Here is a 119,317-nt window from a genome sequence, read left to right on the forward strand (position 1 = left end):
CATGCCTACTCCAATGTTGTGTTGGTATATTTGCTAATTATTCATAGGCATCTTCTGATAGACATCTTATGGACTCCATGGCTACCTCAAAATCAAACTACCATGACAAAAAGGAAAAATAAAACACAAACTTAGAACATGTGCATATAAACCAAACCAGCAGACAACAAACCACCAACACAGAGCACCAATTACAGAACCAAAACACAACACTTACCAGAGTAGTGGCCCTAGCTGCATTCCAGAAGAGCTCCTTGAAGGTTGAACCAGTAAATTGGAGCTTGAAATTAGCCCATATGTGTCTCACACAATATCTCTTCTCAGCCATTGGTACAATCTGTTCAAAAACTTCCAGCAGACCCTAAAAAAAAGACCAACATTCAAGGTTAAATTCAAAAGTGAAAGCATGACAAAAAAAAAAAAAAAAGAAAAAAAGAAAAAAAAATAAGAAAATTACCTTTTGTCTATCTGACATGAAAGTCAGACCCAAACCCTCAGCCACATCACCAACATCATTCTTGAAACACTCCAAAAACTATCCCCAGGTTTCTTTGTTTTCCACCTCAACTATGACCCATAAAAATGGAAATATTTGATTATTTCCATCCTTCCCTACAGCTACCAGTATTTGACCTGGATATGAGCCCTTTAGATGACATCCATCAAGACCAATCAGAGGCCTACAACCTATGCTAAAACCAGATCTCAAAGCTGACAAGCAACAGTACATCCTCAAAAAGAGTGGTGGTTCTAGTTTATCAACTCCCTGTAGAACTATATACACCTTACTCTCATGATTGTACTTAATCACTGCTTTGCCATAATCCCATACCCTAGCATACTGCTCTGAAGCAGACCCATATATCATCAACTTAGGCCTAGCTCTTGCTAACCATGCTTTGCCATACCCAACTTCTATTCCCAAATCAGTCAACACCTTAGCACTAAAACTCTTCATTTTCCAAGTTGGATTAACTCTCCACTCCTCAACATACTTTTCAGCCAAGAATTCAGCTGTCACACATGTATTCATCTTTGTCCTCATACACCTATGCTTAAGTCTCAACTCTTTGATTTTCCAAGCACAACAACCATAGATCTTCCTTGCAGCCACCTTAAACTCACACCTTCTCACTTCATCACTGCATGTGCATAATGGCAAGTTACTCCTCTTAGAGTTCCACTCACAATTACACCTCCTTCTACAGAAAGTAGTAATCATTTTCCCTCCATTGAGCATGTAGTAGAACTCATACCTGTTTTCTATAGCATGTGTCCTCAAGGCCTTCCTTAACAGACCAACATTGCTGAACTTGAGCTTCTCAACTAAGACCACTGGCTTCTTGAAGTCTGTGTCTTCCCTGAACCAAGGACTAGTATCTTCTTCTTCATCTGAACCATTCAGACTCCTCAACTCATCCAAGTCACTCCCCTCTACTTGCAGCTCAAGATCCTTGCATCCAATGTCTTGCCCTAATTGTTTAAGCTTCTTCTCTGAGTGGTCAACAACCTGCAAAGTCCTTTCAACCTCTCCCACTAAACCTTGTCTTGTTTGTATATGCCAATCTTCTTGATCCTCTTCATTGCCAGCTAGATCCTCTTCACCAGCCTTCCACTCTATATCCAGATCATTAACATCTGATGAAGATGAGGATCTTGTCTCTAATCCAGTTTCATCACCCTTAAAAGTTTCCTCTTACAGACTTTCAATGCTTTCCTTTTTTCTTTGCCCTTCCCCTTCTCACTCACACCACTCACACCCTGCCCCTTTGTACAGTCTTTGGTAAATCTAGGGCTTCTCCTCATCACAGCCTAAATTGGCTTCCTAGGTTTCAGTTTAGGTTTAGGCAAAGAAGCTATTTTTGGCTCACTCTCAGAAAGCTTGCTAAACCTTGGGCTCCTCCTGCAAACAGGTACAATGCTCAAATCTGGGCTCTTTTTGGTTTTTGATGGGCCTTTTATATTTGAGCAGTGTTGTGTGTGAGATGGATTGTTATGGGATGGGTTTGAACTAGAAGGTTGAGATCCATTACCATTTTATTTTGGGTCATTTGGATTAGAATTGGGTGGCTGTGATCCAGATGCATATAGGTTGGATGTGGTTGGGTTATCCAAAATTACATCAAGAGGGTGATACTTGTCCCACTTTTCCAACCCCACAGTTTGAAACAGCTCCACATGACCCTCACTGTGTTTGGACTCTAAGAAGCCCCTAACATCATCATCATTGTCAATCCTTCTCTTCCCAGTAACCCAAGTCTTCCCTTTCTCCTTATACCACAAGCTATAAATCTCAGGAACTTCCCACCCCAAAGCTATATATCCTTCACTACAAAGATACCTTAAGTAACTCACATTCCTCACTGTAGGGAATATTTCAAGCCATCCTACACTTGAGCCCCACTGTGATCATACACTTAAGCATGGTGGCGTCCAAAGGGAAGGAAGCTAGAGCAAAAGAGTCGCCAACAAGTTTTAGGAACTTGTAAACCGTTCACAGGGTGAAGGTTACACCCCTTAACGATCCAGGAGATCGTTAACTCCAATAGGTCTGGAACCATGACTGGTGTTCGGGGATAAAGGTACAAATCCAACTTAATAGAGATTGAACCTGCCCTAATAATAGGCCTCTACTTTATTCTTCTCGTATTCATGTGTGCTTTCTAACTAACATGCAATCAATAAGTTAACCCTAAACCTGTTTATCTATGTTGGTTGAATTTAATGCACAAACAAAACTATTATTGGCGATCACTTGAATTATAATCATATTAACCTAAAAAAGATTATTAATTATCTTATTAAGCGTGATTACAAGTACAAATTCCCTTTAAACATGTATAAAAGGCGTGATCAAGCAACAACAATAATAAAATATATCAAGCAACATAATAATAATAAAAATAATAATCATCATAATAATAATCATTATAACAATCATAATAATCACAATTATCATAATCATGTTAAAGCATAATAATAGCAAGATCCTAGGCATGATACTAACAAGATTAATAACAAACCCTAGCATGTCACTAAACAATAAAAATCAAAGCTTTAACCCTAACATGATACTAACATGATATTAGGAAAGAAAATAGGAAGCATCATAGAAATTATAATTGATATAAGCATATCACCCTAAACATGATACTAGGAAGCAATAAAACATCCTAACATGATACTAGGAATCAAAATAACAATCTTAACATGATTTCTATATCAAAATATCAATTAAACAATTAAAGTACTTACTTGGATGCCTCGTACCTCTTTCTAATAACAAAATACACACGTTAGTAACTTCAAGGAAAAGTAATAAATCAAACAATTAAATTAAATAATGAAAATAGAGATTTGGGACCAAACCCTCAGAAATATCAAACCTTTCACGTCTAGGGCGAAGGCAACTTCGAATTGGGCTAGGTGTGTCTAGATCTTGTGAATGCGGAATTTTGTTTGTGAAAAGTTGGTTTAGAAAGAGAGAGAGAGTATCAAGAAATTCTTGATGAGAGTTGGTAATTAAAAACGGAGGTTTAAGGAGGCTATTTATAACGAAAATCAGCCGGAATATGATAAAAAAGAATCAGAGTTTCAAGAAGAATAAAACACGACGCTGTCGCCACACAAGCCTCTGTCGCCGCACACACAAACCCTAGATCTGAGGATAAGTTAGAGAGAGAGATTGAGGAACTTGTGTAAGAGAGAGAAAGAGATTCGTGGTCAAAAGGAGGTAAAAAAAATTCAATGAAGTCAATAATGGAGGTTGAGAGTATTGAATGGGAAGAGATAGAGAGAGACAGAGATAATTAGAGGGAGAGAGAAGGATGGTAGTTAATAAGGTGGGCCCCACTAACGGCATATTGACAGAATCCATCAACTGGTAGTTATTTCTACAGTTAGGGAATTATGGTGGTAGTAATCTATAACTTTATACTAAAGGCGAAACCAGGAATGACATATGTCATCTCCTAGTTAAAAATTTTCCCTCCAAAAGTTTTTTTTTTTTTAATTTTTTTTAATTTTATTTTTTTGGTCAAAGCTTCTTAGAGAAGTTTTTAATACAAAATACAATAATATTACATTTTCGATTTGATAAGTATATTCCATTTGTACACATTCAAACAAAGATATTATTTTTTTTATACAATATTATGCAATAATAGTTTGCTATCTATAACTTTGTAATGAAATTCATAGTTATTTTTATTAGTCGTGCATATATTATTCTCTCTATTTTCTTTAGTCTGATAAATTTTTAAAATTTTTTTTTGTAACTAAAGAACTTTCATCCTATTTCGCAATTAGGTATAATTTTTTATAATTTAATAATAGTGTTAAACTGATGATAAGTATTAAGTATTAAAAATTACCGTGCATGGCACGGGATTTAACCTAGTATAAAATATTTTTTTAAATGGGTAGTAAATGTTATACATGGTGCTATTGCTGGTAGTAAATGTCAATTTTTTTTTAAAAAAAAGTGGTAATTTTTTTATATGAGAGGGGTATTTTGGGAAAGTAAAATTTATCACCCAAAACTCCCTTTCACATTATATATTACTATAGATAATGCCACGACATAAATGAAAATTGTTTATCTTGTACTCCCTCCGTCCCTTTATTACATGCCTATTTCCTACTTTTACACGGGAATTCAGGTATGTGAAGATTCCTTAAACAAAATCATTTGGAAGACAGAAGTACAATGATAGCATTAAATGAGTTAAAGATAAACCCTTTAAATAAATAGTTGTACATGTCAGCAATCCATACCAAACAAAATAATCCAATCACATTCAATGCATAAGACAAAAATGGACCAATCACTTTAAAGTTTTGCATGCACATGGATTCACCCCACAAATTTATCTTGGTGAAATTTTCAGAATCCCGCCACTTTAAGCACAATAGGGAAAGTATATAAATAATCTCCACTTTTGAATACAATTTCCATTTCTCTTAATCACTTCCAAAAAATTCAAAAAAAAAAAATAATTATTTGGCATCATTGACTTGTTCTTCCATGGCTTCAGGTTTGGATTTGAATCAGCCTCCAGATGATGTTGTTGAGCTTAGTGGTGATGACAACAGTAACAGTAGTGGTGATAATGAAATGGAAACCAATGGGGGACTTGGCATTGATTTGAACATGCATCCTGATGAGAATGAAGATTTAGATCGAGACTGTTAATCAACAACATCACAGCAACACTCATCACCATCAAAATGGTCAGCAAGGTCAGCATCAACCAAACAATGACAGGCCACCAACTCATCATAAGCGGAAGAACAGGCTCAACACTAAATAGAGGTTCAATCTCCTCATATTCCTCTTGAAGAATTCTGATGGGGACAATTTAAACAGAGGAGCAATTAAACAAGCAATGCAATAATTCAATTCTTGTAGAAGGACAGTAAGTAAGTTGTGGCATGATGCAAAGCAGCAAAAAAAGGAAACCAACAATTACAATCCATGCACAAAGTATCATCTTGCAGGAAGGAAGAGAGTGCAAATTCCAGAAGATGCAATCAGTAAATTGAGCATTGGGGAGAGGACTTGCATTAGAGATCTTGCAGAAATGCTACAAATATCAAGAAGTACAATTCTAAGGATGATTCAGAGAGGTGATATTAAACCACACACTAATCCACTAAAGACAAAGATGACTGAAGCAAACAAGATCACAAGACTGAAGTGGATCCTTGGATTGTTGATGGGATCAACACCATGGACAAAAACCAGCTATTATACAATGTATGACTTCGTCCACATTGATGAAAAATGGTTTAATTTAACCAAAAAAAGCCAGAGATATTATTTAGCACGATCAAAGAAAGGTAAACACAGAACAGGTCAATCAAGCACAAAAATACCAAAGGCTATGTTTGTATCAGCAACAGCTAGACCAAGGTTCAGAGATGATGGCAGTTGTTACTTTGATGGGAGATTTGGCATATTCCCATTTACTTTTCAAGAGCCATCCATAAGGAGTTCATAGAACAGAGAAAAAGGAACAATGGTGACCAAAGTTGTAGAATCAGTCACAAAGGAAACAATAAGAAGGATGCTCATTGACAAAATTGTTCCAGCAATCAAAGCCAAGTGGCCAAATGATGGAACTTCAAAGACAATCTACATACAACAAGATAATTGCAGAACACATATCAAACAAGATGATCCTGAGTGGCAACAAGTTTATCAACAAGGGGAATTCACTTTCATATTAGTGCAGCAGCCACCTAATAGTCCAGATTTAAACATCTTGGACTTAGGCTTTTTCAATTCCATACAGACACTTCAACATAAAAAGATGCCAAAGAATGTTGATGAGTTACTAGCAGCAGTTAATCAAGCATATTATGAGTTAGAGCCTGAAACATTGTGTTTTGTGTGGGTTACACTACAAGCAATAATGAATGAGGTGTTGAAGGTGAAAGGAGGCAATGACTTCACTAACCCACATATGAACAAGGAGAAATTACTCAGGGAAGGGAAATTAGAAGAAAGGTTGCATGCACCAACTTGGGTTGTGTTACAAGCATGGGAAGCATGTTATGGGGACATAGGTGAACCACCAATCGATCTGACAGAGGATGAAGGGACCAATTCAACACAAAGGCAGCAACATGTTACACCAAATGATATTGAAAATATGCAGGCACATGTCAATGAAGGGATCACAATTGAAGAAGAAGACAACATGGAATACACTGAAGCATCCGGATGTTATGAATGAAGAGCTAGCCTACTGGACATCACAAATAAATGATGAAACATTATGGGATGAATCACAGTGCATATCAAAGTATGGGACAAAAGCATGTGCTAATGACCATGAAGCTTCATCATCCAAACAGAAGAAGTGAAGTACATATCCAAACTAATGTAGTGTAAACAACTTTTTGGGCACAACACTACAATTTCCAAAAGTATATGTTTGTCTTATTTTGTCTTATCCTTCTTGGGGGGTAACAAAGTTAAAAACTTTTGTATGGATTTGAAATTGTATGATCTATTTCAAATTTATAATGAAAAAACTTAGTTGAATGTACTTGTGTATTTCATTTTCTTTATTGCTCACACACTTATGATAACATAAACATGAAAAACAATCATCTCAGAAGTCCCCATCTATCACTGATCATCACCCTTTAACTTATTCAACACATAAACCTAAAAGTCTCAACAACCAAGTGTATATGGTTGGAAGCTAATGGCAAAGCACATTGAATAAAAAATGGGATAATAAGCTCAAATACTGGAGTCTCATCATTGATTAAAAGATAATGAAAATAATGGAAAAGGTCTCATTTAAGTGACTATCATCATAAACCATTCATAGAAATAAAGGGAAAAAAATGGGACAAATTCATCAAAACAAGTACATATATCATGATTGTTCCAAAAAAAAAAAAAAATGGTTTCAGTCTCAGTTGTCCCCAAAATACAATCATTGACCACAATCCCAAGTAAGGAATAGTTCTGCCCAAAGAGTCGAAACTCAAACACGTATGATGATTGGGTGGACTTAAATAATGGCAAACACTATACCTCAAATAATGAAAAGTGTGGTCTCATAAACCCAAGGCTTTCATCATAGACTTTATCAAACTTTGACAGTAAATGGATAGAGAGCAAAGATAATAATCATACTCAGCTCATGCATCTGAGATAATAATCATACTCCAAAACCAAGTAAATGAATGTGCTAATGACCACTACGTGAAGCATAAACATCAAGTAAATAATGCATCACATCACCACATTTTTAGCATCATGAACAAGACAATCATGCATCAAGTAAATGAACAAGGCAATCATGCATCAAGTAAGTTATCATTCCAGATTAATAATAGTCATACTCATATTAAACACCAAAAGCGTACTGAGATTAACAATAATAGCTAGCCATACTCATGCTAAAACTCCCACTACTAACACCAACAACACTAATACTCCAATCAACACCACCAAACATAACATATTGCAAACTCCTGGCTAGCAACAGATCACAGTTGCTAGCATCCAACCAAGTTTTACAATCCAAATAGCCTAAACAATATTAAGATGACTTAATTAAATACATAAGTAAATAGAGATCAGGAAACTTAGCTATGTGATTCACAAGAATCACTTGAATATCCAGAGGCAACACCATCAGCTTGAGGGGACCTTGATTCACAAGAATCACTTACGTATCCAAAGGCAGTACCAGGTCCATAACGATCAATGGGACAATTTTCAGAATCACATGAATCAGGAGCAAAACCAATAGGGTCAACAGGGGGCTCAGTTGGTTGCTCGGCCATAGATTGAACCTCCTCACCATCTCCGGTTCCATCACCACAACCACCACCTCCATAACGACTACTATTCTCCCTAGGATCAAGATACCTACCAAAACGATCCCTCCAAACATTCAAACTATAGGAATGTTCACCACGACAAGAAGTAGTAAGATGACAATCACGATCGCTACACTCATATGGTTCATCATCACCACTCATATCATCCTCCGTGCAGTCCCCAAAAACTTCATCAGGATCAAGGTAATACACAGAGGAAGGTGGGGACTTGTGGCTATTTTTAAGGTTCACCTTCTCCTCATCATTACCACGGTAACCTGAACCACCATTACCACCACCACAGGAACCACCACCGTCGTTACCACAACCACCAGAACCACAATCACCGTGACCATACCCACCCTTACCACCACAACCACCCTGACTACACCCACCCTTACCACCACAACCACCCTGACCACACCCACCCTTACCACCACCACCGTAACCACAACCACCGTTATCACAATCACCCGTACCAGAACAAGGAGATTTTTGGGACATTTTTAAACAAGGAGTGCGAAAATTAGTGGAATTACCTTTAAAATTTGAAGAATCGCACAAATCGAACTAAGAACTCACACAAATGCAACCAGATCGGATTTATTAAGATGACAGAGAAAATGGACATTAGTAGCGAAAATTCCAGATCTACGCCATACAAGTCTTGATTGGGTCTAAATATAAAGGGGATGGTGTTGTTGGGACTATATGCTGCGAACAAGGAATTTTTTTTTCCTTAAAATTAATAAATTTGTGCAATTAATTGAAGAATTAAAGAGGTTGAACATGAGTATAGAGAGAGAAACAGAGGAAGGAAGAACCCAGAAGCTTGTGGAAAATTAAGGAGAGAGAGAGAATATGTCGGTGTGAGTAAATGCCAAAAGGAGTCAACACAAAAAATAAGAAAGAGAGTTGACAGGTGAGATAAAAACGAGGACAATATGGGAATTAAATTAGAACAGTGAGGGTATTTGAGTAAAAAAATACATGCCAAATAAGGAAAGATTTTAGCAATAAGCACTTAATTTTAATCACCCTAAAAAGAAATATAGACATGTAATAAAGGGACGGAGGGAGTACATGAATGGGGGCCGGCTGAAACGTACTTGTATGAAAAAAAAAAACCTATCTTTCCCTTCATTCACAGAGATCGGTTCTTTTTTTTTTTTTTTTTTTTGACAAGTGAGATCGGTTGTTGTTCTGTAAATCATTCATCTATTTTATAATTATTCAAAGGAGAAAGCTCAATAATCAATCTGCTTCAAGCTGCAATTTAGTTGGTAAGTCTTTTTTAGTTATTTATTTATTTATTTATTTCTTGTCTGATGTTTTTCATTCATGCTTTATGCTCCTGAATTTTTCAATTTTATCTGAAGATTTTTTGATCTCAAATTCAGTTTTTATTTTTTCGGAAAATCAGGCTTTTTATCCTCAAAAGTTTTGTTCTTTACTTAATTTCCACTGTCCCATGAATAAAATTTGGAGTTTTAATTTGCAATTGTATTTGGTTGATGAAACTATCAGATTTTTCATATATTTCTGAGAGTTAGTAGAAGATTTTCAGTTTATCAGAAATCGAGCTCTTAACAAAGTTATGATCTTTGAAATTTGATTTTCATATATACTTTGGATTAATTGAATATTTTATAGTGAAGCCCAAAAAATTAGGGGTTTTGCTGTTTATCAGGATTCAAACTTTGAATAAAGTTTTGATTTTGACATTTGATTTTGATATGTAGTGGATTCATTAAATTAACTTCAAATGAAGACTAAGATTAGGGTTTTTCAGTTTATCAAGATTTGATCTTTAGATATAGTTTTAAAGTTTTAATCTTTGACATTTGATTTTCATATGTAGGGGATTTATTAAATTAATTTCCACTGAAGGCCAAATTAGGGGTTTTCAGTTTATCTGGAATTTAAACTTTTAATAAAGTTTTGATCTTTGACACTTGATTTTCATATGTAGTGGATTAATTGAATTAATTTCGAGTGAAGCCCATAGTTGGGGCTTTTCCGTTTGTCAGGATTCCAACTCTTCAATAAAGTTTTGACATTTGATTTTCCAAGTGGTGGATTGATTGAACTAAGTAATCTCAACTGATGCCCAAAGTTAGTGGTTTTTAAACTGTCTCTGTTTTATTGAATTATTGCAGTGAAGTTAAGCTTAAAAGTTGTGGTTAAAACTGCAGCTGAAGTTAAGCAATAGAAATCTGTATCCTCTATTCTATCTTAAAACTTCAATTCTTCAGATATATGCTGTTTATTATTGATGATTGAACATTTTTTATCCGCAGAATATTGTCTATTCTACCAGGAATGTCTCCACATTTGATAATAACTGCAGCTGTTTTGTGTGGACATTGGGCGAGGCAATTCAGATGTATTATAAACAATTACACAGACCCTAGCAAGGTATTGCATGCTTTTTTCCGCTTTCTTTATGCCGGTTTTAAAATTAAAATTACTGAATATTGAAATTACTGAATTCTTGCACAAGAATTCAGTATATCTTTGAATATTGAAATTACTGAATTCTTGCACTAATATTCTGTTGAATAGGTTGACAATACATCTGATGATAGCTTCGAGAAACTAGATGGTGAGATTCCGATTTCTCTTAATCATGAGGATCGCCTCAGTGACCTCCCAGATGAGATCTTGTCTTACATTCTCACACATTTGACATCACGTGATGTTGTGAGAATGACTGCATTATCAAAAAGGTGGAAAAATATATGTTTATCGTTACCAAAACTTGACCTGGAATGGTCGGTAATGTCAAGATACAAAAGCTTACTAGATTATGTGAAGAGGGTGAATAAGGTTTTACGAGATTATCACAATCAAGACATCTCATCTTTTCGCATTTCGTTTAACTTTAGTAAGGAATATGCTGGTCATGTAGACCACTGGATTAGTTTTGCTTCTGAAAAATGTCTACAAAGCCTTACCCTCCAGTTCATTTCTTATGAACATTATGGTTCATTACTACAATTCAGCATTCAAAATCACTTCAGGCCCGAGAATATGTATACTATCACAAGCTCCAATCTTTCCTGTTTTCCTCGTTTGAAGGATCTACGTCTCGATGCTTGCAACTTGAAGCTTCATAGTGACTTTAGGTTCAATAATTTGGTTCGCCTGGATTTATTGTTTGTTGCTTTAGAGGAAAATCAGTTACAATGGATGCTTTCCACTTCTTCAACAATTGAATGGTTACGAATTAGGTGGTGTAATCTTCCTGAAAAATTTTGCATTGGTGAAAATTTGCAGCGACTGAGCTCTTTGGCAATTCATGATCGTTCAGACTTGCGTGAAATTGAACTTAATGCTAAGAGTCTAAACTTCTTTGATTTTGTTGGTAGAGCAATTGTAAAATTCTCTTTCTTGAGTGCCACAAAGCTGAAGAGCAGCAATGTGGCTCTCATAGATAAAAACTACAAAGGAGCAGAATGTATTATCAGAGATATGGATACTTCTAATCCTTCTCTAGAAACACTTTTTCTCGAAGCACCTTATTCTCTGGTGCGTGAAAAACTTTTAACTGTTTGCCTTTTGTTATTGGCTAGTGTGCTTTCTCTAGATTCACTATTGTAGACACCAAATTGTGTCTCCCCAAAACCAAACCCAGTGATGAATACCTGTCACGTCGAACCATAATCGAATGAGGTGAAAGTGTGAAAAGTCAAATGATGCGGTTAGTTTTTATTAAAATCCTTCTTTCTGTTTTCGAAAACCCACTCTATTTTATGAAAACGTCCAATCCAGTTTAGTTTGGTCCATGATAAGGGTCCAATAATGGTGTAGTTGGTTGGGGCTTTAAAAGACCTTTTCAACGATATATTATAAGCCCAATTCCGATGAATAATGAGGAAGTTATGGCCAAAATACTAAACTGGGCCCAAACCGGATTTTACCTACGACCCAATGATCATGAGGAGGGTCCAAAGGTTTAATCCTATTCCTAAACTAATTAGGATTGATTAGAATCTTCTATAAGTTTCTAAAATATCTTAATTATCCTTTTTTGAAAAGATAAGATTATGGAATTTGATTTGAATATAAACTTTCCTTTTTTAAAACTTTCCTAATTCTATTCGAATTTAAAGATGTTCAAAGATAGTCAGATATTATTTTCGTGCCTTATATTTTTTATTCAAATTTTATATGGTTGGATAGATCTTAAAATTATCTTTCCAATGATATATTATAATATTAATTCCGAGCTATAACGAAAAAGATATTAAAGATATACGAAACTCTATCCAAAACTGACACCCTTTCACTATTTCGGCCATATCTTTTTATCTACAAAATATTTTAATCTGATTCTAATTGCATTAGAAAGTAGACTTCAAGAGCTTTCCAACGACATATTATATGACTTATTTGGACTTCTAGATCAAAAGATATGATAAAAACAAAATCCGCAAAAACTGTCTCTGTCGCCAAACGACAGTTTTGTCGCCTCGCGACAGACTCTGTCGCCTGGCGACAGGATAAATTTCTGGCGACAAGGTCGGTTTGTTAGCGATAGAGTGAAGTTTTATTCCTTATCAAATTCTATGATTTTCCAGACTTTTTCCTTATAAATAGGGTCCCGAATCTCTGTTTTTCATTCATGATCATCTTTTATCAATTCTCTCAATTAACTTTTATTAATTCTCTCTATTCTCTCATCAAGAATTACTTAATTCTTATTTTTCTCTCTCTTTCTAAACCACCCTTTTTATCAAAATACAATATTCCACATTCACAAAATCTTAGAATCACTTAGCCAAGTTCGAAGTTGCCTTCGCCCTAGACGTGAAAGGTTGATAATTTCTGAGGGTTTGGTCCAAAACTAGTCAAAACTTTATTTAACTTGATTTCAATTTAATTCTTTAATTCTTTAATTATTCTTTATTATTTTCATTGAAGTTTACTAACTTGTGTATTTTGTTATTAGAAAAAGGTACGAGGCTTCAAAGTATGTAATCTTATTACTCTCTTTCAATGTAGAAAGCATGTTTAGATTTGCTTATTATTGTTTTATATTCCTAGTATCATGTTAGGATATTATTGCTTTCTAGTATCATGTTTAGGGTGCCTTTACTCTTTCTAATATCATGTTAGTACCATGTTAGGTTTAAAGCTTTGATCTTTATTGTTTAGTGACATGCTAGGATTTGTTATTAATCTTGTTAGTATCATGCCTAGGATCTTGCTATTATATTTAAGCTTTATTATGCCTTATCATGCTATTATCATTATTATTATTGATTTATTTATTATGTTGCTTGTTTTATTATATTGTTATTGCTTGATCACACCTTTTATGATTGTTAAAGGGAATTGGTACTTGAAATCACGCTTAATAAGATAATTAATAATTTGGTTTAGGCTAATGTGATTTTAATTCAAGTGATCGCCAATAATAGTTTTGTTTGTGCATTAATCTCAACCAACATAGATTAAACAGGGTAGGTTCAATATAATATTTGTATGTTATTCGAAAAGCGCACATGAATACGAGCAGAACAAAGTAGAGGCCTATTTTATAGGGCGGGTCCTTTCTTTTGTAGATTGGATTCGTACCCTCATCCCCGGACCTTATTTGGTTCAAGACCTTATGGAGTAGTTGATGGTCCTTTTGGATTGTCTTTTGGGTTTACAAGTTCCTAAAACTTGTTGACGACTATTTTTGCTCTTTTTCTTTCCCTTTGGAACGCCACTGTACTTTAGTGTATGATCACAGTGGGGTTCAAGTTTGGGGTTATCGTAATGCTTGAAATATTCCCTACAACTATAATTCTCTTTTGTTTCAGATGCATGTTATACCTACTCACCCATCCACATTATTTCGGCACGTTGTGTGGTTAAGTTTATATTTTAAGAAGGAAGATCCTGAAGTTGACATGGTCAAGAGTTTTCCTCGCCTTCTCAATTCCTTTCAGCAGCTACAGAAGCTTTACCTGATGGTTAGTATGGTTAATTTTTCCAGAGTAATATTTAATGTATTTCTTTGTTAGAGAGCATTTAATGTTCATACTTGGTAATGATTCATACTTCTAAGGTAAGGTGATGTCGCCTGCCTATGAATTTTCCACCTCTTTTAGGAAGCCGTAGGACACCAAAAATAGAAATTTTAAACACAAGGCCGGACCAATTTTGCTTGGACTGAAACCAAACTGGACCAACAAAACTGTTCCAAACCCTGAATCAGATCAATTTGGATCTTTTTCGTCCTTTCAACCTTTGCCTTTTTTTTATAAGCTTGGTGACAATATGATAAAGTAGGTAAAATAAATAATGGAACCTAATTATTAAAGGTCCTTTTTTTAAAACATAATGCTAAATAGTTAGTAATACCTTAACTTTTCAAACATAATAATGGTGAAAATTAGATATTTTAATTGTTTATATGCATATTTTAAAACAAAAAAATGGTTAGGTCAAACACAAGTTTTTAAAATGTTTTGGATCGGATCGAACCAAAATCCAGAAGATAGTTTTCTCCTAGGACCACCAGTTCACTCCGACTAAGTCTTCGGTTCGATCCGATCCTGTTTTTGGTCTAGACCGGTTTTTGAACAACCTTGAGACGTGATGCAATTAAAAGCGACTCATCATAGAGTAGCTGCTTAATGTCAAATGAAATATGGAATCGACTTTCCATAATGGTTGCATTGTGTTGATAAATAAAGGGTCTATCTCTTACCTTAGAGCAAATTGATAATCATTAAGGGCTTGTTCGGTTAAAAATCTGTTTTTTAGTTTTGTGTTTCTAAAAAATCTATAAACTGATTTTAGTTTTGTTTTTCAGCTTTTAAGAAACTAACAAAAACACTTTTGAGAAAGGGGATAATAATACAATTTCTTTTAAAAAGATTATTAAAAGGCCGATAACAAATTTAATACTATTGATTCTATACCAAAGCAATTGAAACCATGAACAAAATTAAAGATTCCTTGTCAAATTGATAAGTCTCATACAATACATATATATTATAAATATGCTCGTGATACATCATACAATACATATACATTAATGATACATTGGAGATACATCTTAAATTTTCTTTTAAAGATACATTTATAATACGTCTTTAATATATTCAAACCCATAATGTAATCCTAATTCATCGCTATATTCGTGCCTAACATCAGAGGGTGATAATTGTACTAAAAGTGGATTAATCAGACTCTCAAATTTTTTGGAAACACATTATGAATACATTGGTAACATGTTACAAATACATTGGGATGACATTATAAATACATTAGTATTATGGGTAAATTATACAACACATTATAAATAGGTTATTTTGGTTTTTACCACCTCTAAAAAAGCACTTATTGGTTTTTACCACCTACGTAAGAAAAAGTGTTATTTTACCACCAACAAAATTTCCAAAAATTGGATTTTACCACCAACTAATAGATTCCGTCCATGAGTCCGTTAGTAGGGCCCATCTTTTTGACGTTTCCCCTTCATCTCCCCCGATCTTCCATGTCAACCAGCCGACAACGAAATCAACTCACCTCGGTTGATCGGAATTTCAGGTGGGGCTAGGGAGGGGTTGGAGTTTGTTGGTGGCTAAGGAGGGGGTTGGAATCAAGTGGTGGCTAGGGCTTTAGGAGTGCGAAATTTGATGGTGGCTGAGTTTTAGGAGTGGTCGGAATTCGGTAGGAGGCGCTTTATGGGTGGTCGGAATTTGGTGGCTAGGGTGTCGAGGTCGGAAATTTGTGGAAAGGGGGTCTGGTGGCGGCGGCTGGTGCGTTGTGCGGTGGCTACTGTGTGGCGAAGTGATGGTGGGGCCGGTAGCGGTATGGCGGTGAGTGGAAGCCGGTCCGACAACGGGGCTGTTAGCCGGCCTTGGCGGTGGATGGGACCCGGTTGGTGGGTGGTTTTTTTATTTATTTTTTATTTATTTTATTTTTATAAATAAATTTTACCCAATAATATGGTGACACGTGTACATGGTAGGCCCACTAACGGATTTATGAACGGAATTCGTTAGTTGTAGGTGATTTGTGGTAAAGGCCAACTTCCATTTTTTCGTGTAGTAGTAAAATAATTTTTTTTTTTTTTTATGTAAGTGGTAAAAGCAAATAAGTGGTTTTTTGGAGGTAGTAAAAGTCAAATTTTCCTTATAAATATCCAGCATTGTTCATGCAGCAATTGGTGACAAATTTGATAGTATTGCCACCCAATTATATCATTCTTGTTCATCGTAGAGGTAATAATAAGTTTCACACACAAAAAGGGTTAATATATGAAACTGGGTAGAAAATTAGGTTTTAGGATGAAATGATTCGTGGAAAATTGAACAATGACCAATTATGGGAAAAAATTTAAGTGAGACTGTATTACTTTTACGTCGTTCCTTTCTTTTTCTTTGAGCTTGCATTGCTTTTATTTGTTTGGGCATGATGATATTAAGCACGAGAATGTCAAGATCAAAGGTGGGGGAAGATGGATTAAGATGGTGAGGAGTAAATGGCAAGGAGAGAGAAAATTAAAGGGGAGGTTAGTGAGGTTTTGGCTGCCATTGATGAATGAGGGAAACCTTTCATCTCTAACATTAGAAGAAGAAAACCACCCCCCCCCCCAAAAAAAAAAAAAAAAAAAAAAAATCAGATTTAATCTTGACCATACATTGTTTAATCCAAGGGGTCACAATTGTTTCTCACCATTAGAGCTATATATATATACATATATATATATATATATATATATATATATATATATATATATATATATATATATATATATATATATATATATATGTAATTTCGTTATTCTTGATGATGGGGTTTCAATGATTATGTTTGTTTAATTGAGATTAAAGCTTTATTGGTTGCAAATCCATGGAGGATTTTTGTTTTGTAGTATTGGTGGGAGTTGCAAATTATATTTTCATTCAACCAAAAAAAGTCATCTAGCTCATAGAGGGATGAAGATGGAGGATTGAAGGTATAGAGAAAGGAGGGAGAGAGAGATAGTGAGAAAAGTGTCTTGGCAGTTGCTTTTCCCAAAACCAAAACAATCAAACCACATAAATTGGGTTTATCATTTCCGCTTTGGTTTTATTGAAAATAAACAAAAAGTTGATTTTTATAACGTGGAAATCAAATAAGTTTGTTTTATTTTCTTTAAAAAAACGGAAACCATCGTGGTGCTGAACATACTCCTTTTTGTTGGAGAAGTTTGAAATTTTCATTTAATATAAAGGTCTATATGGGAAATGAATGCCTCTTACTATGCTATTGGATAGGGATGGCAAATAAATTGGGTCGGGTTCATGTTTGGATTAATTTGGGTTCGTGTCGAAAATCCCCAACTTATATCTGACTTGTTTGACTTTTTGGATCATAATGCTCGAGTCAATATAACCAATGAACTTCAACTAACCAATGAACTTCAACTTTTCCGCCTAAATCCTAATATCCAAATTATTCCGAACAAAATTTATAAATCAACGGAAATTCACAATATCATACTATTACAAAATACAAGTCAATTACAATTAACTTTAAGTAAAAGATATTTAATAATTGCAAACAGTAGCGGATTCAAGATTTCAAATTAAGGGTAACACTAAACACTACAAACTTTAAAAAAAAAAAAAAACCAATGTACCTAGTAACTTAAACTAAATTTAAAATAATAATAATACATCTAGTTAATTAATAAACCAAGTTTATTTTTTTTACATAATGTATTGTGTTATCGTATAAAAAGTAACTATCAATTTTAAACAATGATTGATTTTGCAATGAGTTTTTTTCATGGATAAATTATTCACTTCAAACTAGTTGCTTCTTATTAAAATACTCAGTATTACAATAAAATCAATAAAATAGTTAAACACATAGTAAGACATTATTAATTATCATAAAATTCCATGTCTATACTCATGTTAATCTATTTTTTTTATGGAATATTGGAATTAATTTTAATCTAATTTTTTTTTGGACATAAATGTCAAGAAGGGAAGAGAAAAAAAAGGGCTTTGATAGATTTAAAAGAAAATTAAGGGCTTAGAAAGGAACCAAAAAAAAAAGAAATCAATGATGGATGGGAAGAGAGTCGACCTTCACAAATCAAAATTCTATCCTTCTCCTTGATAACCGCTGAAGCAACTTTGTTTATCTTAATATATACTCCCTCTGTCCCATTATATAGTTGCTATTTGTGTTTTTTCACGATATTTAAGAAATAAGAGAGGAAAGAGGATGAAGTACATTAATAAAAGTGAAAAGTAGAATCATAGACAAAATTTAGAGAGAGAAAGTTGAAAAAAACACAAGGCATGTGCAAAATTCAAGGGTAAATTATGAAGTACAATGAATAAAGTTAAAAAAAATGAGGGTATAATGGTCTTTATATATTATCCAAAAAATAGAAACAGGAATAATATTTTGGATTTCCAAAGTAGGAAAATAGGACTATATTATGGGACGGAGGGAGTAGTTGTTAGGAGGGTTTATGCGAGTAAAACAATTTTTTTTTTTTTTTTTTTTTTTTTTGGGGTAGCATGTATCATCCGTGTCATAACGTATCCACCAGTGATTGCAAATGATTTTGGAGCATGGAATGACAACTAATCAATTTAAAATCAACTGAAACTCACAAAATTTACAATATCCAAATAATTCTCAAACACCACTCACTTGAATTCCCCTAAATTTATCAAATTCTCTCTCCTCTGTCATCAGTCTCATCACTCCTTGAAAAATAACTCCTACTAACTAAATTAAAACTTACCTTTGTTGCAAAATCATTTCTTTCTCGTCAAAGTTCATGATTCTTCCATAAATTCTCTTTAAGAGGGGAATTCGATCCAATTGTTTTATTTGGATGGTTTGACTTTAAAGGACTGCGGAGTGTGGAGGAATGAGATTTAAGAGAAAGAGAGGGATTGAAATGAAACCTCAACGAAGCTCTTCTAAGTGAGATTTGAGAGAGTGAGATTGAAAAAAGGTTTATATTATAGCTAGGCTATAAATTGTGCAGAAGTTTAACTTTGGGCTAATTTAGTTGGGCTTGTTAGCTTGTACCCTAGTTTGTCTAAAAAATGTTACAAATTACCTTTAATTAGTTCGGGTTATCCGTTATTTTCGTGGTTGTCTTGACTTGATTTTGACTCATTAATTTTATTCGGGTTACACAAAGTGATTTTCAGGTTGAAATTTTCAACCCAAACCTAACTTGTTAAATTTCAGGTTAGGTCAGGATAGTGTTGACCAAAAAAAACTCAACCCTAAGAGCAAATTTAGCCCCAAGTCTTAAGACTTGGATGTGACATCATTTTTGGTGGTCCCCATTGAAAATGATGTCATCAAATTCTTGTTAATACTCACTAAGATTTGCACAAATATATCACTTTAGCCCTAAGACTTAAATATTTGACATATTATATGCAGAAAAGTGTAAAAAAAAAAAAGGATAATAAAAATATAAGTGAGGTAGGTGAAGTGGGTCCCAATCTCAAGTCTTAAGTTGAGTCTTGGAATTTCAAAACTCAACTTGAGACTTGCTTGAGATTTTAGAAGAAAAATGGGAAAATTTTTAAGCATAAGTCTTAAAAGTCAAAATGATGATGTCACTTCAAGTCTCAAGACTTGGGGCTAAACTTGCTATAACCCACTATTTTAAGGTCAGGTTCAAGTCAGGTCAACGTTTGCCGGTGAATTAAATGTTTCACATGTGGCTTTGTTCTTTTTATCTAAATTCACCAAAATTAAAGCTTTAATGGAACCTTTTTTATTTCCAATGTGAAAAGAACAAATGTATATATTTTTTTATCCACCTAATGATTGTTCAAGTATTATTCGAGTTTTGGGAAAAAAAAAACAGATACTTCGTATATCTTTGTTATGATTAATATTAGGGGGCATTCTATCTTATAAGGAAAATGGGTAAGAGTCTAAGAAAGGGATAGGAGAGAATAGAAACAAAAACCCAAAAATATCCTTTCTTGTGTGTGTTTGAAATAACAAGGGGAATCACCCATCTCTACAACAATATAACCCCATCTCCACTGCACTTTTCCAACCACCACCACCACCATTGCACTTCCTGAGTTCCTTCCCCTACCACCACCGTACTATGCCATAGCTATAACAGCTGTTGACACCTCTATATCTCTTTATATCAGATTTTAATCTCATAGGTCTAAGTTTTGGTGGGTCATGGATGGGGTTTATTTGTGGTTAGGTAGGTTTTCTTGGCAGGGTTCATTTCTAGGGGTAGAGGTGGATATTTTGGCAGGTGGGGTGGTGGTGGTGGGGTTTTGTGGATGGAGGTGAGTTTTTGGTGGGGTATTTGAGGGTGGTGAATTAGCTATGTGGTGGTTGGGTGGCTCATGGATGTTTTGGGTGATTGGGGCATTGGAGGTTGGGTTAGGGTTGTTTTGGGTGGTTTGGGTTGGGTTATGGGTTGTTTTGAGTGGTTGGGGCTGGGTTAAAGGTGCTTTTAAGTGTGTAGAGTTTGGGTTTCGGTCTTTCAGGATGGTTTCAAGTAGGTAAGGGGTTGGTTTTGTGTAAGAGATGGACAAGATATTTATAATCTTCACCATTTGGTGTGATATCAAATGTAACTTATATGTCAAATTAAATGGTTTGTTCTTATATTTCGATATCTGATCTATATTCAACTCCATAGTCCCTCTTATTAGAATGGAATGAGTTAGACTTGTTTCTTACTGTAGGTGCCATATGCTGATAAACCCAGAAAATATGAGCTTCCAGATGTATGCCTCAATACCAGTATAAAGGAGATTGAATTAGGTAATTTTAAAATGGATTGGATTCCATGTGCAAGTTATTTTTTAAAAAGTACTCCTGCGCTTGATCGCATGTTGATCAGTCGCCATATTACCAAATATACACGGGAGGGAGAATGGGAGAGGTCTCGTGATCATTCTTTTTCTCAACAAGAATGTGATTATATCCGTTGGGCGTTGCAAGGGAATGCTGTATCTCAAGATACAGATCTAGTAATTCAATGAGTTTGCTGACAAAGTTAATGTATGTTTATATAAGGATGTTAGTGAGGATTTTCCGCTTTAAGCATCAGTGAGTTCAGTCCCCAACAAATTGGGTGGTGGTGATTTAGGGGGTATAAGGTAACATTTTATATATATAGAATGGTAATGAAAAAGACTTTAAGACGTGCAATATGGTAGTCTGTTTGTCGTTATTTATTGATATTGTGACATTAGTAACATATTGTGTGATGGTTTGGTCATGTAGTAAGACTAAATTTTTAATATGGCACTTAAACGATATTGTGACATTAGTATTATTTTTGGTTTATTTAACGATTGTGACATTAGTAACATATTGTATATCGTTACCTTTGGTATGAAGTTGTGATGATTCAACACTGTTTTCTTTGAATATGATGTATCTTTCAATTATTGCTAGATACGACTCATACGAGGAATCTGTTGGTTGGGCAAGATTTGCCTCAATTTAAAAAAAAAAATAGTAGAAGTAATAATTAATATCAGCTGCGTGCATTATGAGAATTGAACCCTTGCTGAAAGATGGGAAGGACGCCAGGATAGAAGAAGAATATATATATATATATATATTGACATGGAGTAGAGTCACGCTGCATTCTCTAAGGATTTTCAACCACATCATTTATCAAAAAAGCAAGTTTGTGCCAATGTAGTAATGAGGATTTTCAATTATATAGCAAATGGTTTCAGCATCAGTTTCGAGTTTTATGTACCTCACACCTCTTTCCCAGGCAGTAGAAAAGCCTTCAATTCACGGATAGCTATTACTTCGGTGGAGGCTGCCTTAAGAGATTTCCTTTTATGGCATTGAATAAGACCACCTGCTCCAGCATCCCTTGTGTTCACCCACGAACCATCAGTGTTAAGTTTGAAATAACCCCTTTGGGGAGGAGACCAAACCCCTGACTTAGGGCCCTTACTTGAGAACATTGGTGTTGAAAGTTTCAAAGAAAAACCATAATCGGAACTAAATTCATCAAAACAAGGAAAAATAGAATCCATGACTTGCTCAAAGGTGCCACATAGCTACTGAGAAAAGAACTATCCACTAATGACTAACCAAAAAAAGTCAGCCAATTCTTCAAGGTGTTAACCAAAAAAAACGGAAAAATGGAAACTAATCATCCCACCTCTGTCATTTCTGCGCAAAATAATTTCACCTTTACGAAATCTGCAAACAGTCCCATCTTTGACCCCTTATCTACTAAAAAAGAAAAGGTGATTGATGAGTAGGATTTTTTTTTTTTGGAAAAATGAGTAGTAATTTTTTGAGTTGCTAAGCAGGCCGATTTTATGGTGAAAGAACCTTTACATTGAATTGAGATTTTTAATCTTTTCACTACAACTCACCTATCTACCTTTTTTTTTTTTTTTTTAAGCAACAAGAAAACGAAATAAGTGAAACGAGCAAAGGTAGGCCATTGGTTGAATCTCGGAAGCCTCATTATGTTCTTAGCTTTTATATTAGATTGATGATAGGTCGTTTTCTAAATTTAGCATACTAGACATACAACATGCCTATTATTTCCTTCCTAACAAATTGCTTCATAGGAAGGAAGATCTCCACTCATTTCATTCAGTGCCTGCGGAAGTGAACAGCCCCGAGCAAATATTCTAGAGAGCGTCCTTTTTTTTTTTATATACTTGTAAGTTGTAATAGTTTGACTTTTACACTATTTATATACTTCACTTTGACTAACTTTGATGATTTATAGTTAAGAAAAAAATATATTCATGTGGGATCTTATTATACTATTTATCTATTTTAAAAGTTGTTAAAAAAATACTCTGTATATTGATTTTTTTTAACATAAAAAAGTAAAAATATTATGGACGGCCCGGTGCTCGGCACGCTAGGCATGTGGTTCGTGCCGTGGGCTGGAGTATGCCAACTGATAGCCCGGCACGGCACGACATGCCAAGATGTAGGCACGGCATGGCACGAGCCACCCGCAGGCACGGCGAGACACGGCTCGTGGCGGCCCGATACGGCACGCTACCCACCTCTAGTATAATATATTTAAGAATAAAATACATTCTCTGTTTCTTTATAGTAACACTTCCTTAAAATGAAAATATCAAAATAGAATGCGTAAAATTAAATACTCGTAAAAGTCGTAATACTAAGTGACTAGAAATTTTCCGAAAAGGATTATAAAGATTTAAGAATGACGTTGAACAATGCAATAGTGCAAATCTTGAGGAACCATAAAAGTGTGAGTTGTTCGGCTGTAATAAAGAGCTATTTGCCTCTTATGAAGCATGTCTAAAGTCCTAAAGAGTTACGTGAAAAAAGGAAAAATTGAAATTAATAATCCCACCTTTCACTGATTTGTTCAAAATAATCCTACCTTTGAATTAGGAATTTTTAGAGATAACCACATACTATTGTTGTCGTTTTAGTAATCCTCCGTCCACAATCCATATTTTTTTTTTTGTATTTTACCACCTACTATTTTTAAAAACATGAAAATTTTCCACCAGATTTCCCAAGCCCTCATACATGACGTCATCATGCCTTCTTCTTCCTCGATTCTCATGTTCAATGGTTTTTTTTCAATATAAATTAAAATCGGGAAAAGCATTTAGTAGTCAATTTAACATAATTCAAGCTCACACGAACATAATTTAGTCACTAATATGTGTCAACTATAATTTGTTGTTCTTCATTTAGGGTTTATCCCAAATTTGGGGAATATTTCAAATTGAGATAATTTTTCAAATTAAGCATTATTACATTGAGTAACTCTATATAGAACTAACATATATGCTCAATTTAGGATTATATTTTAAATCATAATTCAGAAAAACGTTTGATTTTAAAATATACATATCAATAATTAGTAATAATTTCTTAACAATAATATCAATTTCGGTACTAATTGAAGATATAATACGTTACATCGATGCAAAATAGTCCTAATTTCACAAATTAATCACTAAATAACAAACTCCTAATTTCATTTCAAAACCCTAAATGATGAACACTATCTTATTATAGTTAGCCCCAATTTTGTAAATTAGGTACCTAATTTAGTGGTTGTTTGCATAATTTAGATTTGCAATTCAAAAAATCGAAGAACAAGGCTAAAAAAATCCGTCGGTGGGGCCCACAATGACATCAGGTAGGCAATCACGTGGGAATTTTTTACGTTTTTAAAAATAGTAGGTGATAAAATACTAAAACGACAATAATAGTAGGTAGTAATTGTCAAAAAAATCCTTTGAATTAAGTAGAAATAATCCCACCTTTGACATCAATATTCTTAAAACAAGTCTTTTGATCTACAACCTATTTAGTAGGTTTTTTTTTTTTTTTTTTTTTTTTTTCCCTCAAATCTCTCACCTCCCCTCACAATTCTCTCTCCACAACTGTTATTAACTGTATCTCCACCTTTCCAAGCGACTATGCATTAACAAAACAACAATAGCAATTAGCAACAACAACAACAATTAACACCCAAATTGCAGCACTCCCAACAACAATCCAAGCTGCAAGCAACAACCAAAGCAGAGTAATTCAAGGCATGAATTAGGTTTGCATGAACCTTCCACTAAGAGCAACTCCAATGGTTGTAGCTAGGGACTTGCTTGCAATTTCAATAATTCCCTAGCTACTAGCTTGACCATTGGAGCTAGAAAATTCAATTAGCTTGGCTAAGCAAATTAGCTTTGCCAAGCTAATTTGCTTGAGAATTAAACTTTCCAAAATAAAATGTTCATTACACCAATTAAGCTATTTCCATGTATAAACTATCCAACACCTACTACTAAGCTAATAGCTAGTCATTGGAGCAAAATGTAGCTAAAATGATAATTAGCTTAAAAGCTTATGTGGCATGGCAAGCTAATTGTCAAATTAGTTTGTCATTGGAGTTGCTCTAATGCGCTTGAATTCTAACAAAAAAATAAACTTAATTATAAACTGAATGTAAGATTAAAGATTAAAATGTTGTAAGTAGAAGCCTGCAATTCATAAGCTTTGACTCAATCATTAAAAAAAAAAAAAAAAAGGTCCCCAATCAAATGAAATTATTCTCGCATAAGAATATGCCAATATGGACATCATTGTAGCACAGACAAATGGAACTTAATTAACAGCATCATCACCCACCACCCAAGTACCCAACACTATGCCTCACCATTATATTCCACATCCCAACAATGGCAGCCACCATCAATCAAAACACCCACAATTAAACAATTGACCAAATTATTATTAAAGAGGTGATGAAATCGTGTGGCTACAATTAAAAAATCGACCAAAAATCAAGGTGTGACAATTGTATGGGATGATATCCGGGCATGACCGATATCTTGCGAAAGCACGTGACCAGATCACGAGAAGACGCCGATATGTTACAGAAAGAGGACATGTCGGCCTGCCGCAATTTAACACGTGGCAACAGAAACTCGACACTTGGCGCGAAAGGTTGTGCATGGGTGAAAGCCACCTGTCAAGGTAGATTACTATAAATAAGTAGGTAAGACCTCATTAATAGGGACAATTTAATGACTCTCTCTCTCTAATCTTTCTCTACTTTCTTTCTCTTACTTGTCTTCTCTTCTCAAATACTTTCTGACTTTATCATCGGAGTGGTTATCCCCGGATCACCCCGGGGTTAGCTAACTTCTTCTCATTGTGTAGGTTCTCAGCTTGCCGATAGGGGTATCAGAATCTCAGTTCCGAGTTCCTGGAGGAGTTGGGATCAGACAGAAACAATTTGGCGCTAGAAGGAGGGGATGTTGATCACTTCTATCGCCTAAGAACCTCACACAAAATATATACACAACAACAATAATCATGGCCGGAAACAATTTAAACAATGGAATACCATAAGGACAACCCCAGGTGGAGATAGTGGATGAAACCCATACCCTAGAGGGTAATCAGTTCCATATGCCGATAACCCCCCCTGCAGGAGGAAGGGAGGCAGAGGATCCTATGGCGGCATTTACTCCAGATGAATTGGAAACAGCCGCAAGGGTGATGAGTGCAATGAGCAAGAAGAGAAAGGAGGCTGAGGCAGCACGGGCTGAAAGAGAAGCTGCCCAGGCCGATAGAGGAACATCGCACCATCATCAGGAGGAACAACACAATCAGCTGGAGAACTCGTCAAGGAGACCCCGACATGAGTCGCCAGTAAGGACGCATACAACATCACGGCAAGATGAGCAATCCTCGAGCCGTGTTGCGAGTACCAGAACTCGGCAGCAAAGAAGCTCACAAGTGGCAGGTCAAGCAGTACGCACGGTAGTGCAGCTAAGGGCATCCCCATTTGCCCAGCACATCTTAGAACAACCAATGGAGAAAGTGAAAATGCCGACTTGTAGATATGATGGAAGAGGGGATCCGGCAAGATTTATAACGTCTTATGAGGGACACATGATGCTGTACACAAACTCAGATGTAGTTTGGTGTAAGGTCTTTCCGACAACTTTGATTGGGGCTTCAGCCGATTGGTTTAACAACCTTGAAGTTGGATCAGTAGATAGCTTTGAAAGACTGACTGAGATGTTTGTAGGGCAATATGTCAGTAACAACGTGAGGCAGAAAACTTCTGGAGAGTTGATGGCTGTGGAGCAGAAATCAGATGAATCTTTGAGGGATTACATCAGGAGATTTAATAATGAAGCAAACACTATTCCGAAGTTACAACAGGAGATAGCTGTGATGGCTTTGATGAATGGATTAGTTGATTCAGATTTCAAAAGGTATCTTACAAGGAAGAGTCTGCCGACATTGGCGGCAGCGTTCAGCAAAGCTCACGATTACATAAAGAGTGAGGAGCTGTTGAAGATGAGTAGCAGGCATATGGTGGTAGGAAAGGGGCAAATTCAAAATGAGGGGACCTCGTCTGGAGGGAGCAGGCCGAGAACTCCTGCCCCGGGAAGGGGAGGAGGAAGCCGGCAAGATACCAGACCGATAAGGCTGCCAATGAGATACAACACCTACACCCCCCTGAATACACCAAGGGCTGCAATCTACTCAGTGAATCAGAACAGAGAAGATTGGTCAAGGCCGATTCCCATGAAAGCAAGGTCGAGGGACATGAAGAAGTACTGTATGTTCCATAGGGATGTGGGGCATTATACAGAAGAGTGTACCCAATTGAAGGACAACATCGAGGAGTTGATCAGGAGAGGGCACCTAACACAATACCGGTTGAATACCGGTAGAAATCAACAACCGGCACAGGCCGTTGAGAGGCAACAAATAGAAGCAAGGCCTGAAAGAGCTCAAGGAAGAATAGTCCGACAAGGGGACGCAGGAATACCACCGTTATCTACTGGAAGGGTAGATGTGATAACGGGAGGACCGATTCATGGAGGAACGATTAGTGGGGCAAAGAAGCATTTAGCGGAGCACCGGCATCTGGTTTGTGCTTTGGATGTAGATAATCGCCCTCGGCCGGCATCAATACCACAAGTTGTGTTTACGGAAGAAGATGCACGAGGTGTAGTGTTCCCACATGACGATCCGTTAGTCTTGATAATCAAGATAAATGGTGCCGACATCAAAAGGGTGCTGGTAGATGGGGGCAGTTCAGCAAATGTTTTGTTTGTTCAAGCTTTTAATGAGATGAATATCGGGAGGCAATACCTGAAACCGGTGTCGTATCCAGTAATCGGGTTTAATGGATCAACTGTGAGGCCGGAGGGGAGCATTGTGTTGCCTGTAAGGATGGGTGATGGACCACAAGCAAGAGATGTGATGGCAGAGTTTCTGGTGGTGGATGTCAAGTCGGCGTATAACGCAATTATCGGCAGACCGATAATTCATGACATGCAGGCTGTTGTATCAACCTACCACTTGGCAATAGCCTATGTGTCAAACTTGGGAGCTGTGGAGAAGGTGTATGGAGGCCAGGTTATGTCAAAGGCCTGTTATGTCACAGCTTTAAAGAACCCCGTTGGTAGTGCCACAGTTCCATGCAACCCAACAAGGGAAGGTGAACCGACAGTGCAAGATTTGACAATGAAAAACTTTGATGCAAGACCTGAAGAAACACCAAGGCCGTTGCCGGGCGGAGAAACCGTCCAAGTTGAATTGCAGCCAGGCGACCCCAGTAGAACAGTGAAAGTTGGGGCAGATATGGATGTGGAGACCAGATGCAACCTGATAAGTTTATTGCGCGAGAACGCCGACGTCTTTGCGTTCTCGGCCAGTGAGATGCCAGGCATACATCCTGAGGTAATGGAACATAAGCTGAATGTTGATAGAAAGTTTAGGCCGATAAGGCAGAAGAAGCGTAATTTCTCGACTGAGAAGATAGAAGCAATCCAGGCCGAGGTGAATAAGCTCTTAGCAGCAGGGTTTATAGAACCCTGTACATATCCCGAATGGTTGGCAAATGTAGTAATGGTGAGGAAGCCGACAGGGAAATGGCGAATGTGCGTGGATTTTACAGATTTGAACAAGGCTTGCCCTAAGGATTGCTATCCATTACCCCGGATAGATAGGCTGGTAGATTCGACCTCTGGTCATGCCATGCTTAGTTTTCTGGATGCATTCTCAGGATATCACCAGGTCAGCATGCATAAGGCCGACAGAAATAAAACGGCCTTTATAACGGATGTAGGTGTGTACTGTTATAAGGCAATGCTCTTCGGGCTGAAAAATGCAGGGGCAACCTATCAGAAGTTGGTGGATAAGATTTTTGAGAAACAGAAAGGGCGGAATGTTGAGGTGTATGTGGATGATACGATAGTAAAGAGTAAGAACAAAGAAGACCATATAGCCGATCTGAGGGAGACATTCGAAACCTTGAGAAAATATCAAATGAAGTTGAATCCAGAGAAGTGTGTCTTTGGGGTGAGATCAGGGAAGTTTTTAGGTTTCATGGTTAGTGAACGGGGGATAGATGCAAATCCCGATAAGGTGAATGCGGTGCTTCAAATGAAACAACCAAGAACCATTCGTGATATACAGAGGTTAACGGGCAGGATGACAGGGCTAACAAGATTTATCAGCAAATCAGCTGATAAAGCACTCCCGTTTTTTATGGTGCTGAGAAAGAATAAGGCATTCGAGTGGGGAAAAGAACAAAGTGATGCCTTAGAAGTAGTGAGGAATCATCTTAAATCTCTTCCCACAATTGCCAGGCCTGAGAAGGGAGAAGTGTTACAATTATACATCTCAGCATCACCAAAAACAATAGCGGCCGTTTTGTTGGTAGAAAGGAAGAGGCAACAACAACCGATTTACTTTGTCAGCCATGTCTTGAATGCAGCAGAACGCAGATACCCAGTAATAGAGAAAATGGCTTTAGCTGTACTGGTAGCAGCCAGGAAGTTAAGACCTTACTTTGATGCACATCCGATAGAAGTACTCACCAATCATCCCCTAGAGAATTCACTGCGAAAAATGGATACGTCTGGTAGACTACTGACATGGGCAGTAGAGTTATCGGAGTATGAAATAAGTTACAAGCCTAGGACGTCAATTAAGGCTCAAGCGTTATCAGATTTTATTGTTGAAACCACATACACGGATGAAGAAGAGGAGTTGGGAACATGGCAGGTATCAGTTGATGGATCAGCCGCAGCAACGGGGGCAGGGGCCGGAGTTGTGATAACGACTCCAGATGGAAAAATATTTGAATACGCCATGAAATTTAAATTCAAGGCAACAAACAATGAGGCCGAGTATGAAGCTGCGGTAGCTGGAATGCAGGTGTCGATAGCGGCAGAGGCAAAACGGTTAGTTTTGACAACTGATTCCCAGCTGGTATCCAGCCAGTTTAGTGGGGAGTACGAAACTCGAGAGCCAGCAATGGTAAAGTATTTAGAGAAGATGAAGCAATTGGCAGCTCAGTTGCAATACTTTGAGATCAAACTGGTTCCGAGATTAAAAAATGCTCAAGCGGATGCACTGGCAAGATTGGCAAGTTCAAGCTTCAATGACTTGGAAAGAACGGTTATGGTTGAGATTTTAAAGCAGAGAAGCATAGATGAGATGCCGGCAGATGTCAATTGTGTTGAAGTGGAGGATCAGTGGTATGATAAAATACTGGCATACATCGTTCATGGTGTAGGGCCAACCGATAAAGGGGAGCTGAGAAGGTTACAGAAGGATAGTGTGTGGTTCGTTATGTACCAAGGCCAGTTATACAAAAGGGGATTTTCATTGCCGTTGCAAAGGTGCATAACGGGTTTTGAATCCGCAAGATTAGTAGAAGAATTGCACGAGGGAAGTTGTGGTAATCACCTCGGAGCAAGAGCTTTGTCCAGAGAGGCAATGAGAAGGGGATACTACTGGCCGACAATGATTGCAGATGCAACGGCTTATGTTAAAAAATGCGAAAAGTGTCAAAAGTTTGCTCCAATTATCAACTTGCCCCCAAATGATCTGACTCCGATGTTGAATCCAGTCCCCTTTGCCCAATGGGGAATGGATATAGTAGGCCCGTTCCCATCAGCCACAGGTGGAAGAAAATATCTGATAGTGGGGATTGATTACTTCACCAAGTGGATAGAAGCAGAACCAGTAGCGAAGATAACGGCATCGGAAGTGAAAAAGTTTATATGGAAAAGCATTTTCACGAGGTTCGGACTGCCGATGGCGATGGTTTTTGATCATGGAACTCAATTTGACTGTAAGCCAGTCAAAGATCTCTTAATGATGTATAAGGTAAAATTTGCTTATGCAGCAGTATGCCACCCACAGTCTAACGGCCAAGCAGAAGCAGCAAATAAGCAGATAATAACGGCAATTAAGAAAAAGATCGAAGACGCAAAAGGTTTATGGGCAGATTTGATACCAGAAATATTATGGGCCAACAGGACAACAATGAGAGAAGCCACAGGTGAATCCCCTTACACTCTAGTTTTTGGAACGGAGGCAGTCATACCAGCAAAAGTCGGGTTGCCGACATTCCGAATTCAGCATTATTGTGCAGACCAAAATGATTTACTCCTACGGCAACAGTTAGATTTCTTGCCAGAGCTAAGAGAAAAAGCAGCAGTTAAGTCAGCTGCCTTTAAAGAAAGAATGTCACGGGCCTACAACAGAAAAGTATCATATAGGCCGTTAAGCAAAGGAGATCTAGTCTTACGAAGAACCGCAGCAACCGGTAAGGGAAATGAAGACGGGAAGCTGACTGCAAACTGGGAAGGGCCTTATCGAATAAGAGATGTCGTCATCCAAGGGTCATTTTATCTGGAAACCCCGGATGGGATACCTCTAAAAAATGTATGGAACTCCGCTATATTGAAAAAATACTATGTGTAATGAACAAATCCTTATTTTTTGAAACTGATATCGAAAAAGATATCGGTAATGAATGAAGAAGTATTCAGACAATACGCATTGAAATAGGCATCCTCCATTTAACAGAACATCGTTAAGTGGGATGGACAGCTAAAAACCGCTTCCATGAAGATAACAGTTATACAACCTGATCAGTTGTATATGTTAACTCATGAGGTTGCTGGTTCAAAATATAAATACCGGCCAAATCAATTCGAGTATACGCCGACATGAGGCGTAGCTCAGAAAATGATCGCCGAGAGGGTACCTAACTGGCTAAAACAACACAGCAGTAGGTGACCAGTGTTATAATCTGAACCAGCAATAACCGTTCGCTTTCATGTTCGCAGCTCAGTGTGCATAGCTCTAGCGTGAACTATGTACACTGGGGGGCACAAGGAATGATATGGCGTTCAAATGCGTTGTGATATCCATAGTATGCTGATAAGTTTTTAAAATATGCTGGTAATTTTTATATGCAATTTCTCGAGCCAGGTTTTAGATCTGGTATCTTCGGAAGCTGGTGTCTTTAAAAAGGTTTCTAACTGGAAGTTTTCGGATTTCAGACAAAGCATTAGGTAAGTAACTATTGTTTGCAATTTTTTATGCGTTGAAAACTAGCAAGGCGAGGCAACATGATTATCATAACCTTGTTTAAAAACAGGCAAACTAGAAAATGATAACTAAAGAGTAACACAGTTATGATAAAAATATAGAATTTTGAAGGCAAACGGAAGACGGTAAAAATAAAAATAAGTTTACACAACAGATAAAATTAACAGCCGACATGCATCACCACAAAAGAGGGGTATATGCCGATAAAACAGCACTGTCAAAACATGTTCATACATACAAAAACAATAAAAGAGTTACGGCTGGTAAGGCCCAATGATACAAGACCCACAAGAGGATGTCGGTGATGACTGGCCGCCCCTTTAAGATTGAGCATTCTCAGGCACTGGGGAATCCAAAATGCTGGGATTGCTGGGGCCGTCATCAATAGTTGGCGCCAGGTTATACAAGTCCTCATCAGAAAATTGCTGCGCCTCAAAGCCAGAAGGGATCTTGTAGGCTTCCTCGCCGAAAGCCTTTTCAATTTTCGCCCAATCATCCTTCTTCCAACCGGCGGCGTGAGCAATACATCTCTGAGCAGCGGTCCAACCTCCATCAAAACGATCTTGGAGCTTGGAGCAGAACTCATCAGAGGCTAGATAACGGACCGCTCTCCGACGAATACCAGGTTTGTCGGCTTCCATTTTTTGAACCTTTTCTTCAAGGCTCTTAATTTTAATCCTGGCATCCCGGAGATCTTTTTCAACTGAGGGAAGCCGCTCAACGACCTTGTTTTTCTCAGTGATCTGAGTCTTCAAACTTTGCACCTCTAGCTCGAGGTTGGCAACCCTCTCAGCCTTGATCTTCAGCTCCGACATCTCTCTGTCGTCTTTCTCTTTTATTTTCCTTAAGTCATCCAAAGCTTTTTCAGCATTTTTGATGACTTCTTGCATAGCACTTTCGCTGGCGGAGGCTTGATGATGCTTCTCCTGATAGTAACGATACATCTCAACCAGCTATGTGCCAGACATGACGGCCTACAGAAATGTATATAAGTAAAAATAGGGAAGCCGAGAGCACTACATAAAGATATATATATAAAGAAATAAAGTAATAACATATATACGTACCTTCATCATGTTGTGCATGTGAATAGCAGCAAGGGGGCCGATTGGACCAGCAGGTCTGTCCATTGGCAGTGTCAAATTGCTCAACAACCGATAACTGAGATTCCCACCTTGCATTGGGTCATCGGTTATCATAGATTCGTTCCGGCCGACATCCATAGCAGGTTGCCAACGGTCGCCGGAATGGCCGGGAGGGACAGCAAACCCCTTCAGAACTTCATCTGGAAACCTTCCAGAAACACGTTCAATCCATTGATTGGACCGATAAGTCAAGGCTGGGATGCTAGAATCCGACCCAACCGTTGTAGGAGCAATTACGGTGGTTGCCTGAGGTAGACGGGGAGATTCAGCAAAAGTGAGATCTTCGACCTCAATACCCTGAATAACCTTCTTCACAACGGCCTCAGGGCTTTTAGCTTTGTTAGCAGTCGGGGTCTTTTCAGACACCGACTGGTCTTTCTTCTTCTCGGGCGCCGATTGCTCCCTTTTCTTTTCGGCTCGCCCTTCAGGTTGCCTGGGGATGGAGATCACAATGCCGCCTCGCCGGTTGGCTAGAGGTGTTAGTTTTCTTTTCTTGGTATTTTCATCGGCCATGATCTCAGCTCTTCTCTTGGCACTAATGGCTGGAGCACGCCCGCAAACGGAAGCAAGAGTATCGTAGGGGTCGGAAGCTTTGGGGCAGCGCCTGATAACCCTTGTCCCGTCAGCAGATAGGCCGAGTTGTCTGTTATCCAACTTATCAATACCTGGTGAAAAGGAATGTAAATCAATCAGTTAAATGCGAATATATATAAAAAAAATAATAATAATAAAAGGGAAAAGAAGGTAGCACCAAACAAGTAAGCTACGCCGTTTTCATTATGAAAAAAGAAAATGAATAATTAGTGAATAAGAATAATAAAGCCAAGAAGGATAAGCTATACCATGCTGGTCAGTCCAACAAAGACCGACACGAGAAAGCGGCGCGTTGCCCAGAATGTAACTCACATTCGGCACCCACACCGCAGGAATAAGACGAACCTTGCCGTCACCTTCATCATGTTCAGAGATGTCAAAGTAATTGACAGCCCTCTCTTCATGTTTCCCGAGATCTCTCTCGGGGACTGAATCAAAGTGGGGATGAGGCTTGAAAAAAGTTCTCCTCAAAGGAAAATCCTCTGGGACTGACATGAAGAAAAACTTATCCTTCCAACCTTTGCAGCTAGATAATTTAGGATGGACGGTATATTTATGAGGTAGGGTATATAAAGACCACCACCCATCTGATTGACCATCTCTCTTTAGGGTAATAAGCCGCCTGAATACATTAAGGGTTAGAGGGAAGTTCCGATATAGCATAACCCAAACTGTAGCGATAACGGCACGAATGGTTTGAGGGGTTAACTGGACCAGGCAAACGTTCCAAGCCTTCAAGATTTTAGCAACAAAGGGATGTAGAGGAAAGCGGAGGCCGAAATCCAAGTGCTTCATGTAAACAGCAACGGAACCAGCTGGACAATCCAACACTGAAGCTCCAGATGGAGGGAGAGACAACTCATACCCATCAGGTAAGTTAAAGAACTTTTTCGCACGACGACAATAGTCCTTTGTAATTGCCGTTTTCCTAAAAGCTTCACTTATCTTTTCCTTTGCTACTTTTCCGTCGCTGGCAAGAACCATAGGTTGTCGGAACTCAGCCCTATCAGTCTCAGAACTATACCCCTCGTCCAGATTCTCTTCCTGGATAACCTCAGCCGTTAAATCAACAATGTTATCCCTACTCTCATTATTTACACTGTCTTCCTGAGCGTCGTCATCTCTTAAAACTGAGTTGACGGCAGAATCATGAACAGGAGATGACGGACCTTCTTCAGGTGTCAAAGGGATATCATCCTCAAGTTCTTCTTCAGAAGAACTTACAACCTGACCTTGTCCAGGTCTTTTGCTAGATTCCGCTGCCTTGGCGGCCTCAGCTGCTTTGGCGGCCTCAGCGGCTTCACGGGCGGCGGCTCGGGGTTGATAACTTGTACTCTTTACCCTTGGCATAGTGTTTATACCTATATTGCCAACGTTAGTGCCGTATTGATTAAAATATCGTCTCCCAGTAAAGCTGCGTAAGTGATAACGGACATTAACAGGCTCAACGTCAAGAATTTCGGTATCGGCAGGGATATCAGGGTTAGTAGGGTGAAGGGCACTTTCACGGTGGGCAATGGTCCTATGTATCATAAAAGCACGTTTTTCTTCTTCAGAAGATAACATCTCAAAAGGATAGTCAATATTATCAGAAAGGGAAGACGAATTACCCTGATTACTACCGATTTCTTTGCCTAAAGATTGCCTAATTAAACGACGCCTAGCAGTACTAAGGTTAGGAAAATTCTCTTCAACACTATCTTCAGACATTTAATTGAATATAAGAAAATAAAAAAAAAAAGGCATGAAAAATCAGGGGTTAGGGTACAAAAATACCTTCGATGAAAATCGCGGATTTGACGCCTCTAACTGATAAGGAAACGACGAAGAAAGAGAAGATACGCCTGAGGAGACGGAATGCACAAACCGAACGCGAAGAAGATAAGAAAGGAAAGAACTTTGGTAGGTAACTTAAACTTTTTCGAGAGAAAAAAAAAACTAGGAAAAAATGCGAAGTAATGAGGAAATGGCGGAATTTTGATCTAAAGAGAAGAAACTGAAAGGCCAATTGAAGTGAAAGGCGGTTCAGAGATCTGACGGCTGTTAATTGACAAGCTTTTTCAAAAAGCAGCGGCAGGATTTGTGACACGTGCAAAAATTTTCCCGCCCAAGCAAACAAAAAAAAAAGAGAGAAGAAAAACGGTTACACTACCATAACGTCCACTTTGCACTGAGTTGACCTTGTATGATATCAGCATACAAGGTCACTTGGGGAGGAAAACGGAGTTTTTCGCTCCCAGGTTCTTTATAATAAGTTGACCTTGTATGTTATCAGCATACAAGGTCACTTGGGGAGGAAAACGGAGTTTTTCGCTCCCGGATTCTTTATAATAAGTTGACCTTGTATGTTATCAGCATACAAGGTCACTTGGGGAGGAAAACGGAGTTTTTCGCTCCCAGGTTCTTTATAATAAGTTGACCTTGTATGTTATCAGCATACAAGGTCACTTGGGGAGGAAAACGGAGTTTGGGAAAACGGAGTTTATAAAAGTTACCCTCTTGCGAATTAATAACAAAAAGTACTGAAAGTAGCAAATTAAAATGACACTTCTCAGCAAAAGAACATAGAGCTTGAAAATATATGAATGTGTAGAAACTAATTTGCCTAGATACAGGCCAAGCGATTACAATGAATTTTGACAAACGACAACATTAATAATGAAACTTTGTTAATACACAGTACTTAACAGAGTGCAAGAAACGTTGTTACAATAAAATTTCCAATTTAGGGAAGAGTCTGAAGAATGAGATGTGGAACCCAAAGTTTGTTCTGTTAGGTTCAGCATGTCTCCCATGATTAACTGAGCACGATGATGAATGATCATACGTCCTCACTTGGGGGGCTAATTGTATGGGATGATATCCGGGCATGACCGATATCTTGCGAAAGCACGTGACCAGATCACGAGAAGACGCCGATATGTTACAGAAAGAGGACATGTCGGCCTGCCGCAATTTAACACGTGGCAACAGAAACTCGACACTTGGCGCGAAAGGTTGTGCATGGGTGAAAGCCACCTGTCAAGGTAGATTACTATAAATAAGTAGGTAAGACCTCATTAATAGGGACAATTTAATGACTCTCTCTCTCTAATCTTTCTCTACTTTCTTTCTCTTACTTGTCTTCTCTTCTCAAATACTTTCTGACTTTATCATCGGAGTGGTTATCCCCGGATCACCCCGGGGTTAGCTAACTTCTTCTCATTGTGTAGGTTCTCAGCTTGCCGATAGGGGTATCAGAATCTCAGTTCCGAGTTCCTGGAGGAGTTGGGATCAGACAGAAACAACAATGATGCTCGTGATTTGTGTTGATGAATGAAGTTCCGTAAAGTTTAGACCGAATTGGTGGCTATTTTATTGTGAAAGAGGTGATGAGCGAGAAGTGAGAGAGGGAATGTTTGGTGTCGTGTTGTGAGGACGAGCAGGGTGTAGGTGCTGCTATGGTGGTTGTGACGGGGGAGGAGAAACAAGAGAGAGGACAAAATTTTGATTTTTTTTTTCTTCTTTTTATTAAAAAGCCATAGCCAATTTTACCTGCTAAATAGGTTACCAAAAAGTCCCAACAAGTAATGGCCTCTTTTGAGAATATTGATGTCAAATGTGGTATTATTTCTAGATTATTTAAAGATAGGATTATTGAACAGATCGATAAAAGGTGAGATTATTAGTTTCAATATTTTTTTTAAAAAAAAAAAGGGTAAGGGGTTAGATACCTACAAGAATTAAAGGTAATAGAGGATTTATATTTTATTTTTATGTTTTTAAAATAACAGTCCGTCTTGTGTGTGGCTAACCAGTAACCACACCGCGTGACCACTTATAAAATAACAAAGTAACTCATGTAACACTGACTGAGTAACCCCTATAACACTAACCGAGTAACCCAATAACACTGACGAAGTAACCCCTTTAACAATTAACAAACGATCAAGTAACCCCTATTACACAACGAAGTAACCCTTGCCACATGGTGTGACCAGCCACATATAAGACTTTGTGTTAAGATAAAGATGATGCATCCTATTGATCTAGCACCTCTTATAGGTTAATTAAGTTAGTCCAGTTTTGTAGGTCAACGTTTGAGAGTAGAGGAGAAGATAAGGGAATCTCCCTACTCCCAAACAAGTGTAGTTAATAATCTTAATATGGCTCAAATTTCTAACCTCAAAGTCATAAGGTGAGAACTCATCAACTTCACCAAACATGTTTGTTTAGTAATAGAGGAATGGTGTGTAGCATTCTTAAAACTAAGGTTTTAATTAAATAAGAAAAGTAAAATTAAAAAGGGGGATTAAACACAACATTTTGAAAACCTCAAAAAAGAAATAAAAACACTATAAAACGAGATGGGAAGATAAGACGGGGCATTTTTACCCTCAACAAAGGTGGAACAAGGAAACTTTTTTTTAAAAAAAAAATAAAAAATTGACAGCATTAAGGAATTGAGCGGTTGAACCATTGACCACCTAAACATTAGATTTTGGTTTTAAAACATGATACATTTTTTTTTTTTTTTTTTTTTTTGACAAAGAGTACTTCGTAAATAAAGAACAAATCACAATCTAAGAGAGCTACAATAAGAAATTGAAAACAACCAAACACACCTAGCTAAGCACACAAACATTAAAAGAAAAACCTTGTAAACTATGACTGAGCCGATACACCCAAACAAACCCACAAATGTCATTCACCAGAACAGGAAACCCAAAGTTTAGATATAAACCAGTTAAGCCTTGCAACATACCAAATACCACGGAGCCTGGACACCAAAAGGATTCTTACCAAAACCCCGTCTTGGACCAAAAGTTGCCAACTAAACCAAACCCATCGAGACTGAAAAAGAGTGCAATATGATACTAATGAAGGGAACCGAAACTTGCATAAACACCTAAGCAAAATTGCGAAGGAAGTTGTGTAGACACAAAACACCCGAAAGCTGAAAGCACTCTGTTGCCGAAAACAAAACTCGTGACACGACTCCACTCCTAGGGCTCGAAAAGCATAACTAACTCCTAAGAGTCCGGGAGCTAAACCAAGAGAGTCGAATGATTTAACGACTCTGCCATGAGAAACCTTGCACCACCAAATGCAAGTTCGTTTCCTACAAATTTACAGATTGTGAATGCAGGATAATAGAGGACTTTGCTTACCCCAAACATTAAAGATGGGGAGCCTCCTTCAAAATAGTTTTTAACGGTGATGACTGACTTTTTCATCACTAACAAACCCTAACAATGGGATGGTTATAATTGAATGGATACCCAAATCATCCCACAACCAAGAAGCAACAGGACAAGCAAACAAACCACTCCCCTCATAACCACATACTTCCCACAAACTTTGAATGCAGGGAAAAGCTTGCACAAATGATGCAACCCTCTGGAACACAACACAGAGGAAGCCACCTAAACTACTAATAGAGGGATTCACATATCCAAAGTGAACACTCCCCCTAACACAGTCCCATCTCAAAAAGGCAACCAAAAGAACAACCAACCTGACATCCCAGGTACTAGCGAACCGTACAACCCCTAAATTCAAGGGGAAACCCGACCAACCTGACTGTAAAAACAACACTTCGAAATCCTCTAAGCCTAGAACTAATATCCCTTTAAACTCCAACTCTGAATGAACAACAACACAAGCAGAATAAGCAATAATTACATAATAAAACCTAGACAAACCCAAGAACAGTAGCTACACAACCAGAGCAAAGAAGACTTGCAAAACTCACGAACAAAACGTGAGTCCATGAAGAGCAAAGAATACCCACAAATAAACTACCTCGCCAGCAGAACTGAACACCCCAACTAGTCGTCAAGACTAACGCAAGAAGACCACCTCCCTGAATCAAACCTTAGATTAATGGAAAAACTCTAGTCTTAACTTCACCTTTACCGTCGGGAAACAATTAACGAATTTTCTTTCAACGACGGCGTTATTCATAGCCTTGGGTCCTTGTTTTGTTGGATAATTGAATATAGAAACACTTAATGACCCACCAAACTGAAGACCAAAAATGGATCTGAAGGCAAACAAACAACTCTTCTCCTTCCCTTAACTTAATTTTTTACCCCGCAAAAGCTAAAAAAAGAAAGACAAACTAACATAAATCTAGAGAATTATACTTATTATGTTTCTATTTAGTTGACGCGTTCAATTTAGTCACACATATTAAGGAAAGGAGAGAGAAAGATAGAGAATAATAAAGCAAGTGAAATACATAAAAAATAAGATATAAAACTTACCCAAAAAAGAAATATGTCAACTAAAAATAAATTTCATAAAAAGGAATATGTGTCAACTAAAAAAAACAGAGATAAGTATGTAATTACAACAAATATTGCTTATTAAATAAATCAAATCCTTTAATTTGAATGAAGGCCCCATTTTGTTGTAGCTCTTCATAGTGGGTATACAAACAACTTTATTGGAAATTGACTTCCTATCGAGTAGAATGTAGCACGAGAACGTAAATTGTATATCTGTAATCTGAATACTTTAATGTACAACACTTAATTCACTGAAAGATCTTATTTTTACTTTTCTTAACTATTTGGTTGGCTTACAATATTATAACTAGATTAGATTCCGTGCCATGCACGGTAATTTTAGTTTAACACTATATTTAATCATACAAAATTATGTAATTGCAAATTAAGATAAAATTTTTTTGTAATAACTATACCAAAGGAAATAGTGGAGTATTACATGCATGACTACTAAAAATAATTATAGATTACGTCACAAAGTTATACGTAGGAAAATATTATTGCATAGTTTAAAATAAAATAATAAAATATTCCTAGATTGTAATTTATAGAAAAAATATCATAGTAAGCAAATAATATTAATATAGTAATAAGAATTTTTTTTATTTCTAATGTAATATATAAATTAAATATATATTTCGTATAATTTTGTTGTCTTAAATAAGTTGTCAATAAAAAAAGATATAAAAAGAAAAATCAGGTGAGAATATTTTAATTTTTGAAAAGTAGTTTTTGAAGGGAAAAAACGACACTAGGAGGTGACATGACCAGGAAGTGACATGTGTCATTCTCGGTGTCTGTTTTAGTATTATGTTATTGATTGGTGATTTACCCTATGCATTAGCACGGGCACATACTAGTTTAAATAAACAATTTTAAAGGTATAATTAGTAACATTATTCATAAGAGCAACAATATATATATTTAAATACACACTTTGAAAAATATAATAGGCAACACACTATTCATAAGAGTAATCTTGTACTTTTTATAAGGTAAGGATAAGGTCATAAGGATATATACATTGCATAATTTTTTATGACGACAAAGAGGATATTTACCAATGAAATTCACGCATAAAATGCTAAAGTATGTTTAGAATTAATTTTGTATAAACTGATATGAAATAAGTATGAAGTATATCTGTATATGATTTTGAAATCACAAATTCTTGATTGATTAAGGTGAACTTTCATTAACTTATTGTAAGACAGGTTAAAGTTACCCAGTGTTTAAAGTTACCCTTATATACTACAAAAGTTGTCATTATCCTAACATAATTTTACCCCTTAAAAAGCACTTATTATGTACTACCTCCGATTTATTTAGAGAGAAAAATGTCAAATCATTGCAAATAAAATGAATCGGAGGAAGTATTAGATTAACTATATTAGTCTTCCCCTTTGAAAAAAAACCTATATTAGTCTTTATAGCATGTAATCATGTATCCATTAAAAATCTATACTAATACTCCTTCTGTTACGAATTACTCACAACAAACTAGAGAATTGAGGACTCCTAGGCAAAAATAAAGGCATACACTTAAGTGTTAATCCAACCCCCCAAAAAAAAAACAAATTAAATAAAAAATCACAATCCAGCAACTTAAATTCACGAACCACCAACACCATCACCTAGCACCACGAAACCACCCAACACCACCATCTAGCACCACGAAACCACCTAACACCACCATCTAGCACCATGAAACCACCCACCACCACCACCACCACCTAGCACCACGGAACCACCCAACAGCCAACACCCATAACCTCGAAACCCACAACCCTAAAACCCATCACCCACAACCCCGAGACCCACAAGGCCACAACCCACGAACCCAGAACCACCAGCCACAACCCCGAAACCCGCAACCCCAAAATCCACAACCCAAAACTCGAACCCAAACCCAGAACCCCAAAATCCACAACCCAGAACCCAAAACTCACGAACCCACAATCCATGTAACGACGAACCCAAAAATCCCGCCAAGCACCACAAACTAATGCCTTCTCTATCATCAATTAAAGCTTTGATTGGTCAAATTAACCATCAAAACTCTAGATCTAGAGTTTTCATGATTAAATTTGACCATAAAACCTTCAAATATGTGCTTCACCGGCAATGACAAAACAACAAGAAGAGGAAGAGAGAGAAAATGGAGGCGGCTAAAGGGACACCGACAATGACTTCCGGCGACGGTTGAATTGAGGGGAGATGAACAAAGAGAGAAATTTCTGGGTTGATGAACATAGAATGGAGATTGGTGGTGTTGGTGGTTGCCAGTGAAGATGAGAATGAATTTAGATGGAAAGGGAATGATTTTGGTGGAAATAATTAAGTTAATCAATGTTAGGGTTTAAGTTAATAAGTTAAAATCATTAGTTTAATTAGGGTGTTTAAAAAAAGTAAGGGTAATTTTGTAAAATCACACATAGAAATCGCACCATTTCGCTCCTTTCAAATTTCCCAACCTCAGATACAACGTTATCGCAGTGTCGCCTCCCCCTACAAACTCGACGATCACGAACATGAACAAGCCCAAACTCAAACATGGGGTGTTGGGGTGGTTTTAAGGGCAAGGGTTTGGGGTTTTAGCTGGTTTCGGTGGTAGAGATGGAAAGAGGGTTCATTTTCGGTTGGGTGATTGGGGAAGGGGGTGGTTTGGGGTAGTGCAACGGAGGTAGGAGGTGGCGGTTGGGGCTGGATGGCTGGATGAGTTAGTTTTCGTTTTTTATTTTTTATTTTTTTGGACCACTTACATGCCTACACGTGTCCAACAACTTACAATAAAAGGTTGTCGACTTTCGTTGACCTATTTGGGATTGCTACAAGAAATTGGATGTGAAAGTTGAGATTATTGCTATATAATCGATAGTTGGGATTATTCAACGTAAATTGGACAAAGTTGAGATTAATAAAGTGTATCTTTTTTAAAATTAATGTAAACCCGCCTTACGCAAGAGTTATTGTTTTGAAATAATAAGATGAACTAAATAGCCTTAGCAGGGCATTTAAGGAAAGATATGTCAAAAAAATTTAGTTTATAATTTTGATAATCACTGAGAATGTGGTCTCCAAAATTAGATAATTTACTAGTATAGAACCCGTGCAATTGCATGGTTTTAAAAGTTCAAATATTAAATCTTTCAAAACTTAAACTATTGTTATTAATATAATTCACAATAGTAAAAATAGCCTATATTATTCATTATTGCATAACAATAATATGTACCCATTTATCAGAATACTCAATTATAATGTGTACCTATTTATTCAAGGAAAAATTGGTAAAAATATTCTCAACTTTTGGAGTTTTAGCTGTTTGCTCAAAATAATCCCAACTTTGAATTATTGTTAATTAATTTGAACTTGGAAGTCATTCACTCAAATGCCTGAGCCGGTTTTAACCCGTTAAAGATGTTTTTTTTAAAGTGATACATATCACCACAAAATTGGTTGAAAATAAATTAAAAAAACCTTAAAAAATTAAAAACAGAAGACCCAGTCCTCAACCCAAGACAACCCCACCGCCACCCATGTCCGACATCCCTGCTCTCATCAGACCAGCCCAAGTCCCCGGCCCCCACCTTGCTGCGCCCAGACCCTATCCTTCGCTCTGACATTACGCGTTCTCCCCTTCTCGTTGAAACCACTAAACCCCCAACCTGAAATCCCTAATAACTCCCTCCCCCAGCCCATCGCATAAAACCCCCCAATCGCGCCTTCCCCCACCCTTCAAGGGTAAAGCGGCATGCAGTAAATAGCAAGCTACAACGAATGTATGTAACCCAAAACATAATAAAATAATATAAATTTTTTAGGATTCAAGTCTTGTACTGTCCATCTAGTTATGAAAAGATAATTTATTATATCCATTAGTAATAATATCTATACTATTATCATAAATACAGATATAATTAAACAAATGTGTATAATATGTTTAATAAATAATTTCATTTTGTTATCATAAACTAATGATTGTATTAAAATAAATTTGTTTATTAAGTGTATAATATATAACTGATATAAATTTTGTTTTAAGACATGAATATCGGTCTCAAAAGATCAATTTTTTAGTATATATTCTATTACCATAATCTTCTTGTATCTAGTTTGACAAAATATTTTGACAATCATTTATAGCTAACGGAAAAGTATTGAAATTTCATTAGTTATTTAACTTATCATGATTTATGAATAAAATGATATTTTTAAATTAAAGTCTTTTTTTTAAGACAATAAAGTCTTTTATTTAAGGGTGAGAAATGAAGTAACTTTTTTTTAAAGTTAAGGCGACAAAAATCAGTTTTGGTTTTAAATGCAATTGCACGTTTTAAAAGGTTTTTAAATCTGAACAAATCTTTTGTCAAAAAGAATCGTAATTTTATTGAAATAAAAAGATGTCTAGAATCTCAAGATCAATCAAATATTATATTCAAGATAATAAAAATAATTTGATGTATGATATTATAAGGAAGTATAACCCGAGATATATCTGACACACATTTCATACGCATTATCATATTAAAAAAGGAGGTATATTATGGTAATTGGCAAATATTTATATTTTTTTATTATATAATCTTTGATTTAGTTTATATATTTAGGGGTTGAAAGTACAACAGGAATATTTTAAACCATAAAAAACACGTGTCAAAATATAGTTTGTGTGCCCTTTGTTTACTACATATATAGATAGATTGCTTTATTTGTAATTTAATAATATAAATTACAATGTAAAGATTTTGCTAAAAAGATCATCGTAAGTATGGTAACACTCGTCATGTATATTATGTTATACTAATTTAACAATCCGTCGTACATGTATAGATGTATATAATAGGATACATAAATTTTGTATGATAGTGGAATTTTCCAAGTATAGTACAAAATTTGGTTAACCAAAAAAAAAAAAAAAAGTATATAACAAAATTTAATTTTCCAAGGAAGTATAGAACCCATACAAAATTTTTAATATCAAATTTTGGCAACATTAAGTATTATATACTATTATAAAGTATGGTAAAAAATTTTGTGACATTTTTTACTTTGAGGAAAATAACTACTAAACAATCCGTCAATGATGATTTGATATATGGGAATATTTTGTGAAATTTTCTACTTTAACTACTAAATAAACAATCTGTCAATAGTTTGATATATAATTCAAAAATCTTGTGAAATTTTCTACTTTAAGGATAATGAAAATATATTCTACATAGGATCTATAAAATTTATATTGTTTTTGGCAAAAAATATTATATAAGATCAATCAATATTATTTTAGCATATTTAAACTGTGATATTTTTTTTATATTATGCGTAATATTTATAGGAAATAGAAGATCTTAGAAAATTTAGTGAATAATTGTTTTATTTAGGATAGTGGAAAAGAGCTAGAATTTTTTTAATATGAAAGTGACACGTGGAGCCATTGTTTGAGCGCCCTCTGTTTTAGTATAGTTATAGATTAGTTCAAGGTTATTGATTGGTATATGGTTAGTGGACAATACTAATTCACACCTAGCCCACCACATGCCACTATCTGTAAATTTTTTAATCTATCAATCATTGACGAAACATTGAAGTTTATATTGAAGCGAAGTTTTGAGGATGAGTTTTACTTATTTATTTTATTTTAAAAAAAAATATTTTTATTAGGATATACTTTACTATTTTAGGGTAAGATATTATTCAAGGTAAGATGTGTTTATGTATGGGGAGATATCGGTATCTGGTACAGTGCTGATATCTATTCGTTTACAGTCTAAACAGGTTCGGATTTATAATGATAAAACCCATATCGGAAACGTCACATAACGACATTAATATCTGCACCTCTTAAAAATCAGCACGTGGCGTTGGTTAATCAACACTTGGCATAAAGTGGTTTGCATGGCATGCAACCACCTTGCAGTTGAAGTCATTATAAATAGGTAGGATTATCCAAATTAAAAGGTAGCATTTATTACTCTCTCTCTCTCTCTCTCTCTCTCTCTTTCTCTCTCTCTCTCTCCCTCTCTCTATTATCATATCATCTCTTCTTTCTTTCAAACACTTTCTAACTTTATCATCGGAGTGGTTATCCTCGGATTCACCCCGGGGTTAGCTGATCCTTATATCCTGTGTAGGTTCTTAGGTGGACGATAGGGTCTTCACGGATCTCGGATACGGGTTGTTGGATCTGAACCGGAACAATTTAGCGCTAGAAGGAGGGGAAAGTGATTACTTCTATCATCTAAAAGACCTTACACAGAAAAACCATGGCCGGAAACAAGGAAACACTTGGAAGAAACAATGGAGCTAGTAGAATAATTAACCTTGGAAATGGTGCGGCACAACCAGAGGTTGAGATAGAGGACGAGACCCACACTCTAGAAGGAAATTAGTTCAATATGTCGATAACCACAGAACGAAATGTCAATGTAGTAGCAGATCCAATGGTCGAATTCACCCTAGAGGATTTGGAGATGGCAGCCAGAGTGATGACAGCTCTGAGTAAGAAAAGAAAGGAGGCCGAGATTGGTACTGCCCAAGGAAGTGGAGGGGTACCATTCGTAAATCTTGATAATCAGTTTAATCATGTAACAGGTTTACAAGGGCGCCCGTCAAGGACGCGTACAGCCCAGGAAACGGGGGCACAGTCCTCTAGCTGTGCCGTCAAAACCAGAAATCAGCGGCAAAGAAGTTCGTAGAGTGCAGGGCAGGGGGTGGTGCGAACGGTTGTCTAGCTAAGGGCATCACCATTTACGCAAGACATCTTGGATCAGCCAATTGAGAAAATTAAAATGCCGACTTGCAGATATGACGGAAGGGGTGATCCGAGCAGGTACATAACATCTTATGAAGGGAACATGATCTTGTACACCAATTCGGAAGCTGTTTGGTGTAAGGTCTTCCCGACCACCTTAACTGGGGCAGCGACGGACTGGTTTAACAATCTTGGAAGCGGAATAGTAGATAGCTTCTAGAGGCTAACGGTGATGTTCGTGGGGCAGTACATCAGTAATAGTGTTAGGCAGAGAATTTCGGGGAAACTGATGGCGATATGGCAGAATCTGGATGAGTCTCTAATAGATTACCTTAGAAGGTTCAACAACGAGGCCAATACCATACCGAAGTTGCAGCAGGAGATAGCGGTTATGGTATTGATGAATGGCTTGAATGACTCAGAGTTCAAACGGTACTTGACAACGAAGAATCTGCCGACATTGGCAGCGGCCTTTAACAAGGCTCATGGCTACATTAAAAGAGAAGAGTTGATGAAGATAAGTAGTAGAGCTGCTCCAACAGAGAAAGCACAACATTTTTCTGAAGGAACAACCTCGAGCAGTGGAAAGCCGAAAGCCTAGTCCCCGATAAGGGGAGGAGGAGGTCGGCAAGAGCCTAGAGGAGCTAGAGCGCCGGCCCGATACAATAACTACACTCCGCTGAATACGCCGAGGGCTGAAATCTACTCTGTAAATCAAAATAACGGGGGTTGGACGAGGCTGGAACCGATGAAAGCCAAGGGGAGAGACGTAAAGAAGTACTGCATGTTCCACCGTGACGTTAGACATTATACCGAGAAATGTTCGCAGCTGAAGGATAATATTGAGGAGCTGATAAGAAAAGGGCACTTAACCCAATACCGTCTACACTTAGGAGAAACTCAACTGCAGCCGTCTTATCGGCAGATAGAGCGACAACAACAGGAATTAAGGCTCGAAAGGCAACAGGTTCAGATAAGCCGGCAGGGAGACGGTGGGCAACCACCATTGTCGATAAGGAAGAAAATTGATGTGATAACTGGTGGGCCAGTTCATGGAAGGACAATAAGTGGAGCACGAAAGCATTTGTCGGAGCACCGCCACATAGTGAATGCGTTAGATGCCGACAGTCGTCCTCGACCGGCAGACATACCTGATGTGGTGTTTACAAGAGAGGATGCTAGGGGAATCATATTCCCTCATGACGATCCCTTAGTGTTGATAACAACAATTAACGAAGCTGACATCAAGTGAGTCTTGGTGGATGGAGGCAATTCAACAAACGTCCTATTTATGCAGGCATTCAAAGAGATGATGATAGGCTGGCAATATTTGACACAAGTATCTTACCCGGTGATTGGGTTTAATAACTCAACGGTGAGGCTAGAAGACAGCATTTTCTTGCCAGTCAGATTTGGTGATGGTGCAGCTGCAAAGGATGTGATGGCAGAATTCCTTGTAGTAGATGTACCATCGACGTATAATACAATCCTCGGAAGACCGATAATACATGATGTGCAGGTAGTGGTGTCAACCTATCATCTCACCATTGCGTATGAGTCGAATCTGGGGAAAGTGGAGAAAGTGCATGGAGGGCAGGTAATGGCAAATTCCTGTTATGTGACCGCTTTAAAGAATCCAGTGCAAGAAAGTCCAGTTGTGAATAGCCTAAAAAGGGACCAAGAGCCGTCAGTGCGAGATTTATCAATGGCAAACTTTGATACAAGGTCGGTAACAGTACCACGGTCGGCACCGGGAGGAGAAACGGTGCAGGTTGAACTTCGGCCAGTTGATCCTAGCCGGACGGTGAAAGTTGGTGTAGACAAGGATTCGGAAATGAGTTGCAATTTGATCAGTTTGTTAGGGGAGAATGCAGATGTTTTTTGCTTTCTCAGCAGATGAAATGTCAGGGTGTAGACACCCAAATGTGTCTCCCCAAAACCAAACCCAGTGATGAATACCTTTTGCGTCGAATGATAATCGAACGAGGTGAAAGTGTGAAAGGTCACGTGTTGCGGTTAGTTTTTATTAAAAATTCTTTCTTTCTGTTTTCAAAAACAACTCTATTTTATGAAAATAGCCAATCCAATTTAGTTTAGTCCACGACAAGGGTCCAATAATAGTGTAGTTGGATGGGGCTTGCAAAGAGCTTTCCAACGATATATTATAAGCCCAATTCCGATGAATAATGAGGAAGTTATGGCCAAAATACTAAACTGGGCTCGGTTTGATCTTTACATGCGGCCCAATGATCTAGGGGAGGGCCCAATGTTAACTATTATTCCTAAAGTTATTAGAATTAATTATAGTCTTTTAGAATTCTCTAGAAGGTTCTCTTTAATCCTAATAAGATTAGAATTAATAATTTGATTTTGATAAGTTTTATTTGGAATAAAATATTATTTTATGAAAAATACGATTTCGATTTTCATATAGACTTTACAAGTCAATTTTGATTGATAAGTGGACTCCGTGTTTGAAAGCGCGTAGGAGTCCAGGCTGTCGCCACGCGATAGAGCCTGTCACCTGGCGACAAAGTCGGTTTTGCGGCGACAGAGTGGAGTTTTATTCCTTATCAAATTCTACCTATTTCCGGACTGTTTTCTTATAAATAGGGTCCTGAACCTCTGTTTTTAATCATCTACAATCATCAATCATCAACAATCCACAATCATTATCCACATCCATCAATTCTCATCATCAATCACCTATTTCTCTATGCTCTCATCTCTTTAGCTTTTCACAAACAAAATTCCGCATTCACGAGATCTAGATACACCTAGCCAAGTTCGAATTTGCTTTCGCCCTAGACGTGAAAGGTTATAATTTCTGAGGGTTTGGTCCCAAATCTCTATTTCAATTATTTGATTTGATTGTTTGATTTTATGTTTTCCTTGAAGTTACTAACGCGTGTATTTTGTTATTAGAAAGAGGTACGAGGCATCAAAGTATGTAATCTTGTTGCTCTATTCTTGTGGAAAGCATGTTTAAATTTGTTTAATTCCTAGTATCATGTTAGGATATTTCTGTTGCTTTCTAGTATCATGTTTAGGGTGCCTTTTACTCTTTTCTAATATCATGTTAGTACCATGTTAGGTTTAAAGCTTTGATCTTTAATGCTTAGTGACATGCTATGATTTGTTATTAATCTTGTTAGTATCATGCCTAGGATCTTGCTATTATTATGCTTTAACATGATTATTATTGTTATAATTATTGTTGTTATGATTATTATGATTATTATGTTGCTTGATGATTATTGTTATTGCTTGATCACGCCTTTTATGCAGGATTAAAGGAAATTTGTACTTGTAATCACGCTTAATAAGATAATTAATAATCTTGTTTAGGGATAATATGAATATAATTCAAGTGATCGCCAATAATAGATTTATCTGTGCATTAAGTTCAACCAACATAGCTAAACAGGTTTAGGGTTAACCTATTGTTTGCATGTTAGTCAGAAAGCGCACATGAATACGAGAAGAATAAAGTAGAGGCCTATTTAGGGCAGGTTCAATCTCTTTTAGGTTGGATTTGTACCTTCATCCCCGAACCCTATTTGGTTCAAGACCTTTTGGAGTTGACGATCTCTCTTGGATCGTTAATGGGTGTAATCTTCACCTTGTGAACGGTTTACAAGTTCCTAAAACTTGTTGGCGACTCTTTTGCTCTAGCTTCCTTCCCTTTGGACGCCACCATGCTTAAGTGTATGATCACAGTGGGGTTCAAGTTTGGGTTAATGGCTTGAAATATTCCCTACACGGGGATACACCCTAATGTGATGGTGCACAAGTTGAATGTTGATAGAAAACTCAGACCGATAAGACTAAAAAAGAGAAATTTCTTAACAAAGAAAATTAAAGTAATACAAGTCGAGGTTAATAAACTCCTAGCGGCTGGGTTCATAGAGCCATGTACGTACCCCGAATGGCTGGCTAATGTAGTTATGGTGAGAAAGCCGACTGGAAAATGGAGGATGTGTGTAGACTTCACGAATTTGAATAAAGCCTGCCCCAAAGACTGATATCCTCTGCCCCGGATAGATAGACTGGTAGATTCCACTTCAGGTCATGCAATTCTTAGCTTCTTGGATGCGTTTTCAGGTTATCATCAGGTCAGTCTTGATAAGTCAGATTGGGCCAAAACGACGTTTATAACAGATGCTGGGGTTTACTGTTATAGAGCAATGTCATTCGGCGTGAAAAATGCAGGAGCAACTTAGCAGAAGTTGGTTGATAAAATATTTGAAAAGCAGAAAGGCCGGAATGTAGAAGTGTATGTAGATGACACCATAGTGAAAAACAGAGCTAAAAAAGATCACATTGCAGATTTGAGAGAAACCTTTGATACTTTACGACGGTATTAGATGAAGCTGATCCTAGAGAAGTGTGTGTTTGGAGTTCGGTCGGGAAAATTTTTGGGATTCATGGTGAGTGAACTGGGTATTGATGCAAACCCTTACAAAGTAAACGCGATACTTGAAATGAAGCAGCCGAAAACCATTCGTGATATACAAAGGCTCATAGGAAGGATGGCGGCCTTAACTCGGTTCATCAGCAAGTCGGCAGAGAAGCCTTCCCTTTCTTTGTGACGTTGTAGCAAAATAAGACATTTGAATGGGGAAAGGATCAAGCAGACGCTCTAGAGGTGGGGAGAAATCATCTAATATCGTTGCTAACGGTGGCAAGGCCAGAGCGCAGAGAGCCGTTACAATTGTATATTTCGGCTTCTCCCAAAACGGTGGCAGCAGTGTTGTTGGTTGAAAGGAAGAAGCAACAAATACCGATTTACTTCGTAAGTCATGTTCTAAATGTAGCAGAACAGAGATGTCCGGTGATTGAGAAGATGGCATTCGCTGTTGTTGTTGCGGCGAAAAAGTTGCAGCCCTACTTTGACGCTCATGCAATACTTGTTGACAAATCACCCACTTGAAAAATCACTCCGCAAGATGGATACTTCAGGTAGGCTGCTAAAATGGGTTGTTGAGCTGTTCGAGTATGAGTTAGATTACAAACCGAGGGTATCCATAAAGGCACAGGCTCTATCGGACTTCATTATCGAAACCTCTTACAGTGATGAGTAAGAAGAAGTAGGGATTTGGCAGGCAGCAGTTGATGGCTCCGCTACTACAAGTGAGTCAGGTGCCGGAATAGTGATCACATCGCCAGATGGAAACATATTTGAGTACGCTCTGAAGTTCAAGTTTAAAGCAACAAATAATGAGGCTGAATATGAAGCTGTAATCGTAAGCGTTCAACTATCAATAGTGGACGAGGCTAGAAGGCTTAGGCCCTGTTCTTTAGAGCTGCTCTGCTAAAATCTACTCTGCTCTACTCTGCTTTGCTTCAATCTGCTTTGCTCTGCCATGCTTAAAAATAATATTTAATATTAAATTATTATAATAATAATAATTAATATTTAATAATAATAATAAATAATTAAAAATTAATAATAATAATAATAATAAATTAATATTTAATAATAATAATAAATAATTAACATTTAATAATAATAATATTATTAAAAATTAATATTTAATAATATAATAATAATAATAAATAATTAATATTTAATAATTATAATAATAATAAATATTTAATAATAATTATAATAAATAGTTAATATTTTTAATGTTAATAATAAAAATAATAATTATTAATTTTTAATAATAATAAAATAATAATAATAATAATATTTAATATTTAATAATAATATTTAATGGTTATAATAATAATGCGATAATATTAATAGTAGTAGTAGTAGTAGTAGTAGTAGTAGTAGTGGTAGTAGTAGTAGTGGTAGTAGTAGTAGTATTAATAATAATAATAATAATTTATTATAGTTTGAAATTTTCTCTCCCGTTTGGGCGACTAGGGCAGGGTTGGATAGGTTTCCACGTCATTTTTCTAGCATTTAGGGCAGCTTTTCCGACTCGAACAGGTACTCGGTGGTTGTGCATTCAGGTGTTTTTCAGGTGTTTTGGTGCAGTTTTCGGGCGGAATTCAGGTGGGTTCGGGGTTATTAGGTGTAGTCTTGGCGGGCGTATTTAAGGCGTTTTTCAGACCTTTTTGAGATTGTTTTTCGGTGACGGTTTATCAGGTCATATTGGCTTCGCTTTTTTGGTTGTTTTCAAGCGTTTTGGGGTTGTGTTCCGGGCTGTTTTAGGTGTGTATCGTGCTGTTTTCAGTCCGCATTTCAAGCGCTATTCTGGTGGTTTTTTGCGCAATTTTCTGGTTGGGTTTTCAAGTTGTTTCATGGTCGGTTTTCTGCCAGTGTTCCGTTTAGTATCTCGAGGTTCAGCAGCAAAATTTTGGGCTACGGTGAGGTAACATTTCTGATCACGTTTGTGTTATTTTTCAGCCACTTTTTTCTGGTGTCTTCGGCGTCGTTGTGTGTCAGCTTTAGACGTATATTAGGGGTGTTTTTCAAGCGTATACTTCTGCCGTTTATCAAGGTTTTTGGTGCAGTATTGGGTGTATTTTTGGTGCAATTGGGTGTGTTAGCCTTTGGGCAGTTTGCTGGTTGTTATGCCTTGGTTTTTTTGGGGTTTCATGCGGGTGGTTTATGTTGTAGTTTGGTGTTATGTGTAGCTATGGCGGCAGCCAATTTGAAGTTTCATTGTCCCTTTGTGGGTCTTAGTGGCTGTCAAGATGGAAGTGGTAGTGGTCTTACTAAAACTTCTCTTATTGTGGTCCCACTGTTGCTTTCTTCTTCAGGTGTTGCTCCTTACAATGAGGCCACTCTCATGGATTTACGGACTAAATACCCTACTTCTCCAGCTCCTTCCTTGCCTGCTGATATACTTGTTGATCAACTTCATCTCATTGCTTCTCCTGCTGTTGTTTTGGATCGAATTATGAGTTTTCCACGTGGCAATTCTTATGGTAGGGACGGTTTACGTGTTCAACACCTTATGGATTGCTTGAGTGGTGCTGCTGTGGCTGTCTCAGATGAGTTGGTTGACTCTATTTCCGGAGTGGTTAATCTCTTTCTTGCTGGCAGATGTCCTATGGAGCTAGGAGAGTATATTGCTAGTGCTCCTCTTACACCACTTGTCAAGCCCGGTGGTGGTATCCGTCCTATAGCTGTGGGTACTGTTTGGCGGCGATTGGTTTCGAAGGTCGGTGCTGTTATGGTTGGCCAGTCTTTGGGCTGTTACTTTGATGGTCTTCAATTTGTGTTGGGGTTTCCTTAGGTGGTGAGGCAATTCTTCATGCTGTGAATCGGTTGATTGAAGATTGTGGTTCTAACGTTGATCTTTCAATGTTGTTGGTGGATTTTTGAAATGCCTTCAATCTAGTTAATCATGCAGTCATGTTACGTGAAGTCTGTCGTCGTTGTCCGGGTATTTCACGGTGGGTTGAATTCTACTATTCTAATCTAGCCAGATTGTATTATGGGGACCACACCTTATGGTGATCTCAGGGGGTGCAGCAGGGTGATCCCCTTGGTCCTCTCCTTTTTTCTTTGGTTTTACAACCTCTTGTGTGTAAAATCAGATATGCTTTTGAGGTATGTCTTCAGCCGTGGTATTTGGATGACGGCACTATTATGGCGACACTTTGGTGGTAGGGAAGGTTCTGCAGTTGTTTATGGAGGAAGGGCCTCATTTTCGGTTGTAGAAAAAACTGAAGTTTTCTGGCCTACAGAAGACCCTCGAAGCAGGCTTGTGGATGTCTTTCCCCATTCTATTGCTCGACCTTTTCATGGTGTTAAGCTACTTGGTGGACCCGTTAGTTCTGATTCCAGGTTTAGTGGCGAGCTTGTGATGCAGAGGGTGACCAAGACCATTGCGCTTATGGATAAGGTTGCTATGCTGGATGATCCTCAGTGTGAGCTATTGTTACTTAAGGCATGTATTGGAGTTTCTAAACTTTACTTTGCCTTGCGTACTTGTCCTCAAAATGCTTTCGAGGCGGCTCAACGCGTATTTGACGAGGCTCTTCGATCTTCCTTTGAGCGTATTGTCACTGCTTCAGGGCCTGGGTTTGGTGATTGGCAGTGGCAGCTTGCCACCTTACCATTTGAGTTTAGAGGGCTTGGTGTTTATTCAGCAGGTGATGTACGTCATTACGCTTTTCTTGCTTCTAGGTTGCAGTATACTGGGTTGCAGACGAAGCTTCTGCATCGTACTGGTATTGTCGGTCTTGGTCAAGCCTTTGAGGATGCGTTGAGTCTGTTTAATGGAACGGTGGAGTCTGACATTTTAGGTAATCCTTGTGAGGTCGTTTCCCCTAAACGCATGAAGAAATTGGTAGATATATATTTCACAAAGGTTACCGTTTCTGCAGAATCCGCCTTTTCTTTGTCTCCTCGTTAGTTGGCATTGTGGAAGTCGCATCAGGGAGATCACACCTCTGCTTGGCTGCGAGCAGTCCCTATTTCTGGGTTGGGTCAGACGATGAACGCAAAGACATACCGATGTGTGATGTGCTATCGGATGGGTGTTCCATTGTTCTCTGTCTCGACGTCGTGCTTTGCTTGTTCTCTGCTTTTTACTGGGGATATTTTCGACGACCATGCAGAGTCGTGTGCTGGTATAGTAGGTATTAAACATCGGCATAATGTTGTTCGGGATACTCTTGTTGATATTTGCTACAGATCTGGGAATTCAGCAAGAAAGGAGGTTGACATAGGGTTGTCTGGAGGGAATGACAGGGCCCTCAAACCTGTCGATGTGTTACTTTATTCATGGGATCGTGGTCGTGATGTATGTATCGACTTCACAACGTCTTCTCCTTTGACACAAACAAGACTATCTAACTTTGTTACTGGACGGGTTGTGGCTGATGCGGCTCATCAGAAGCGGGTTAAGTATGAAGCTCGTTGTCGGGTAATTAGATATGGTTTCATTCTCTTCTCCTTTTCTTCGCTTGGAGAATTAGAGAAGGAGGTTGTTGCGTTGCTGAAGCGGATTCAGAGGTTCTCGACGACGTAAGACATTGGGGCTCGTGCTGTAACTCATATCTTCACTAGGGCAGGCTTTTCTATTGCTAGAGGAGTGGGGACCCAAATTGTATCTCGGCTTTCCACTAATTTACTATAGGTTGTATGACTTTTGTTTTTAAGATATAATAATAATAATGGTAATAACAATAACACTAATAACAATAACAGTAAAAATAATAATAATAATAATAATAATAATAATAATAATAATAATAATAATAATAATAATAATAATAATAATAATAATAATAATAATAATAATAATAATAATAATAATAACAACAACAACAATAATAACAATAAGAATAACAACAACAATAATAATAACAATAAGAATAATAACAACAATAATAATAACAACAATAAGAATAATAACAATAAGAATAACAACAACAAAATAATAATAACAACAAAATAATAATAACAACAATAATAATAACAACAATAATAAAAACATAAATAATAATAATAATAATAATAATAATAATAATAATAATAATAATAACAACATAACTAATAATAAATACAATAATAATAACAATAACAATAACAACAACAAGAACAACAACAATAATAAGAACAATAATAATAATAATAATAGCATAAATAATAATAACAATAATAAAAACATAAATAATAATAATAATAATAATAATAATAACAACAACAACAACAACATAAATAATAATAATAACAATAACAATAACAATAACAACAACAAGAACAATAACAACAACAAGAACAACAACAACAATAAGAACAATAATAATAACAATAATAGCAACAATAACAATAATAACAACAATAACAATAAAAATAACAACAACAATAACAACAACAATAACAACAACTATAACAACAATAATAACAATAACAACAATAAGAAGAACAATAACAATAAGAACAATAAGAAGAACAATAACAATAAGAACAATAAGAACAACAATAACAATAAGAACAATAAGAACAACAATAAGAACAAGAATAATAACAAGAGTAATAACAATAATAATAATAATAATAAGAATAAGAACAATAATAAGTAAGAATAATAAGAACAACAATAAGAACAAGAACAATAACAATAACAAGAACAACAATAACAATAAATAACAAGAATAACAATAACAATAAATAATAATAATAATAATAATAATAATAATAATAATAATAATAATAATAATAATAACAATAAATAATAATAATAACAATAAATAATAACAATAGAATAAAAATAAATAATCATAATAACAATAAATAATAACAATAGAATAACAATAAATAATAATAACAATAAATAATAACAATAAATAATAATAATAATAATAACAATAATAACAATAACAATAATAACAATAACAATAATAATAACAATAACAATAATAATAACAATAATAACAATAACAATAATAACAATAACAATAACAATAACAATAATAATAACAATAATAACAATAACAATAATAACAATAACAATAACAATAACAACAATAACAGTAACAGTAACAATAACAGTAACAGTAACAATAACAATAACAATAACAATAACAATAACAATAACAATAACAATAACAATAACAATAACAATAACAATAACAATAATAATAATAATAATAATAATAATAATAATATAATTATTATTATTATTATTATTATTATTATTATTATTATTATTATAACAATAATAACAATAAAACAACAATAATAACAATAATAAGAACAATAATAATAACAATAATAACAATAAAACAACAATAATAACAATAATAACAACAATAACAATAATAAAACAACAATACTAACAATAATAAGAACACTAATAAGAATAATAATAATAATAATAACAATAACAATATGCTCTGCCCAGAAGCTCAAAAGAACAGGGCCTGACTCTGGTTACTGATTCGTAATTAGTCTCAAGCCAATTCACAGGAGATTACGAAGCTAAAGAGCCGGCAATGAAAAAGTACCTGGAGAAGCTCAATCAATTAAGCAGGAATCCTTTGAGGTTAAATTAGTCCCGAGAGCACAAAACACACAAGCAGATGCCTTGGCAAGGCTAGCAAGCTCAAGTTTCAATGACCTGGAGAGAACAGTCATGGTGGAGATCTTGAAGCAAAAAAATATAGATGATACTTCGGAGCAGACTTTGTATGTGGATATCGGAAGTCAATGGTATGACAACATTTTGGGGTACATTCTGTATGGGACATTGCCAGTTGATAAAGTGGAGTCACAAAAATTGAAGAAAGATAGTAATTGGTTCATCATGCATAACGGCTAATTTTACAAAAGAGGCTTCTTACTGCCTCTATATAGGTGTATCACGGACTTTGAATTGGCAAGGCTCATTGAAGAAATTTCACGAAGGAACTTGCAGAAATCATCTAGGAAACCGTGCTTTATCGTTAGAAGCCATGAAACGCGGTTATTATTGGCCAACAATGAACAAAGATGCATCGTGTTATGTACAAAGGTGTGAGAAATGTCAGAAATATGCACTAATAATCAACATACTGCCAAATGATCTAATGCCGATACTCAATCCACTTCCGTTCGCGCAATGGGGAATGGATATAGTGGGGCCTTTCCGTCAGCAACAGGTGGAAGGAAGTTCCTGATTGTTGGAATAGATTACTTCACCAAATGGATAGAAGCGGAACTGATAACAAAGATATCGGCGACATAGGTAAAAAAGTTTGTTTAGAAGAATATCTTCACTAGGTTCGGATTTCCAATGGCAATGGTATTTGACCATGGATCGCAATTCGACTGCAAGCCGGTAAAAGACCTTTTAACTATGTACAAAGTGAAGTTTGCCTATGTTGCAGTGTGCCATCCTCAATCAAACGGCCAGGCACAAGCGGCCAACAAACAAATTTTAACAGCACTCAAGAAAAAGATAGAGGAAGCCTAAGGGTTATGGGCAGATCCCATCCCGGAAATACTGTGGGCAAACCGGACGACAACCAGAGAAGCAACTAGAGAATCACCGTTGAACCTCGTATTTGGCACGGAGGTAGTTGTCCCTGTAGAAGTTGGATTGCCGACATTCAGAATCCAACATTACTATGAAGAACAAAATGACATGTTATTGCGGCAACAGCTAGCTTTCCTACTAGAATTACGTGAAAAAGCAGCAGTCAAATCGGCGGCATACAAAGACAGAATGTCAAGGGCTTATAACAGAAGGGTTAAACATCGACCGTTGAGCAATGGAGATCCAGTATTGAGGAGATCGGATGCCACAGGGAAGGGAAACATTGATGGAAAGTTAACGGCAAACTGGGAAGGCCTATATCGGATCAAGAAAACGATGATGCAAGGATCGTATTACCTGGAAACGATGGATGGAAAACCATTGAAAAATGTATGGAATGCAGTGGTGTTAAAAAAATTCTATGTTTAAGCTAATGTAGTATGTAAATCTTTTGACCTATCATTATCAGATGATGCTGATAATGATAATGGATGCAGCTTTTGATATGCGTGTTGACTAGGCATCCTCCATTTGGCATACCATCGCCAAATGGGATGGACAGCTCAAAACCACTTCCACAAAGTTAATGCGCTTACAGCCTGATCAGTTGTAATCATTAACTCGTGAGGTTGTTGGTTCAAAGTAAAATACCGGCCAAATCAAGTCATGGTATATGCCGACTTAAGGCATAACCATGACTAAGATTGCCGACGGGGGTACTCAACTGTAGAATGTTGAGTGACTAAAGCTATACTCTAAATCAACAGTAAGACATATACTTATTTTTAATTTTTTTTTTAACGCCACCACAAGTAAACGGACCTATTAGTGCATGCGCTAGTATCCCAGACGCATACACTAAGGGGGCAGGGAATATTAGTATAATCAGTTAAGCGCAAGTAACGGTCCTCATGAAAAGTACCAAGAGAGCAATTGGTGCAGTCGCATAGTCATACATTGATATGTTATAAAATTAGTAAAATTGCATAGACAAAAAGACCGATATGTGACAGGATAAAGTCGTATCACCTAGTTAAAAATAATTCCTAAGTCCTCTAAATATGCAGATATGGAAGAAGGGTCAAACCACAGGGAAACGAATCAATTTATTCCTAATTAAATTAAATAATCTAAATTATTAAGTAACTAATTTATTGGTATGTAAAGAACTAAACTATGATGGTTAAAGTTTTAGGAGAAAATCAAATAATAAAAGCGTAGGGTATAGCTTCACCAACAAATAATATTCCATGGTAAAACACAATAATCAATCATCAATGCATTAATTAATTAGATCATAACGGGCTTTCGTTACGTATTACAATCACAGAATTAATCTACCGGTATTAAATCGCATCTTTCGAATCTTGTCTTAACCATTTATAAATTAACCTGCCTATTGAAACTAAGCCTAAACATCAATTCTCATCTATTTGAATATCGAATCAATATTGCAAAACTCATACAATTAAACCAGGCCTAATCTAATTGTATAGCATTAAATCAATCAATAGGAAATTAATCAAATATTGACAGTCAACAATAATAAATTACCCCTTCATATTATTTATGGATCCCCACAACCCTAGAAAATAATCTACTCACACATAATTAAATCTAAACTAATCAAAGCAATTAAGCAAAACATGATGAACAAAAGCAAATAAATTACTGAAATAAAAAGGGAAGAAATTATTACCAAATTTAACGGAAAATAATGAATCAAATTAAATCAAGAGTTGTAGAGAGAGAAAACAAGAGAGAAGTTTAAGCTTAAGAGAAGATTAAACTAATGAAAGAGAGATAAATGTATCAAAGCCACTAAAACGTATTTATACAAACATAAAAGATCCTAATTAAATTATAAGTAAAAATTCGCCGGAAATACGCTCCAAGACACGCGCCCGGTCGGGCGCCAGCTCGCCCGGCCGGGCTCGCCTTTTTCATAAAGTGTGCAGGGGCTGCTGCTTTAACTCTTCCGCCTTGTCCGGTAGGGCGCGCCTCAGGGCGAGGTGCCTGACTGGGCAAGGCCACTTGGGCAAGCTTTGGCACTTCAATTGGGCTTTGATCCTAAGCCCAATCCGGATTTCCTTTTCGGGACTTGAATACTCGGACCAAATGTCTCGGTTTCTTCAAAGTTGAGCCCTCAATCACCAGTTTGATGACTCCAACCGGCCTTGGGCTACGAGAGGTGGTCGTACTCCTCCAATGATCTTAGTTGCTCCAAATAATCCCGGAAAAATGCTCCAAAGGTGCAATTTCCTATAAACATAACTAAGACTACGAAAACACTAGAAAGCACAAATTAGTAATAAAAGTGGCTCTAAAGAGCCAAAAATACTCCTAATTATGACCAAGGGTCGGGGGTAAACCACTATATAAAATAGACATATCAGTATGTTACCATTGAAAATAACAATACTCCGATAATAAAGTGTCTTTGCAATTACTTAAGTAAAACAGCATCAAAGGACGAAAAGAAAATCTCGAAAGAAACAATCAACAGTTGGCAATTTAAATGAGTGGCATGAAAATAAGTTGACGGAAAATATTAGACAAACTTCTAAATTTGATGTGACAATCGACAGGAATCACCACAAAAAAGGGGTATATGCCAATAAAACAACATTGTCAAAAAAATTATAAGTTTTGCAAAAAACAGAAATTCTAAGTTACAAATCAAAGCAGATAAAGCCCTATCACACAAGAGCTACATGAGGATGTCGGTGATGACTGCCCGCCTCTTCAAGCTACTGGAACTTCCTTCTGTTCCGACGAGGGAGAGTTCAGAATGTTGAGATCCGCAACAATGTCATTCTCAGCCGGTACAGTGTTAAGGATGTCCTCGTCTGAAAATTGTTGTTGCTCAGAGCCAGAAGGTTTTTCATGGGCTTTGTTTATAAAGGCCGCTTCGACCTTAGGGTCCAGCCGGCAACATCAGCAACACATCTTTGATCGGCAGTCCAGCCACCATCAAATCGGTCCTGCAGTTTCTCTATGAACTCAGAAGAATTCAGGTACCGATTAACAGCTCTTATCCGAATGCCAGGTTTCTCTGCCTCTATTCCCTGAACTTTAGCCTCCAGTGCTCCAATAGTACCTTTGGCATCGGCAAGCTCTTTCTACAGTGAAGGGAGTTAATCAACAGCCATACATTTTTCAGCTAACTAAGTGCGAAGAAGATTAACCTCTTTCTCAAGGCCTTTAAGCTTTTTAGCTCTTTCTCTTAAATTTTCAACTCCTCATCATCTTTGCCTTTCGCCGCTCTAATACCGGTAAGAGCCAACTCGGCATTCTTTAGAGCTGATTGCATGGACTCCCGACTTGCTGAGCCCAGATGATGCTGCTTTTGATAGTACCGGTACATCTCAACGAGTTCGATCCTAGAAGCAACGGCCTGCATACCAAATATAAGTAAACAAGTTAGTATAAACATAAAAACCATACTCAAAGAAGTAATAAAGAAGTTAAATCGGCACCTTCGTCAAGTCGTGGCCATCTGTTTCTTCTAACATTCTCGTCCGCCATTTCCTCAGCTCTTCTTTTCGGATTGCGAGTAGGAGCACGGCTGCAAAAGGTCAACAAAGTGTCGTAGTTGGGTGGGTGATTGGGGACAGCGTCTGATAACTCTCTTGCCGTCTGAAGAAAGTCCCAAAGCCCTGTTATCTAGCTTATCGACACCTGTATCCAGTGGTAACATATCCATGAATAAAAAAAATATATATAATAAAGATAACAGCAAAATAAAGACAAGTAAATAAAATATGTACGTATGCACGTTTAAAGTCATAAAATACGAAGGCAAGTACCATAGTGGTCGGTCTAGCATAGACCGACATATGATAATGGAGCATTGCCGAGAATATACTTCACATTCAGCAGCCAAACTTTAGGAACAATTTGAGTTTTACCACCCCCAACATCAATTTTCTCAATGTCAAGATAATCAAAAGCTTTATGCTCTTGCTCACCAAGCTCCCTATCGGCAATGTGTCCAAAACGAGGTAGAGGCGAAAGAATGTTCTCCTGATAGGGAAATCATCAGGAACGCGCATGAAAAAGAACTTGTCCTACCAACCCTTTGGGTGGACGGTATATTTATGGGATGTCGTATACAATGACCACCATCCCTCAGATTGCCCATTAAGCTTTAAGGATAGCAGTTTTCTAAATAAGTTCACGGTTAGCGAAAAATTCTTATATAGCATAACCCATACCAAAGCAACAACGGCCCGAATTGTAGGGGGTGTAAGTTGGGCAAGGCAGACATTCCGGCCCCTTAGAATTTTAACGATGAAGGGGTGAAGAGGGAAGCGGATGCCGAAATCAAAATGCTTGGCATAGATGGCGATATGTCCGGCCGGACAATTAAGAACGGTCGAAGACAAAGAAGGAAGAGTGAGTTCATAACCTTCCGACAATCTGTAAAACCTTTTTGCATGCCGACAATAATCTTTTTCCTCTGCCAGTGTCAGCCAACTTTCACTAACTTTGTCTTCCGCAACTTTGTTGTTGGCCGGAATGTTGAGAGGATGGCGACGATCGGCATCATCAGTCTCAGAGTTATACTCGTCAAGGCTTTCCTCGTGAGTAACCTGAGCCATAATATCAATAATTTCAGATCTCTCTTTAAGACTAGCGTTCTCCTCCTAGTTAACCTCTTCCCCCCCTATGTCCTCGTCGTTTAACACAGACCTAACAGCAGAGTCATGCACAGGAGATTTTGAGCCACTCTCAGACTCAGAGCTGTCAGAACTTACTACTTGCGCCTGCCCAAGTCTCTTACCAAGCTCGGCTTTGTCGGCAACAGCCTGAGGCTGATAACTAGTTTGTAACCGTACTTGTCAATGACAGGCTTATCAGCAAAATTGCGCAGATGATATAGAACGCTAACTGGCTCAATATCGAGAACTTCAATATCGTCTGGAAGGTCGGGATTAGTGGGGCGGGCCGTTTTCTCGCAGTCGACTAATATTTTATGGCGGAAAAAGGCTTCTTTTTTCTCTTCCGCGAATAGCGGCTGAAAGGGAGCGTCAATATTGTCAGATAGAGAGGAAGCAGTCCCTTTAGGTTTGCTGATATCTTTTCCCAGCGATTGCCTGATAAGACGACGCTTAACAGTGCTAAGGGTAGGTTGTTCCTCTTCAATACTACTATCAGACATCTAATGCATTAGCCTAAGCTAAAATCAAAAATAAATCGAAAGCATGCAAAATAAAAACTTAGGATTTGTAAATACCTTAGACGATTTGTTCAGAGCAGAGATATGCAATTATTCCCTAAATGAAATCCGATTCCGCTTCGTAAGAACAGAGCCTGTTGAGGGAATGACAAGAACCACTCCCAAATTCGCTTAAATTTTGCTTGCAGAAAGGGTAAGAATGAGAACCAGGTAAGAAATTAACTAGAATTTAAGGGGTTAAAAAGTGACGATTGATATTAACTAGAATTTAACGGCAGGGGTAATTTTGCGATTTCAAAATTTAAGTATCAGATTTTTGAGATGTATCATGGTACTTTTTAGATTTCCCGCCTACCTAGTTACACGATTGGTATTCTGGTTTGCAACCGACACACAATAGAAAAAAAAATGTATATGAATATTTTATTATTGTTAAGTACACCTTGTTTGCAGTCGGCAAGCAAGGTCACTTTAGGGGGGAAAACGGAGTTTTTTTGCTCCCTTATTGTGTTAAGTAGACCTTGTATGTAGTCGGCAAACAAGGTCACTGTAATACGCCGTATTTTTGAAACGTATTTATAATTAATTCATTAATTAGTATTCTCTTAAAAAGGGTATTTTAGTAATTTATTTTACTATTTGAATTTTGGAGCCAAAATGATATTTGAATTTTGGCGCCAAAAGTATTTTAAAAACTCAATTATTATTTTTGGATTTTGGATAAGATTTAATATCCATTTATTTTTATTTTAAAAATCAGATTATTTATATATTTCAGATATTTTAATTAAAGCAAAACTATATTTTATTATTTAATTAATAGGTCCGAAAATTCCTAATGATTGACTAAGAATTTTGGATTTTCCTAGTGTGGAAAATCTGATTTTCTAGGTTAATTTATTTAGTGAATAATTGGTATCTTTTTAATTAATTATTTTATACAATAGATATTATTTACACAATTAATTTTAATCCTTAAATCTAGAAAAATAATTTCCTAAATTCTACATAAGGGGTCCGAAATTTTGAGCTATGGAAGCTCAAAATATTCGGCCACCTTGGTTGATTTATGGGTGATTTATTTTGGTAATTTGTACTTTTAATTATTTCCCTTAAATCTATAATTTTCCTTAATTTTTAATTCCCATCTACTAAATATTTGATCATCTTATTTTCCTACCTTATTTCATCTTTGATTATTCCCCAAGTATTATCTTTTGTCATATTATTTTCATGACAAACACACTTTCCTAAATTCTATTATTCTTAATCACCTTAATATCAAAAGTTTTTATATTTCTTTATTCACTTCTCCAAGTAATTCCTTAATTCTTTTTACCATAATTCTTCCTACATTCTCCTACCATAATTCTCTCATTCATGAGCCTATAAATACCCCTTCATACCTCTCATATTCTTCACACCAAAAACCCAATTCTCTTCTTCTTCTTTTCCCTAAACATTTTCATATTTTTCTTCTCCTCTTTTTTTTTTACACAAATCATCCCATTTATCTTTGAATCCAGTTTTCGGGCACTTCTGGTCAGTTTTTGGGGTATTGATGTTTCACAAAAGATTGTTCCTCTTGAAAAATCCTTAAGTTTAGGCTCAAGAATCCCCCAATTCGAAGTTATATTGAAGGAGTTATAGCCTCTGCAAGTTCCGCCTATTCTTTCCAACGAAAATTTAATTCTCTTTAATCATATTCCTTTATCTTCTTCATAGTTAGTTTTTCTAAAATACAAATACCTATTTCAAAGCTATAATTTTATATAACAGTATTATTTTAAAAGAGGTTTATAGTCCATGCACATTATATTTAAGTTTATGTTGTGATAACCTTATGGTTATGTTATTTGCAAGGTGTATTCGTGATTGATCTTTGAAAGTGCGAAGTGTTGATTGATATTCGGAATCAAGGTACGTTTAGGTGGCTAGATACCTTTGAAAGTGATTGGTTTGACTAACATGTTTTACATGATTTGATTGGTGATTGAATTAAATTGATTTGAATTATGATTTTGAAATAAATTATGTTTGAAGGTATTGATTTTAATAAAATTATTTTGAATGATTGATTTTTAAATCATGTTTTGAATGGTTTGAATTACTTATCATGTTTAAATAAAGGATTTGATTTTAAAAGGTTTGTTGAAATAAATAAAAGGTTTTTCAAGGAAGAGTTATTGATTTTGAAAAGTTATTAATATGAGATTTTATCCTCAAGTATTTATTTAAAAGGTTTTGATTTTGAAAGTATGTAGAATTATTAAAAAGGAGTTTAAATTATATTGGAATTATTGGATATTAAAAGGATTTATTGAACCATTGAATTATTATTATTAATGCTAATTTATAAGCATGTTGGTAATCCCACTATGTGGATTTGGTTTATTGATAAGGCCTTGGACTTTGTATGATCAGGTCTTTCCTCAAGAATAACCTTGTAATATAAGGAGACTAGATTGGGGGGTGTGCACACTTGGGTGAGGAATTGGATTAAAAGAAATTGGTTCTTAATGAAGGAATTGGTTTTATTAACTATTATTTTGAATATTGAATCATTGGAATCGGTTTTGGAATAATGAGTTTAGAATTTATTGGATTAATTATTGGAATTGATTTTAAAAGCATGTTTACAAATAAATTGAGTTTACATTATCTTGCACTTATCGTGCTTAGCATAATTTGCTAATCCGTATTTCTTATTTGTTTTGGTTCGCCCTTTTACCGTAATGGTAAGCAGTGTTGACTATTTTCAGGTGGAGTCATGAATGAGCATATGGGAGTCCCGAGATTTGCTTCACCTAGTTTAGGAATGTTGGTCTTGTTTTTATTTTGAGTACTCATAACAATGTTACTATTTTTATAAGTATTAATAAAAGAAAGTTGAGTTTCCGCTGCAAGTTTTGTTATTGAGTTAAGTATTTTGAGTAGCCTTGCGTAATCACGCGGCAGTAATACGCCCAAGTCTATCTCTACGGTATAATTATACGTATTATACTGGTATTTCCGTAGAGGGAGATTTGGGGGTATTACGGTCACTTTGGGGGAAAACGGAGTTTTTTCGTTATACTATACCCCTGAACAACAATTCTAAATTCTCTTGATCGCACTTCAACAAAACCAAGTGTGCACATCCTAAATCAAGTGAAAAGTGCCGGATAGAGTGCAAGAAACGTATAACCCAGACTTCCTTATCCAATTCATAAACAATCATAGACAATCCAAATAAGTGAGAACATTAGCTATTCTAACGTCCTCACTTGGGGGGCTAGTTGTATGGGGAGATATCGATATCTGGTACATTGCCGATATCTATTCGTTTACAGTCTAAACGGGTTCGGATTTATAATGATAAAACCCATATCGGTAACGTCACATAATGGCATTGATATCGGCACCTCTTAAAAATCAGCACGTCACGTTGGTTAATCGACACTTGGCATAAAGTGGTTTGCATGGCATGCAACCACCTCGCAGTTGAAGTCATTATAAATAGGTAGGATTATCCAAATTAAAAGGTAGCATTTATTACTCTCTCTCTCTCTCTCTCTATTATTTTTCTCTCATCATATCATCTCTTCTTTCTCTCAAACACTTTTTAACTTTATCATCGGAGTGGTTATCCCCGGATTCAACCCGGGGTTAGCTGATCCTTATTTCCTGTGTAGGTGCTTACGGTTGATAGGGTCTTCACGGATCTCGGATACAGGTTGTCGGATCTGAAGCCGAACAGTTTCCCCTTGAAATTGTCTTGAAGATTAAAATACAAAAAATTCATCATTTTCTCAATCAATTTTTCTGTATAATACTCTATTGTATGCATCATATGTCTTTATGTTTGAATGTTCGTAAATGTGTCAAATTTCACATTGTACATTATGAATACCAACCTGCAAATTGATATGGCATATCTTGCTGCTCCTTAATAAATTTTGATAGTTGAGAAATTTATTAGATGAGTAGTAATTATTTTAATCATTGTTTGATTTTCTAATGAATAACGAATGGACGTGCACTTATTAAACTAACTCATACGAAGTACAAGTATCATATATACACTATTCATCTGGTGTACAAGTAGTTTTTTTCGTAAATGAGTGTATATGGACACTTCCTAAGCTAACTTATAATTTAGGAAGGAAGTACATGGAGAAATACATAAGAATAAAATTTTTCCATGCTTGATCATTTCAAAAGTCAATTATAAACAAAATCCCTTAAATTCACCATTTTCCAATTTTAAAGATCATTTCAAAAGTCAATTATAAACAAAATCCCTTAAATTCACCATTTTCCAATTTTAAAATTTTTTATATAAGTGAAACTAATAATGCATCCCTTAAAATATATATATATATATATATATATATATATATATATATATATATATATATATATATATATATATATATATATATATATATATATATATATATATATTTTATAATGCATAGACATTTGCCAATCGTCTAATTTTTTAAAAAAAAATTTTTGAAAGGTTGTCAATCGTCATTTATCAATTCATTAGATAGTCAATTTAGACCATGTACAGATAACAAGTCATTTAATTGTCTATCCAAAATGATCCACCATACCAAATTTCACCATCGGCCATTTCCTAATTATAAAACATATTTACAAGGTTTTTCTTTAAGTGAAACTAGTACACCTTAATGCAAAATTGCATATACTTACTAATCGTCAAGCTGTTAGATAGACAGTTTAGGCCATGTATCGAGAGAACGATATTACTTAATCATCTTTCCAAATTGAACGACGTCCTCATAGAAAAGACAGTACACAATCTCTCAAAGTTGTCAACAAATAAAATAAAATAAAATAAAAATGATTATTTCCCATAATAGCAAGAAAGCAACGTGACGATTGACGCGGATTGCATCATTAATCTTGAACCTCTTTTCTTTTCATATTCTCCCCTCTTTAAAAAGCAACATAAATTATAAATCCCACTAATTTTCGTTCTCATTATATAAATGTGGCTTTCATGTTCGACTGTTTGTATTTGATAACCCCTTCTATCTTTTCATCAGGCTTTACGCAACACTCATATTTTTCCATATAATTTAAATACATCAAAAAGCTCATTATTTCTTCAAAAAAAATAAAGAAAATAATGGTTCCAAGAAATATATTCTTGAACATATTATTCTTATTTTTCTCAAATTTTATGTCCACAAAATGTAGTTCACTACAACCTCTTGTTCCTGCGTTTTATGTCTTTGGTGATTCATTATTCGATAGCGGAAATAATAATTTATTGCCTACGTTGGCTAAGGCTAATTATTTTCCGTATGGTCTCGATTTTCCTGGAAGCTTACCTACGGGAAGATTTACTAATGGAAAAACCGTTGTCGATTTTATAGGTACGTATGTTCTAATTTATATAGCACAATTATTCTTATTGTTCGGTTTTTTTTCTTTTTTTTTTTTAGTTTATAACCGTTGTCGATTTTATAGGTACGTATGTTCTAATTTATATAGCACAATTATTCTTATTGTTCGGTTTTTTTTCTTTTTTTTTTTTTAGTTTATAAACGTGTACACATGAATGTTACATAGTGATATCTTTGCTATGTATGTTTTCAATTGATTGGTTTGAGTTTCTTATGTATGTAGCTGACTACCTTGGAGTGCCGTATCCTCCACCGCGTGTTAGCGTATTCCGGCCAACGTCGTATATGGGGTACAACTATGCCTCTGGATCTTGTGGCATTCTTCCTGAAACCGGAAAGTTTATCGTAAGCAATACACAAACTCTTTTCTATTAATTTAGACTCAAATTATCACACCTTTAAAAGTTTCATTGTGTTGCATTGGTGCATTCACACTCACTTTTTGCTCATCTAGAGCTTTCACAAAGGAGTAAAAAGAAATAAGAGTAAAAGATAACTCGGGTGATTAATACTTCCTTTCACGATTTTCTAGGTGATTTCGGAGAGGATTTCCTCTCCATAAACCGAAAAAAAAATATTTTGAGTTAAAAAATAATACATAGGCTGAATTCATGGTGCCATTGATTGTGCCTTACAAATATTTTTGATTTTTGCTCATTTCAATGTGATATACTGATATGGTCATACGGAATATTGACACGCATATCTATATGTATATTATTATACTACGTATATTTTTGCCATTTTAGGCCAACTTATCTTAATTGTACGTCCTAAATCAAGATAAAATACTTAATTACTATTCTTTATTTTGGCTAATTTACATATCTCAACTATTGTACGCATACGTGTACAGTACCACCTCTTATCCTACCCGAGTAGTGGCTTAGTGGTGATATAATTATGACAGTAAATCAAATAAATTATGTAAAAAAAAAAATCATACTTTTTGATCTTCCGACATCATAATATTTATTGGAGATCATATATTCAAGAATTTACTTAGTTGACATCGAAATTGAAGGGCAATTGTTATTCACTTTTTTACGCCCTACATACCATGGAGAGTTAGTTAATTATTATACCATGTTTTCAAAGTCAAATTATTGTTTGTTCATTAACATGAATTATTGAATTCTATATAATTAATCAATTTAGCTACTTCTTCCGTCTCAATTAGCTAAGCTATAAGTGAATTATAGTCTCTAATTATCGGTACCCCAAATAGATAGGCAGGATAGACTCGTAAGTCCTAGCCAAATTTTTGATTTGTAGCTTTTAAATATTCTGCGTTTAAATATACCCAGACGTATGTAAGCTTTTTATTTAGGGAAATTCCCATTGATACACTCCAGGTAATGACTTTTCTCAGCGGTACCACCTTTTTTTTTTGACTTCCTGCTGATACACTTGAGTTTTTGACTTTATAATTGACGTGATTAAGTCTGTTAATCAGACGTTAATAACTTTGTTTATTGACATTTTAGGCTTAGTAATAGATGAAATGACTTATGTACCCCCATTTTTTAATCATTTCCCTCCAAAAATTTCCCCCTTAATTTTGCTTTATTTCCCTCCAACTTCCCAACCCTTAGTCTCTCCCTATAAAACCCCACTTTCCCTCTGTATTTTTCCTAAAATTTCCCCTCCATTTTTTCGATCTCACCTCTTCTCCTTTTCTTTTTGTTTCTGTTTGTCCCTGCTGGTCTGACATGGCTGGTTCTGCAGGAAGTGGTTCCTCTTCTGGGAGCAGATTTGGGAGGTCCATGTGGGTGAGACGAATTCAATGCAATTGTAATCCACCAAGACTTGCTGATATTAGGGTTTCTGACTCAATTTCGAATCCAGGGAGGTCATATTACAAGTGCAGGCATTGTGGTTTGTTCATGTGGGTTCCTGAAGATCAGATTATAGGCAATCATGAAGAATCATCGAATTTGAGAGTATTAAGAGAGGAATTTATTGAGTTCACAGACAAAGCATATGAGTTTGCAAACTATGTTTATATGGTTGTTAGAATTGCTCTAGTGATGTATCTTATTTTGTTGTTTGTAAGCCTGAAATGAGCATTGTGCCATGTACTTCAGGGACTAAGTGTACTAGTGATTTTCTTAGTTATGATTGAAAATGGAAAAATAATTTGCATTCTGTTTTAGTTTAATGGTTTTTGATTAGTTAAAATAATCAATCATTGAGATAAACTAAAAATCCCTAATATAAATGAACAACATGTGGGACCATTAAAGTCTAACCAATCATTGAGATCAACTAATATTAACAAGCTGAGCAAAATGGCATCATTTGCCAACATTCATTAAAGTCAAACTCAGATCCAAGTCTTAATATAGACAAAATGGCATAATTGTTCAACATACCATGTAATTTCAGCAAAAAAAACCCAAAAAATAAAGAGTTGACTACAAAGTTTGACTTTCTATCAAAATTACTAAAAAAAGCATAGGCTACTGCTAGTGAAAACAGAATACTTGCTAGCTTTGAGAGTTTCCTTGAGACATGTGGATTGGTTGGCTAGGCAACTGTGAGGCTGTCAGCACTGTTTGTTGCTCAGCTGAGGGTCTTCCCTTCTTTCCCTTAGCTTTTTTGGTTGAAGCTGCTGCTTGAGATGCTGAAGGTTGAGTTGCTGCAGACTGAGATCCAAGTGCTTCAGATTGCTTTGCTGCCTTGGCTGCCTTAGCTGCATTACTTTGGTCTCTGACCCTAGGGTTCTTGATGACAACAACATCATTTGACTTCAATTCTTTTCCTGTTAAGCCTCCCTTGCAGGTTGTCTTATTATGCCCAAAGCAACCACATTTGCTGCATTTCACTGTTTTGGACCTTTTTCCAGGTTGCTCCTCACCTTCTTCTCTCTTCCTGTTCCTGCTTGGTCTTCCAATTCCCCTCTTCATCTTAGGAGGCATGATGATTCTACCTGACTCATCTGCAGGCCATTGTTCTGTGTCAGGAATTGGATTGATGCAGACACTGTAAGCTTGCTTGTAAGTCTTGACAGAGTACCAGGAACTGACAAAGTCATGTGGGTCCAACTTGGCATCAATGCAAGCCCTAATGGCATGCCTACAAGGCACACCTGTCAGTTGCCATGCCCCACAAGAACAAACTTTCTTGTTTAAGCTGAGTGGAAATTGTGATCTTCCCTCATGAATTTCATATTCACCTGGGCTGGACTTGAATACTCTGCATTTTGAGCTAGCTTTTCCTATTTCTTTCACTAGCTTCTCAACTTTTGGAGTTATGTCTTCATCATTCCAAGATCTTGCATTCTCCATTCTTGTTGCAATTCTCACCATACATAGCCTCCTTATTCCTGCACAACATTATCTTACTTAGAAAAAAAAGACAAAATCAGAATAAAATAGCAATGTTAAGACAGTGAAAGCTTGGTTAATACCTTCTAGCAAAGTCAAAATAGGCCTACACCTATTCACCCCTAGAGTAGAGTTGAAGCTCTCTACAAAATTGGATGTATTGGAGTCATTGCAAACATTTGGGTCAAATGCATGCTTACTCCACTGAGACTTCTCACCCAACTCTGCAAACCAAGTCATGACATCATCTCCTCCTGCTTTTTGCAACTTCTCCATAGCTTTCCTGAATGTGAAAGCTGAAGAAGCATTGCATGCTCTCCAGAACAGAACATACATCATAGGGCCTGGAAATAGCCTCTTGTAGTTTCTACTAAGATGCCTACAGCAGAACCTCCTGTCAGCTTGTGGCCACACTTGTTCTAGTGCAAGTTCAACTCCCTGAAAAAAGATTACAGGCTGTCATCATTTGTATGTTTGCATATAATAAAAAAGAGAGTGAAAGCTTGACAAAAACAACAAATACTTGCCTTTTGCCTATCAGAAATAATGGTCCAATGCTCTCTTGATGAATCTTTTACAATGTTCAGCAAATGCCAAAAGAAGTAGGTCCAGGACTGCTTGTCTTCTTGGCCAACTACAGCATATGCTATGGGGAAGATCTCATTATTTCCATCTATTCCCACAGCAGAGAGCAATACCCCCCCATAGTTTCCCTTGAGGTGGGTTCCATCTACACCAATTAATGGTCTAACACCCCTTAAAAGACCTTTCCACTGTCCAGTGAATGATATGAAAATCCTTGAAAATTGAAGCTCTTTAGGGATTGACTCTGTTTCATTCCATGCACAAAAAGCCTTGGTCTCTGGGTTTGTTTCTATGCACATCTTAGCATACATTGGCAGTAGTCTATATGACTCATCATGCCCTCCAAACAACTGCTCAATGACATAGCTCTTTAACCTGTACAAGGTTGACTGCCTCATGTAGATGCCATATCTCTGAAAAAGGAGTTCATTGAGTGCTTTCCCAGGAATGTCTGGGTTAGCCCTGATGTCTTCCATGACTTTCTGAGATGCCCACTTCACATTGCATATGGGGTTGTAAGTCTCTAAGCCCCTGCAAGTGTGTATATTGGGCCATATTTTCTTGATTGCCCATGTTCTGCCATCTGCAAGTCTGCTGGCATGCAATCTCCAATCACAGCATTCAGATTGGCAAACTGCACTGTATCTCTTGTTGTCAGCATACTCTACATTGATAGCAAACCTTTCTTGGACAGCAAAATCTTTCAGAGTGTCCTTGAAGTGAGCCTTGTCAGTAAAAATCATCCAAGGCCTGAGTGTTATTTTACCAAAGTCAGCATCCTCATACATCTCACCATTCTTGTACAATCTCTGAAAATAATCCTCATCATCTTCATCATCAAAAAAATCAAACCATTTTGATGGTTTCCAACTGTCCTTCACTTTTGGGATCCTAGTTACTTGTGCTAACTCATCTGCTGGAATTGAACCCTTTGGTGCAACATCCCCATCAGAATCCTCATCATCTTCACTCACATTAACACCATGATTTGGTTGTGTCTCTACAGACTCAGAACTTTCAACAACAAAAGTCATCTTTCTTCTAACTCTAGAATCAGTTGTGCCTTGCCTCTCACCCACATTTTCACCAGCACTACTACCCTCACTCATATTTGCATTAACCCTAGAAGCTGATCCTTCTAGCTGACTCACTCTATCACCAACACCTAGCATCCTTCTCTCAGTAACAGTTGATCCTTTCCCTAACCCCTTTCTTATAGTTGTTGATCTAGGTACCTTTTTCCTAAACACAGTTGTTTGGGAAGCATTTGTCGATGTGTCACCAGCAGAAGCAGAAGGTGTGTCAGTCACTGTCAAAGGTGAAAATCTAGGACTCCTTCTAAGTGCTAAACCCTTGAAGACTGTGTTTGGAGACTTGGGAGATGGTGGTTGCATTGGTGCTGTTTTAGTGGTAGCTTTCTTCTTACCCTTTGCTGCACCCTTGCCTTTCCTAGACTTCTCTATCTTCTCCATACTTTTCTCAAACTCTTTTCTACCCTTGGTATACTCAGCAGCAGACTGATTTCTTTCTTCTTGGGGTGACTCATAACCCTCATTATACCTTGGTGGAGAGGCCTCATTATTAAGGTTTATCTCTTCAATAGAAAGGGGATGCTCAGTTTGGGAAGGGTCAGACAGGGGAGGTTCATTTTCAGAAGGGTCAGAAATGGGAGCATCAGTTTGAGAAGGGTCAGGAATGGGAGCTTCAGTTTCAGGAACAAGTTGATCTGATTCAATTTCAAGGGGTTGTTCATTTAAGGGTGCATTATGAGAAGGTTGATCAACATGGGGTTGTTCAGATTGGGAAGGTGCAGGAAATGGTTGTGCAGATTTGGACTTCATCCTTAGCCTATTGGTCATTCTATTCAAAACAGTTGGTTTCTTAACAAAACCTACCCAAATGTGATAAACCTCACAGTCACCTAGGGTGTGAATCATCTTAAAAAGATCAGCATCATCTAGTAAAGGGTGATTCTTTTCATTAAAACCATAACCAAATGATGGGTTGACTATGGGAAACTCAGAGTCTACTGCAGCAGTGTCCTCAAACTCCATAACCAAATCAAGCAAATTACATCTATCTAAGTCAACATTGAGATCAACATGCTTGTCAAAGTAATGAAACCTTAACACAACCTCACCCATTCTGCAAAAGAAGGTAAACACTATACACACTTACAACATAATATAAATTCCAAATCATATCCAACAAACCACAACATGCATATACATTCCAAATCAGGTATCCTACTAACTATAACATGCACAAAATTCCCAAAACAGGTATCCAACAATCAATCAAATAAGCAACTACATTCCAATTCAAGTAACATACAATCAATGAAACAGGATCATGCGATTTCATCCAAATTAAATACATACTCTACATAAATAATTGCACACACAATATCACGCACTTAATACACCTGAAAAAAACCCTAAATTCGCAAAAATACAAAACATTTACATCATGAATTTAACCTAAATTCGAAACGAAAAAACAGAACATCACATCTTCACCAAATCATGCAAAAATGAACAGTAGTAGTGCTAATGTACCTGAATTATGCAAGATTATCCTCAAATGGTTGTGTATACCAAAAAGATCAGCGAATTTCCCTTGCAAAACCCTTGGACTTCGTCGTGATTGCACCAGAGAGCAGAGGAGAGAGAGATGAAATTTGAAAGAGAGTTTGTTTTATGTCAAATCGACATAAATGGAAGGGGAAGGGGTTTAATTATGGGTGATGGAGGGAAGGATTAAAAGGGGGCATTTTTGTCTTTTCCTACTTTATTAACCTAATCTCAGCTTTTAACCTAGAATTACTAAGTTATTAACGATTGATTAACGGACTAATCACGTGAGTTAACAAGTAATAAACTGAGGTGTACCACAAAGAAGTCAAAAAAAATTAGTGGTGCCACTGAGAAAAGTCAATTCCTTAGTGGTACCAATGGGAATTTCCCTTTTATTTATTTAGTTTTTAAATTTTGTTTACTCAAGTCAAGTATGTGCCTATTTGGGGAAAAAGTGTGCATGTGTTGCAAAACTAAAAGTCCAATTGGATTTGGGAAGTGCTATAGTAGTAAAGTGAACTACCTAAGTCAAACTTGACCCAAAGAGTGTTCATATGGGCTACAAGAAAGTGAGGCCCACACGTTTTCCAAAGTAAACAAAAAAAAGAGCGAAAAAAGTGTGTAAAAGAAAGTTCTGATGATTTAACTGTAGTGTCTCTCAATCTCTAATGTCCATGGCCCATGATTATCATAGAATTTGTAATTTTGTAAATCTAAACTTTTTAAAAGTTTTTTTAAAAAAAAATAAAAATAAATAAAATCCGTCGTTTGTCACCTTTGAAACTTTTATTTTTGTTGATACACAAAGAAATAAATATTATCGCAAGATAATTAGTCAAATTTGTTTTTATAATAAGAGTATTAAATTTTATAACTCCGTAACATATAGACAAAGATATTTATGTTTAAACACGGATAAATTACTTTGCAGGGTGAATGCTTGAATTTGGATGAACAAATGAGAATGTTCAAAGAGACAGTGGAAAAACAGTTGTCCTCAAAATACAAAAACTCGGCTGAGCTTTCCCAATACATGGCCAAGTCCATTTTCATTTTCTCAGTAGGAAATAATGACTACATCAACACTTATTTTGGTCCTTTTAAGACAAGAAAACAGTATAATCCTCAACAATTCGCACAACTCCTTGTTGATACATTATCACTAAAATTACAGGTATTTATTTTATCAATTTTTATATAGATTTGTTATTTTAATTATTTTATAATTGTGTTATAATGAGATTATAATCGAAAAAAACATTGTGTACTACGTACGTAAGGGTCTGTTCACTTCAACTTAATTTCAGTTTATTTCAGCTCCTAATTTCCTTCTTTCATAAAATATTCATTTCACTTCGGTTCAATTCAGCTCCAATCGGTTCAGTTCAATTCTACTCAATTCAGTAAATGTGAATAGGCCCTAAGTCTAGAATATTTTTTTTTATACTTAGTATCACATTATAGTTTAAAATTTTACTAACATTATATATGAATGTTTGTTATAAGTGAATCTGAATATATGGAAAAACTGTGTCATCAGCTTTTGATTATTAATAGTAGTTGATACGTGCAAATTTTATTTTTTTATTTTTTTTTAAATTGCAGAAACTTTATAATTTCGGAGCAAGGAAGATTGTGGTGTTCGAGCTTGGTCCAATTGGTTGCATTCCATCAATTGTAAGGAGTTCAAAGCTAAATGGAAAATGCGATGAAAATAAAAACGAAATCATTAATATGTTCAACACCAAGCTTGCATTGTTGCTCAAGAATTTAACTTCTACTCTTCAAGACTCACATTTTGTTATCGGAAAAGCACATGGATTAGGATATGATGCTGTCATTAATCCCTCAAAATATGGTATGCCAACATTTTTCTAAGCCTTTTCATATGTTTCGTATGTAATATAGTTTAACACTTTAACGTACCCAATAGGCCAATTCTTATTATTGACAGCTAATTTAAAATAAATGGACCTCGAAGTGACTCATGTACAAATAATGTTGCAGGGTTAAGTGATAGTAGCAATCCGTGTTGCAAAGCATGGGGAAATGGTACATTCTCGTGCATACCGGTGGAAGCACCATGCTCAGCCCCCGACGAAAACTACTTTTGGGATGGCTATCATCTAACTCAAGCAACATATTCTGTTATTGCATCTCAATGTATTAGTGGCTCCGATGTTTGCGTTCCCATGAATATCCAGCAGCTTGTTCAAGTTTAAGATTCAGTCTCTAGCTTAATTAGCGAGTTAATGCTTGGATAAATTGATCAACATTATTATTGATAGATATATTAGCACATTTTTTTGATTAAAAATCAAGGAAATAATGAGGTAGATGATTTTTTTCCTTAATCACGAGATCGATTGGAGATAATTGTTAGCCTTTTTATTTAAAAAAAGAGAAAGATTTTTCACCACCTAATTGTCTAATGACAAAGTGATTCAAACGAAAAAAAATGCTGAAAGTGATTTACTTGCATGCTTTTAAGAAGATTATCAATTACAATAATGTAGACACATCACAATTTTAAAGAGTAAAAATCAACCAAGAGGTTTTAATATATCATACTTTTTTTATATAATTTTATTTTTATTTGGTGAGAGAGATACAAAGGTGGATGATGAGAATCGATCCTAGGATCTCCTAGAATCGGAAAAAAAGCTCTAATCACTTGACCTATCCATCACTCTTATTAATATATATATCATAATTGTGAGGTGCATATACGATTTGATATTACCTTAGTTGATATTTATATACTTGTATTACTAAATGAAATATAGCCGGAGTAATTAACAAGTTAGACATTTATATATTGATATACTTGTATAATTTTGATATTTTTGACCCAATTATTAACCAATAATAGTCAATACTATTATTTTATCACTTTTTTTTATTCTATTGTATTATTACACTGAACATGAATCTTATCGATCGATGAATTCTAGCCTTTTTTGTTTGTTTGCTGAATTTTACGCCAAGATATTATTTAAGGTAAGTTTTGTCTTCACTTCAATTTGTTCTGATGATGAAACAAAATAAAATCCACCATTATCAATCAAATTTCTGCTTAAAACAAAAATTGGCCTGGCACTCTATTGTATGCATTTGTCTACAAAAAAAATCATACTTTTCCCTCTAAAATTAACAATCACGTCAAAAAAATAAATAAATAAATAAATTACAATCACTAATAAATCACTATACGTTAAAACATATGGTCCGATCTTTTGATGAGTACATTTTTGTCCATGAAAAACTTTCGGATAAGGGATTGTTTAAATCGTAATTCAATTTTCTAACGTGTGTTCATGATCACTTGTCAAAACAACGTTGAATTATTCCGAAAAAAATGGAAGTATTATTTAATTAATTGTTTACCTAATGATGCATGGTATCCTCGTGGTTCAATCAATTATACGCGGATTGCATCATTATTCACTACTCCTGGAAGCACCTTTTCATATTCATCCTTCTATAAAAAGCAACATAAATACTCATTTCCATAAATAAATGGAGCTTTCATGTTAGATTGGTTGTATCCCCAATTTCTCATCTATCTTTTTTTGGGGGTTTATTAAAACAAGCTAATTTCCCATTTAAATAGGAAAAAGATAAAATAAAAAGGTTGGTGATATTTCAACTACACAAATAAAATAAAAATGGTACGACCAATAGAAATATTCATGTACATATTTTTATTTTTCACAAATTTTTTGTGTACGAAATCTAGTTCACCACCACCTCTTGTTCCTGCACTTTATATCTTTGGTGATTCAATTTTTGATAGTGGAAACAATAACTTGTTGCCTACATTGGCTAAGGCTAATTACCCTCCATATGGTCACGAATTTCCTGGAGGTATACCTACTGGAAGATTCACTAATGGCAAAACCGTTGTCGATTTAATAGGTATGTTCTAATAATTCTTACTCTCTATTTATTACACAATGTTTAATAGTCACGTTTAAGGGAGGGAGATTTGAACCTGTGACCTTTTATCTCAGTCTAAAACACTGAATCAAGACTTACTTTATTGATAACTTATTAATATGAATTTGTATGAGTATTTGGTTGACTTGGTGAGTTTGCTATGTATGCAGCTGATTATCTTGGACTGCCATATCCTCCACCTCGAATTGCTAGTTTATCAACACTGCTAAGATCACAGTCGTATATGGGGTATAACTATGCCTCTGGATCTTGTGGAATTCTTATTGAAACTGGAAAGTTTATTGTAAGTAATTAAATTCATCCCCTTTAAAAAAATTCTTATTTCTCCTATTTTTGGAGTAATTTGGTTGAAATTATTACATACTCCAGTATTCATACACCATATGTTTGAATTGATAGTATGTATGTGTTAGGCATGGCCCTATCCATTATCGAGAGAGAGTCCACTTTATAATTCCAAAAACATATCGAATAGGAATAGCCCCTTAACCTAATAAAAGTATTTGATTTTCTTTTCTTTCATATAAGTGGAACATTATATGTTGTTTGAAAAGAGTATATCTCAACTGATAGGACTATTGAAAAAATTTATACCAAGTGTATCAATATTGTTTCATACTTCCTCCGTTCTTTTTTACTTGACCCACTTTGACTTTTATATTGTTCATCATCCCTCCTTTAACTGTCTTTTGTGAATAATATATAGGGAAAATTAGAAAATAACGCCACAAAAAAACCGAAATTTTGATTATAACACCACCAAAAAAAAAAGTATAACACCACAAAAAAAACTTTAAAATTTGATTTCACCACCACTTAACTTTTCCATCCAAATAAACCGTTAAGTGGAGCCCATAATTGACACGTGTCAATAATTTACTGGTTTAAAAAAATTAAAAAAAAATATTAAAAAAAATCTATCCCCTTAACCCAGCCAGCCCCACCGCCGGAGCCACCTGCCCAGCCGCCAACACTCTAACCTAGGCCGTCGCCTGTCGATACTCCCAGCCCCCACCCAAAACCGACGAAAATCAGCCCCACCACGACGACGCAAACCACCCCACGACACAAACCCAAGGCGTCGGAGAACTCTCCTGCCACCGCAACATCACGCCACCATCACCTACCTCAGCAACATCACCGAACTCCCCTCCCTTACCCAGATCCATTGCCGACACACTCCAATCCACACCCAAACCCAATTACCGCTTTACATCTCTCACCCTCACCGCCACCGCCACCTGAACCCTAACCCGCGCCCAAACCAAACCAAATCGGGGCTAAGGCTGGGTACGGTGTGGTGCGTGGTTCAGGTGGTCGGCTGGGCTGGGTTGGCCTGGTTTCGTTGGTCGGCTAAGGGGAGTCGGCAGTGCGCGTTAGGGCGACGACGGTGGGCCAGGGAGAACCGGCGCCGATGGTGAAGGTGGTGGCCGAGTTAAGAGTTTAGGGTTTTTCTATTTTTTTAAAAAAAAAATTCTTTTTATTTTTTAATCCAATAGATAACTGACACGTGTACAATGTGGGGGCCAGTAACGGTTTTTTGGATGGCGTTAATAACCGGTGGTGAAATCAACTTTTTAAGTTTTTTTGTGGTGTTATAATAAAAACTTTTTTTTTGGTGGTGTTATAATCAAAATTTCAGTTTTTTTGTGGTGTTATTTTTTAATTTTTCCTAATATATAAGGAAAAATATATTCATGTGGGATCTTTTTGAATTCATCTCAATAAGTACTATCATAATATATAACTTTTATAATTTTTACTTGTGAAGAATTAAAGTTATTGATCGTTAAATTTTGCGTTGACAAACGTGATAAAAAAACAGGTCAAGTAAAAAAGAACAGAGGAAGTATAATATACAAATTCAACTAAATATAAATGTGAGTAGCTTTAATGTATGATGCACCTGATGATTGGATAATGAGAATTGATCCATTGGTAGGACTTTGGTATGGTTTTCACTTAGAAAATATTTTGCTCATTTCATTATTTTAATGTGATATGATAAATTTTTGTCAAAAAAAAAAAATTGATATGATAAATTAGTACGTATATTTAGGGATGTGCACCGGTCCAAAACTGGATTGGTACCCGAAATCGACTTTTTTTGGGCACCAGGACCGGAAAGTAATCAACCGATCCGGAATTCGGTCTAGACCTGTTTTCAGTCCGGTCCAGTTTTGGACCGGAATGGACCAGTTATATTATTTTCTCTTTTTTTTTTTCATTTTAGTATCTTAATATATACATACATTTTTAACGTCTTGTTTTTGTTTGCGTGTTTTCCTATTTTGTACCTAGAATTTATAAATTACAAGTTTTGTACCTAAAAAAATTTAAACATAAAATTTAAAATTTTCACCTAAAAAATTTACAAAAATACAGTTTTCAGTCCATTCCGATCCGGCCGGACCGGAATATTCCGGTTTTTACCCAGACCGCATCGGAAACCCAAAATCGTCAATTTGTAAGGACCGAAGACCGACCTGGAATCCCCCGGTCCGGTCCCGGTCAGTTTTTCAATCCAGGTCCATTACTGCACACCCCTACATATATTTCTTACCATATTTGGCCCAATGTATCTCCATCATCAATAATATACCTTAAAACTATCTATATGAGGGTTAATTTATGAGAAATTGTTTTATACACCTAGGCGTATGATGTACCTAATAAAGATACTTATTTCTTATTCAGATGATTATAATTGTTTATTTAATCATTAAATAAAATGCAAAAACTAACATTGAATTAGTTGGGTGCACTGTACCATATACCTAGGTTTATCTAAAAAAATTTCACTAATTTACATATCAAACACAATTCCGATCCTTAAAATATTAGTAATAATTATATATACCTTTTGAGATGTATATTAACGTATATATGCATGGTCAACGCAAATATATTATTTGCAATGCATACGTGTAGAATTCCACCTAATAAGCTACTTCGTTAGTATTATTTCCTCAAATAGGCCTCCAAAGATAACGGAGAGATATAATACTATATTAAGTTTAAAATGGTCAATGGTGTAATTCACATGCATAGAAGATACACGATTAGTGCATTAGTGGTGACATTATTATAAAAGAAAAATAAATAAATAAATATATATATATATTGAAAATTCATACTTTAATTTGTGCAATTCATCATGGAAGTTAATTAAATAATCCATATGTAAATTTGTCAAATTTCTTTCAACTGACCGTAATTTCAAAATAAAAAACATTAGTATGTAAATATATAATTAAAGATATTAATGTTCAAACCTGTCTTACTTATTTACAGGGCGAGTGTTTGAATTTGGATGAACAAATGGTAATGTTCAAAGAAACCGTGAAAAAAATGTCGCGCTCAAAGTTCAAAACCTCAACCGAGCTATCCCAACACATGGCCAAGTCCATTTTCATTTTCTCCGTTGGAAATAATGATTACATCAACACTTATTTTGGCATTTTAAACACAAGATTGCAGTATAATCCTCAACAATTTGCACAACTCCTTACTAAGAAATTATCATTAAAATTACAGGTGAGTTTATTATAATCTTTGTATTAATTTTCCTTTTTAATTTGTGATATACTACATGATTGTACGTGACAAGTAAATTTTGATTAATAGTAGTGCTGGATTTTTTGCCTTTAACTATGCAGAAATTATATGATTTAGGAGCGAGGAAGATTGTGGTTTTCGAGCTAGGTCCAATTGGTTGCATTCCATCAATTGTTAGGAAGGCCAAGTTAAATGATAAATGTGATGAAAATAAAAATGAAATCGTTAAAATGTTCAACACTCAGCTTGCATTATTGCTCAAGAGTTTAACTTCTACTCTTCAAGACTCGCACTTTATTATTGGAAAAGCACATGGATTAGGATATGATGCTGTCATCAATCCCACAAAATATGGTATACCAACATTTTTTTAAAAATCTTTTTACGTGCCCAAATCATGATCAATTATTTTTGTTAAATTACTATTGACAATTACTAATTTCGAATGGATGAACCTCAAAGTAACTTGTGCATACGTAATATTATAGGGTTAAGCGACAGTAGCAATCCGTGTTGCGACTCATGGATAAATGGTACATTGTCGTGCAAACCGGGGAGAACACCATGCTCAAATCCCGACGAACACTACTTTTGGGATGGTTATCATCCAACTCAAGCAACTTATTCTGTAATTGCATCTCATTGTATCAATGGCTCTGATGTTTGCGTTCCTATGAATATCCAACAGCTTGTTCAAGTTTAAAACTCATTTGCTTGCATGGAGTCCTAATGCATGGACAATTACGTCAACATTGATTGATATAAAGATTATTGACACATTATTATTTGATTTATTGCGCCAATATTAATATTATACTCTCTACTCTGTAATATTTCATGAATTAAAAAGCAGTATAAATTTTACAAGCTAAGCAACAATTTTGCATTCCCCTTTAAATACAGTAGGATTTATCCCCGAGTTACTTCTCTTAAGGCCTGCTCTCTTCGGCTTATTTTCAGTTCAGTTCAATTCAATTCAATTCCTAATTTCCTTCTCCCATAAAGTATTCAGTTCAGTTTAATTAGTTCAGTTCAGTTTAGTCCAGTGCAGCTCCAATCAATTCAATTCTGTTCAGTTCAATTAAGCTCGGTTCAGTAAATCAGAATAAGCCCTTTGTGGGGGAATCCAACAATATAATCTTGCAGTTTGCTTTTGATGAAATTTAATGTGCTTATTAGTTATTACATGTACAGTTGGAATTCCAGCTTAGTAACATTTTACAAATATAAGTACTCCATTACATTTTTTTTTTTAAAATCCTCTAGTAAAAAAAACGTGTTCAAAATCATAGGTAGTATATAACTAATGCAAAATTTCAATTGTTGCAATTATTAACGAGTTATGAATTGAAACTTGTGGCGTAGTACATGCAATGAAAATTATGTATTATATGTGTCAAATTACTAAGTATTTCCCTCTGTCTCCTTTTAGCCGCGGGTGATGATGTTTTTGTGTCATAATAGTACGTGTTACCTAGTAATGAGCTTAATATTGTTAATGTTGATTGAGTCCTTTGTAGCTTCACGTAGCGTTTACATGGAACTGTAAGCCTAGTGACCTTACGTTACTATCAAGTCAAGGGGCAGCCTGCTGCTTCGACATTGTTGAATACTCATCGTTTAATTCGTCAAAAAGAAAGGAATTACGAGTCCAATTTCTATACTTTTCAACATTCCAGGGCATGGCAAAGCTAGCAGTAATAAGGGTCTATTCGTTCGTTGTTGTAGATGATCGAAGGATCAGAATTGACTATTGAGGGTACAATACATAAAGATCATGATAACTTTTCATTAATTACATGCAATTATACTAATTATTAAAATTACCAAGTATACTTGTATTAATAAGAAAAGTATTGACTCAAATAATTTTAATTTTCCTAACTTGAATTGATCTGGTGTATATATGACTTGCTTGCATGTCATGCTCTCAGGTCCAATTATCCTTCAACAAACTCAGCTTTATTATTTCATAATGGACTATATGATTGATGTATATACAATTATACACCATAATCATTAAACTAAACATTGACTTTCCTACATTAATATATAATAATTTATTTAATTAATAATGTACTTAATTTAGGTTATTTAGTTAGCTACTATCTACCTTTCTTCTTCTTAGGTACGAGAGTTTCCCCCCCCCCCCCCCCCAAAAAAAAATGGTGCAAGCAAAACATATTTGCTTTGTGTTGCTTTTGTCACAATTTTTGTGGTGTAATTATTGTACTTCAACACCTCTAGTACCGGCTTTGTATGTTTTTGGAGATTCAATATTTGATGGTGGAAATAACAATTGGTTGCCTACATTGGCCAAAGCAAACTACCTTCCTTATGGTCAAGATTTCCCCAAAGGCCCTACCGGAAGATTCAACAATGGCAAACTCCTTGTCGATTTTATAGGTACGTATGGTATTATTTGTGCTCACTTGAAATAGATTTAATGATCATCTTCCTATTTTACACTAGTACCATAGTATGGCGTAAGAGCATATATATAGAATTAGGGTGTTCATACTCTTTTTGTGCAATTTTGATGTCAAAGTATGTATAATTGTACATTTTTACTTGTATAATTTTGCGGAAGCTAGATCGAAAACCCAAGCTCTGATACCAGGCCATGTTAAACTACCAACTCAACCAAAAGATTTAGCTGATAGTTGAGGCCTAAGAATATGTTTTATACTCTATCATCTATATTTCTATAATCATTTCTATAACGCTAGCGTTATTTATGCTTTCTAGTCTATGCATGCTGTTTTATTATCTTTTACACGTATACATTGTTAATGATTTTATCATCATTATGCTCCAATTTTAGACTTGGTACGCGTACAAGTTTCTTATATATTACTAAGTTAATAATTTATTTCAATTTTTATTGTAGCCGAGTATCTTGGACTGCCATTCTCACCACCATATATAAAGCCATTGCGGGCAAATTCACTTACAGGGTATAATTATGCATCTGGTGCTTGTGGTATTTTACCGGAAACTGGAAAAGATATAGTAAGATACCTGTCAATTATATAACACTATTGCATTTTAATTTTTACATAGTGCTCTCAGACTCTAAATTAATTAGCTTACTCTACGATTTGGTTTAATTTGACAAAGGGAACTAAAAAAAAAAAAAAACCTAAAAAACAAAAGAAAATAGATCCCATTTGATGCAAAATGTTTAATTATAAGGGAAAAAAAAAATTGATTTTGTTTAATTTGATGCAAAATGTTTAATATAAGGAAAATAATTTTTCAATTTTTATTTCCATTTTCCATTATTATATGCATTGTCTACATAGTACATACACTTTACTATTGCTCTCATAGTCTCATTCATGCACGTTGCACGTACATAAAACGGCAAGAGTCTGTCTCATATTGATAACCAATTAACCACGGACTAAACATAATTAATGCATGCACGTTAATTTAATGGAAAGATTCATGTACTACATTAAACTTTAAGCCACGACATAATTCTTGTATTTGACACCGTCCATTTTAACTTTTGATTAATTTACACCGTTGATTTGTTGTCTTTATTATTAAAAAAAGAATTTGTTTCATGTACCCTTAAAGTTTTAAAAAATGCACTGTGTATCTCTAAAAACCTTTTAAATGTACCGCATACTCTTAAGTTCTATATAAATTTGCACCAAATATTGTTGATATGTGCATGATATCGCTCTTTCCTTTTGCATCGTATAGAAGAAAAAATTTCAAATTAATTCAGGTCTTTCAACTACTTCTTAGGGCATGTTTGGATTGGATTTAATACATTAAGGGGGTAATAAAAGCCAGTAATTAGAGGTGTTGTTGTAGAAGACATGGTGTTTACAAATGAAATAAGGTAATTGTGCCATGAGGAAAAGAGAGATAGTGGAATTATTACTCTCATAATAACATTAATAGTTACCTACCCTCCCTCTAATGTAACTATTACCCCCGAAATGAGGGTATTGATTCATCTTTCTTCACCTCACACCATACCATCACTATGTAATTTTCTTACAATCACGCCATCACTATATTCTTCTTCCCTTTCTTTAAAAAAAAAAAAAAAAAAAAAACCTTCTTCTTTCCTATTTTTACATTTATTTCACTTAGTTTGACTTTTATTACCCCCATCCAATTCTAATATTAATAATGTGGCCCTGTACGTACGTGGTGCCAACTATTTCCAAATCATTCGTGCAACAGACCGGCAAACAATCAAGAATAATCCCGATTTTGACGGCATGCATGTGAATATCTGATGAAATTCCACTGATGATTTTTTCAATATACGTTATAGGTAATCCAAATATATTTCCATTGATACAATGAGGTCTAACAACTTGACCAACCCTTGTGATACGAGGGATAGAAGTAAAGGTGGGCATCGTGTCGTGTCGGGCCATCGCGGGCCGTGCCATGCCAATTTTTGGCACACCCCATCCCATAGCACGGCACACGTGCCTAGCGGGTTGTGCCGGGCAGCGGACCGTCCTAGTTTTTTATTTATTTATTTTTAATATATATATATATATACTATGGTGGCGTGCCGGTGGGCGGCCCGTGCTCGTGCCTATTTTAAAAAAGTTTGTTCACGGCACGGCCCACTGTTCACACCTGGGCCGCCATGCTGCTGACGGCTCGTGCCGGCACGACTCATGTCCACCTTTAGATAGAAGTTGACAAAACAAAACATAAATAAATAAATAAATTCTATTGTGCTTAATTGTGGCCTTGTGGCACATGTGGATCTATAATTTCAAAATATTATCCGTCACTTTTAATATATATTGTTATTTGGTTACAGGTAATTTACTCGGGTGCAGGACTGCACGCCATGCACGGTGCACCTAAGTATATTATTTCATTTGTTTGCTTAATTTATCTTTATTATTAGGTGTATTTTATACTCGAAAATATATCTATACAATAGTTTTTAATTTGTTTATGTTAATTACTGTGCATTTAAGTGAATATAATAATTTTTAATTAATTTATATTTCTAATAATTTTTCTTTTGAGTTATGTTCCCCGTGAACCAACTCATTTTTCACGTGCATGAAACTTACAGAGTATACAAATACTACCTCAGTTTTTTTTTTTTTTTTTTAGTTAATACGTTTTGATTATAGCTATTCACACACTCCTCTTTGACCGTGTTTTGTGCTTTATATGTAAGGAAAAATATAGTCATATGTGATCTTGTTAGATTCGTCACGATATATAGTTCAATATATCAACTTTTTATAATTTTTGGTTATCGATAATTAAAAATATTAATGGTTAAATTTGTGCATTGACAAACATGACTAAAGAAACGTGTCAACTAAAAAGAAACGAAGGAAGTAATTAGTTATGTGGGCAAGTAAATTAAAACAGAAAGAGTAATTATTAATTCAACATTTCTTTTTTGAGATTAATTAACTAAGCGAAACAAAATTAAAATACGGGTTGGATTTATTTTTTAGGGTATATATATATATATATATATATATATATATATAAGTGTTTAGAGAGCCACAAGGGCGAGGGTGAGAATCGATCCCAGAATATCCTGGAATTGGGAAGGAAACTCTAACCACTTGAGCTATCCCTCACTCTCGACTAGGGTATATTTATGACTTTTCTGAAATTTTGGATACCTAAACCAACTGCATATAAATTCGAAATTAACTTGTATCTCAGACTCTCAGTACTCAGTAAGTCAGTAGTCAAGCTACCAAATGTTGCCTTGTGTCCTTGTTTCTGAATTCATTTTCCAATATTTATATTAGGATCTTGTTGACGAACGCCCCCGAGGCATTGGATAAGCATTTAAAATATTACCTAAAGTGGTATTAATTTGGGAAAGCATGACAAAATCACGCGTTGATCGGTGTAGTTAATGTGAATTTAATTTAATCTTTCTACTTTTAGCTAGCATATCCAATGCCCCGGGGGTGTTCGTTAACTTTTGCCTAAAATTATGAGTATTTTTAATCAATATTTTGGTTAATTTATTTTGGTCAATAATTTGGTTAATGATATTCAAAATGCATTATTTCACTTGGGATCCTTGGGAAAGAATGTTATAGATTTTGCCAAAACATATTTCATATTGTCTAGACATAATTAATGGATGGAATTTCTAAAGTTTGAGAATTCAACATGTGTAGATCGGTGTACTTAGTTTATGTATACTTATTCTTAATATATGAAAGTTATGTACCTATATGTGTTTATTACGCAGTATTTACCTTAATATGTTGAGACGGAGTACAAATTTGCAGGGTATATGCTTGGATTTGGATAGTCAAATGAAGTTGTTCGAAAGGACGGTGAGGAAACATTTATCTTCGAAATTGAAAACCCAAGCTCAGGTTTCCCAACACTTGGCTAAGTCTATATTCATGGTCTCCATGGGTAGTAATGATTTCCTCGGCAACTACTTTGGCAAGTCTTCTGAAACAAGGGAACGTTACAATCCTCAACAATTTATCCAACTTCTCATTGATGCATTATCACTAAATTTACAGGTGATCGTAGTATTTATTTTATGCAACTTAAAACAAAGTACAAATTGTTGAAACTTATTGTAGCCTACTTGTAAGTGTCGTCTCATATTAGAGGAAGAGAAGAGGTGGTTCCACTTTATAATGTACAAGAGTTACTTCTACTATTGCTAATTGGTTTTAGTATGGAATTTCCTAGGCCTTGTTTGTGAACCAAACTCTCCTCCTCCTCCTCCTTGTTCAGATTACCCAGACCTAAACATGGGCTTCGCGGCGGGCCGTGCCGTGCCGTGGACTGGGGTGTGCCAAAATTTGGCACGGCACGGCACGTGCCGAGCAGCAGGCCAACCCTTTTTTTTAAAAAAAAAATATATATGTATGTATATAAAAAAAACTTGATATATATTTTTTTTATGAACAACTTAAGTTTATATAAATAATGTTATTAATTTATGTTTATATTAATGTTAATATATTTTTTTAGAACAACTTTAATTTTAATTAAGTTTATATAAATAATTTATGTTTAAGTTTATATAAATAAACTTATTTATTTATTAATCAATTAAGTTTATTTAATTAAATAAGTTTATATAAATAACTTTAATTAAATAAGTTTATATAATGAAGGTGGGCATGGGCCGTGCCACGTGCCGGGCTGGTGGGCCGTGTCGGCGACCCACGAGCCGACAATCGGGCCGCCCGTCGTGTCCTTGCCAAATTTCAATTTTTTTTGTTCACAGTACGGCCCACAAATGGGTCGTCGTGCCGGGCCAAACCGGGCCCGTGCCACCCACGTGCCGGTACGGCCCATGTCCACCTTTATCCAGACCATTTCATATTATCTCGAAATTTAACACCAAAAGACGGAGGGAGTATATTTATTTGATATTTATTTTATACCTGCTCGTATACAACATACTAAGATTCAGCCTTCGAAATAAATTGACAATTTTTATAATTTTGATGCAGAAATTGTACAAGTTAGGAGCCAGAAAGGTGGTGGTGTTAGAGGTCGGACCACTTGGTTGCCTTGAATCTATGATTAAGCGTTTCAAGCCTGACGGAAGATGTGATGAAAATGTAAATCAAATAGTAATAAACTTCAACACTGAGCTAGATTTGACATTGAAGAAATTGAGTTCCACTCTTGAACATTCTCATTTCATACTTGGACATGCAAATTCGCTTGGTTATGATGCTATTATCAACCCCGGTAATCATGGTACGTATGCTACCTATATTCTAATCAATTTGCTTTAATACTATGCAATTTAAATACTCGTTTATCCCTTAACGTAATATCCATCCCTTGAAATATGTTATTTTTAGTACATTTTATACCTATTTTTTTTTTACCTTTCCTATATACATATTGTATAATCTATTGAATTGCGTGTGATATGACACATATATTTTACAGGGTTAAGCGATAGTAAAAATTCATGTTGTAAAACGTGGGGAAATGGCACATTGACATGCATCCCATTACTAGAAGCATGCCTAAATCCAAACAAACATTTCTTTTGGGACAGTAGTCATCCTACTGAAGCTGTCAACTCTCTCATTGCTTCTCAATGTATCAATGGCTCCTCCGTTTGTCTTCCCCTCAATATCCAGCAACTCGTTCAAGTGTAGACATATCAACAATTCTTTTTTGTACTGTTCTTTTTTGTATATCGATCTTTGACTTCTGAACTTATTTATCTGGTCTATAAAACGAAACTATGACAAATACTTGTACTTATGTACCCAATGATATTCAAAACTGATGAGTTTTACAATACAATCTCACAAGATCTAATATTTATTTCGAAGAAACCACTTTAATATAAAATATATATATATATATATATATATATATATATATATATATATATATATATATATATATATATAGTACGGAGTAATTAAGATACTCATTACTCCAAAGTCAGCAATCGCACGATTCAATCTGAATTTGCATTTAAATTAAAAGACATGTAATTATGTGGACTGATGATTTGATGAATGCAAAACTATTACAATAATCCCTTGGAAAGTGGAATGTAACATTTTCCAACCACTTTATCTCCTGTACTCTTTATTAATGATAAGGAAGATTCTAACTAGGTTGGACTAACTCTAAACCTTATCCGTTTATTAGCAATTGATATACTCCATGTATTTCGTATATGCAACCCACACCAAAAGTAAATTTACGTATATATGACTTGACATTATTTATGGATGATCGCTATTCGCTAGTGTTTATCCTATATATGATTCTATGAAGAATCAATAATCTCCGATGGTCTCACAATCACAACTCACAAGTATATGCATTGATAGTCTCTGCTTTAATTTGTCATGTGATACGGCCGTGTTCTAAATACGACATAGTCATGTCATTTTCCACGATTTCTTGTTAGATATACGAAAGAGTTAGCAATAATAAGCTCATATAAATTCAGATGGATCATGGAAAATTTAGTCCCTTTTATTTAGATAAATTCACAAATAAGTTCATTACAATAAAAATAGTGCTAGACTGCTAGGTAACCGCTCACCAATTGAATTAAAAATTAATTGAAAAGGTAAACCCAAAATATAATATATCAAGCATGGATCATCATATTCATTTTTTATACTGAACATTTATTGAAATTAAATGAAAGTATCATCGAAATCAGATTATGTAATATACTGTTTAATAAAAAATATAAAGGTTGCTAGTAATGCAAGCTACACTTGATTAATTTAATTGCATTTTTGCTCTATATAAAGGACTAAAATTCTAAAGTGAAAGTACCCATCAAGTTATCAATTCCTCACTTCTATTTCTTGTTCTTTGCTAATTACTTATAGTTAAATAATATTTTATGAAAAATGATAGCTTTAATTCTTTCCTTGTTGATTTTCTCCCCTATTTTCTCAAGTGAATGTAGTTCACAACCTCTTGCTCCTGCATTATTTGTCTTTGGAGATTCATTAACTGATGCTGGGAATAACAACTACTATTCCTGGGTTGCTAGGGCTAATTACCCGCCTTACGGTGTCAACTTTCCAAACGGCCTTATTACCGGAAGATTCTCCGATGGATAAACTATCGCGGATTTTATAGGTATTTGATTTTTTTTGCATACTTTCAAATATTTTATATACATAGGATAGTTTTTTATGATATGGATGGAGAACTCTGGTGACTAAATTTCAACCATCACGAAATTCAAACCTCAAACCTGTAGGATGTGAGGCAAGAAAACTACCAAATGAGTCCATATTTTGTTGGTGTATATATGATTGAATTATATACAGAGTATTTCGTATGACTAAGTTAACAAGATAGTCCATAATTATACGTAGACAAGTATAAATAAGTTGACTTTGATTTATGCAGAAATATTTACACCTCTATAAAAAAAAAAAAATAAATAAAAAAAAAAAAAGTCTACAATTCTACATTACCTTGACAAATGACAAACTTCACCGTACTTTGAGTTCGATGAGTGTACACAACGTATATTGCCTTCCTCAAAAATAAAATAAAAAAATAAAAAATCTTATATCAACATTATACTCAATCTATCATTTCTACCTTATGTGGTATCCTACTAAGAATTTGGTACATTATGTCATTGGGCGTACATAACATTTAATATTTGGTATGTTTTTTACGTGTAGCTGGCTATTTGGGATTGCCGAACCCACGAGCTTATCGTAAAATACGCAGGTCAAAAACAGGTTACACCTACGCATCAGCAGGATGTGGGATATTGCCAAAAACTGGGACTGGTTTGGTATGTAATGACACTTTCATTTTGAGAAATTTGCCAAACATATTTACCTATGAATTTTTCAGTTTATTTACTTATTTATTTACGGAGTATTTATTTATTATTTAGGGAAAATATGAATTTATATATTTAAATGAATTTGTAGTATTTAATATTGGTGATTGCAAATGCAGGGTTGTTTGAATTTCGATGGACAATTAGAGCTATTCCAGAAAACAATTAAAAATGAGTTGACATTCGAAAGCCCAACAGAGCTATCTCAATACTTGGGCAACTCTATATTCCTCATTTGGGCCGGAAGCAACGATTATCTCCTCAACTATTTTAGTGGGCTGAGCCCAGAATACTCTCCTGAAGAGTTTGCCCAAGCCCTTATCAATAGTTTATTAGAGAAGTTGAAGGTAACTTAAAACTATATACTATGAACGGAGTATTAAATCACAAATACAATGATAGAGTACATAAAATCAATTTGAATAGATTACCTAAATTAATTTTAGGCTTAATTATTAATTTAAGTTTTTCAGTTGAGTTGATTTTTTAACATGTTATCAAGAAAGGTTATGAGTATCAATTTCATCCACTCTCTCGTTGGTATGGTGGGGCCCATGTCTTTTAAGCCCAATGGACTTATTTTTACTGACACAATAAATAGTCAAACATGCGAGGAAAAAAAGAATCAACAAATGGTGTAACTATTTATTTAATAACAAATCTTATATTGTTATTTTTCTTAAATATTCGCAGTTCCTATATGAATTGGGAGCTAGAAAGGTAGTAGTGCTCGAGGTGGGTCCCCTTGGATGTCTACCAATATATCGTAAATCTGGTGGTTACAATGGAACTTGGTGTGATGTTGGTAAAAATATGAATGCAACAATGTTCAATGAACATCTTGCTCTAATGGTCCAATATTTGACTTCAACCTATCCAGACTCCCTCTACACTCTTGGGAAATTATATGATCTCACTAATGACGTGTTTCAAAATCCTGCAAATTACGGTATTTGAATTTTGTTATATTCATCTCAGTAAATGATTTTAAATTAATACATATCTTTCTATCCCATAATATAGTAGTGCCTGATTCTAATTTTATTTTATGGATATATGTAGGTATGACCAATGTTAGTCATTCGTGTTGCGTAACTGGAAAAGAATTTGGTCATCTACCCTGCTACCTAAATATGAAACCATGTGCAAACCCGGAAGAATACTTATTTTGGGATGGTGCTCAACCTACTCAAGCTAGCCACAGTATCTTGGCATCTGCTTGTTTCAATGGCTCTAATATATGTGTTCCCAACAATATCCAACAACTTGTTCAAGCACAAACTAATACTGCGTCTCTTTATAGTGCAGCATAATTATATTAGAATTTGATAGACCTTCAAAAAGTACTTAATTGAGGCAACAATGTGTGTTACTTTTCAAAAATAATTTCAATAAAAGATTTGTACTTGTAGTTTATAATTTATCTATGTCTCTGACATTATTTTTTATTTAACTTGTATTCGCTTTTTATATTCAACCTATATAAATTTAAGACATGAATAGAAAAATGGTTTATTTAAACCTTAAATCTGTATCTACACTTATATATTAAAGTAACCCCTATGATTATCCCTAAAGTACACTTGTCATCACCTCAGAAAACATTTTCCCGCCAAAAAAAATTGTTACCTTTTTTTTTTTTTTTGTTATTGAGATAAGTTTGTTAAATTTTGGCTTTAAATATAAGTAAGGGAATGATGCACAACAATAATAATTTAAATAAAATTAAAAAAATGCTAATTGAACGTCTACATACTAGTGATAAACAAACACTACTTTCTTCTATCCTTATTTTTTATCCTTACTCCACCCCATTTATCCCCTAAACAAACACCCTCTAATTTGCTCTTTAAAAACCCAAACACTTTATTCAAAACACTAATAAACTCGTATGGATCTAATGCGTCGTTCTTGTAACATATCTCTCAACAATAAAGATCAACTACTCGAATTATTTGGTTGTGTTTTCGCTGAAAAATCTGATCAATTTAAGTTGTTATTCTCTTCTGGAATTTCACCATAAGAGAAAAATCGGTTACTTGAGCTCGCACGAGCTTGAATTGATTGGGGCATTGTTAAGGAATTCCAAAATAAATCTTCGAAATCGGGTGCCTCAATCCACTGCATGCATTCTCATCGATACACATAGTTTTACCTAATTTGTTAATTTACAAATGATTTTAATATAATTTGTTTCATGTCTATTGAACTCATATAATATTAAATACTCTATTGGTCTAGAATTCATCAACCTAACCTAAAAAAATCTAATTTGATCTGAACTCTCAAAAAACACAGTTCTAAGTAATTCTTGTAGTTATGAACCATTCCCAAAAAATACAGATCTAAGTACGTAATGTTTGAAGTTAACTTCCATTAGGAACAAAAAAGTGTTTATAAGATCAAATATTATTGTAAATAACTTTAGTTGTTTAATTATTTTAATAATTATGTTTTGTTTTCAATATAGCATGTTTATCAATAGTTACTCAATAGTTTTTTTAACACACTTCAATCATAACATTAATAGACATAAAACTGCAAAAAATAAAGATCTGAGAAAAATTGCTTGATCACCGTACAATTCACAAGCAATCAAACTATTGTATTAATTGATTTTATGAAAAACTACAGTAAATAAATTGGAAAATAAAAAACAAAGAATGAATCTAACTATCCAATTGCAATTGGTTAAAGTAACAATTTGCCAAATTGCATATAGCATGCATTAGTTAGATTTTAAAATTATGTACATTAGATTGTCATGTTTACATAATTAGATTGATCATGTTAATGTTGTAATAATCAAGCACGCTGGGGCTGTCTAAATTTGTGATGTTAAGTTTGTAATAGGCTGATGAGAGTTATTGATTTAGTAGATCCTTCATCTTTAATAATAATATAATTACTTGAAAAAGGAAATTTCGTCTAAAACTACCCTAAATATAGAGTCATTTGTAAACAATTATCCGTTTTTTATTTGTGTAGAACTACCTGCAAGTTATGAAACGTTTGGTTAACTGATAGATCCTAATTTGTACACATTTTAGGTGCTTATCTATACTCAATTGCTTATATATTTAGAGGTCTAAGGTGTATTTTTACATTATTTGCTTAGGTTATGCTCTACTACTCTCCGTTTGTGTGTTTTGATGAATTTCATGTGATTTAGATGAAAACGGATTATGGTTGGCTAATTTTGATTATACTAATCATGGAGTATGATGCTACGTCCCTCAAGGATCTCATATCATGTCTTAGAGAGGAAATAAGGATAGAAAGAAGCAAAGGCGTTGATGAAAGACTTGACGAATACGAGTCTTGTCCACTATTTTGATTATAACTTTTTATATACAAATGATATTGGAGTGATTCAAATTAAATTGGAAAGTAGACTTCAAGAGCTTTCCAACGATATATTACACGCCTCAAACAAAGATGTGGAGCTCAAGTTATAATCTTTTTAAGACGAGCTATACGTGCAGCAACGACACGAACATGCCTCATGCTAGCACGTCCGTGCCTGTACGAATAAATCATCTTATTAGCGGATTATTTTCCTAATTCTATCCTAATTCCTAGCTTTATTATCCCAAGACTCCCATTAGTTCAAAACCCTAGTTTTCTCTCTAGTTTTATTTTATTAATTAAAGTATTTTTTTTTCTTTTTTTTTTCCTTTATGTTTATTTCTTTTATTATGTTAGAGTAGATTATTATTCTAGGGTTAGATTGAACCCTAGCCATGATTGATACTTGATTTGTTCTTTTAAATTCTCAGTTAATTAATTATATTGTTCATGCTTAATTGATTGTGCTTATGCCAATACTAGATAAGAGATAATTAGTATTGTTATTATTTCTTTGTTTTAATCACAACGAGAGATAGGTTTTAACAGATTTGAATAGATCAATTAAGGGTTTGAAGTTCATCACGAGAATAGTTGAATGAATGATTAGGAAGTTAGAGTAATGTGCTTAATGTCTCTAATTTGCATGATTCCATGAGAATATGCTTGATTGTGATTAGGGAAGCCAATTGATAACTCGAGAGAGACCTTTGGTACTATCTTGGGATTACTTTTCCTTGTGAACATATAATTAATTGATTGGGGTAAAAATTTGTCTTGTATTGATTATGCTAGTGGCGATACTTAATTCTAGATCTTTTTATTGTTATTTGATTCGTATTTGATATTTGAGTAGTCATAGTTATTTAATATGTTATTCTATCTCTTATTTGGTTTTGCCATAAGTAAAAGTTGATTGTTAAACAACCTTCTCTCTATGGGATCGACCCTGACTTACCCTACTACATAGTTAAGAGGATTAGTTAGGTATTATTTTTTTTAGGTGTGCGACCGTCGGGGAGACGGTATTGTTTTTACTCCTTGATAGTTTAGGTCCCGATCTTATGAGAAAACGTATCTAAACTCTTCCATGTATCTTATTTTTAAAAAAAATTAAAAACGATTCCACACCTGTTATTTGCATTTACAATTTTACATTGACTTTTGTTTTCAATTAAAAGCAACTTATATGAAGTCTTTTTTTTACAAGCTAGTTTATTAATCAAGGGATAAAATATCCATAGTTGTATAGGGAGAAATGACAGGCTTAAGTTGTATCACCTGGCTAAAAATAATTCCTAAGTTCCTCTAACTATGCAGATAGGGAAGAAGGACACAGGGAAACAAGTCTTCCTATTCCTAATTAATTAATATAATCTAAATTATTAAGCAACTAAATTATAGATATGATAAATTAAACTAAGGGAGATGAAAGTAGGGAGAAATCAATTAATAAAAGGCTAGGGTATAGGTTCACCAATAATTAATACTCCGGGGTAAAACATAAAAATCAATTATCAATGCATAAATTAATCAGATTATAAAGGGCTTTCGCTACGTATTATAATCACATAATTAACTTATCGGTATTAAATCGCATCTCTCGAATCTTTATTTAACCATTTATAAATTAACATGCCTATTGAAACTAAGCCTAAACATCAATTCTCATCTCTCGAATCTCGAATCAATATTGCATAACTCATACAATTAAACCTGCGCAAATCTAATTGCATAGCATTAAATCAATCAATAGAAAATTAACCCACAACATTAACAATCAACAATAATAAATCATCCTTTAAATCATCCCTTCATATTATTCATGGATCCCCAAGAACCCTAGAAATAAACTACTCGTGTATAATTAAAACTAAACTAATCAAAGCAATTAAAGAAAGCATGATTAAAAATAATAAGCAATTAAATAAAGTATAATAAAAACAATAATAATAATAATAATAATAATAATAATAATAATAAATTAATATGAAAGCAGTAAATTAAATAAAAGGAAAAGAAAGTTACGAAATCTAAGGCCCTGTTCTCTTCACCTCAAAAAAATAATATTAAATAAAAATAATTTCAATTCAGTAAAAATAAGTTCAGTTCAGTAAAAATAATTTCAATTCAGTAAAAATAAGTTCAGTTCGGTAAAATTCAGTTTTCTTAAAGAAGAATTATAATAGAAACTCAGTAAAAATAATTTCAGTTCAGCAAAAATAATTTCATTTCAGTAAAATTAATTTAAGTTCAGTAAAAATAATTTAAGTTCGGCAAATATAATTTTATTTCAGTAAAAATAATTTCAGTTCAGCAAAAATAAGATTAACAAAACGGGGCCTAATTTTGAAATCTAAAAGAATATTACTAAATAAACTAATCCAGGAACAAAAGCTAAAACTAAAAAACTAAAACTAATCTAAAAAGCTAAACTAACTGAACATCCCCCCACGTACTACTACTTCTTCCTTTTATAAAGAAAAGAAAGAATCCTAGCCTAACTAAAAGTCTAAGAAGATAAGATTAGAAACAGAAAACTTAAAATTATCTAAAGCTAATAAAACAAAAGTTATTGAAAAGATTAACTAATCTAAAACTTTAAAGCTGTTAAAAGATAGCTAAGCTCAAAACTCCTCCTGCTAATCAAGCTTCGTGAATTTAGGCCCAACTGGAGTACACTCGCCTGACCGTGCAAGGCCCTGCTTGTTCAAGCCCAGTAGACTTCACGCCCAGCAGCTTCTTTCTTCTTTGCTTGGATTTGCAAGCTCGGGCCCCTTCAAGCTTTTGGCTCAATTTCTTTCCTTGATTGGTCTATAATAATAACTTATAAAATCTTAGACCTTCTCATGTATCAAGTCCTTAATCACCGAACCAAATTTAATTAGCTCAACCTTAGGGTTTAAATATACGGTCATGAAATACGATCAAACTCCAATGTCTTCGTGAAACCTCACTCGGACAATGAAATCATCATACTTGTTCCACACTTCTACCCCAAACGAAACTAGCTTAGCAAAATTATGCGCGATACAATTCTCATCGTGTTTAACATGGGACCATACACTCGAATCAAATTAAGTACTTCAAGATAAAATATATATTAGCACCGAGTCAAGGTCGGAAAAGTAGATTGCTCCCTTTGAAAGACGGTTGATGACAAGTTGGCAATCGGATTCAATGATGGCATTATGTATTTATGTATCCCATATCTCTTCCCCAGTCTCCATGGGCGGACCCATGAAGGAACAAGGGGGGACGAATGTCCCCCCCCACTTTCAGGAAAAAAATAACAGAGGAAAAGGAAAAACAAAAAACTAGGAAAATAGTTATATACAATTGAGTGTAAGAAATAAATAAGAAGGTTGTCCTGGCTAAGTTGGTAGTGGGCTATAAATAATATGACAAGGGGCCCAATATGAGATTCACCTACATCAAGGGTTTGAATCCCCCTTGTAACATTTCTCCTTTTTTTTGGGTGTTTTATTTCAACCAAACCACTCGACTACTCACTTATTCCTATTTCTCAACCACAAAGGCACAACCACCACCCACGCGGCTACGAGTCCCGGACTGCCGCGCCACCGCCTCGCCAAGTAGGTTTTTCCTCTTTTTTTTCATATTTTTAAAACCCTATTTTACAAATTTTAAGTAATGTTTTTGTGAATTTATCAATTATCATTGTTCAATGGTTGTGAATTAGAGAGTTATTTGGTTAATTAGTTTGTGAAATGAATTTTTAGTGAATTGAATTATTAGGGTGAATTAGTATGGGTGATCAATTAATGAATGATTATTTGGTGACTTTCATTGAGAAAAAGTGTTTTTACAAGTTCCTGATGATGTCATTGATCGATTTCAAAGAATGAAGACTCGAAGGATATTTAGTAATATGTACCCGAAGTCCCAAATTGTATTTATAATATGGTCTTTTGGATTGAATATGTACTCAACTTTTTTTAATTGTATACCCGAACTTTGTTTTTTTAATAAATCTAATTAGCTAAATTGTCCCCCCACCGTCAAATTCCTAGGTCCGCCACTGCTAGTCTCAAGGCCATATCATCAGCTTTGGCTTCAGCAATTTCCATCGGCCATTAAGCACGCACTCTTCTTGTGGCTACAAAGATGACGTTCCCATCATTGTCTCTTGCGACTACACTCAATCCAATCCACCCTTCCACCGCCAGACAAGCATCTAGATTAATTTTAGTACTGCTAGCGTGGGAAGCCTTCCGATCCATTCCTTTGCGCTAGATGGTCGTTTTGGTTGAGACTCCACTTCCTCCCATTTTGCCATAGATGCACACCCACTATCCTCCCACAGTTACCGCACTCTAGCACACCCAAAATGCATGAAAGTCCGATTCCACCTCTGTTAGAGATATGAGATATTGGAAAATATATCATGACAAATTAGAGAGGAAATAGAATAGAATGGCTTTGTATTACTTGATTATTATTCATCAAAGGTTAGTATTTATATAAAACCTTAATATATATTTTCTAAAGAGAATTTCTCAACGGTAACCCCCAACTTTTGCTACGCACCAATGGTAACCTCCCCTTTTTTTTTATTATACAAAATGACCTTAGTTAAAAATTTCATCTCACTCATAACCTAATTTCATTAAATATTAACTATAGTTAGATTTATATTTTAAAAAAAAAAAGAAAAATTAAAAAAATTAACCCTAACCACCAAAAACCACCCACAAACTGCCCAACCACCACCTGCCCAGCCACCATCTCCCTTCCGGCACACCACCCCAAGTTCCTCCGATCGCCGGCGATGCTACCAGACTCCTACGACCGCCGGTGCGCCAACTCCACCTTAAACACCGCCAAGCCAAATTCCCAAATCCCCTGCCACATCCTCCTTCCCTCTCCTCCTTCTCACCGTCACCCCATTAGAGCACCGATCTCGGAACCCCGACCACCCCCACATCGCTGAACCCCAAACACGAATTGGATTTTGTAGATCGAACTAGGAGCGACCGCTTCAATGGAATTAGCGCTCGCTGTGAAGGGTACGGTCGATCTTGTGGTGGCTCTGATGTGGACTGAGTGCGATGGTGGATGTTGTGGTCAAATTGGAGGTGCGGTGGTTAATTCGGTGGCTAACGGTGGAGGTAGGGAGATGGGTTGGTCACGAGCTGTTGTGCGAGGGAGTTTTAGCCTGGGGTTCGGCGGTTTGGGTGTGAGGTCGGTGTTTCAGATGAGGGGGTTGGGTGGGATGTGGCTCCGATGAGGGTGGAGGTAGTGGTGTTGGCTAGATCTGGTGGGGATGAGGGTGGAAGTGGTGGTTTTTGTTTTTAGTTTTTTTTTTTTTCAAAGCTAATCATAGTTAGATTTTCTTAATTAATTAACTCTCATTAATGTCATATGTGAGATAAAGTTGTTAATTGGGGTCATTTTGTATAATTAAAAAAAGGGGAGGTTACCATTGGTGCGTAGCAAAAGTTGGGGGTTACCGTTGAGAAATTCCCTTTTCTAAATAATATCTTGACACAATAAACCTAAATATATTATTCTCTTAATGATATCTATGGAAAATATATCACACATATATTTTCCGATATCTCATATCTCTAACACCCTCCCGCAATCGTAAGGGCAGTAACACGAACGTTGCGATTGGAAATTCTTCACTTTGTTGAAGTCGATCGAGTTGCACTACTCTGTTGATGTCGACTTTATTTTATTTTTTATTTTTTATTTTTTATTTTTGAATGATGAGAATGTCATCTTTTCGAACCAATCAATCATCAAACAAGCAGGTTTGTCATTCTTTTCGAACCTGCAAAAAAAACATTACAACCAGAACGTCTCTTTTTCTCGAACGTACTCGTAATATTTTATTTGGTTTTTCCCGAGCAAAACCGAGATCCAAATAAATATTGGTTTTTCAGAGTAAACCACACTCAAAATATTTAAAACCCTTGTCTCACAGCACAAGGAGAACCAATATATACCTTATCTCATAGTACAAGGAGAACCTATATGTCGTGTCTCACGATACAAGAGAGCCGATTTTTTTTCAAATAAATAAATAAAAAAAAAATACTAGATTAATGCACCACAACATATCTCCTTCTTCAAGGATCAAAGACCTACGTACTAGGTACTAATCCACCAACAATAAACTCATCAAATTCTTAAAATAAAAAAAACTTGCACAGCGTGGCTAAAAGTTTATCCCACCGGTGGGTTTAATTTTTCAACCCACCGGCAAGGGGAAAATTTTTGTGAACGATCCCAAGAGTTAACCTACTTTTGATATCATGACAAATTAGAGATGAAATAGAATATAATAGAATAGAATAGAATGACTTTGTATTGCTTGATTATTATTAATCAATAGATTGAGTATTTATATTAAGCCTAAGCTCATAAGATAGGAAACAATCTTCCTAATAGATACTAGCCAAACCAAGATGTATTTTCTAAATAATATCTTGACATAAATAAACTTAAATATATTATTCTCTTAATGATATCTACTAAAAATATATCACACATATATATTTTCCGATATCTCATATCTCTAACAACCTCGCTACACCACGAGCACATAGGGGAATCAATCACGTGTCTATAATGGAGACCTCTTTATTTTTATTGCCATTAGATCGCGGGATATCACGTACGACTGTACGAGTACGATTACCAAGGATCCGTATCTACAAATTAAATGAAAAAATTATAAAAAAAAAGAAAAAACTCTAAATTTGGTGCACTAAGTACTAGGTGTATAATGCCTTTCCAGAAAAAAAAAAAAAAAAAAAAAAAAAAAAACTAGGTGTATAATAGAGCTAAGTAAAATCAAATCACTTAGCCAAAAAAAAGTAAAATCAACTCAACCCCCATGATATTAGAGGTCTAATTAGAGGGATGTACAATTCCATTCAATTGACAATGTTTTTGTTTTTAATCAACTTCTCTCCCGATTCTAAAGAGTCCTAAGATTGATTCTCATTATCCGTACTTGTGATTTGTGAACAAAAAAAAAATGTCCCTCTTACTATTGACTTATTAAAAGTTAATCAAGAAAACTCTAACAAGATTTCACATAACTATATACAAATATTAATACATTATACTATCTTTAGATGTAAACTAGGTTAGTGCCCGTGCAACGCACGTATTTAACAAAAAAAATTAATTTTGTGTAAATTAAAGCTATATAGTATTAAAATAGTTTTAAAATCCATACGTACAAAAATAATAACAATGTTTGTAGGAAGAGGAAAAGAAAAACAAACAAAATAGGATATGATAGGATAAGATGAGATTAGATTGAGGAAAGAAATTTTAGCTGATAGTCAAAGCAATCTTGTAATTTTTGGGGGAAAAGAAAATAGTTACATCAGTTTATTTTTCCCAACACAATATAAAATGCATCTCGTTAAATAAAAAGCATGATTAACAAAAAAAAAATATATGCTCAAATAAGAAATCATATTATACAAATATTCTTTTAAAAGATTTTGGCAAGAAAAGATACGAATTATAATATATTTAGAATAAAATTTTAGTTAATTGTATACATAGAAGATATAATAAAACCAATTACAAATCATATTATATAAATATTTTCTAAAACGTTTTTGGAAAGAGAAGAGAGAGGATGGCTTTGGACTATTGGAAGGAAAATAACAGCACCAAGAAATGACACATGTCATTCCTGGTGTCTGTTTTAGTATTATGTTATTGATAATTATCAAAGATTGTTAAAATAGTATTCAATATAAAATATTATCTTGGGTTTACACGGTGATTTGGGCTTAAGTAATTTAGGCCATAAACCCACCAATGTGTATGTAAGAGTGATTGTTAATGCCTACATCCCCCTCTAAGTAACAATGCCTACATCCCCTCCCCTAAATTACTATAATAACCCTTATAAAGAAACCCATTAACCAAGTAGTAAAGAGTAACTGCTACTACACTACCCCAATACAAAAATATAAAACTAAAAAACTAAAAATCCATCATTTTCTCTTTCTTCATCTGTCATTTTCTCTCTCAATTTTTGCTTTTGAAATTGCTCAATTCTGAAGAAAAATCTATAAATTTGTTACAATATAAAAAACAATGAGTGATATACGAGAGGAAATTGCACTAGCTAGCGATAGTCAACCGTAAGTCTATTTGATTATATTTTACGATCAAAATTGAGTACAATAATCAAGAAAAATGTGTGATATAAGAGATGAAATTCCGCTAGAATTTGCAAAACAACAACGAAAAATGACGATTTTGGAGACATGTAAGTGCCATTTACTTGATTTGCAAGAGTTTATTTGATTAGTCACTTACAGTATGGAGTTATGTAATTGTTAATTGATTTATTTATTTTTTTTAAAAAAAAAAATTGTTTATGAACTGAGATGACGATTATATTCTTATTCAATCATGAGTAGATACGGTACAAAAAGAGCATTAATCTAATTAAATCTCATGTAGTTGATCCTCAACTTTTAAAAGCTATAATAACATCAAGTAGTCGGTTCTGTTGAAAAAGATGTGTCTGCAATTGCAAGGTATAATGATCACTTATAATAGACGATATGTTCATTTTTACATGATGTTATTCTTGAAATTCTTTTGGTATATATTTATGTTTATGGTTGTTCATTTAAGTATACAAAAATGTTCATTTGAATAACACTTTTGAAAATAGAGTTTAATTGTCCCTTTTTTTCTTTTTGAAAGAGAGTTTAATTGTCCTTATTTTATGGTTAATTTGATCTATATTTAAGTAGGATTATAAATGTAAAGTTAGTTCGTAGTAAAAATTATTTTTTTATAAATGTTCATTTTCATTTACATAGATGTTCATTTATATATTAGTAAGGGGTCATTCACATATTAATAGACGATCTTCAGAGTTCTAGTAATGTCTATTTTTGGCCAATTTCTTCACATATTTTTTTATAGGTATAATTAATTTAGCTCTTAGTGAAAACTATTTTTGATGCTCGTTTGAGTTTTAACACTTGTTCACATTCATGTTCATATTGAAAGGTGTTCATTTACATTTTAATAATTGTTCATTTTCATATTGAACTGTATATGATCATTTTCTAATAATGGGTTCATATTTGTATGCGTAAATGTTTATTAATGTTTTAAAATTTTGATCTCTTATTACACATGCCCTATCATTATATAAGAAAGTAGAAGATATCGATGTATATATTGAGAAAATATATGAATCAAAAACAGCACACAAGCTATTATAACGCTAGGAAAAGGATATAACATAACAATGAACAAAGATGATTTTATATTCTGTTATTTATACGAAATGTATTAAATGACAATGTCATTTTGTAAGATGCATATATGTACATCTCAAAAGTTTAAAATTTTCACTTTTAATTACAAACTAATATGTGTATTAGTATATATAGATTTGGTAATTGACGTTCATTTTTATTTTGATATTATGTTTATATTTACAATAATATATGTTCATTTACATATTGGTAAATGTTTTATTCACACACACACACACATATGCACATAATTATTTTGATAGATGTTTATTTAAATTTTATTAAATGTTCAATTGCACATTAAAAGTAGTTCATTCAAGTTTAACACTTGCTCATTTTTTATATTGTAAAATGTTCTTTTAATATTAATACCACACATAAAATATAAGAGACTTATGTTCATTTTAATAGACAAATTTTGACATTTTGGAAGCTAAATAAATGCTTATTTCCTATTTATGAATTTCATTCTAATATTGATAGCTAGATGATACAAAAGATCTTGAGTATGCATTTGATATTTCTAATATTGATTTATCTTCCTTATGAAAAGTAAACAAGTCGTTAATGATCAATAATACAAAATCCAATGCTCATATTAGAAAAGCAATATGTTCATAAGCAAATACCTAAATGTTCACACCGACTTCGTGTTAGTCTTTCAACTACCCAACCAATAATGTTCACTTTTCATGTTTATGAAATAATTACATGTAATAGTATAGCTGTATGGAAATGTGTTATTACTGTAATTAAAATGAATTTATTTTATATTGGAAATTATTTTGTAACAACGTTTTATTTATATAAATACAATTCTAAGACGTATGTATTTGCATACATCCTACTATAAAACTTATACATAGCTCTTGAAATGAACATTTGATGGTACAAAAATGAATATTTGTTGAAATAAGAACAAACAAAAATGAACATTGGATGATGCAATACTTCTAATAATAAAAATGATTTGAACGCACCAGTCCTTATAAATAAATTTTCTCTCATATTTATTTATAAAAAATTCTTAAAATTCAATTCAAAAAATATATTAATTTGAACAAAAACTCCTTATTATAAAAATGAACATCTAATGGTTCATAAATGAACATTTACCGATACAAAAATGAACATGTTATATAAAATTTACAGAAAAATCATAAATGAAAAGGGGCGGGGGCGGGGCACGCGCGTAGGGTGTGGGGGTGTAGGTAGTGTTCCCTGCCGTGGGGTGTAGGTAAAAATTTGTAGTGTCAATTTGGGTGGGTATGTTGTTTTAGGGGAAGATTCGAACCAATAATCTATTTTACACGGACCTTCATTTTTGGAGAGTTATACAGTCCTGACGTTAGCTAAGAATTCTCATAACTGAAAAATATGTTTAACAACATACGAATAACATACGAATAATTCGAGTAACGAACTTGTATCAGAATACAAGGGATAGTTTTGTCAGATTACAAGGAAATGTAATTGACATCGAGCAAAGGTCTGAAGAAGATTTTATCCATTTAAATTCTTAGGAAATTGTTTCGTCCCTTAGGGTAAGGCATACCAATTTTGGGCAGTCTCCGTCATCTCAGCAATATTCATAGACTTTTAATACTAGTATATCAATTTTGAGTAGTCTCCGTCATCTCAGCAATATTTCATAGACTTTTAATTATATGTTCAAAAAAGACCCTTATCACATGAAGCATCATCACTAACTTCTCCCATTCTATCAATGGTCTCATCGCATGTTTAAATGTAAGTTGGTAAACCTTATTTGCGTTGTCCGCAGTAGTTGTAATAACTTAAAGGTAAATGTCGTGAATGACCTTAGTTGGTGTTATATAACGTCTTTTTATGCCTATAGTAACTTATGTTACTTTACTTTCCTTTTGTTTATTGTAAATTCAGTTTAATTCGTGTAATTTCGTTCGTTTTTAAGATAAATAAAAAATTCCAAAACAAAACTTATAATCAATTGATACTCTACAAGCTTTGGTGTATGAAAATAATATTTGAGAAATTGAAGGATAAAGGAAAACTAATACTCCGTACTTTTTAAAACAAGTTTACTTAAAACTCTTATAAAGCCCGCCCTACCCTATAATCTATGACTAGATTAGTCTCATGTGATGCACGATATTAGAAATTTCTTTGAAACATGGAGTATATATTGTATGTACTCATATTACTTAATTACCTCATATAAGAAACATAGAGTATGCATTGGGTACAAATAGTTGGTGAAATTAAATAAATTAAAGAGTGTAGATAAATTGAGAGGAGGTGAAATTAAAATTTTAAATATAATGACATCATATTTTATTTAGGCGGGAAAAATTTTCTTGTAAAGCTGCCATGTGGAGTATATGATGTCAGCGGTTGCTACTTTAGTTATATTTATAGATAATTAATATTAAAGTAACAAACGCTGACATCATCACTTTCCCCATATTGTACACGTGTCAGCCTTTCTTTCAATTTTTTCCTGCCTAAACTTTTTTTCTTCCAATTTTCTTTATTAATTTTTATTTTTTTTTGGAAAAACTAAATATTAACTGTAAAACAATACATTACCTTAAGTTATCGTCTAATTACAAAGTCTTTTGATTATATTATTTTATTTTTTGTAGTTTTGTGTATGTTAATGCAAAGATTTTACATATTTTGAGTGATAATATGACTTGAAAAATGTACACAATTATAATTTTTACTAGGTTAGGTTCCGTGCCATGCACGGTATATCTTAATTTTTATCATTAAATTAGTACTATATTTAATAAAATATTAATATCAAGTGAAAGAGTTGTTTAGTTCTTTAGTCGAATGAGTATATTAAAATTATGTCGAACTACTGATTTTTAAAACGGTCGGTAATTAGCAACCGTGTTATAAATCGTTTGCTAATATTTTATTTTACCGACTGATTTGATGCCCGTCATTTTAAATTTTCAAAGACAAAATTGATGTATCCTTTTTATTTCTTACTATTATCAATCAAAGAAGTATTTACAAATTATATATATATGCTTTTTTTTTTTCCTAATTCAGTAATTATTCTTGTCAAGTATATGAAGATTATATTCTTAAAAAAAATTCTCAAAGATTGCGTTTTAAGAAATAATTACTCCCCCCGTTTTTAAATACTTGCTCCACTTTCCTTTTCCGGCCGTTTTTAAATACTTGCTCCATTTCCTTTTTTGGGAAGCTTTTACAATATTTAATTCATTTCTCATACTTAGTGGACCCAACATAATACTCTCTCTCCTCCTATTCTTCCACTACTTTTGCTTTTTACAATTTTTTATTTTCTCAACTATCCCACTATCTCCATATTTTATTACTTTCTCCGATTTCTCCAAACTCCGCGCATGGAGAAATGGAGCAAGTATTTAAAAACAGAGGGAGTATATGTTAATGGTGCCAAAACACAGACCTTTAGTAGTTGCGAATCCATCTATAGAATGTAAAATATCTTTATTTATTTTATACAGCTAACTATGAAAATTATTAGTGTAGACACCCAAATGTGTCTCCCCAAAACCAAACCCAGTGATGAATACCTTTCACGTCATTTGATTATTGAACAAGGTGAAATGTGAAAAGTCTTGTGATGCGGTTGTTTTTATTAAAATATCTCTCTTTCTGTTTTTGAAAATATTTCTTTTTACACTCTATTTATGAAAATAACCAGTCCAATTTAGGTTGGTCCATGATAAGGGTCCAATAATAGTGTAGTTGGATTGGGCTCGAAAAGAGCTTTCCAACGATATATTATAAGCCCAATTCCGATGAATAATGAGGAAGTTATGGCCTAAATACTAAATTGGACTCGAAATGATTTTTATATGCGGCTCAATGATCTAGAGGAGGGCCTATTAATTATTATTCCTAAAGTTATTAGGATTGACTTTAATCTTCTAGAATAATCTAGAAGGTTCTTTTAAATTCTAATGATATTAGGATTGATAATTATATTTTTAAAGAGTTTTATTTGGAATAAAATAAGTGTTTTATGATAAATCCGATTTTAATTTGATAAACACGAAATTTGCTGCTTAATCATATTAAGAAGAGGATTCCGCGTACAAAGCGCGTTTTATCTTTTAATTAGCGCCAAGCGACAGAGTTTGTCACCAGACGACAGATGCTTGCGCTAATGTATGTCACCGAGCGCTAATCCTGTCGCCTGGCGCTGATGTCTGTCGCCTGGCGACAGATGCCAGTTTTATTCCGTATAGAACTTGAAGTATTTTCTATCGTTTTCGGACTATTTTCTCTATAAATAGGGTCCTTGACCCCTGTTTTTAATCATCAACAATTCACAATCATCATCTCTCTCATCTTTCTCTCTAAAAGCTAGAAGCTTTCTCTCTCTATTCTTTTTCTAAACCTTTCCCTTTCACAAAATTCCACATACATTAGTTCTAGACACACCTAGCCAAGTTCGAAGTTGCCTTCGCCCTAGACGTGAAAGGTTGATAGTTTTTGAGGGTTTGGTCCCAAATACTATTTCGATTCTTTGATTAGATTTACTGTTTAATATTTTCCTTGAAGTTACTAACGCGTGTATTTTGTTATTAGAAAGAGATACGAGGCATCCAAGTAAGTAATTTAATTGTTATATAGAAATCATGCTTTGATTATTTTAACTCCTAGTATCATGTTAGGATGTTTTTATTGCTTCCTACTATCATGTTTAGGGTAATAACTAAAATTTCTAATATCATGTATGTTTCTAGTATCATGTTTAGGATGCTTCCTATTCTTTTTAATATCATGTTAGGGATAAAGTTTTGATTTTTATTGTTTGGTGACATGATAGGATTTGTTATTAATCTTGTTGATATCATGTCTAGGATCTTGCTATTATTATTATGCTTTTATTGTTAACATGATTGTTATGATTGTTGTTATTATGTTGCTTGATATATATTATTATTGTTATTGCTTGATCACGCCTTTCTTGTATGTTTAAAGGGAATTGGTACTTGTAATCACGCTTAATAAGATAATTAATAATCTTGTCTAGGCTAATATGATCATAATTCAAGTGATTGCCAATAATAGAGTTAATTGTGCATTAATATTGAACCAACATATATTAAATAGGTTTAGGGTTAACCTATTGATTGTATGTTAGTCAGAAAGCGCACATGAATACGAGAAGAATAAAAGTAGAGGCCTATTTAGGGCAGGTTCAATCTTTTTTAGGTTGGATTTGTACCTTCATCCCCGAATATCCAGTCATGGTTCCAGACCTATGGAGTTAGCGATCTCATGGATCGTGAAGGGGTGTAACTTTCACCCTGTGAATGGTTTACAAGTTCCTAAAACTTGTTGGCGACTCTTTTACTCTACCTTCCTTCATTTTGGACGCTACCATGCTTAAGTGTATAATCACAGTGAGCTCAAGTGTGGGATGCTTGAAATATTCCCTACAATTAGTATTGCATATAATAATTTCCTAAAATATAAAAGTTTTATATATTTTTTTTAAAAAAATACTAAGGACAAACCAGAAATTGACACATTGCTGGTGTGTCTTTTAGTACTCCCTCCGTTACGAATTACTCGCACCATTTACTAAAAAGGGCCGGTACACATTACTTGCAACAAACTTATTTCTTTCCTTTTATGATAAGTTTTTTTGTGTGATTTTACAACATTGCCCTTACTTTTTTTTTTCCTAAACACCCTAATTAAACTATGATTTTATCTTATCTATGTTAATCTTTAAAGGGAACACCCTTTTTTGGTTGGGAATTTTCCCTTTCCAAAAATACCCTTTCATAGTTACTGAATTATACAAACATATTTTTAAAAAAAAATGAAAAAAAAGGAAAAAAAATATCAAATAAACTTCCATGCACGTGCATCCTATTCAATTGGTGGTAAAAATAGAACTGCTATCTACGGTTCCATTCAAAGCCAAAAAAAAAAAAAAAAAAAAACCCTGCTCCTTGAAATTAGGTGTTGCATTAGTAGGTGAACACATGTCCACTACTATCAAATTACTCCCTAGCAGTTATCCTCCAATACAAATATGAGAACAAACAGTAGTTACTCTTCCTTTTCACCTTTTACATCCAATTCTATATTTTCTAATCTTAATTTGGAAGACTAACACTCTCTTTTCAAATTCAACGGTGTGTTTTTAGTATTGCAAGGTTAGTATTTTGGGCACATAATAATAGACGAAATTGGTTTTATCATATCGAAATTATTGATTTATTAAATTCCATAACTTTTATAGTCAATCTCTTTTCTTTTTTTTTTCTTTCAATTTTGCCAATCATTTAGACTATCTACTCATTTTCATCTTCTTTTATTTGCAGTATGTCAATTGCTTACGCTCCTTTCGTGTATTTGAACCCGTACTCCAAATTTTGGAATGTAAAGGCAAGGATAATTAGATTGTATGAAATTCAACATGTCAATAATAACAAAAAAATTTGGAAAATGGTTCTTCTTGATGCTAAGGTGTGTAAACATTTTTTATACTTCCTTCTTATTATATATTTTTTTTAAAAATATAACATACTCATTTATATTTATCTATATTTTTTTTACAGGGAGAACCCATTCAAGGTATTATATTTACAAAGGATGTTGACAATTTTATTGGCAAATTTCAAGAAGGTTTAGTGTACTGTTTCAAAAGGGTACAAGTTATTCAAGCTGACGATTGGTTACGAATAGTTCGTAATCCGTATCAACTCAACATTACTACAGACACAGAAATATCCTTGATTGATACCGACATTGAAGATTTCCCCAAGTACTTCTACAATTTGGTGTCTTTACACGGTGTGACCTCATTTAAGCGCATTGAAGGAATTGTGATAGGTTACTATATTACCTTTCATTTTACATTTTTTTTATTTACGGTACTTTGTTTTTTTTTTTTTTTTTTTTTTTTTTTTTTGGAAATCTTCAGTAATCAATTAATTAATATTTTACCTTTTATTTTTTAAATTAGATGTTGTGGGACTAATTATATATGCAAGTGAGATTCACCGGAATGACATTACGGGTACTATTAAACAAGATTTTATCCTGCTTGATCAAAGGTAAAATCTAAAGTTTTAGAGGACTTGAAAGCTTGCCTACTCAATCACTCATGCATTCATTCATTAATTTAATTTATATCGTACCCTGTTTGACTACTAAGATATCAAAACCATATTAAGATATCTTCAATTTATCCTATAAACAAGGTAACTACCCAAAAAATATAAGATAAGCATATCTAATAATATCTTAACAAATCTCAATATGATAATGACGCAATATTTTATTTATTTATTATATACATATATATTACTTTATTCTAATGAACTACAATTTTTTAAATAGTTGTTTTGCTATGAGATTGACAATATGGAATAGCTTTGTCAACGACATTGGTGAAAGAGCAATAGAAGATTATGATCAAAATCTCACTTTGCTTGCATGTAGTGTCCAACTTCAAAATTATAATGGTAAACTTAATTACATGAAAAAATTTTATTATAAAATCATAGTTTGCTACTACAAAAGATTAATTTTATGTAGATATTGATTTAATTATTCTAAACTCACCTTTTAGGTACACTACATTTGACATCCGGAAGGTACACAAGGTTATATATCAATCACAATGATTCTACTTCCCATGAAATAGCAAAATGGTTAGTAATTTATGTTATTGTAATGCTTTTTTCTATTTTTGTTATATTACTGATTTTTTTTTATATACATAAATAATAATATTAAACTGATAATTTCAACCGTCACTTTCTTATACATTGAGGATGATATGTATTTTTTAAAAAATATGATCAACATGTTACTTAAAATATCTAATGCAATCTTATTTTTTTTAAAAGGTATTGTAATGATAACTTTGCTCAATCAAAAGCTAAGTGGATACAAACATGTGGACTTTCGTTACATCGGACACTTTTGATATCAAATGCCCGTCGTACTACAACATTTAAGTTTCCATCAAGGCCAAGAGTAATATTTCACCATATTTCAATAAATACACTATTTACTTTTTTTTTCATCAACTATTATTTTCAATTATTCAAGTTTTATTATTTAATACTTATTAAATTGTCCAAATTATCTTTTATTTGTTTTTACATAATTATATTTTTAAATTGTTGTACTTTATAAATTGTCCATGTATCTTTTCCTTATAATTTACAGGGAAAGGTATATAGAGTTCTTGGGATGTTGGTTGATATTAATGTAAAAAGCCTCACATGGTATGATGCATGCTCTATTTGCAATTATAAAGTCAATTATTCTGGTGATCAAAGGACATGTTCAAATTGCCACAAATATAATCCTGAAATCATTCAAGGGTAAATTCCCTGAATTATTTTTAGTCTGTATCAATCATTTCTTATTTTTAATCAGTTTTTAAAATTGTTATGTATTTATTTTGGTAAACAGTTTATCACTCAAGATTACTATTAGAGACTCAAGTGGAATATTGCATTTGATTTTGTTCAACCAACAAATTGAATTCCTTCTTCGGTCTACTATGTCCCAATTAAAGGACTTGCATGAACAGGTTAATCTACACAACATATTTTTACTTGCCATCTCATTTATTTCTTTTTCTAACATTATTATATTTTATATTATACACAGGTAAATGAGAAAGAGATGATGATGTTGTTACATACACATTATGATACCTCATATGTTTTTACTCTTACATCCCAAAATTCTTTATCGTCACACTACAAAGTTATTTATGTCACATTTGTTAATTGGGAGGAAGAATGTGCATATTTACTTAAAAGGTGAGCACATTCATAACATATTTTGGTTCAATGTAACTAAACTATTATATGCTATATTCACTATATTGATTCTATTTTTTTTTAGGAAACGAGAAATGACTATAAGTCAATCATGAAGCCAACGCGTTGTTGATGGTGCTCCATAAAGTTTTACTTATATAGTTTAGCACTTTGTAAAAGAATTTATTAGTTTGTACATTATGTGATATGTAAATATATAGTCTTTATACGAATTTTACTATTTTGCAATGTAATCAATGTTCATACTCTTACTTTCAACAATATTTTCACAAAGAAATAAATGATAAAAGTCTAACTTAAACAAAGAATTCATCAAGTTATTGATCATCAACGTAATATGTAATATGAAACAAAGAATTCATAAGTTAAATTTCAACACATGTACAACGTATACATGAATATTCCATAATTAATGGAGGATTATTTTTAATCTATCATATATAATTATACCATGCTTTGGAAACCAGACATAACAATTCAAAGTTACCATAATTCCACTATCTACTGTTGGGATAAGAATTGATTAAATTAAATTAGTCACTATCCTACAAAAAAAAAAAAAAAAAAAAAAAAAAAAAAAAAAAAACCGTCCTCATATAAAAAAAAAATCGTCCATCTTATATGGGATACAATTTCAAAGGTTATTTTTCATTTGGACTCAATCAAAACTGCTTCTTTACTCCAACAAAAAAAAATTAAAAAAATATATCGACAACCACTATTATTAAACATGTCATCAACTCCTTCCCATTAATATATCATCATTATCATGATCTTCCTCACTAACTATATATATCTAAATATTCATCAATTTAATTAAAAAAAAAAACATCAGTATAAATTTTATTTCTACTTCTTAGATTATTCAATAACCTTTTTGTCAAAATAAAAAAATAATAATAAATTACATTTCTTTTAACGTTTTTTTTTTTTTTTTTTTTTTTTTTTTTACATACAGTTTTACTACGTTACTACACTCCTTCTCTATTGTATTATTAAAAAACAACTACTCACACTATTATCCAAATAAGAAAGTAACTTCTCTTAACATTTAAGAAATGAATTATGACGTGACCATGTCCACTATCAAATTAGGAGTTATATTCCCTTAAAAACATGAGTACAGTAGTAACTGTTTTTCCTTTTCTATTGACATCCACTATTTTCATTCTTCAATTGCAATGTACTAGATTAATGCTCCCTATTCAAATATAACTAGGTGCTGCAACGTATTGCAAGGTGAGTTTTTGGGAAATCTAATAAAGAGCTTTAGGGAAACATAATAATATATGATTTTGGTTGTTTACAAATTTATAATTTCTTTTGTTATGTTTCAAGGTATGGAAAATCAAATGTCATCTACATCATACTATCGTAGGCTATAACGAGAAAGGATGACCCATGAGCAACTTGAACAAGAAGCTATTGCCCGAAATGCTCAAAGGCGGGCTACTTACCAATTAAGGAGAGATGCTCGACAAAATGACAATCGTTCAGCTTTAATTGATATTACTAATCAAGATGTCGCAAGTGGCACACTCGCTTCTTCAAATCATGTTTCAATTAGAAGCACATGTGAGTTCAATTACATAGACTACGTTTGAAGCATTTTCCATATTGTAAATAGTGTCATTTTTCTTTATATGATATATGGATATGAGTTATTTACAAAAGATCATAGATATTTATGTTTGTAGTGTTAAAAAAAATTATGTAGCTACAGTACTTACTTTATAAAGATGACTAAAAAATAGTTTGATAGTTTAAAAGTAGGCCAGGGGAGTATAGCTTATATGTTGTCGCAAATGAATTACATATATACTTAGTTGCACAAAACCACAATTAAGATATAATTTATTTAAAGTTCTAACCAACAACAAAATCATTTTACTAATTACTAATTTTTTACTATACAAAACAACCTTATTATCTAATAACAATTAAGGTTTTAAAGAGCTATAGTATTAACTCGATTAGTCACTAATTGAGAGAAGAACACTAAATAATGATTTACCTCTAATACATGATTTAAATTTGGAAAAATTTCCAATTATAAGAGTAAGTGATTCTTGGAAGCTCGAGAAGAATAGTCTGTTGAGATTAGAAGAAGAAATGAATATTCAATTTCACTCTAAACAATAGAAATGAATGTATTTGATATATTTATTGGCATGTTGTCAATCAGCTTCACCTATTTTCACATTTAAGGAGAAATAAATATTCATCACCCATCATGTTTCAGTTTTTATCTTTGTGTTTTTTTTTCATTTTTAATGTACGTATATGTAAGCATTAAATGTACGATTTTATTTTCCACATTGCATTGCAAACTAAACTTTTCAAAACTCACTTTATTCTAAATAAGTGAATGCCAATGCAAAATTGCAAATATTATAACTCTCTCCTTCTCTTTCTTAATTACTGAATCAAATGAGACTTACATGATACTATACAGTAATTGTGTGTTTTCTTCACCTAAATTTGTTTTAAAATTGTATTATTATCATTTTTAGATCAAATTATACTTGATCATAGCTCTAATAAAATTCAAAGTGAACCTAACTCACCCTATACTATTCAAATATACACGTTACAAATGAAACCAATTTGCAACTGATTAACCATTGGAAAAATTCTTTGACTTATCAAATAATTATTAAAAAAAAAAACATAGCCTCCATCCAAAACCAAAAAAGGACCTTTTATAATAATAATAGCACACTTGCCATTATAATAATGCCTACGCCATGTCATATAGACATATACTAACTAAAATTTAAACCATGAAATTTTCTAATGCTTTTATGATGAAATCAATCGGTCCCAGCTACTATAACTATTACACTTCTCATGTTGGTGAGAAAACAATATCATTATAATATTATAAAGTAACAACAATTGTAAAGGGATTGAAACCTAACCATCTATAACTTATCCCCAAATCTGAAATATCCCAAACGGTGAACTGGATAAGACACAAAAAAAAATGATGATAAAGTAACAATTTCCATAATAATTGTTCAAGAAAATGTGACACACACTAATCAATAAGCTTATAAAAATATTTAATAATTGTGATATATATGCACACTAATATTTCATTAATCTTTAAAGTCAATACATGTTCATTTATGTATTCTATCAATAATTGAAACATATTAAATTTTTATCAAACTTACTATATAGTATTTCATTCATTATACAGCAATTCATATTGGTGAAAGTGTCATATCGCACAATTTTACGTGTAATGGACAACGAAATATCCAAGGTGGTAGCACAATTTTTGGTGATAGTGGCATTCAAGGCAATCCTAATGTAATGCATAACAACAATGTTCAAAGAAGAAATAGGGGAAGAGTCTGTCATCGTTCTGCAATAAACTTTCATGAGCAAAGAGGAGTCCCGATTGTTCAACTATCACCTCCGAGAACGTGTGAGTTTTGTCAAGCTCGCCTTTTTCATAATGAAACATCCCAAATATGTTGTTTGTTTGGGAAGATTACCTTGCCAACCTTACCTGTTCCCGAAGATCTACGTTTTTTATACATTGATCAAACACCTATTGGAATACAATTTAAGAGTGACATTAGAAAAATTAATCACTTATTCGCTTTAACCTCCATGGGAGTGCACTTAGATGAGAGCTTAGCTAATGCTCAACACGGAGTATACACATTTCGAGCTCAAGGGTCTATATATCACAAGATAGGCGGGCTGCTCCCAACTACATCAGAATCTCGACCACGATTCCTTCAGTTTTACATATATGACACTGAGCATGAGGTTGAAAATCTTCTTGCGGAGAATAACACAATAAGACAAGATATTGTAGAAAAAATTAAAGCCATCCTGACGTGGGGAAAACTATGTCGTTGAACTAATCCTCCCTACGGTCAAACAAATTTATAATCACTCAACTACCTAAATACAAGTATAGAGGTAAGTCAAGGGTCGAACCACTAGGAACGGTTATGTTCAAGTATTTCTAATTAACGACTAAGCTAG

General features: G+C 34.6%; 6 protein-coding genes and 1 pseudogene across 6 annotated transcripts; all 7 read left to right on the forward strand.

Moving 5' to 3' along the window:
• The first annotated feature begins 9,495 nt into the window (after positions 1-9,495).
• Positions 9,496-21,618, forward strand: LOC145592874 (F-box/FBD/LRR-repeat protein At5g53840-like). The gene is made up of 5 exons (XM_081649383.1): positions 9,496-9,632; positions 10,650-10,767; positions 10,915-11,880; positions 14,163-14,315; positions 21,054-21,618. The coding sequence occupies exons 2-5, from the start codon at positions 10,672-10,674 to the stop codon at positions 21,351-21,353; spliced, it is 1,515 nt and encodes a 504-aa protein (XP_081505509.1). The 5' UTR covers positions 9,496-9,632; positions 10,650-10,671; the 3' UTR covers positions 21,354-21,618.
• A 26,133-nt stretch (positions 21,619-47,751) lies between these two features.
• LOC145591657 (uncharacterized) lies at positions 47,752-48,255 on the forward strand. Its single transcript, XM_081648169.1, has one exon. It carries the CDS (start codon positions 47,752-47,754, stop codon positions 48,253-48,255), a length of 504 nt encoding a protein of 167 aa, XP_081504295.1.
• Positions 48,256-48,294: 39 nt separating this feature from the next.
• On the forward strand, positions 48,295-51,226 carry LOC145591658 (uncharacterized). Its single transcript, XM_081648170.1, has 2 exons — positions 48,295-48,856; positions 51,108-51,226. The coding sequence occupies exons 1-2, from the start codon at positions 48,295-48,297 to the stop codon at positions 51,224-51,226; spliced, it is 681 nt and encodes a 226-aa protein (XP_081504296.1).
• A 17,911-nt stretch (positions 51,227-69,137) lies between these two features.
• LOC145592875 (GDSL esterase/lipase 7-like) lies at positions 69,138-78,376 on the forward strand. The gene is made up of 5 exons (XM_081649384.1): positions 69,138-69,505; positions 69,759-69,880; positions 76,957-77,199; positions 77,631-77,883; positions 78,033-78,376. The coding sequence occupies exons 1-5, from the start codon at positions 69,256-69,258 to the stop codon at positions 78,245-78,247; spliced, it is 1,083 nt and encodes a 360-aa protein (XP_081505510.1). The 5' UTR covers positions 69,138-69,255; the 3' UTR covers positions 78,248-78,376.
• A 1,106-nt stretch (positions 78,377-79,482) lies between these two features.
• On the forward strand, positions 79,483-84,415 carry LOC145592876 (GDSL esterase/lipase 7-like). Its single transcript, XM_081649385.1, has 5 exons — positions 79,483-79,943; positions 80,135-80,268; positions 83,280-83,522; positions 83,645-83,897; positions 84,032-84,415. The coding sequence occupies exons 1-5, from the start codon at positions 79,694-79,696 to the stop codon at positions 84,244-84,246; spliced, it is 1,095 nt and encodes a 364-aa protein (XP_081505511.1). The 5' UTR covers positions 79,483-79,693; the 3' UTR covers positions 84,247-84,415.
• Positions 84,416-85,708: 1,293 nt separating this feature from the next.
• LOC145591659 (GDSL esterase/lipase 7-like) lies at positions 85,709-91,672 on the forward strand. The gene is made up of 5 exons (XM_081648171.1): positions 85,709-85,949; positions 86,434-86,555; positions 89,813-90,058; positions 91,007-91,259; positions 91,458-91,672. Exons 1-5 carry the CDS (start codon positions 85,709-85,711, stop codon positions 91,670-91,672), a joined length of 1,077 nt encoding a protein of 358 aa, XP_081504297.1.
• A 1,230-nt stretch (positions 91,673-92,902) lies between these two features.
• Positions 92,903-95,177, forward strand: LOC145590849 (GDSL esterase/lipase 7-like; annotated as a pseudogene).
• Positions 95,178-119,317: the final 24,140 nt, after the last annotated feature.

Source organism: Chenopodium album, chromosome 18 (assembly GCF_948465745.1).
Source record: "Chenopodium album chromosome 18, dcCheAlbu1.1, whole genome shotgun sequence".
NCBI lineage: Eukaryota > Viridiplantae > Streptophyta > Magnoliopsida > Caryophyllales > Amaranthaceae > Chenopodium > Chenopodium album.

Excerpts from the sequence above, each read along its gene's own strand:
- LOC145592874 (XM_081649383.1), top strand. The coding sequence starts at position 10,672 with ATGTCTCCACATTTGATAATAACTGCAGCTGTTTTGTGTGGACATTGG. Across the intron at positions 11,881-14,162 it reads TCGAAGCACCTTATTCTCTG|ATGCATGTTATACCTACTCA; the intron begins GTGCGTGAAAAA and ends CTTTTGTTTCAG. Across the intron at positions 14,316-21,053 it reads TACAGAAGCTTTACCTGATG|GTGCCATATGCTGATAAACC; the intron begins GTTAGTATGGTT and ends TTCTTACTGTAG.
- LOC145591657 (XM_081648169.1), top strand. The coding sequence starts at position 47,752 with ATGAAAGCCAAGGGGAGAGACGTAAAGAAGTACTGCATGTTCCACCGT.
- LOC145591659 (XM_081648171.1), top strand. The coding sequence starts at position 85,709 with ATGGTGCAAGCAAAACATATTTGCTTTGTGTTGCTTTTGTCACAATTT. Across the intron at positions 85,950-86,433 it reads ACTCCTTGTCGATTTTATAG|CCGAGTATCTTGGACTGCCA; the intron begins GTACGTATGGTA and ends TTTTTATTGTAG. Across the intron at positions 91,260-91,457 it reads TATCAACCCCGGTAATCATG|GGTTAAGCGATAGTAAAAAT; the intron begins GTACGTATGCTA and ends TATATTTTACAG.
- LOC145592875 (XM_081649384.1), top strand. The coding sequence starts at position 69,256 with ATGGTTCCAAGAAATATATTCTTGAACATATTATTCTTATTTTTCTCA. Across the intron at positions 69,506-69,758 it reads AACCGTTGTCGATTTTATAG|CTGACTACCTTGGAGTGCCG; the intron begins GTACGTATGTTC and ends TTATGTATGTAG. Across the intron at positions 77,200-77,630 it reads CATTATCACTAAAATTACAG|AAACTTTATAATTTCGGAGC; the intron begins GTATTTATTTTA and ends TTTAAATTGCAG.
- LOC145591658 (XM_081648170.1), top strand. The coding sequence starts at position 48,295 with ATGCAGGCATTCAAAGAGATGATGATAGGCTGGCAATATTTGACACAA. Across the intron at positions 48,857-51,107 it reads AATGAGTTGCAATTTGATCA|GTTATCATCAGGTCAGTCTT; the intron begins GTTTGTTAGGGG and ends ATGCGTTTTCAG.
- LOC145592876 (XM_081649385.1), top strand. The coding sequence starts at position 79,694 with ATGGTACGACCAATAGAAATATTCATGTACATATTTTTATTTTTCACA. Across the intron at positions 79,944-80,134 it reads AACCGTTGTCGATTTAATAG|CTGATTATCTTGGACTGCCA; the intron begins GTATGTTCTAAT and ends CTATGTATGCAG. Across the intron at positions 80,269-83,279 it reads TTGAAACTGGAAAGTTTATT|GGCGAGTGTTTGAATTTGGA; the intron begins GTAAGTAATTAA and ends ACTTATTTACAG.